Source organism: Augochlora pura, chromosome 10 (assembly GCF_028453695.1).
Source record: "Augochlora pura isolate Apur16 chromosome 10, APUR_v2.2.1, whole genome shotgun sequence".
NCBI lineage: Eukaryota > Metazoa > Arthropoda > Insecta > Hymenoptera > Halictidae > Augochlora > Augochlora pura.
The window spans coordinates 11,734,586-11,871,724 of record NC_135781.1 but is presented as its reverse complement, the minus strand read 5'-3'; the positions used below and the strand labels follow the sequence as shown (position 1 = coordinate 11,871,724).

Genomic DNA, 137,139 nt, shown 5'->3' with positions numbered 1-137,139 from the left:
CCCCGTCAATTCCGTGGAAACAAAAATATTTATTAATTTCCAGCGATAGCCATAGGTCCGATGGAATTCCTCGTGCTCAAGCTCGCCCGGGATAACGAAACGGAGCACGCGAATGATCGGCGGCCGGAACGCCGAAGTGGAAATCAATAGAGATCATCGTTCATCCCACGCAGCGGCGTTCAACGATTCAAGTTCGTTCCGGCTGGTTCGCGAAAGGGGGGAAATAAACCGGCGAGGCGGCCGATTACACGTATGTGCAGGGAACACCGGCAGTTGTTTTGCAAGCTTACTTTCGAGATGGACCAGCAACTTTCCAGACTAAAGAACGAGTGTACTCGGAACTGGAGAACACGGAGGCAGAGAGAACGCAAGAGAGAAGGAGAGAAAGAGAGAGAGAGAGAGGGAGCAATGGCAAATGGCATAAGTTGGCCCGAGCAAACTCACCTGCTATTCTCCAAGGCTGGGAAATAGGCGAGCAAGAGGGTGGGAGCAGCGAGGGGGCGGAAGAAAAGGAAAATAGCTGTATATATTACTGCGAGACGGATGTAAATTTCCAAGGACCAAATAGGAATTGAGCAATGTCCAGTCTGCGCGCCGCACGGGAAACTTTTGTTGGCCGTACTATGTAATGTCGTCCAGCTCTTCGGGTACACCCCGGTCGCTGTCCCTCCGCGGGAGGACGTGCAGCTTTCGGTGGCCGAGGAGCCCGGCGCGGCGGAGGGCAGCGCGCGTCAGGAAAAATAGTTTCGCCGAGTTAACAAAACGGCGCCAGGAGTTTCGAGCTAGCGCCGATTTACTACGACCAGACACACGCCGTCTACTCCCTTCCCTGTGTTTATTTTACGACTTCGTCCTGCTTCGCGCTACTTGCGCCGGTTTCCAGCGGTGAGATAAGAGTTCATGACGCAGATAGAGGGATTAGGGAGACAGCCGAGATTAAACCGCCAACGACGCCTTGGAAGCCCGACGCCGCCGGACAATGCTAGTTGCCCCGGACGGGCAATCAACGGGTATCGCTTTAATCATAGTCGCGGGAATCAAGATGCTACTTTAGATGACCCATCCCCCCTAGATCTGGCCACCGTGCCGAGCCGACGGCGCGGCGGATGGAAACCTATTAAGGCTCTTCGGATTCGTTAACTTAGCCGGGGACGGTTTAGATGGCGATTCTTTGATCCGCCGATTGCCGGTGCTAATGGAGCCACGATTTCATCGAAATAGGACGAATGATCTGGCATCTTGTAATATATTATCAACGGTTATGTAATCTGATAATGATATATTGATAAATATTGCTTGTACAGACTTATCGTTTAGATTGATAAGAATGATTGATCGAGGTGTTATGCAAATACCAAATTCTGGAAATTGTGTAAGTGCTCGAAGATGGTATCTTGAATTTGCTGATGAAAGAAATTTCTAACTGTATTGTCGATAACAATCTAATACAGCTGGATGTTAAGGAGCAGTGTATAACACATTTGAACTATAAGAATTCTAGAATTCATCTGTCGATGTCAAAATAATATTCTCTTCATGCGTTCCAAGGGACGTTTTGAATGTGCAAACAAATTAATGAATTAACAATGTTATTAACTCCCCAATGACACCATACCACAGTGTTGCGATTGATGACACCAACTAAACAAATTTCTCTTTTTATGTTTATTGTTCATCCTATGACTCTGTAGCTTTATTGTATTAAATGAATATACTTATCGATTCATATGTACCATGTTTATTAACAATTATTTAATAAGACAGTTTTTTAAATACATTAATAAAATGTTTTACGGTCTTATTTATTACTATATAGAATAATTGCAATAGATTACTATTATAAATTGTATTAATTAAATTATATATCAATTATATGTAAATTATATTATAAATTGTTATTGCATTGAGAGAACATATATAATTAAATTATACATAAATTATGTTACAATTTATTATTAGATTGAGAGATTAATAGCGAGAATAGTATAGCATTATCCAATTTTAGGTGAAAGGATTATTTTCCTATGACGTTTGTATATTAATGCAAGTCTAACAAAGCATTCCGATAATATAGAATAAAATTTTGCTACCATGTTACTATTCTATGTAGAATAAATAGTCAAAGTCGTTGTATACGCATGCTATTCAATGAAATACTACTGACGCGTCTGACTATAACCTGCTGGATCTACTTGGAAATACGAAAGCTACAGTTTTCTTTTAAATCTCTTTCTATCTAACTGCGCAACCACACCTAAAAAAGACTGCATAGCATTTTAATTCATTAATTAGTTATTTACGAATATTATGGTAAATATTTCCTCGTTCAAAAATGCGAAAAAGTCGTGATTTCGTGATTATACTAAAGTAAATTAAATAAAGAAGCGTGTGCAACTCCGTTTGCACATCGTTCAAAGTTTCCACAAAGTTTACAGAAAGCAACCCATTTCAATGACACACGCCAGCAGAAGTTAATACACTCGGCCAAACTACACGAAAACTTCGTGGAAACGTCTTCTATCTACCTGTCACCGCTTCGGTTAGCCATCACGTCAAAGCACAATTTGTCAACGGCAACGTATAAAAAGACACAGTTTCGCTGGAAAGAATCGTAGAAACGGAAATAACGGCGGATGGATTTGTATATTTTATTCCGCGACCATTAATATATAAAGTAGTTTAAGGAGAGCTGTTTACATGCTGTTGCGGCAATATTGATCGACAATCAATAATTCTGGTAGGCGTGTGTCGAGTGCTCGCTGTTGATACATCGCAATGTAAATCGTCGAAACGAAGCGCGGACAAAATCGAATCATACGAAATTCATTTCATGCAAATTCTTCGCGGTAAATTATTCGTGTCCAAATGATTGGACGGGCATGGAAATATTATTATGCGTCGGAGATTGTTCATAGAACTTTCTAGTCGTATCGTACGTAGAAAATAGCGACCACAGCGAACAGGTTTGATGTATTCGGTGACATCTAACGAAACAGTCGAATTTTCCAAATTGATAATTATTCGATTTCAAAGTTATAATTGTTAAAAAACAACTGCGTCACGCATATTCCATAAAATAAAAAATACATATTTAGAAAGTAAACAAAATTTGTGTGATTACATTTAAATAATTTTTTTAAAATTGAAAATGGAAATCACAGTTTATTAAAATTTATTGTGTACAAGATATTTAATTATCATAACTAAAAATTCCTATTTTTTAATTTCTTTTATTGCAATATCTTGAATGGTTCGAAAGCTATAATAACTTATTAAATTCCCTAAACCGGACAACTGTGCGGCAGTCTTGGATAGACGTTTCTAATTCTTCGTGTATCGAACATCGAAAGGTAATTCGAGCAACAATTTCTCGTTCGACTGGCAGACTTCAGAGAGGCTCCATTCACGGGTTATTTCTTCGGATCTTACACGACTATTGGCGAGTAAGTTGCGCCCCGTGCATGTAAAAACCTCCACACGCGCGCATCCGGGATCGTTCGGGGCGTCTAATAAGAAGTGACGTGTAATTTCGCCTGACCTACATTTTACCAACGATTCACTCGACGCACGACATTTTAAGAGAGTCTCTCGCCTCTCGAATGTAACATTGATTGTGCCCTGTCGAAAGCTTTTATTCGTGACTGTCGTTCACGCCTCGCTCTTTCATCGCACCTCCCCCACCTTCTTTTTTTTTTGCATCCCTCCCATTTATATATACATACGCATATACACATATATCAAGTGATGCAGCTCGCCATCAAACGACGTCAGGCGAAACGAACGAAATTAATAAAAACTCGTCGCCGCCTCTCGTTTCAGCTAGCAATCAGAGGTTCAATTAATTCGTTGGCCTTCCAACTGTGTTCCACTGACGGTCCCGCGCACGATTTTTAAACAACCATCCTCTGCTAAAGGCCACGGAAGCAACGGGTCGACCGGAAATCCGACGAACGCAAATATTCACGGTATAAACCGGACCGTCGAACGTTTTAAACGCGCAAATACGAGGCCCGACAATGAAGTTCACAAATCCCTCACAGTGAAATTACTGCGCACCCGATTGAGGGTTGCGATCTCCTTCGAACTACGCGCCTTACGAATGTCGGAGCTGTTATATGTGTCGCTGTTATGTACGCGTTAAAATGTCTTTCTTTTCGCTTTGAGAACAGAAAACAAAGTATTTCTATCTAGATACAACGAATAAGAGTTTTTATTTTACTTAAATGAGAAGACGTTTTTTATGCAAAGTTTGATTCTATACTAGCTATATTATATATACTATCTATACTAGATTCTATACTATCTCGGAACGCTTTTCCTTTTCCAGGAATGAATTAATTTAATCATTTTTATTTATTAACTAATTCTCATTTGATTTATTTTACTTTAGCAGTAAATCTACCAAGCTTTAAAAGTAACGAAAATATTGTTTTACAAGAATAACACTTTATCTAGACTTTCTACTTTAGTATTTCAGATTTAGCTTGAATGGAAGGATTTATTCAATCGTTATTGGAAAATAAATTTTATAGTTTCAACAGTTTGGAAATAGAAGAATCATTTCGGCTGGCGCGGTATGTTTAGGGTTAATAAATTAATTTATATGTCTGTCTGAAAGCAAAGAAATTGTGTAAACCTAGTTTGCCGATTAACGTCGGATTATCGTTCGTTTAACTCTTTAGCTCCAGGATTAAACAAGACATGTTCTAAAAATAGTATTGTGTAACTATCATTGTGGACAATGAGAGTTTTTAACCAAAATTGTTAGAAATTACTTGCCAGTTGAGGCTAAAAAGCAAATTGAAAAACTTCGACAATAATTAATGATGCTTTTCAAAACACAATAACTTTTTTGAAACTGGACCAAATGATTTAATGATTTTTAGGTAATAGACGGACTAGTATGCTGGAAAATGACGTAACTACTTCATTAAAATTTTACTATTACTTGAAATGAAAAAAAGATTCGAAAATTCTCGTTTTTAACTTTTTTACTTAAGCTTATGACGACAATTGAACGTTAATACAAAGTCCAGTTGCAAAGAGTCAAAAATAGGAACAAAACTACAATTTTTGCAATCTGTAATAGTTTGCAACTCGCACTACGGTCAATTGATTGCAATGAAACAAAATTTAATTTACAAAACGCATTTTTCAAATTTTCATCATAGGCTTAGGTACATATAAATTTGTTTTCCTTCGTCATTCTAAACAAAAGGGAATTTTAAAAAAGCATTCTATTATTTGCATAGTAGACTGATCCCATTATCATTTGAAAAAATTCAAGCCGTTTAATCCAGTTTTAAGAAAGTTATTGCTTTTTAAAAGTTGCGTCACTTTCAAAATCACCGGCACAATTGACGTCACGAGTGATACAACGATCCTGGAAATGGCCCGAGCGATATTTAGCAATAGGACGCTTGGCGAAGTATATGAATTTCGTTATCAGTTCCCCGTATTCCGTGGCGAGTTGGGCGGGAACAAGAAAATCTATAGACAACGATACGACGTCGATCGCGGACACCGACATCGGTCGTCGAAACGACGTTCCTCGCGCACGAGAATCACGAACGGCTGAGGACGGTGTTGCGAAACGCCCCGCGGCGAAATTGAGTGGAAATAAATAGGAGGGTCGAGTGGAGATTTCAGACTGAAAAGAAGACGGTCGCGGCCGGGAAGAGCGGCTTCGCTGTCGCTTCTTATAAGTCGAACGATAAGAGGGAAGAAATTCTTCTCTCGCGCAACTACCGCCAGGCCTGGCTCCCGTCTCTCATCGTTCGTTTTCCCTTCAACTGCGTTCGAGGACAAGGCAGCGTCGCGACGACGACGACGACGAGGACGACGACGACTACGACGACTACGAGGAGAAAGAGGACGACGGGGCTCCGATTAAATGAAAATTGCCTACGCTTGTCTACCGAGGATGAGCCGGAATAGGATTAGGCGTGTCTCCCGCGCCGTTTCAGGATTTACACGTTTTCAATTAAGGACATTTAGCCGGACGAATGTCCGTGAAACGCGACGCGGCATTATCACGGAAGAGAGGACGCTTGTCGTCAGGAAAACTAATTTAAGTGACCCCTTCGCGCCGCGCGACGGCCGCCGACCTCTTTTTAGATCCCATTATATCGAAATGTACGGAAAACACGGTGCGAATCGCGCAAACATCGTTTCGAGTCGCGTAAAAGCGTCGCGTAGAAAAGTTACCGGAACGCAATGCCCGCGAACTTTGTCTGTCCGCTCGTGGCTTCCATCGATTCCCCTGCGTCGTGAATCTCGAGCGCGGACGACAGCCGTCGAATGGATAGGCGCGGTAATGCCCGGCAGACCCTTATGTTCGTTTGCATAATTGCAGCCACGAGCGGGCAAATAAACGGGGACTGCAGGTTTATCGCGCGCGCGTATCGGCGGCGAAATTTATTTTATACTCGGTGCACACCGCTGACGATCATTACACGCCGTCGATTTAACGGCGAACCGTTCGACGGTCGAACTTGCCGGATTTATCGCGGCAAAGTTGCCCTTTAAGTCGAAAGCCACGGGGATTGGCGCGAGTTTGATTTCTTCTTTCGCGGTGGCCTCGCACCGAGCGGAAATGCCGTCCTTTAATTTCGTCGAAGCCCCGGTCGCGGCTTAAATTAAAATCCGCAAAATGAATTTATTATTCATTGCCGGAACAATAATGCGATCGGAAAAGGTAGTACTTGAAAGCGCGCAAATCCCACTTTCCCGGGCATCGGGGAAAACGTGAAACGCGCGTATAATAAAAACGTGCGGCACGGGGCGAAGGTGGTAATAGAAATCAGGCTTGGAATACTGTCTTGGTTTCCGAAGTGAAAAAACTGGACTAACGCGATGGAGCCGCCGACTCCGGGCGTTAATTAATCATCCCGCCAGCGGGCGAGTTACTCGACCCTGATGAATTATCGCCACCTGAGGAACTAACTTCCACGATATATACCTTTCATATCTGCCTACGAAAATCCTCCATTCTTTGTCGGAGGAACGACGCCGTTATGCCCGAAGAAAATGGAATGTGACAATGATGTATCGTCGATACCGAGCGAGAACGTTCCGCTGCCTCGGCTCGCATCACTACGCCGTGGAAATTTAATGGACAGACGGGAGATGAGAACGCGAGCAGCGCCGATCGTAACTGGCCGCAGCAGGATTTCGCGAAAATTAAATCTCCGGTGGTCCGGCTCGTCGATCAACGGCGAAACACGCGGTATCATCGATGAATCTTGGAGCAGCGATCGCGGGTGCAGTTGTTGGACGCAGGCGAACCGAAACCGCGTGTACAGAGTAGCCGGTGCGAGGCCGGTGCCGACTCGGTTATCGCCAGAGCATATACCTGGCGTTGATAGCGCGCTGCTTTATGCCCGAAACTCCGCGAGGTGGAACCGAGATAAACGAGCGAAATTCCGTCGGGTCGAATGCATTTTGTTGCGCGCGTCATTAGTCAACGTTTTATCGAAACCGCCTCCTGCCCCGCGGCCGAGACGAGGCGGTCTTCGACGTTGAAGCGCAGGGGAAAAAGGCGGCATGGGGCGTGGGAAAATGATCGAGAACCGAGGGAAACGTTTCGGAATCCGTTCGCTTATCTTCGAGAAACAAGAGAAACAAAAGAGGGATCAAGATAGGCTCGGGGTGTCGGGTCGGTGGTAGGAGAGTACGGTTAAATAATACGCGTGCTCGCAATAGAAACGTGTTCACGTACATTGTTGCCTCTGGACATCCCGGCGAACATGATAGTGCCGTTGAAGCCGTGCGTCACGTGCCAGATGAACCGTTGTACTTCCAGGATTTTCCTCTCGCGTGGAGAAAAAAAAAATGAAACAACTTGTGCGCGGTTCACTGGACAGTCCTCGCGGTTCGAGCGAGCCAACCACGCGCATACAACGACGAAGTAGACCGCCGCCGAGCGGGGTAGACGGAACGGGAAAGACCGAGATAGAGAGAGAGAGAGAGAGAGAGAGAGAGACGATGAGAAGGATGAAAGAAACGCGCGAGTATTGCCGCGTCAGTTGCACGAGACTTCGGCAAACACCTTGGAGTAGGTCGCGAGTAGGTTGACACCTTCAGGAGAGAGGTCGCGCGCAGAACTGACACCTCACGCGCGCGGTCCAGCTACCCTCAGCATCCAGCAGCAGCAGCAGCAGCGGCAGCGGCAACCGAAGGGGATGAAGCGGAGCACGCGCGAAATTCCGCCCCTATACTGCGCCCACCCCTTATCCCGCCCGAACCCACCACCATCCGTTTCCTCGTCCTCTCTCTCGCTCCCTTTTTCTGGAACCGCGCGCGTTCCGCTTCCCTCCTCGACTACGGACCTGTTTTGTCCTGACTCCGGCAGCCCACCACCAGAAAAGAATGTTCGAGGGTGAAACGGAAGGTGAACTGGCCGATAATTATCAGCCGGATAGATGCGTTTCTTACGCTGACAAAAGTGAAAATATGGGATCTGTTTTTCGGGGGTCGTTAGCGAGGACCGCTTTTATGAATCTTCTCAACTCCTCGGTTCATATATCCGCGTCAAACGCCGTTTAATCTTTTTATCTGGTTGCAAAACCAGGTGTGGGGGTTTATTGTGCTTTGTTCCTCGCGGAAATGCCCCGCGGCGTTGCCAGATCGTATATTAGAATTTTACATCTGTACAGTATTGCGGTTAATAATTAATCTGCCTCGTGCATCGATGCACAGACGCATCAACCGCATTCTTCTTTGATATTTTATTACACAACAGCATAAACGACAACTGATATTTGTGTTCTTAACAGAAATAAGACATCTGCATTGTGCAAAAGTCACAGCGACATTGAAGATTATTTTAGCACCAAATCTTGCATTATGATCTTTACGGTAGAGTTTTATTCGTGTTTGTTCCGATTTGAAATTAAAATAATTAGTAATTACTGATTAAGGTAAGCTCAATTCTTCTTTCTCTCATTACACCATGTATTATCCAGTTTATTTAAACATAAAAATTAAAAATAATAATATATTTAATTTATTATTTCTTTATGCTCCAATATATGTTTTATGCATACTTTTTGTATTTCTTATAAAACAAAATTACGTGCTGTAGGATTTAGCATGGCTCTGAAAAAAGGACCTGTAAGTCAAATAAACTAGCTCTGTTTAATTTGTTACCTAACTGGTTCCTGTAGGAATTTAACCTTCAAAGGGATAATTTTAGACGCGTGGCGGTTCTTTCGAAACGATTTACCGGAAAAAGAAGTCTGCGGCCCTTTGTTCAAAAACGTCCTCAATTAGACTGCATGGAATTCGGATTCACGTCTGTTCCAAGGAATAGAAGTAATTTCATAAGTTCATTCCCTCTTTAATAATTTTATCAAACTAGAACTTATGTAGCGATCATCGATTCTTTTAAACCTTCTTCCTGAATCAAGTCCTAGAAATTGAACAGCCCTAATTATAATATTTTAAATCGTAGCATTTTTGACAATTTAATACTTTTTGCTTCCAACTAGCCATAAATAATGGATACTTTTTTATCTACGTTTGTTTCTTCTCTTAATATTACACTTGAATATCCGTCCATTCGAGTCTAAGCCCGGATATCATCGATAATTACGTCAAGGATTGAGGAAGCAAAATGCACAATGGCACGGTGTATATTACTGCATATGATGTATCTGTGAAGCAACGTATGGTCTACATCGAAAAACGATTTCGAACGTTCGGCCAGCAACAGTGACAAGAGAGGTCAAACAGAGAATGGAGGAAAAAGCAGGAAGACAAACATGGTCTCGCAGCAAAATATTTGGAAACTTTTCAAATCATATATTGGAAAGAAAGCACTTGAAGTATCGAAGTCATTTATTATGAAAGTACGCTTCCAAACGTTACGTACGTCATAACTTTCGAACCGGTAAATGTTTGCTCCTCAAATTATATTTAGAGTAATTTCCATCGTGCCCGTAGTGTGATGCGTCTACGTCGCATTCAATAAATAATTTTACGAAAAGCACAAGCCATAATTTTCTGAAAAATTTTGACGAAGATTCTATATATATAAATAACGTTTCGATATAATACTTTCATTAGTTGTTTTGCATTCGAACGATGTGTTAAATATCATGTTGTAACTGACGATATCAATTACAAGACGATACTTAATTTTAAATAATTTATAAACCGTCCTATGTAATCGAACGCGTAACTATGAAAATTTACGTTAAAATTGATCAATCAAATTGCACAATGTACTTTCGGACGTTCCATTTCTACCCGTCACAGTAAATTGCTTTTACACGTATGACTGGTTTTCCCAGAACTTCAAATAAAATCTGTAGCTATGTGTTGCACGTTAAACCATGTTCACAGTTCAGTTATTTAATAATTCGAATTAATAATTACACTGTGTGTATTTGCTCGCTCGCATTTCTTTCATTTTTAATGCTATTTTGGTTCTGCAATATTAAAGTTAATGCAAAAATTTAGACAAATGTTGTTGCTTTGTATTTTACTGATTTTTATATACGAGTGACTTGTATGAATATATAATTTAACAAGGACAGTTTTGTTTATTCAATGCTTTCAATGCTTTCAATACATTCAATTTAGTCAACGTATTTAGTACTTTTGCCCAGTTTTATCATTCTAACGAGTGAATAAGCCAGGTAATTAAAAAATTTCAAGTAATTCTGCCTGGAGAACCTTGTTACGACTAGACAGCGGATTTCTAAGAAAATAAAAATTCCTCTTATCATTTCAATAAATTACAATAGAAATAATACATTGATACTTTGTTGTTCAATTTCGCCATGAAGTGCAGCGTCTATGTTATTGTTTAGCCATCTTCTGCGTTGCAACATTTTTGCACCATTTTCTTCAATAGCTCCTGCAATTTAACAGATATTTCAGATTGCACACCGTCCATCGCGTGTAAACATTCCGACCCAAAAACATCGATTCCAGTGGTCCATTAGCCTCGTGCCCGTAAAGCAATAAACGCCGGCGAATTCTCCAGGAGATAGATAGATTAGGAGGAATTTCTCGCACGCCGAACGTCCGACGAAACTTTATTTCATCCGACCTTCGGCATCTGGCAAGCGTAAGAGTATATGAGAGCGAGGACGCGCGAAATTTCACCCTTGCGCGCTCTCCAACACACCGGCGACCCCTTTACAGCCCTGCATATCGTCCAGGCGACGACCCTCGCACCTACCTAGGGGCGAAACTTTTCTTAATAATTGCTGGACGATGGAGGCCATATTGCGCGACTCGATGACCCGGCCCCCTTTAATATTCGAGCGTGACGCGTGCTACCGCGCTAGAGCATTTCTTCTACGCGTTTTGTTTTAGTTATGGGTGGACACGTGACTAACGCACAAAGCCTGTTGTTCGTTGTTCCTAAAATCCCCAACGGCCGAGGCAACGTTGGCGCGTCAAACGGTGCCTTTTGTCCTCCGCTTTATTGACCCGGATCGGGGGCGGGGGAGGGGGGGACAAAAAGTTCGGCGCACGCCGCACGCGAAACGGACGAACGCGAAATGTCGGCGACGCATAATTCCCGCGATAATCAGTCCGATCCGCGAAGCGTTTCGAACTAAAACCGGGCCGAAACGTTCGATTATTACGGGCGGTCGATGCGAATTATTGCTAAATATTGACTGCGAGGATGCGCGCGAATTTTCACCGACGCTTTTCCGCGGATACGCGCAGAGAGCGCGACGCCACCGGCGCGATTAATACGACTCGAAACATTAAAAGCGTTCTTAGCCACGGAGAGTGCACACGGATGTAAAGCAGACAGAGAACTTTTAATACTCTGTAGTGTACAAAGCTTTGCACTTATGACGCCACCGCATGCGAGATAACATACATTACTATATTGGTATCGCGAGCCCGAATGAAATTCACAATGGTACTTCGTCCGTGAGACCTGAATATCGTGTTTTATGCTATAGACATTAACGTCGTTTAAACTACGGAACAACGGGTGCCTTATGAATTCAAACTGAATATGTTTATTCCCTCATTTCTACTCGCAGTTTTCGACGCCAATTTCTAGGGAACGAGAAGTTAAACATCCTGGGCTTCCGAGGAGCACACAGGGAAGTTTTAAAGCCAGTTATAACAATTCGAAGCGACTCCCATTAATAATCGGATACTTTTTAAAATGCAGTATCTCTGATCTAAGGATCAACGTATGTATAATAAATGGACTACGTACCTTCTTCGAAAATAAAAGTTGCTTGATCTGTTGCAAAAAACAGAAGTCAAAAGTTTCTTTTCTTTTAATAAACTTATGGTGGGGTTATAACAATGGGTAGGTCAGAGTTCGGCACTATTCGATTTATTTAGAATAAATATTTATCTAATATAATTATTCGAATGAATTCCTATTACTTGAATATTTTATTCGGATAACAGTTATTCGTAACAAACTGTTTTATATATTTATTCGAAAAATTCTTCATTTTAATTCGTATAAATTATTCCGACGGAGATTGTAAAATTATTCGTATAATAACGCCAATAATTGTTGAACGTTTCAAATTAATTTTTTAATAACACCTCCTTTGCATTCGAAGAGTAATTGTCATTTTCATTAAAATCGATTATTTTCCGTATTCATTCCTGGGCAAATAAATCTTTGTTCGAATAACAAGTTCTTATTTAAATGAATTTTCATTTGAATAAACTCTTATTGGGATCAATTAATTGTCGAATAAAATTATATATTTAATTCCATACTTAATAATAAATTTTATTTTATTTTATTTTATTTTTACTCTGGTATAGATACTTTTCAATTCTTTTATTCTTCTTTCTTTTTAAAATTGTAGCTACTCGATTTTGACTTAAATACATGAAGTATCTATTATTATATTATTATTATCGTATACTGAGAAATACGATAATTATATAATTAAATAAATGTATTAATTAATAAGCAATGCGATAACGTTGCACAGAAGTTTCCTCAATAAATGGCTTCAAAAATTGCACGTTCCAGTAATAATTTCGTTACTATTTATTCAAATTCCTTTCCCTTCGGTGACTTTAACACGCTTTGTAACCTATTGTTTTCTATTGTACATGTTGCACCAATAAATGATTCATGCTGTACAGAGAATAACACGGACACCCTCGACTTCTTGCCACGGCGGCCTGTTGTAAATGATTCACGCGAGCGGCAGAATGTTGTACATGAAAGTGTTGCGCGGGTGTGTTGCGTTTCATCCAAATTGATCTTTACAGATTGAAAATCCAGTGATGAACGACCGTGCTAATGCCGCGAATGTGTTCGCCGCGTATGCGCGCTCGATCATCGTGTTTCACTGTCCCGTGCGATATTAACTGTTTCAACGTAAAATCAGAATGAATTCGCCAGCGAATTAATTTTGAGCAGAGCGCAGAAACCGAAATCCGAGTTAATTGGTGCTGAACTGGTCTACTTGTCTAGCGGGGAGGGCTCGTGTAGGATTTCCTGTTATTTCATTTCCGATTTTGCAATACTCCGATTATCGAATTTGTAATTTCATGCGACGACATGCACGCTGCTCGTGACCGGGTATACTAATTATCATCCGTCGGGAATTCATAATTTCCACCGTTCCGAAAAACCTGGTGTAATTAATGGAACAAGAGCCGGTTGAAACCCGGCGATCGATATCGCCGGCAGTAAGAAAACACATGACGCTCGCGTTCCATCCCAATTGACAATAATGTTCGGCAACCCATGAACTGTAATCGCCTCGATCAAAGTGAACGTATTGCGTTTCCCAAGAGAAAAACCTAAGAATTTTCATTTCAGTGCTCCAGGGAATCTTAATTGTCTGAATTATAGATTACCGGAATTTCTTATAATATGAATGCATTTTATGTGCAGAATGAAGAGACACTCTGATGCGATCCACCGGAAAAATCAATCTCTTCACATTTTTTTGAAGTATCTAAACTCAAAAATATGCAAACAAAACCTGACATCTGAATTCTTAAAATTAACAAAATATGGTGAGTATGATGTTTATAATAGAAATGGTCGGAATTGTATGCAACATTTTATTATGTACATTTTATTATGTACATTTTTTTATGCAACATTTTTACCAAAACGATAACCACGATACCTCAAAACTTATTTAACCATTTTCCTTTAAAATTTTCATTTTCCATCGTAGGCAACTTTAATTCTTCTTAAATAAAAAAATTTATAATTATCATTGTGGCGCGCATAAAGAAACCTTATCAATATGTCTGTCAAGATTTATTCGCAAAAAGATACAAAAAAATAAAAACAGAAACGCAATTTACAATAGAATACCCTTTAATCTAAATAAATACGTATCCAAATGCAACACTAATATAAATTCGGTAATGATTTAGACTCATTTCATCTAAAAACACTACGTCTAACTTTAAGCAACGTCAAACAAATAATATTGTTAAAGCTTTACCTATCGCTTAACAAAATTTATCTTCATAACGAACATTGTATACGTAAGAATAAAAAAGTAAACGATGCCAGATAAGAAACAGAAATTGTCTGGTTTTATTAGGGAATTGTTAAAGACGTAATAGTGCTAATCGACGTAACTGATTTGCCCCAGCAACAAATTCTCGCAATATTTGTTGGAAAGAATATTGATGAGTTTCATTCACATGCAGTACAAACCAATAACTGCTTTATAATTTATGAACAGATCCCTGAAATTTTACACATTTATGACGTGTGCGCCTTTAAAAATGCAAAAGAACGTATAAATTAACAAACGCTAATAGTATTTTTGTTTTACTTTTACAATAAGTGATCTTTTAGTTGACAAAGGAGACATTCCTGTTATTCCAATTTATGTGAAACGACATATAAAAATCATAAACTGCATAAAAATCTGCAACGGACTTATGAATGACTATTTGTTGATCTGATTATCGGAATACTGATTCAACTGTTAAAAATAAATGTACGTAGAACTTTGTATCGAATTTAATCTTACATTCAGAATTGCCGTTTTATTCGATGTTATATGTAGTAAAATATAAAATAATTCAGAACGCAACTGTCCATTCATATATTAATCCGTACACAAAACGGTGGATGTAGATATGGGATAATACAACGGGGATAATTCCTTGGTCCGTGATCGATATAAAAATGGTTGTCGGAGAGCCCGAGATTAAAATTCAACCGCGTCCACATCTACTTCTGGTCACGATAAAGGCGAAATCTTGAACAATTACGGTCGTGGAATTCCCTATCGTTTCCCGTTTACCTCTGAGTGAGGGCTTTCCATTGTCTGCCGAGGACCGAATGAAAGGTAAAAAGGAAGGAAAGCGAAGTCGCACGGTCGAGACAGTAAAGCGCAGGGAAGAAATGCAAAATGGTGGTAGCGTTGGTCGCCCGTAACCGAAAGAGAGGGACAACCGACTGCTGAAGGAAATGCTTGTGAACAGGGGAATGGATAGCAAAGGGGAGCCTCGCGGAGACAAAGAAAAGGAGGAAGAAAGGAGGAACGAAGATATCAAAAACAGGAACGGTAGGCGGAGTGTACAGAGTCTAAAAAAAACCGTGAACGATGGAAGATGTCCTTTCAGCACGGTTGTCGGGTCCGCGAGTTTGCGGTTCACGATAATAACGAAACGTTGTACCGTTCCGCGCGTCATTAAGACTTCCAATTGATAAACAGCGATTCTCGGAATATCAAGATCGCCGAATGACGCTTCCAGTTGCAAGCAACGCAACGCGAATGCAATCGTTTCCAAGGAAATTAATTATCAGTGTGAGAGAACTGGTGTCGTTTCATCTTCGACCGATCCGTCATCGTAAAACTGGTGAAAAGTCGGCGTCGGATGAACCGTGCCCGGTTAGAAGTGACTTCAACAAGCTCACATGACTGAACACCCGAGATTCCTTCAAAATTGTTTGCTGTCGGATCACGGTCTTTAGTTGATTCTAAGAATGCGCAGCCGTTGCGTACGCTAAGTCCGATAAGGCTTGATACTTTCGTTTGACAATGGCTTACCACAGTGGTACTTGTCTAATAATATTTGCTAATGGAAAACCGATTCAATATGATAATATCCTATTATCATTTTGAGAAGCCTCTCAACATTTCTTTCGTTAGAGCTTACTCAGTGTTTACCCATTCTCGGCTTCGATCGTTTGATATCGATTATTTCTGAAGCGTTAGAGTAGATAATGTTGGCGACCACCTAGACTGACGATCTGATTAGCAACTGTAACATTCTTATTACTCAAGAGAAATGTTCCATAACGTTTTTATTTGAGATGTTTGAGACGTTTTATTACTGACAACACAATACATTCTAAGAATTGTATAGAGTTCAAAAGTGTACAAATGGAAGGAATAATTATGCTAACTCCGTACACGCAGCAATAGACACAATTCAACTAACCATTATAAGCGATAATATCTTCTGTCATAAATAAATAAACGAATAAGTTATAAATAAATTAATTAAAACAAATTAAGACGAAGAACAGTGCGTAAATAAGGCACGTCGTTTTCGATGCGCTTGTAGAATGTTTTAGAACTCGCAATTACAATTCATGTAAAAGGTTTCTGTATTAACGTTCTGTATAAACGTTTTGTATAAATGTTTCTGTATAAACGTTTCAGAATAAAACTACACGAAACGTGTCATCGTACAAATTAGGTAATCTTGTAAACCGCAGGAGAAACACAGGACAATGGGACGGGAATTATTACTGTAACGAAAACAGGATAATCCCAGAATCACCGGGATCCTGTTCACAATCGCAAAATCCCAGAAATCAGCAACAGCTTTCGAACTTTCCGCCGACGGTACGTATACACGGGAGTTTTGCTGGTTTTCGTCGACGGCGGCATTACGCTTGCGACTCCATTACCGCGGACAGTTTTACGCGTCGTCCTATAGTACTTTTAAACGATTATTGCGACAGGCATAATCACGAGTATTACTGGTAGCGCGGCATACTATCTAGTAATTAGAAACTTGAGATCATGATAGCTTACGTACCACGTCGGAGTTTGCGCATGGCTGCGGCGACGGACTCGCATGAATATGAAGAAAACACGTCAGACGTTCCACGCGAATCGAGATGCATAGCCAATATGATGGAAAACCTATGTACAATACAATTTACAAGGGTTATAGAAGAGTTAAGAAAGATATATTGTTGAACAGACATTGATTAGAAAAATAAAAATTTCCTGGTAATTTAGCAGTAGCAAATACAGTTCCTTGCTGGAAAGATGGCACAGAAAAATGTGGAGGTCCGATTCTCATGAACCCATCCATGCTATTAGGTTGGTAAGAAATTAATTTCGGTTTTCGAACTTTCGAACTGTGACGCATGTTTTGGGATAACAATTCACTTTTTTCTGTTTACCATCTAATGTCATCTTACAGTGCAGATGTCGTGCTGCATGCTGATAGGTATGCTTTTGTTTGTACTGTTAATTTGTCCTCACTTGAAGTTATTAACTTCGTAATGAATACCAAGCAAGTTCGTGTAATATTCGTTCGAAGAATTTATCAATTCCAGAACAACAGAATTTTATGCTACAGGAATTAACAAACTGTCAATATATTGGCAAAAATGTGTAGATTGTAATGGATCTTATTTTGATCAAAAAAACTTATTCCGATTTGTGATATGTCGATTTAAAGATATAGTTTGGAAACCGACATTATTTTCTTATCAACCTAATAATATTTTTGGAGAAGTAGGGTAAACGCGAATCCCTTATTGTCCAGAAATGATTTTTTCTTATCAGTCGCAATTTCCAGGAAATGGGGGACGCGAGTTCGGCCGATTCTAAACACGAATTCCACATTGTCTCGATCCCTTATGGTCTGCTCTTAGCCTCTTCATTTGGTTTTCATACCAGAATTTTGATTATTATTGGCTAAGTTATGCGCTCAACAAGAGAGACGTGATTCGGTGGACCAAGCGATCGATCCTCCTTGCCTCTCGACAGTAATCGTGTCATCTTTTCGGCAAGGAACAATACTAGTTGCGTAAAACATTTGACTGAATGGGGAATAAATGAAAATGAGGACATTTTAACACTTTACCGACTGGTCCTTCGGCCGTAAGCAATTTTATATTTTCATAACATTAACATGAAACAATATTTACTCTAGCTATTTTAATAATTTTATTCATTACTAAAGGTATCAAATGTTTAAAAAATTACGTAATAATACTACAATAATAGATAGAAAGTTATTGGTTGCCATGACAAACGATTCATAGGTTACCGGTCGGAGTGAAAACCAATTTATACGCTACCGGTTGGTAAAGTGTTAAAAAACTGTACAGCAGCCAGAAAAGCGAAAGCGAGTCTGAGAAAGAAGTTTTTTAATTAAAGCACTATGTTTTCCAGGAACCATAATCAAGATCTAAGAGAGTCTGAAACTCTCAAGTGGCCACCTATCGTAAAACGCAATTTCTCAAAATCAGATTTCTCTGACTATCAAGAGGCTGCGTACAATAACATCGGTCTTGTATTGCACGTGTCAATTACTGATTTTAATCCGATAAAATAAGATCAAATTTTCTACGTGATTCGAACGATACAGTTCGGAGACCTAAAGTGGTAGCTATTTGACAAAACTTGGTGTAAAGAAATTAGTAATAAAAACATATTTATTATTTCAGTTCAAGATATTGATCACGAAATGAAAAAGAAATTATTCAAAAGAACGATTGTACTGTTTGTATTGTATTTTTCGAAGGAAATTATACTTTTACCATTTTCCGTCCTCTTTATAACACTGTAACATAATTTATTGTGTCGATTACATGCACTCCAAGGACCCTGATCCGTTTATTATCGAATGCTAAAATAAATAAATGAGTTATTTGCAACGAAAAACGTTTAATCAAAATAATAATTGCCATGCAAAGACTTTTTCATATTGATTATATCAATTATAGCCGTTGATGAAAATAGACGCATTATACGAAATTTTCACATTTGAGAAATCTCTCGTTCGTAAAATCTGCAAAAATTGAATTCGCGGTTTTCGTGGTAAAGCCTCGGTGAAACGTAAAAATGAACCGTAAAATAATTTGTTGAGTCTAGATTATGGATCGGTTCGACGGTGAGACGACTGAGCCAGTGTCGCGGTTTATTAAAATGGAATAGCAATGGGACCGGCGCAAGCTGATTGTCCTTCTTGTCTTTAAAGATAAACTTGGTAAATATTCATAGCCGGGTTGCACTTGATTCGGCGGGGAGCTCGTAGACCTTCCCATAAAGCCGATTAAATCTCCCGGTTTTCTTTTCTCCTCGGTAACCCCTTCGTTCCGGTTCCGTCGGCCACAGAAGGATCTTGGGGAGGGGAAGGGCTCCGTACGAGGAGTCAATTAAAAAATACCGGTTCGATTATCGATTATATCTGTCGCGTCGCTATGCTCGTTGCGGCTTATGGAGCTACAGTTGCCGGTTGGCACGGGTACTCCAGAGCACTTCCGGCTGCGCAATGCTGCCGCTTGTCCTTTGAGGGCCGCGTTATGAAACCCTTGTCATGTACCAAAGACGGGCCGCTCTGCGGTTAAATTTATTACGACGCTAACAAATATAGAGACTGTAATTATTTGCATCTTCTGTGTCGCGGAACAGCGGAGGCCGCGTACCCGCCCGTCGAATCTGAATGTAATCCCTGCATTACTCATGAATTCTTCGAACATATCCTGTTGTTACCCCGCGCGCTGACGTCGCGGATCTCGCGTACCTCGACGCATACTCGTGATCCTTCAGCGCCTGTATCGAGTAACATATTCATCTCGACGAACAGTCGAGTGGTGTTCACGCGGCAGGACACTCGTCGACTCGCTTGGAGGATCCCCGTGAAAAAGCGCAAGCGATCTTAAAGCCGCCTCGAAGGATCCAAGGCGAAAGAATACCGATTCCCTTTATCTCTTCCTTCGCTTTCCACTTGAGCGTGCCGCATAGCGAATTAACTGGTATCCGCAGATTAAAAGAAGCCGCGAGACTTTCTCGATGCCCTCCGGAACAGTTTAAGAAAATGTGAAAACGCGAAACTCCTCCGTATCTCTCTCTCTCTCTCTCTCCCTCTCTCCCTCTTTCATCCTCCGTCGCTCTTTGCCGCTCCCTGTGGAAATATTGTTTCAAATATTTCCAAGGAAAATTGAATGTTTCGGAAAAGGAGGATCGAGAAGTTCCTGGGACAAGCGCGCGAGCGATGGCACCTTCCTTAGACGGTGAACTTGTCTATGCAGTCGCTTTGAGTGTGCGCCGATATCCGGCAGTGCGGTGTGTCGTTCTTTAAAACGGTTTCCATTCGTTCACCGTGGTTCTTTGATGAAAAGTAGACAGAGAAGGACTCGCGTGGGGACGGGTCCTGGCCGTTTACACGGGAAGAAGTTTCTGCGGAGCCCGGACGAACCGACAGAAGTTTATCTGGAACTATGTAGTTGGCAGTTACAGACAGTTCCGCGTGGCAAAACGATTCGTCCAGCCTGAAGTTGTTATCGTTAATAGCTACCAGTTATCAGCGCCGTTCGATTCCGCCTTGTCGCATCATGCTTACATACACACGCGCGCGCGAAGCGTTCGCGCCGGTGCAATTTATACGCGGCCGCTTCGGCGAACTTTAACGAGGACATTCGGCCCAATGAAATCAAAAAAGAGCCGCGATACACGTTTTCACTTTACCGTGGTGCCCGCAGAAATAAAATAATCACGTACGCTTCACCCGTTACGTATTGAATTAATGCCAGAACACGTATTATTTTTAGCTCTGATCGTCTTGGTAAATCGTGTGCGAGGATGAGATTAGTTTTATTAGTTTAGTTTTCGAGTAGCATGCGATTATTATAAATGACAGTTTATAAGAGAAAGGGATGTCAATGTGGAGGTATTTTTATTGTACTGGTGTATTTTAATAATTAAATGACTTATCAGAAGCGAGAATCGATCTACTGAATAATCGAACGATGAATGTGAATATTATTACTAATGAAATACTATTGTACACTTTCACGGTAATTATTTTTTTTGTTTCTGTGTTCTATAAACAAAGTTGTATGCATAGTTGTTTGCATAGTTGTATGCAAAGTATCCCAAAAGTTCCCCAAAATTACCTCGTGAAAATCGGAGATTCCAGAAGTTATTTGTTTACGAGATATTATAATAAAAAGCACTCACCAATGAGAGACGAGCCGAAAGTGATAGCGCTATAATCGAAAGTGGTGGCGTAAAAGAAATTAAAGTTCTAATTTAACCGAGGGAGTAATATAATCTAGCGCGTTTATTAATTCACGAAGAAAAATGCATGCATATGTGCTGTGTAAATTTAACTGAATTTAGAGGATATATTAACGCCGTGAATGGAAACACAATTGTACGTACTGCTATCACGTGCGTGATAATTATTCAAGTAACTAGATCTCGCAATTTCTTTTTATTTTAGTAATTTCAAATTTTCACGACATATATAAACGAACAGTTTTTATGTTCCAGTGAATCATTTTTCTGCTGGGGCAAACGTAATTGACCATTTAACTACATTCATTAGTTTTGTTGCCATAATTTTAATGATTATTTAACACCGCTACAAAGCAGATGAATAGAGAATTCCCACAAAGAACACAAATAGATTACTTAGTACTTAAATTAAGCTGCTTTCAGTAAATTTTCTGAAATATGAAGACTTGGACATTAATTATATGTATATACGAACACTGCTTGATTCATGTATGAAAATGTGTATGAAAACAGTACATGATTTTTATACCAAAACAGTATATACTTTATAGTATACAGGGTATAGCAAAATTATTGCAACTCCGGGAAATGAGGGGTTCCTGAGGTTATTTGGAGTCCTTTTTTCCTTAGCGAAAATGCGATACACGGCTTTGTTTACGAATTATTAAAGAAAAACAGTAGCCAATAAGACGCGGGTGCGCGAGTTTTCAACGTGCGAATTTTCATCGCTCCGGGGCGCGACGGAAGGAGGGGACTACGCTCAAACTCTGAATAGCGTTCGAAATAATGAACAAGGAGTGAATTTTCTAAATTTTTTAATAATTCGAAAAATCAGGATGTGCATGTTGTCTGTCGATGTGTAATAACAGTCTCGAAATTTATATTATTAATACTTAAAAGTACCCATCACCACGTCACAGCCATTAGCTCTATGTAATTCTCGATTTCGAATTAGTTGCAAACGAATTTACAGCTGAATAGAAATCGAAAATTACATCGATTGCCCGAGTCTCACCACGTGGAGGTTGCTGGTGTGGAGACTCGAAAGGGAGTAAGAACGAAACCAAAATTCATCATGGCTCCCTTTCTTACAAACGCATGTTTCGCTTAGTTACTAACGCTTTAACAAATAACTAATTTGTCTACGTGAAACGAAGTTTGAAGTTATTTCCATTTAATATTTTAGTGACAATAATTGATAGAATCAGAGATGTGGAAGTCACGTAGCAGTCACGTACCCATCTTATCGTATCAGTGACCACCGATAACCACATGTAAGATCTCTGATAACCACTTAAACGAGCACTGATAACCACTAAAATGACCTTTGATAGCCACTTAAATGACCATAACTGATCAGTACAATGGTCACTAGTGATTACAGGGTAATGTGACCACAGGATAACAATCTTGCACTTCCCGAGATTATTCGCGACGAGCACATTACGAAATACGACTACTTTTACCGACAACGACGCGTTTACTGATTGAACATTAACATGCCACTCAACGGTTAACCTACAGTAACTGTCAACACTGTTTATGATATTGCGGATTATTCAACCGAATTTCTTTCCTTAATAAATTTATTATTTCGAGCTTTTTAATATTTACAACAGTTCCGTTTGTTAGAAATATGTTCGAGCAGCCTCTTGGCTATTTTGCCCTTTAGTTTGTTAGTGGCAATAACTGATAAAATGAGAGATATGAAATAACTTTTCAATAGGACGTTGGGGGCCATGAATGCAACTCAACCGCTACAATGACTTCTAGTTGCTTTTCGAATTTCTCCAAGTAAAAATCGCGCGTGGAAATTGTCGTGGAAAATGTTACAAAATTTTTATTTGCGAGAAATTGTTCAGTAGAAGGGGAAAACACCCAATCGGATATCTCCATAAATCCGAATTATATATTATATATGTATATTGGCTACTATTTTTCGTTAATAACTCGTAAACGAAGCCGCGGATTGCTTTTTCGCTAAGGAAAAAGTTACTCCAAATGACCTCAGGAATCTCTAATTCCTGGAGTTACAATAATTTTGATACACTCTGTATATAAATGGTACACGGCATCAGGTGCATCGAATATTTACAAGAACAAACTTATTTTACTTAAGCAGAATGATTAAATGAACTTTTAAACATCGTATCCTATATTTATAAATTATGACGGAATACAGCAACATTTTTTTAAATAAACGAACAAATTTTAGTCTGCGCGAGTCTCCCTTCATATTAAGTAGAAAAAAATGCTGAATAACAAGTAGATCGTAACATTTAAAGAATTAACATATTGATCTTTTCAATTTCTGAAACATTGACATTCTTCTACTGCAAACGAAATTATATTTAAACAGTCAGGTGGTTTAGATAGAGGTAGAATCTCGATTAATCAGTTCTTCGACATCGAAATTTCAGATGTGATCAGAAATTATCACACACGATCAGATCAAAACAATCACGCAAAACACGTTACCGTGCGAAGTAATCAAGATGTCATCCGATAATCTAAGTAACTGGTTTATTATCCGAATATTCGTGTCCAGACTAAAGATTTCTATATAAAAAAAAAATAGAATCGTTCATACTAATTACAAGATACAAATGCTACGTAGACATTCACTTCTGTGTTTAATAATTTTAATAAGTTGATAGTAATGCAATGATATTTTTACTTTTCATACGATTTTACAATTTTGCAGGTCATCTTCTGTTTTTTATCAGAAACGCATAATTTGCAATCTATTTATGTCACATTTGTCCATTTTTGTTTAAAAACTGAGGAGCAATTGGGGAGAATTTGAAGAAAACGTTCAGACCTAAAAAGGACGTAAAATAGGCGTCTTTAAGACGTTCGGTGCTTATTGGGAGCTAATAAAATTATGTAGGTACGAAATTATATCATCAGAATTTCAGGAGATATTTTTGGGTATTTGTCTTTAGCTGGACCAATATGCACACGCTTGAAAATACTGGAACATTAGAGAAATGCAAAATAATCGATCTCGGGAGCCGTCAAAGTAGGGAGCCCTTCAATGAGGCCGCGCGATGCGAGGAAGATTAGGTTCATACATAAATGAATAACGCAACCTTTCTGGCGGCATGCAATTGTTCCTGAAATAGTTGCGAACATAAGGAGCATCACGGGAGTAAATGGAGAAGCTATCAAGTCCGCGCTCAAGGGGTAATTGCTAAAGTAATTTCGCGCGGGGCCGAAGTCAATCGTCAAAGAAGCAGAGGGAAGCCGGAGCCGATCGCCTTGGCCGGCTCTATCGGAGGGGAAACGATGAGCGCCGGAAAGAATCGATCGAATTTAAGTACAGATACAAGTAACCAATCAACCATCTTGTTGCGAGTGCAGTTAGTATAGACTTGCAGTGCTCGGTTTGTGGGCAGCGGTTTGCGGCTTACGAACACGGCGGGCTGCAGGGACACGTCCATTCGTTGCTATCGCCCGTGTCTAGCAGAATGAAATGGCGGAAAAAGGCAGCTAATTATTCTCTGTGCGTGAGTCGTGATCGCATCCAGCAAAAGGTAGTCTGACCCGTCCAATGAATGAACGCTTCAGCCGCGTGTTCGTCAAAAGCTACTAGGTTCATACAATCGAGATTACAATTTTAGTACTTTTTGATAGTATAGTGCTTCTCAAAGCGTAATCAAAAATATCTAAAACAATCGACAAGTGAATAAAAACTTTTAAAGGCTAGACTGCGAATCTTTAGGCAAAACAAAAATTTGTTAGTCTTTTCTTGGAGACAGGAATTAAATAAAAATAGAGCTTTTACTTTAATAATTTTAATAGGTCAAAAATAGTATAACAATATTCTTAAATTCTTTTCATGTTTTTACAACTTTTGTATTTCATCTATTCGTTTATGTTATAAATTCATAAAATCCACACTCTATTAACTAGTCTATTGATTAATGATTTTATAGAAACAATATAATTTTATTATACGCATCTTAACATACAAATTATAACAGACATAAGAGAGTTCTTGACATTAAAAATTTTAATTTGACTGGAATGAATAAACATTAAAAATAAAAATTTTTCTACAACAGGCATAGATATTTTATTGATTAATATAAAAAATATTCTGAGGCATAATATGAAATGACAAATAAGTGTATTGCTTAATAAATAATATCTTAACAATATTAAATAATTATTTTGTTATTGCGTCAAAAATGATTTGTCTGGACAGTAATTTATTAGATTAATTTAAATAACGTATCTTTAAAAAGTTTTAAATTTGTAAATAATATTACATAATACTGCTAAATAATTCCAACATAAAATAATCCAGTCTTTTATTTATTCTATAGGAACTTTTTAAAAAAAAAAACGTTTCCAAAATATTTATTTCTATGAAATTCTTAAAGGACAGAATTTGTTTCACTTTTGGAAAAAGTTTCCAAGAGGTAAGAACTCATTTAATAAGAAACAGGTATGCTCTTCAGAATTCTTGCATAGAATTCTTTTCACGATGGAAGGTACCAGTTTATTTCCAACCCTATACCGATGGCGTCTTATTAATACAAGCGTATAATAGAACTAGCGTGTAATTTTAATGTGGCAAGAGTAAAATAAAGGTTACATTTTCATATAATACGGAAAATGTTCATACACCGAGGGGTGTCCATTCATTGTGCGGATCATCCTAGAACGCAAAGAAGATATTTTGATTGCCGATGAAAACGATCGCGATCTCCGACCACGAGTGAAATTGTCCTAACGTCTAGACGGATAATAATGTTCGAAGAAAAAAGGGGAAGAGCGAAAAGAGATCTCGAAAGAGAGGACGGACCGATAAAACGGTTTAAATGCATGCGTGGCACAAGCAGTATTTTTATTTCGACAATAACTTGCAGTTGATCCGCAGGTCGATGTCTCCGGGATAGCAGATATTGGAAATGGCAAACGGAGACAGAACAGTCTGGCTGATTATCCGATTATCCGGTTCTCCGGAACATTTGCAATTTACGTCTGGAAGTACCATCGGTTCAACCCCTCTTTCGGGGTCGTTGCTTCTTCTCCCACATCCTTCGTTACCGTTCCACCCCCATCCGGTTTCCATCGTCCCTACCCCACTTCAGCCCTCCTGCTCTTCTTCCGCCGTTTTCCTTCCGTTCCTCGTCCTTCATTTCGCTCGCAGGCGCCGTACCCTCTGTCGGCGGCGAGGAACGACGACGGATCGCTGGTCGTCTCTACCCTAACGAAATCTCTCCTCGGACGTTGCGCCGATAAGAGCGGTCCGCGCGCCACTTTCCGAAGAATTGTCACAGGCCATCGGCACGCCTAGAATTGTATTGGCAGTCGATCGTCAGGGAATTCATTAATTCGTTCATTTCGTGGCGCATTCGGAGCCAGCGACTCGAATTCAAGCGACAAATTCGATCGAGCACGAACGAATAACTGGAACACCATTTATTCCGTATTCACAAATTACAGGTGGCGGAACGGCGGACTACAGATTACAGGTGACACTGTAATTACACGATGCCCGACCAAAAATTAAAAATTAAACATAAACTACGCTTTTACAATGTAGTCGGTGAACCGGATTGCGCTGAAAAATTGATGCTGCTTCACCTCGGAGCAATTCGTGTCGTGCATCAGACGTCGGGTTAAATTCAGAATTTTGAATTTTGATTAAACATTTGTTACAGTAGGCAGCGAAGAGGTGTTACATGATTTATTAGAACTTGCACATTTCTGGACCATAAGAATATTTGACATACTATATTATAAAACTATATTATTAGTACATTATAGTACAGTAATGGTACTATATTATAATATTATAATCTCTACGCAACTATTCTTAGGTTTCAATAAATTATCTAATACCTTTAGTGTCTTCATTAATTAATACTTACTCGTTAAAGTAGGGTAGATTTGCCCTACTTTAATTTTAACGCAGGTACTCTGAAGGTCCACAAATGTGCAAGTTTTAATAGATTATTTAACGTCGCGAGTTTCGATGTCTAACTTGTAATAGAGTAGCAAAATAATTAAAGGAGTATTTCAGTACAAAAATAGTAACATATGCATGGTATAGGAACGTTAAAGATCTTCATTCACAAAAAAAGGGTAACTTTTTCAAGCTGGGCCGAATCGTTTGAATTTCTCAGAAGATTTAAGACAATTAATATTGTAATTAGTATTGAAGTTTTGGAATCATGGTAAAAATGCTAAAGATTGCAAAATGACGATTTACATTATCGTTAACTATTTGTAGTTAAAATCTTAAAACTCGACCATCGTTAATCAATTGTTACCAAAACTTTAGAAACTATGAAACAAGGGCACACAAAACGCAATTATGTCGCAAATGAATAAACCACGTAGGGATATTTAAGGTATTGCTTTCCTTCGACGTGACAGCTAGAATTGATGGTCGACAACTGAAGTAATTTAGCTCTTTGAAACAGATACTGTGGCTTACGAAAGTATTGGAGCACTTACACTTGTATCGTTTGACACGTTGAACATGTACACTCGCATCGGAAAGTGCGAATGTTAACACTAGCTCAAACGTAATAAAGTTTATAAAATCGGTCCAAATGTCTTGAATTCTTTTGTGATAATAAAACGACTTGTTTTTACAGCAGGAGTATACATACATTTTCTAAATTACAATTAGCTGGAATGATTAAAAAACTAAAAAATTATGTTTTTGAAATCGGTTGACGTTTTTAATATCTAAATTCTCGAAAGTAGCACTTTTTTACGAATTTTAACCAAAATCAGGTAATTTCTATCTTCTTCTTTTAACTTTTGATCCATCTTCAAACAATTTGATTCGACGCGTTGAAAAAATTGTTAACCCTTTAGACTCGAAGCCATTTCAACTGTACAAAATTGATTCTTGCGACTCATAGCAACAGTTTCACTACTCAACAATTTTTTAAATCTAAACTTTATTGTTATAAAAAATATTTTTAGGAATATAATATAATAATTTTAGTGGTACTTCAGTGTCACCATGCGAGTGCAAATGATGAATATACTTTCTCCCACAAATATACATATATTAAACTGTAATGCTTTAGTCTTACTTATGGAGTACACGGGTTATTATACTTTTTACTTGAGACATATACTTACCTATAGTTAATGCAATTAAATATTATGATTGTGCATTAATATGTGCAACAAGTATACAAAAATCATTTTTACAAGCTTTACAAATTTGCAATATACATAACCTTGATATGATAAAGTGAAAAAATAGTTTTTTTCCTAAATTACTATCATTAAATGTTTCTTGCATTTTTATACATAGATATCAAACTTTCTGCGAACATATAGTTACGTACAATGAAATTTCTATATTTTCAAAAATTTTTTTCCATGAAGATTGTAGCACATTAATATTTCGTATGTACACCCTCATTTTTAATAACACCAGCACTTCGCGTCAATAATTCGACAAGTTTTACATATCAACAAACTAGTAAAAAATTCCATGCTTCTTGGATAGTAACAAATAGCTCTTCGATATTTTTTGCTATTCGCTCTTCAACGTGTTTGTCAACATCGATTCACAGCATCTCGATTAGATTGACGTCTGGAGATTGTGCTGGCTACTTCGTGACTCTTAAAAATGTTCCGCCACTTTTGCAGAGTGTTTCGCATCATTACATCCTTGACGGAACCATTCTTGTGAAATGTATACTTCAGCGAGTGGAAACAGTACATTTCTTACGATATTGAGATATACGTATCGGTTAGGGGTGGTCGGGTACTCGACATTTCTGCCACTGCTTCTTCTCTCCTAATACGACATCTTCCCCTCTGCAACTGCTATTCTTACCCGTTGCCACTACCTCTCTCTTCCACTTTTGTTTATTTTTTCCACTTTCGACTACAGATTATAGGATAATTTTAGGACAGATCTAGAGCAGTTTTATGAGACATTTACGACAGATTAGGGCAGTTTTTAAGGAACATTTAGGAATATTTTAAAGCAACCCCATCGAGCTTGATCCCGTCTTTTTTTTGGATTTGGCATTCCACATTTCGAAGTTAACTCTCCCCCCTTTTGTATAGGGACCACCCACTTTGGAATTGAGGACACCCATTTGGAGTCAGCCCCGTCCCCTGTTCAGTTTGTCTCACCCAGATATAAAGCAGTTTTGGAGTAGTTTTTGGTAAATTTTAGGATACCATCAGGGCAATTCTAGAGCAATGTTAGGTCAGTTTTAGGGTAGCTTTAGAGTACTTTTAGGTAGTTTTACGGTAGCAAATACTTATACTTAGGGCAGCAAATAGTTTTATTTAGGGTAGCAATATATTTAGCAATATACTTAGGGTAGTATATCAAAATATTTACTAAGTTCTTTTTTTCTCGTAATAAGAAAAAGTCCTACTACAGATATATACATCTGAATCTGAAATTCTTAAAAACAAATTGTTGGCATCATGGTGAACAAATAGCATAGAAAGTACAGAAGATTATAATGTTAAAATCAGTCTTGTATGTGATTATACGTACGCCATTGCAGGACGCATAGAACATGCAGTAACAAACTTTACATTGCAGATTACGGAATACACACTGCGTTTATTTTATTTATTCGTTGACGTTATTATCATGATAATAAGTATCGCGGACATTTACAGACAAGATTAACAAAGTAAACGTACGAAATTCGATGGAAAATCCGTTACCATGTGCTTCGTACGTGCGTCATTTATTTCCCTAAAACTTCATAACAAAGTATTTAATACAGAACTTTGTATAACATCTTTTCCTACTTTTATGTAGAAAATAAACCATAGCTTGTGAAAATATGCTCAAAACCTTCCATGTAAATAACTTGTGATTACTGTTAAAAAACTTTCTACTAGAAAATAAAAAAAGAATGAAAGACTGTTTGTAGATCAATAATATGTAATTATATGGAATGTATGTTGTATCATGTAGTAATTTTACTTATTCAATGTTGACATTTTCGCCTTGGTATGATTTAAGCAAGTTAATCTAAAAGCAACGAATACATATTTTTTTAATTCATACGCATTTTAATATTTTCATACATGATTATACTCTAAATAATTTTTATTCGTAACAATACGTAGTAACATGAATACAAAATGTACTTATAACCATCACAAATAAGGAGAGATATTAAATACAAAAATAGATAATTATTTTGTGAAGAACAGGATGTTATAAACTTATGATAGAGCCAATACAGCTCCCAATACAGCACGTCCCGTCATGTTGTTAATATCTTTTAAACAAATGAGTATTTCTCATTACTGTAAAGTATGTGTCTACATAATAAATACATAATCCCTGAAGCATCTGCAAATACGAAAATGTACAATATGCACTTTGCTTAATTATTGTCAAGCTACAACTGCCGAGTATCCTCGACAAGAGTATATGCGTATAAATTCGAATATATTTTTTTCTCTTGATAACATATAATTTTTAATGTCGACTATAATACTCATCACCAAATATTAATCATCCCATAAAGAGTATGCACAATGTAAACATCGAAAAAGTGAAATAGACAAATTATTTATTCTTCAACCATTCCATTAAAATGAATAACAGATTTGGATAAATTTAGATGAGTTTGAATAAATTTAGATAAGTTTGAATAAATTTAGATAAGTTTGAATAAATTTAGATAAGTTTGAATAAATTTGAATAAATTTGAATGTTATAACACTTATGTTACATTACATCGCAATGAAAATGAACACTTTAACATTCGTGCTACTCTAAAAGTACTCTTACTTTCAGTAAAAATGCGAAGGCATTACGGTGGTCACCAAACTGGCTCCCATCCCCTAAATCGTCGATACACTGTGCGTGAGTGTCCCGTTTCCGCTGCGAAAGAAATGGTCCGCCGCGAAGCCATATCGAAACCATGAAAGAGCACGCGGTTAAATGGAGCATTTCTAACAATCCGGGTGCCTAATCGTACCTACCTTCCGTCGAAGCCGGCGACGAAGAGGACGAGGACAACGTTCTGCGGAAGGTCAGAGGCAGCCACGAGAGGCCGGAGACGGAATTGAATTTCGTCACCGTTGAAGCGTAATAAAATGACGAGGAAAACAACAGCCGACGTCGTCGCCACGGTATCTCGGGCTTTGCCCTTCCACCCGTTCGGTTCTTGTCGCGTTCGCCGTTGACGTTTTCACTTGTTAACCTCGCAACTTGCCGTCTCGCCGTGGATCTGAGGATTATTCATCACCGCAACTACCAAGGGGGATGGTTTCCATAGAGAGCGATGGCGAGCACAACGGCGCCGTTGGAAAGAGGAAGAAGCGAGGAGGAAAGCGGAGGTTAGGGAAACCGGGCGGAGCGCGGGCGAGAACCGGGACAACAGCGTATTCCATGTTCCCTCGTGTCACTGATTATTCCATTTACGAGCCATGCCGCATGATTCTGAATAGAGGTACACACTGCGCCGGGTAGATTCAACCCGAACCCCTTCCCGCCCACTGTTTCTCTCACTCTCTCTCTCTCTCTCTCTCCCTCTCACTCTTCCTGTCCCTGTCTTTGTCAGTCTTGCGGGTTTCGGTCCCTTAACCCGCGCGCGTGTCGCATCCATAGTCTATTCGAGCCGAGAGAAAAGAAGTCTCGTCTGAATCGGAAATCAATTCAATCGGTACCAAGTCCGGCGTGGAATTCGGCGCTCGGTCTCGCAGCTTGATGGTCGGGCTCGCTCTCCCAAAAAATTCAAACCCGCGCGAAACGAGCACGTTGCGGAGACAGTGGCACACCGGCGAGAAACAACGGTGTTATTCGTGGGCTGGTTACCGGTTTACAATTCGGGAGGAAAGAATCTCGTTGAAACGGAACGATTTCGCGCGCGCGCGCGCTCTGGAAACGCCACTTTCGCGTGTTTCCAGTTTTCAAAAGATCCGCGCGAAAGCAATTATCCGGTCTTTAATAAATTTTAATCGCCCGGACGGGTGGCACCCAGTCGTCTCGGATTTAATCAGCGCTAGGTGTTCGTTATCATTCATTGAATCGACACGATTTACGGCGTCCCGTCGTTTAATCCTCGAATCGAGAGGTTCGAGAAGCTTCGCCGGTACCCTATGCTGTATCGAATCCAGAGTGGATATTTAAAGATACCGGACTTTCGTGCTGATAATTGCATGAGATTTCGGTTGCTGACGACCCTCCGTAGACGTTGAAATCCATTATTGTGTGAATGTTTTATCAGATGAAATTTGAACGATGAACTATGTTAAGTAGAATGATATATGTTGGGGTGTCACGGCGTCGTATAGCGACGAATTGTGACGTTATATATGTGGACTGTATAAAATGCAGGACTGGAATTTAGCGACGAAAAAGTTATATATTTAGTCTCGTACTATATTAAACCTTTACTTGGGAGGTCAAAGGTCCTCGAATTCTATTCCAACTCTGATCTTTCGAAAAATGTCCCCTCTCGATGTAAACTGTTAGCCTTCTCATGCATTTCTAATACTCGCTGATTGGATTTCCATGATTTTAACCCCTTGCGCTATAATAACGAGTCAGACTTGTGGCGAACGTTTCGTGCACGATTCGATAAATATGGCTGCCAATCATTTCTATAAAATCGAAACAAAATTTGAATCCCCTATCATCGAAATCTGAAAATGAAAGTAAATGAGGATAATCAGGACACTAGAATCATCTCATGGCATCAAGGAAATAATGAAGGACGAAACAATCGTAATCAACGTAGCTCTGAAAGGCGTAATAGTGCAAGGAGTTAACAATAATCAATCAGCGAATCTGTTTCAAGAAGGCACCTTTCCTTTGCGTCTTAACGCATCCTTTTGAGAAGTTGCTGGCATATGAAAAGTGAGGGCGACAGCGATATTTTAACAAAAACAGAAAATTCCTCCAGGTGTGATTACGGCTGGTCACCGTTGTAAACTAATATGGAACTTGCCCCTCAGAACTTTCCCTTTTTATGACATGTATTGGCTATTGAGGCCGAGAGAAGCGAAATCCTAAAGATAGGCAATAAAGTATGCGTTCTCAAGGCAGAAAAATTAATTTAAATCTACATTGCATGCCAGATGTTAGCCAAATTCCTGAGCTTAAAAATAGCCGGCCAGGCCCGTTCGTGTCATAAAGAATATTAGTGCTGGGCACTAACAATATACTATACCTTGCTGGAAAAATAGCAAAATTTCCATTCATGAGCAATAGAGATATCCCACTCGCATCCTGTTGGCTTTACTGCCTCGCGCTGGCGTTGCTCGCTTCTCATTGGTCACTGTATTTCGTTAATGACTCGTTGACAATTTTCATAAAGGAGAAAGTTGTTTCAAATGACCTGAGATATCTCCCATTTCCGGATTATTAGACATCCTTTTGGGGCACCTTGTATATCTAAAATAAAATATTTATAAAAATCTTATATACTATATTAAACTGTATATATATAAGTATATATATAAACTGTATATTAAAATCTATATACATGTATATAAAATATAAATTTTATATATAGGGACATTTTACAAATAATGATTTGTGCAAAATATCTTAAATATATGTATATAGCTTCAAAGTTCAGAATACAATTTCATAACGCAAAATGTAAACCATGGTATGAACCTAAATCCTATCGAAAAGGAATTAAAAAAAGGATGATAAAACGCTGCTCTGTAAATAAAGCAGTGATTTTCGCATAAAATATTTATGCTACTATTTTATGCGATACATAGTTCCATTATGAAGAAGCCTCTGTGTTATATTTGTTTCAAATGGAAGAAGAAAAATGCTGGGCTCGGCTCCGATCAACACGGTTGATCGGATGAACAAGATTTATTATTCCAGTGGACATTGATCAAATGTAACGAGAAGCGACAAAAAGATTCATGAATATTTTGCGTTACAAAAGAGTTCTCGAAAATATTCCCGAATTTTTCGGGAATTTTCTTACACAGAGATATCGCCGGCAAAGCAAATATGTACACATTTCATACATACGTAACAATTTGTTCGTCGTGTTTACATTTTATAGTGTTTTCACTCGCGATATCGGGCATTGTGCACCGTCGAGCAGATTTTCGAAACGGGCCCGGTTCCTAAGGTGTGTGCACAGGAACGGAATAAAAAATTTTGCGATAGCAGCATCGACGATGGGATCTACATCGAATATGCGACACGGGCAAACATGCGGATTGTCGTGCTTGTGCATGCAAATTCGCAGATGCAGGTGCGACGGGTTATCGTTGCACCGCGTCGATGCGGTGCCGTTGATAGTGGCGGTGCCGGTGGCGTCGTCGGTGGCGGCGGCAGTGGCGCAATGTAGCTGAATTAGTCGTCCAAAGACTGACGGGTAAGGGAAATTGTTGGGACGAAGGGTGCAACCGGGCTCTCCTCCTCTCTTTATTCATGCATAAAATCCATATTCTTCGGCGGAAACAACGTGCTTCATCGCGAGGAACCTCTGTCACCACGCCGTATCAGGGCCAACCCTTTTCGGTCCCAGTCAACCTACCCTCGCGCCACCCTCGGGCGTTTGTAAGCTCCACCGGAACAGCCGAGATTATATTCGAGCGTCTAGCATCACCAGACACTCGACTGCCATGAAAACTTGAAATTTTTAGCCTCGCTATTTGAAAATTCCCAGGCATCTCCGCCAGACTTATTTGCCGGGTCTCGGCCGTGTTCCCGGGGAGCCGGTGTTATTCGAATATTTTTCGAGTCGTCGCGTAGAGGAGCGCGTAATACGTGACGTTCGGAGCGTGCCCCGTGTACCGCTCCGCATCCATTTCATATAATTGATCCGTTTTGTTAATACCCATCCCCCCGCCTATCGGAGCTGCGCATCGAGCACTCGATTCCACGGCCCCGTCGCTCGCGGATATAAATCGAGGATCCGCGGGAGCGCGTCGTTAATTTATTCTATTTATGTCCGGCGCGAATCGATTAACATACGGAGGTATAATTAATTGGAAGATGGCTTAATTCAGCAGCATCGATATTGTTACACCGGTCGTCGTTCGGAAGGGTCCGATCGTATCGTATTCCGATAGAACGAGCACGCGCGCTAGTCGCGCTCACCAGGCGCAATTAAAAAGAACTCGCCGTGACGATTCTAATTATCACCGCGCGAATCGACAATTCTATGATGGGCCTTCGATAATGGACGAAGACCGCGCCCGTGCAGCGCAACGACGACGCTCTGTCATTGACTAACGGTGGAAAAAGAGGGAGAGAACTTAAAAAGAGAAAGTTTTTCTTCGCCGCGGCCTCAAGTGCCGCAGAAGTGGTTATAAAAAGGTGAAAACGTACCGAAAATAAAAAGATCCCGTCGCCGGGTTTTCGAGATACAACCGCCTGAGAAATATGGTGATCCCCGACTTTGAGACCACGGATGGGCACCATCGAGCGAACCGATCGAAAAGAACGCCCATTACGCGTCCACCTAACAAGATATTGAATTTCTGTAGGGTTGTGAACCGCCGGGTCTCGAGCGGATTCGTGCCCTGAGATATAATAGAAGGCCTTCCACACCTACTCTAGGTCTCGCGCGCTGTATTTCAGACCTCTCGCCACTTGAGGCACAGAGCGACTATACACACTCTAACAAACGCCCATTTTCAGACAATGAATATTTTAGTGCGCCCATGAAAGCAAGCTCGAGCGTTCTTTTTCTCTCTTCTTCTTCTTCTTCTTCTGCTTCTTCTCTCTTTTTTTGTCCTTGCCGCCCCTCGTCACAAAAGGCATCATCGCCGCCCCGTGTACGTGACGATCCTAACCCCTTCCTAGGAACACCGCCAGTAACTGGATCAAGTAACGCTACTCCTGTCCTACGTAGGTTCATTGTTTTCTTCCCTTTTGCGCAACAGATCCGACGATATCGCACAACTTGACTGATTTATAGGGGAACAAACGCGGGGGTGGCGGCGCACGCTTTCACCCCGGGGGCTTTGCTTACGATTAATACTGAATTTATACACCCTGGAATTGAAAATTGTCTGACTCGATTTTCAAAAGGAAGCCTGAACTCAGATTTTTCATAAACCTGAACATTTTCTACGTCGCAAAGTAATATTCCGTATTTTTAATAAATTAAAGATATCAAAATATCGTTGATAAATTCCTTGCTAAATTTAGCGTATCATTCTATCATAAATAAGACGTAATGATGCATAAACTGAGGCCAGTTCTTAGAGCGTATATATTTCAATTAATTAAGAATTATGTATTATTTTTTAACACAGTGCAATATTTTTATTTTATAAATTGATGCCTCACAGTCTATTGTTTGCATGAACGGCGATTCTTAGAACAACATTGCGTTTATCGACTGTTGCTACAAGGACGATTTACCTACGTAGAATCCCTACTGTATCGATGCACGATATCGTCCAGATATCGAACCAACAAAAGTATCGTAACACCGCACACGGAACAGAAAACCACAAAGAAACTGTATATCCATGTTACGTGACCATTATTATTTCCCTGTCCTTGGATACATTTTATCTACTGTTGGACACGCCAGGGATTGCGAAAAAAGATATTATTATTAACAGTGTCATGCATGATAAACGAGTTTGTTTGAAAAGTTTCAGGAACTCGTATTGCAAAAACCAGTTACAGAGAACGGCAGAGTTTAAAAGCCAATTTAAAATTTTGTATTTCATTTCAAATTTAATAGGGTAGTAATTTTCTATTTTCAAGATAAACGAAAAGTTTTATGAGAATGACCTCCACAAGTAGATAAGAACGTAATGAAAAGACCCATTTGTTACGATAGGAAAACTATACGTCGACATTTGTTTTCTTATACAACAGCAGTAATTCTTTAAAATATAATTGAAGATAAATTTTTAAGTACTAGAAGATAAATTTTCTATATTTTAAACTTTTCTTTATATTGTGCATTTGCTAAATTCAAGGTTTTACATGAGAAACTAACAATGCAATTTCTGCGCATGGTGAAAGGGAATTACGCATTATTTATGTATATCGCGGACGTTGCAATTTGTTCATGCACGTTACAATCTGCAGAGAGTTGTTCGAAATTGTAGCAAATTTGTTCTTGACCTTAAATTTTAAAGGCGAAACTTGTATTTGCACTGCATTCCATTCTCACTGAATTTATAAACCGGTCAGGCATGCATGCATTAGTATTCATGAAAAGTGAAACCGAGAAAACTAGATTAAACCGAGAAAACTAGACAAGAAAAAATTGAAGCATAACCATTTTTTTGCTTAAAATGATTTTGGTTATTGATTATATGTCGATAATTATTGATTATAAATGGCCAGAATTATTTGGTTACCAATGATCATTATAAATATCGGAAAAAATTTTGATCTATATATAATTGTGGTTATCCACAATGATTATTCATAACCAAACCTTGTCTTTGATAATTATAATGGTTAGCTGTAACGATTTAACACCTCAACAAATTATCTATAATGGTTGTGTGTAACCAGAAGTTATTACGGTTGTTTATAATGGTTATTGTTAACAAATATCTGCTTATTTATAAGCATTAATCATTAACTATAATGCGTACCTAGTTCATTTCTTCTAATCATTTCATATTTTAACTCTTTTCAGTTAAATGTAACCATGACTATCCCTCATATATATAAAAATCAGTTTTCTATCGATAACTTTTTCTTATAAAATTATTCACATAACTTATTTTTGCTGTATGATTGTTATGTCGGCACGACACAACGGGAGAGTTTCCCAAAAAGATGCGGGTTCTTGTTCGAAACCGGAGAATTGATCAACACTTGCTCTGAGTTTAAACTGTTTTATTTCGCTCGTGGTTTTCCGCACGAGTACAAATCTCTAGTCGGCGCGTGTATTTCGGAGGTCGACATAATTGTAGGAAGTTGTCGGTGGTTTTTCTATTTTCTTTCTGCCTGGGAAGGCCGAAAGTTACCATTGACGTCACCTCGGTCCTCTCTACTTCTTCTATCCAAGGGTGGGTGTTACAAAGGGCTGTCCAATCGCGATGGGCCCATGGCGGTGACGCGGAGTCGCAAGGAAGTCGCGGATCCTTCCGGGGTTCCGGGCCCCGCGCGGTCATCGGCAACTCGCCAACATCTGTTTGCAATATTCTTAATTGGCGTACCATGCGCCTTGGGACGGTTCGGTGAGAAACTTTGAAAATACGGGTGACAGGCCCACGCCGTAGCCAAAAGTCCCAAGCACATGGCCCACCGTCATAAAACCCGACTAGGTAGTCCCGAACTACGCTTTGTTCACTATGTGCAGTGAGACGTAACAATGATAAACCACTACATGCGGTGATTGCACTACAATTTTTTTCACAACTGCATCGTCTAGCTCGTCTCTTTTACATTTATTCCTAAACTTTGATAACAGAAGAATCAAATTTTGTTTCGATTCAGGAGAAGTAAATAACATTCGTATTTAGTATAGTAAATTGCGTATGAAATTTTCATTAAAAATCTAACTCGTGGTTACAGTGTACAGACTTAAAAGATGTTTAATTTATGGTCAAACTTCTATACCATTTTACAATACATTTAAACGATATACTCTGAACATTCAAAACCATGGGTAAAATTGGAACATTGTTTAACAAATTCTAATGATCTAAAATATAGAATCACTCAATAGACGTAGAGAAAGGAGGATAGAAAGTGGAAGAGAGAGAGGGAGAGAGAGAGAAAGGAAGAGAAAAGGTGGACGGATAAAAAATCGCATATAGGGCTACTATTGTCCAGCTGTCCAGTAATAGACGACCCTCTTTTGGTTCGAGCTAATAATGCCGAATTGATCCGGGACGCTTTGGTGATTATATTTCACGATGCCGATCGTTTGCCTTTTATTACGTCTGTACCAAAAAGAAGCGAATTTTTTATTCCGCTGTTTCCTTTTCCTTCTTTACGGCTGTCCGTTTCCCGACATCTGCCAATCAAAGCGCAACGCGCGCGTCGGTCAGAAAATCAAACTATGAAACGCGGATCGCGAAATACGTAGAAAACACGTGTAAACGATAGCAACGACGCTTTTCGTAAATATACAATCCCCGAGCAATTGTCCGGCTGGAGTTTCTCAAGAAAACGGTATTAATGTTCGCTATTCTTCTTAGAATTTGTTTCATTGTTTGACCGGAGCGTAACGAAACAGGAATTACTACGAGAGCGGACTGTAATTACCGTGCAACGTCCCGGGCACGGAATGAAAGTTTAATTAGCACCTGCCGGGATCCAGGTACGTTAACTCAATCAAGCTAAATTACACGTGGTGATCCATCAGTCGTTGTAAACTGAATGCCGTGTATCTTTGCGCCGGCTCGTTCGACTTCATTGCGCCCGGTACTCTTCGCGGCAAAAAATAAAATCGTGAACGAGAATCGCTATTGAATCGTCGGATTCGTAGACCGTCCATGTGACGCGCTCTCCTGCGACACGGCTACTCGTCCACGCGTTTTTCCATTTTTTCTACTTTCACGGTGATTCGATTATTCAAGAGGGACGAACGAAAAAAAAAAAATGTGCAAAGGGGATGCTGACCGCGATACAATCGGGCGCGTGCTCGAGTAATGCATACGCCTGTTCATTTCCACCGCAAGCAATCACACAAAAGCCTTCTTTTGGGTTTCTCGCTGGCCAGTTTTCCTGAAATAATAATTCGACGATAGATCCGAAACTATCGGTATAGTCGACGCTATAGTCGACGCGGCGGAACGTGTTCAACTGTGTAAGCGGTGACGTTCGTAGATTACCTACTTTACGAGTTACCGTATTTATGATAGCGACGATTGGTATCGTCTTAAAGTTGGCACATTAGAAGCATAATTTTTATCAGGCTCTGTCAATTATATTTTAATCGCATTCGCGTCGTGCAACTAAATGTTTATCGTTTTATGCTATTTTTAAGTTCTACTTTTCCCTCTTTAAAGAAAAACAACATGAATATTTTTGATACGATAACAATTATCGAAAAGTACATCAGATTGAATGAACCAAACATTTCCTACACGTTCTTTATTATCATTGTAATCTATCGGCTCAAAGTGTGTTCAAGATTAGTATAAGGACCACTGATATACAGCGTTCCTGTTTTAAGAATCACCAAAATGTTAATCCAATACCTGGTTTAGATTCAAATGAAAGTGTCCATAAAAAAATGTTCGTTTCTGCTGTATTTTACATTGCATAGTTTTTAAGACTGGCGTAAAAAGAACTTACAAAGAAATTAATATATTCAAAATACATTTGATAGTGGAGCAATATTAGTGACAGAATTACGTAAAACTGAACTTTATTATCAATATCAAATTATTTTTAGAACATGAATAATAGATTGTGGTGCATTAAGTCATTTATGTATCGATCTCAATGATCACTGCAAAATAAAAATTGTTTCAATTGTAAGGAACAGACGATGAAAATAAATTTTATACCGCCCTTAAACTTGCGTCTTCTGCGCCGGAGTCACGGCTAGCAAGAGTGGGGCGAACCGTAAATATGTATTAGTAGAATGTCAGTGTTGGTCAGAAATGACTCCGGCGCAGGAGGCCGCGCTTCAGTAATCGGAGAGTTAATAATCATAATCAATAGAAAATAGTACGTCGATATTTGACTTACTAATTACAAACATTCTGCATTCATAAAAAAAAATGTGTTGCAATTTTGAATATTGTAAAAATCATAACAATTTAAGAATATTGACGTATTAACTTCTGTTTATCGCTAAAAATTGTTACGTCACATTTTAAAATAATTCTGACATTATCAGATGTTCAGTTTGACATACATAAAATGCGCTAAGTCATGTAAGATAAAAATATCATAGCTAAGAAAAGACTACTATTTAAAATAATAGATGAAATAAATAAGAAAATGTTTCTACTTATCTGAATCTTACAACTAATCGAAAGGACTGTTGATGTTGCATAAAAATTCGCAATCCGCTGATAACATGAAAATATTCTCAGAATGGCAAGGGCAAATAAAAAGTCCATTCACGCTTGTTAAACCAACAGCAGCGAAATAATTGTGCAAGCATAAGATAGCGTGAGATCCGGTCCGGTCAGGAACGCTGAAACTTGGTATTCATCATCGGGAGATCATCGAATGCAGCCGCGTGCTGGTACCCTAGGTAACGGGACAACAACGACAGTTGGGAAAACGAGCACCGGTGTCTAGGCAGACGCGGCCCGCCAATTGAAATGCGCCATGCAATTCGAAATTATTGGCCTACGACTCGCAGAGTTTCTCCGGTAATATCATTAATTTTGAACAGCCAATGCGAATCGAACCGACTTCATTATCATTATCAATACCGCATAGAATCGCGTGACAAGTGTGCGACCGCAGAGCGGAACGCCCCTACGTTCGCTGGTACGTTTCTGGCCAGTCGGTCTAATTTATTTTTTGAATTATACACGATCATGTCGATATTTTTTTTTTATCAACGTACGAATAAAAGCATTTCGCGAAACAGGTGCGGGACGCAACGGGTGCAACGAGCGACACGCAACATAGCATTATGGGCATGGCGGCGCGCGATTAAATTGCAGGCAAAGTGTCAGCTAGCAGGCCGGAAGGCGAATCGGAGCTGACAAAGCAATTTCATTCGAAACGAAAGAGCTGCCGTATACAATCAAACGCGGGACGACCGTGTATCGTTGAATCTGCCTGCAACCGTTAATTATTTATACTCGCTCACGGAGGAGCGACGGCTGTCTCGTAAATCAGGCACTTGTTGAATTTCATTTTGACGACCGATCCGAAACGAGTTCAACGAACGCCATAGATATGCCGACCGTTAATTCCGCTAAAATATTTGCAGTGATAAACGTTCGCAAAATATTGTCGTTAAGGGAAAAGGAGCCTGTTCGCTAGTTGCTCGAAGGGGGGAAACCGGATCGTAAAGTATCAGAACGCGAGCGCGAGAGTCGAACAGCCTTCGGCCAGTCATCGCGCAAACTCCCCCGAGTACTTTTCGAAAAAAAAAAAAAAGATATCTGATTGGTCTAGGTGCGAGTGTATCTCGCAAGATTCTGCGCGTCATTTCTCGTGGAATGGAAGGAAACTCCTGAGAGGAGGCTTGCACCAGTCCGGTCTTGTCCGTGAGGCTAAACTAATTTGCTGCGTGAGGGTAGTTGCCGGGCTAGAGGCTGAAGTGGGGTGACACGGGGTCAGGGCAGACGGAAACCTCGGGGTGAGGTGGTCGGCGGCCAGGGGCGTAGAGGGGCACGTGGGGAGAGTCATCTGATTCCGCGGTGGTGGGAGAACCGAATTCCGAGTGACCAGTAAAAATGCCACCCCGAGCTCGCGCCGTCCCCCCATCCAGCCGCCCCCCCTTCCCCCTCCCCCCACTTTTCTTCACTTTCTCTTTCCGTTTCGACTTCGTTCCCCGTCTTTTCTTTCGGCTTCCTTTCCTCCCGAACCTTTCACCCTCGCCGAGCCTACGATAGGGCCGTAGGAATGACTGTGAACTAGGGTAGAGGTCTGCTCGTGCCGAATCGTGAGCGTAGACGGACCGGTGTACGCGTGTGTAAGTGTTGGGCAAGCGTCTTTTTTAACGCACGTGTGTGCAGGTGCGTAACCCGGAGAGAGGAGGAAGCGCCTTCTCGCAGTGACGGATGTCTTGCTGCGGACACCCTACGACCACTCGCTTTCGGGTCAAACTTTTTCTGCCTTGTTGCTGCTGATCGTTGTCGAATTTGTTTGTACAGATCAGCGGCTTAAAGCAGTCCCGATGTCCTTCCATCGTCGTCGAACGGAAAGTCCAGGCTGACGATCAATATCGCGGGAATTATAGGAAGCATCCTGGACGTCCTAAACGGTGGCATAAATACGGCCGAACGTTGAACTCGTCGTTTCGCAAAATGTTAACGTTTTGCGAAATTCAGGAATTTCGTTCCGAAGAGGACGCAAGGAGCCGACGGAACCTAGCAAGACGTCGTCCCTGACTTTGAAAGAGGGTAACAAGGAGTAAGGGGTGAGTTCGCTGGGGGGGACTAGGAGCGAGGGTATGGTGGCAGTAGCGGGGATGGGGGGGGTTGAATTCAGCGCGGGGGTGTATGGGGGAATTAGTAGATGGCCGTGGACAATGTGGGGGATACTTTCTCATATCTAGTATGGCCGCCATCGTGGCATGATGGCCAAAACAATAGTAAGTAGAGAAACTCGTAGACGTTCCTCGCAATTGTTTGCGCTGTTGTTATTTGTTTATTTTTTCGTTTCTTTCAATCCCAACACGTTTCGGCGAACCGAGTCTCGGTTTCGTTGACGAAGACGTCAAAGCTTCCGCCGCACACACGTTTTCCATTGTTTTTCTGGGCTTTCAGTGCGCAGTGAATAAAGTGATGTTATCGTCGTTATCGTGGGCTTTATCAGTCGCGAGCCCGTGCCTCACTCAATGAACGCGACTCATCATCGTATCACGATAATTAACAAATGGATAACGAGAAGGAAACGGCCGATCGCGAATATTTCGGGCTGCTCCACATGGGCGACGAGCTACTGATTACGGTAAGTGGCGCACGATAAACGTCATTAATGTCCCCCAAAAAGCGTGCTCTCGCTATCGCTTGACGCACCTAACACACTTGTTAATTTGTCTTTGAAGCCATCGTTGGCAAATTATGACCGTCGAATGCCGTGGAATCCGGCGATTCAATCGTTTAAAGAGGAATCAATGTGTCGGTACGGTATGCAATTATACGAGACCGGAATCGTCCGGCCTTGGCAACTTCGTCGATATTTTTCCGCAACAGATTAGCGGTTCTAGTTACGTCCGACAGCCTGATCGTACTCGCTGTGAATATGAAAAACGAGAGGAAAAGTTGCGGCGACTATCAGCTCGGGAATTTGCAAAACGACACTACACCGTCGCCCATTCAGAGAAGACTAAAAGACCGTCCGATACACAGCGACGTCTTTTGCATGCGAATACTCCACGTGGTTCATCCGACGACACGCATTGCGCAGATCCAACTTTCCGTGATCCCCACCTTTATGTGAATCACACCTTTTACCATAGCACCGCGATTCCCGGTACGATTACAACGCGAACCGGATAACGTGTACTTCGATCCCATGAAAGCTTTCGGTTTCCACGAAACGCAATAGTTTTGATCGAAGCACTCGATTCTAGTTTATCGACAAATATCGTGTAGCTCCGAAGATATTTCCACGAAATTAAAATACAATCGTACGATTGGTTTGAAATTGCGCTCGGAAAGCGACGCATCCTCTAATTCTATTGCTTCGAAAATATTTGCTAGAGCGAGCTCTAATCAAACATGAGAGATCTGTTTTGTCTACGAATCGAGAGGATTTGATATGAACGCGAATATCGCCGGCAAGAGTGACCGGATACAGCGGGATGAAATCGCCACGGGCGTTTAAAGAAAAGAGGGTGGGTGGATAGATTTTCAGGACTGGTGCGATGATATTTGTCTTGTTTACGAGCAGACTTATGCGCGTGTGCGGACCAGTGAAGTTCGCCGCTCGATCAATAGGCCTCTACTGAAATCACATATAAACGCACCCGCGCGCACACCCACGCACGGCCCCGGCGTTTCTCTAACAGGCACACGCACGCTCGGGGGTGGACGAGCGCAAAAAGTTCGCGGGAGAGAGCTTTTCTTTCGAGAGTTCGAGAACGGGGATGATCGAACGCCCCGCGCACGGAACTTCTATAATTCGCCACTCGCTAACTCTTATCGATTCCAGACATTCCGGCCCGCTATCGGCCTGCTTTTTCTTCTCCGACGTTCAGCCCAATAAGCACCCGCTGACGATCTCACCGGCCCCGAATTTTCCGTTTGCTTTGCCGCGGAATCGTTCTGCCGATCGAATTGCCCATCTTTCTTCGAGGAGAACGCATCGGTCGTAGGGAACGTGCCCGCCGAGAAATATTGGTATATGCTTGTTCCGCTTTGTTCGCTCGGATCACATCGATTTCTTCGCATTCAAATATTAATCGCGGTTCTATCCTCGCCGAAACGCATAATTTATCGCGGCATCGTTTCCACCAGGCCAAAACCGGGCCAGCTGCAAATATATGCGCATTCGCGACATATGTTGTCGCAGCATCGTTATATTGGCGAGGCCGGCACGTTGTTTACCGTGCAGCACGCGGCATGCCCACGCAATTTCTGGCCGCGAAACGATTCGAGGGAACCGAGGAAAGGCATATGCAATGTATGCGCATCGTTAATAATACCTCTTCCGTCCCTTCAACATAGGCTCGATGATTATTTTCAACCCCACACCTCGATCCTTCACGCTTTCTACTCTCTAACAACATGTTTTCCTCGACACCCTTTCGTGAAAGACACGAAATTCCCCATTCCGCATCGCTCCTCTCCCCTTTCCGTTCATTCGCTGTCATTCATCCAATTTTGGACAGAAACGGTGCAAATGCTTTTCCCCAATACGAACGCGCGCGCACTCGCACGCGCGCAACGACCCTTCGACGAGCCATACGGGCGTATTTACGCGTATTTTTGGAAAATCTGTAGAACGTTGCGCAGAAATGCGGGTTTTGCATCACCAGGATCTATCCCCCTTCCTTCGCTGATCCCGATTCAATGCTCCTGTTTTCAACCCCTCCGTAATCCAATTTCCGTAGACGGACACGCAGACACACGCAGGACATTCAAATGTCAAATAATAACCCTCGCCGCCTGGGTTCGAACCTTCAATCCGTAAAGTAGAATACTGCGGCATCATCGTCGGGCGAAATTAAAAATTGTTGGCCTCGTTCTGATGGAAATCAATAAACAACGAAACACGAAAACATCAACGTCACGCGGAACCGATTAGAGATAAAACCGCGGAATCTAAATTCTCGGAACTTTTTGACAGTCTGCAGAGGAGTAGCGTTAAAAAAAAAATGATCGATTATCTGTTTCCATTAATAAATAGAGGACTACGCGACTCGTTGTTTCACGAATATACTTTTATCGAATGAAAAACCGTAACATTCCCGAGATGCGCTTACCTATACAAAAGAGAGATATAATTAGCATTTCCCTCGTCAATTATTCAAATTCAAATCATCCTTATGCATGGGGTCGCGTGAGAATCGATCACGACATTTTAGAAATCATCTAATCGGGGATGGCTGCGAGCGCTGCTGCGTTATTGTGTGGTGGGGGATATTTGTGTGGTAGCTGTTTGAACGTGGTAGGGACGAAAACGATGTGACAGGCCCTTCACAGGGCACCGTTCCTGCACCTAACAGTAACCTGGGAGAGCCCAGGAGAGGCGTAAGCCTACGAAGGACCGTAGATTAGCACCTTTTTAAGATCTTTAAATTCCGTTGACGTCTCGCCTGCAGCTGTTCGCCTCGGTCCTTAAATCTCTCTCAAGAATCCACCTTCCTCCTCGTCGTTCCTTTTATTCTCTCTCCCGTCAATCGATCCTCCCGATCGTTTTTTGCCGATCGACCCTCCCAATCGGCACACGCCGAGCCATCGTGCCGTCGACGTGTAAAATTTCTATCGTGCTCTCGGTTCTCTCGAGTACTCGTTCGGCTAACGTCGCCCGAAGGCGGCCACCCTTCGTGTCGGTGTGCCGACCCTCGCCACGTGCCACTGACGCCTTTCGAAAAATCTGCGTCGGCGTCTTGAGAATGTTCGCGTACCGACCTGTGTGACCGTTTGTGCTTTCGACGAGGAAGTGACAGTGTTTGGACGCGATGAAGATGACCGGCAGAGTAACGCGCGTCGCACCAAATTGTGTTATTACGGAGCTGATCTCTTTACATTTGTCGATGCTCGTCGGACAGCACTGAAAGGAGGATGCCCAACGGGTGACCCTTGAACCGAAGACAATCGTTTTTCTCGGGGTCAAATCACACGCTGGTAAGAATACGAAACGAACGATTTTTATAGTTTGTTCGAGAAGAAATCGATCGGTCGTTTTTACTTGGCTTCCAACCGCGTATCTCGCGTTCACGTCAACTTTCTCTGTCGTGCACCGACGTTATCCGAAATTCGAGTGGTTCGAAACGGACCCAGGGATTATTTAGCGGGGCTCGAGTCTGTCGAGTTCAATTAGTAATCACAGAGCTTACAAAAGTCGTACTCCTGCTATTCTCCGTGTGCAGCCCCAAACGTTGGGTGTACATATGACTCATATAGCGCGTTCCCCAAACGCCTCCCTTTTCGGACCATGTCCATTCGCGTGTAGGGTGTCCAAACGAGCCTTGACACATCATGCTTGTATATTATGTATACATGCTTCTCTTTCGCTCGTTAGACGATACTATATCCGGTCCGATCCATAAGATCGTAAGAAATATACCGCGCCGATCGAGATCGCTGAAAACACGAACGATCGATCCCAGAATCTGATCGACGCGGGTTACCTTGAAATCACCGACAATTCTTGCACCGACAAATGTTTACAACGGTACTCATTTTATCGACAAAGGTTATCATCGACACCTTCGTGTACAAAGAATTTATAAGTAGAGACAATGATGATATATTTATGACAGTACTCTTTATTAATCAACATTTTTATTAATCATCATACATCAAACGTCGATATTAACGAAGGTAAAGGAATTTAAGCTGACCCTTGCACATACGAAATATGCGTTGTTTAACATTAATCACTTGATTGTTATGAACTATATTATATTAATTGTACTAGCAAAAAAGAAAATATTAACTATTTCATTTGCTATAAATGAAATAATAAAGATACTACTCGAACATTAGAAGATAGAAATCGCGTGTTACCAAACATACGGTGTACATGTGGATATGCGTGAGCGAAGGACGCGAGGCCGATACACGTGCCGTGTGTAAATGTGTGGGAGAGAGAGAGGGAAAGAATGTTTGAATTTGAAAATGCTACGGAAGTTATTAATCATTCGGCATAACTTAGAGAGAAAGAGACGGTGAGAGAAAGGAAGAGGGTAACAAAGATTCGGAGTTTAAAGTTCAACAGCGAGTTAGTGTCATTTATCAGTATCAATTCCTCAAACGAGAAAATCCGTACAATACATCATTTGTTAATGTTTCAAGGAAATTCATTTTCTTTGTAACTTTCACGGTTTTGTAATATTTTTTAAATTCTGCCTTTCTTTCTTTCACCTTCACTTCTTCTTTTTCGATGTGTTTCACCGTTTCATGACTGTTCTAGTATATTGTCGGCACGGTTTTTATACACAAAGTGACGATGATAACATTCGTCAATGAAAGGAGAGCCGACGTAAACATTTGTCAATGATTCGAAGGTAACACGACCGATACGAGTCCAGTTTCGCGTCCAAATTTTGACGAACACAACTCGCAGATAATAACCGCGTTGCAAACTTCTTGTGCTCGACAGGGTGACGAGATCTAAGAGCGTGGAGCGGACCGGGGGCTTGTCGTATAGAGCAGACGATGTCCTCAACGATGGCGCATGAAACGACGATATCGGACTTGACGGAATTGGACAGCGACGGGTCGAGTTGCGGGGAGCGCGGCGACGCCAGGAAACGTCTCCGCTTCGACGTCGACTCGACGGGGCCGAAGAAGAGGCGGAAACAAACGACGCCCGTAAGATTCTCCTCGACGCAGGCGACCGGCGTGCAGGAGGAGTCGAACGAGGACGAAGAGGAGGACGAAGACAGCGAAGGTAAGCTGTCGACGCAGTCACCCATACCAAGCCAGTCGTCGACGCGCGGCGACGAGAACCTGAATAATGAGTTCCGCTGCCAGTATTGTAGTCAGTTTTTCGACAGCAAGGCTACGTTGCACGTGCACATTGACAACGAGCACGGTACCGCGGTTCGGCTAGCCGGTCCCAATCGAACCGGCTCGCCGAGCAACGTGGTCAAGGCGGAACCGCCGCAGCAACCGGACCAATCCGAGAACCCCGTGAACCTGCTCAGCGTAAAGAGCTTTGCGACCAATTGGCTAGGCGCGACAGGGCAACACGTGCAATCGCAGATGCAGCCGCAGAACGAGGAGCTGTGGCCGAGTCCAGTGAGCCAGTTATCCGCGTTACCGAATCATTTGCAAGCCCTTCAAGCGGGGTTCCCCGGCGCGTTGACACAATATCTACCCTTGCCCGCGTTCCCGCTAACCGATTCCAGCCACATCGTCCGCCCGCCGATGGGCCAAGCGCCGATGAGGATCTTCAACCCGGACGCGTACTGCGATCTGTGCAATAAAGAGTTCTGCAACAAGTATTTCCTCAAGACGCACAAAGCCAACAAGCACGGGATCTACGTCGACTCTCCCGGGCCTAGCACGGCGGACAACAACCTCGCCGGAAGCCTGTATCCAGGGAACTTTCCCAACAGCATGGTCAAGCTGGAGCCACCCGTGACCCCGCCCACGCCCAGCGTGGCCTGCGACGTTTGCCAGAAACGCTTCAAGAACGAGGACTCGATGCGCAAGCACAAGCAAAAGATGCACACCGAGCAGCCGGACCAGTCGCAAGACGCTCAGATCGTGTTCTCGCAGAACGAAGAGGACAGAGAGACCCCGAGGAACAGTCCCGGTGGCATGGAGACTCTTTTCAAACAAGAGTACGGAATGGAGCAGGAGGACGCGTCGTTCGTGCCGGCGCCCAGACACCTATCGCCTCAATCGATTCAGCAGGCAAGGGACGCCGGATTTAACGCCGATCGGTTGCGTCGTTTAGGGGTCATAAATCCGGAAGCGTTTTGCGAGATATGCTGTAAAGAGTACTGCAATAAGTATTTCCTGCGCACACATAAAATGAAAAGGCACGGCATCGTCGTTCAAGAGAACGAGAAGTCTCCGAGCAACCCGGGATCCGCGGCTACCTGGCATCAAGTGCAGACCAGCCCTTTGAACCTGATAGTGGCGGAGAGCGCGTGCAGCACGGAGTCGAATGAACGCGCGGGGGAGGATTACGAGTGCAAGACCTGCGACATACGGTTTCAGACGATCGGCTTGTACCAGGCTCATTGTCGGAAAATGCACGAGAGCGAGGAGCAGCAGTCGCCGAAACAGGAAAGCGACCTGGAGCTGCAGGATCAGCGCAACGACTTCATCTCCGAAGACCTTCAGAAGTTGCAGACTATGCTGTTGCAGCTGAACGGATTGAAGTCCGGCAAGAGCATGTGCTGCGCCGTGTGCGGCAAAGAGTGCGACAGCAGAGCTGCCTTGCACGTTCACATGGTGACGGAGCACGGCGCCATCAGCGAGGACTCTGGTTCCTCGCCGCAGGATAAATCACCGATGACCACAGTTTCCTCTTTCTGCAGCTTGTGCGGCAAAGACTACCCGAATCAGGACGCGCTCCGAAGGCACATCGCCGAAGACCATCAACCGGCAATTTCGACTTCCGTTCCCCACACGCCCACCACCACAGCAACGGTCACCAATTCCACACCGACCAGCCAGACGCCGACCGAAAAGAAAGTGATGTCGATGACGCCGACATCGAGCTACTGCGAAATCTGCAACAAGGAGCTCTGCAACAAGTATTTCATGAAGACGCACATGCAGAGGATGCACGGCATCGAGATCGAGAACGGAGCCCAGATCGGCGGAGTAATCTGCAACATCTGCAACAAAGAGCTATGCAGCAAATACTTCTTGCGTGTCCATAAACACAATACTCACGGGATCGTGGACGAGAACACGCCCAGCTCGACGAAGCAAGAGGCCCAAGACCAGGCGAACACGGACGATGCCTTGAAGCCGGAACAGCTCGGCGATCTCAGCCACAGATACTTTACCCACTTCACCGAAGTCTGTCCAATTTGCAACAGAAGGTTTCGCAGCATAAAGTGGCTGAAGGCTCATTTGATGGGCGACCACGGAAAGATGGGCATCGACAAGTGGCGCGAGATGGAACAGCAATGCCAAGCTACCAAATCCGGGAGCCGTGTATTAAATATCTCGAAGAACGCGCAGAACACGAATTTGAAGATACCAAATGGATTCGATATTCCGCAGCAGATCAAGTCGGCAGAGTACACCGGCCTGGGCAATCAAGTGCTGTCGAATTTGCTGGGATCATCCTCGGAGGACCAGCAGCTGAAAAGCTACCGTTGCTCTTATTGCAATTTCACGACGACCGTGTTGCCGTTCCTTTTCCTGCACGAGCGATCCCACGTGAACGCCCAGGAGAGCACCGAAGGCGAGAAGTCGCTGCAGTGTCCGATCTGCTCGCAGGGCTTTCATCAGCCCGAGATGCTGCATCAACACCTTCTCACGGCGCATCAGTTCCCCGCGCTCCTGTCTCACTTTCAACCGCCTATTCTCACCAACTTGGGCCTGGACATGGAGAAGCTGGCCGAGGTCAAGGAGAAGTTCGACCAGGAAACAAAGGACGAGCGCATCGGGAACAGTCCGCAAGTCACTGCCAATCAAACGATCCCCGATTCGATCAGGAGCCAACGACAGGAGGACACGGCGGTGCAGGTGACTCCGCAAGGTGTGTACAAGTGCGCCCAGTGCGGTTACGCGACGACCAATTTGAACAGGATCAAGAAACACGTGAGGAAAGATCACAAGGCGATCGGCGATCCCACGGATAGCGTGCTGGCCGAGCTGAGCAGGACGCTGAAGGACGTCGCGAACAGGCACAAGATGCCGGCCTGCTACGCGATGCCTCAGGACATGAACTCGAACCCGGACAAAACGATCATGCAGCCGTTTTTAATCGAGGAACAGGAGATTATGCAAACCGGCGACGAATCCGGTTCCGAGAAACGTTTCGCACCGGCCTTGGTCTATTTGCCGGTGAAATCGCGGATCAGCAACGCGCTGACCGCATCCTTCACCTTGAGCCCCGCTTGAGATCATCGATCCGATCCCCTTCGGCACTTCCTGGACCCGTTTCTGCGTCTGCGATTTGAGCACGTGTTATTTGTTCCTATTTAACGTGTAAGGTAATAGTTAGCGAAAGTTTATATATATTTTTCATATACGCGGCTCCGCCGGAGTCACATTTTATCCATTGTTTAGTGTACGCGAGTCCTGCTGCACCGAGAACAGCGCGTACGGTGACCTCGGACGCGAAAAATGGTTTTTGATATTCACTATTTATTTATTTACACGAAACGGTCCGCCAGACAACAGTTTCCAGCGTGGTGGACGAACATTCTGAGATGTGTGCTTTTCAGAAGATTTCATTATTATTATTATTATTACTATTATTATTACTATTATCATTATTATTATTATTATTACATATTCATGCGCCTGTTTGTCCTGCTTGTTTCGTGATCTTTCGTAACGACGATTAATCGAATGATCGATATATACATATATATATATATACAATAGTATTTATAGACGGCCAATAGCAGCGTCTTGGATCCGTTCGCACTCCGATCAACGTCGGTGTACGACAGAAGGGTTCCCGCGTTTGAAAACCGCGTTGTTAATTCTGCTCTAGTTCGGAACGTTATATTGTAAATAGTTGATGGTATAACGTGCAACGACGATAGAGAAAGTTCCTATTTTAAACGCGACGAACCTCCAACGTTCGTTTGAATTCGCTTCGTAACGCCAGTTTTGCTTTTGCTCAAATCCAGAAATTACGAGTACGCAGGCGGAACAAAGGGAAACGCATGGAAGCAAAATAGAATATACGCGATCACTCTTCATTTTCGCAATCGTGCTAGTCAATATACCATGTAGAAATGAAAGAGCGAACGAAGGGGGAGATTTAAAGAGGTGTTTATAATATATACGTAAGGTACGGTAAACGTGGAGTAGAGAAGGTGAAAGAACAGAGAATAACCTTACGACAAAACGGGATGAAAAATTGTAATTTCCGGACTGCGGGAGTCTACGAGCATTCGCGCCTCTACGCGCGAGGGAAAGGAAATTGGGAAAAAAAACAAATTCTAATTCCTCCGCGAATGGCTTCGATAAACTCGAAATCCAATGAAATGATTCTCGCTATTCTGCATCGGAGACGGTATTTTATGCATATTTTTAAATTTCTACGGCAAATTCTATTCTCTCCGCTGATGGATGCAGCCAGATTAAAAATAAAATCGGTCCCTGTTGAACTGGTATCGAACGCTACGGGTTATAAATTTCAAAAGATTTTAATCGATTCCAATCTGCGTAAAGTTCCGCAGTCTAGTAATTACTGTCGTGCGCCAGCAGCAGACTTAATCTACGGTTACAATATTTAGATATCAACGTACAGGGAGAAAGAGCGAGCGAGAGAGAGAGAGAAAGAGAGAGAGAATGCTAGAGAAATTGGGAGAAAGAGAGAGAGAGAGCCAATGAAAACTCAGGGTCGACACAGTATAACTCGCAACAAAAAGTACAATCGTATACACAGCCAACGGATCGCATAGAATTAAAATAATCGTTTAAATATTATCGATATAGCATTTCGTGAGTATCGAATAACGCGGCCCCGATTTCTTCGCAATCGGAAGATCTCGATCGACCATCCTCGCGAATATATTCAACCGTACGGTTCCCATTTTTTACTCTACTCGTGGTTGCCAACCATACCTCTCGAACTATAACCGAAACAGTTTAAGATTCGCATAGTCTAGTTGTTTGTACAATGAAACGTGATGTTCCTTTTTGCGAGAAGCTGTTTCAACCTCGTGCCTTGCAGCTGAAGAAACCGAGAATCAAAATTTCCATTGTCGCCCATCAAAAAAAGTCGAGTTTTTCACCGGCGCACATCCGACACGAGCCTGTCGACGCATACTATTTTCGTTGCCACCGGCGAAGAAGAAGAAGCAAATATAATTATAGAGAAACACACGAGGGACTCTCTCGATCTCGTAATGGCCGCCTTTCCTATTATCATTATCGCGTAACGCTGATGCCATAACGCGCTGCGCCGTCGTTCGACTTCAAAATCATATAGGAGTCACGAAATATTCGAATGAGGGATCGCATAACGGTTCAACGATACGTAAAAAAAAAGGGCTACATTGTGCCGTGTTTTTTTTTTTTTCGTTAGCTAGTTTTCAGCTATTTTTCCCCGGCTTCACTGCTGACGGTCAGCGGGGCAGTTGATCGAAGTGTTCGAAAAGACAGCTGTTTTTGAGTGACCGGCCGATAGCTGCGTTGCAGCCGCTCGAAACTGAGCTCGCCTCTCGAAAATGCGTTCCTCGCACCGGTGGGGAGCTCGTCCCTTCGACGAACAAACAAGCGCGCGTTACGTTTCCGCCCTCGACGCACGCCCACGCGATGTTGACCTCGGATTATGAAATAATAACGCGGCCCGTTTCGACAACTTTCTCGTATTTGCACGAGGAGGACGCCGCCGGGGCGTTCCACGTTCATCCGTTTTCGCCGTATTTCGGGCGTGCCGAACACGAAATCGGAGGATCTCGGTCGCGGCAGGAATAATCGTCGCGCGATCGGAGTCCAGCTGCGTTTTTGGAAATTCGGTGAACGACCGGGTCAGCCGAGTCGGGGCTCGTTCCGCCCGATCACGATTTATTGCGCGCGTGTAACGCGTCGGACGCAAAAACGGGCGCGGGTCGGGCCGGGTGACCTTTGTCTCAGCGGCCATAAAAATTTCCCCGGGACAGCTGAAATTCGAGCGCCGCGTCATTTAACAGGCCACGCTCGGGTTTTCCGGCGAAAATTCGGGTGGAATTAGTGTATGCGCGCACGCGTGCATTAACATAATTCTGGGGGGTCGGAGGAATCGGCCATTACGAATCCATTGAGAGAGAGAGAGAGAGAGAGAGAGAGAGAGAGAATCGGTGGAGGGGTGCGAAGGTGGGGAGATCCAAAAATAAGGATAGAGAGCCGGTCAAAGAAAAAGTTGAGTAACAGGGAGAACGAACGAAAGGGAGGGAGAGATAGAGAGAGATGAAGAATGAGTGAGTGAGTGAGAGCGAAGAGAAAGAGAGAGAGAGAGAGAGAGAGAGAGAGCGAGAGAGAATTTCGGGTAGGGAAAATAGAATTTTTAGCGGCATTGTGGTGCAGCCGAGATGGATCTGGACAAACGGTCCTGCATCTGGCCCCCTCGCGGGAAGGTCAGAGAGGAGAGGTCGCGACCTTGGCCGGAATTTTTCCGAAAAAGTCCAAGAGAAACGATCGGTAACCGAGGGGGGCGAGGGAGAGCTCTTACCGGTCTGCCCCTCTCCCCCTTTTGTCCATTTTTCTCACCCCACGGGCGGAACGCACGGGTGACATGCAAAACGCGTGCGTCCATGTAAATCGGCACCCTCTTAATTGCATCCCATGGAAATACGCGTATTGTGCACTTAATGGCCCGTGCGCGGCAACGAGGGTCGTAGATTTTAATTATTGTAACGACTCGCAGTCGATAATGTATATCGGGCAACGAGACACGCCGGGGGAACGAGGGAGCGTCATGGTTTCTCGCTTGCCGGCTGCGAATCGTTGACCCGATCGGATCTCATCGATTCCAGAGCATTGGTTTCCTTTTTAAAGATTGTATTTTCCTTCCCAATATTTTTCTCCCTACTTTTTGGCGGGTTTTCGCCGGCACAGGAAATCACGGCGACATCGCGAACCCCGGCGAATGATTTGATTGCGAACCAACAGCGTCCCGAAACTAGCGTTGCCTTGACTAAACGTAATTGAGCGCAAAATCAAATTTTACCCCTTTAAATCAAAAGAAAAGAGAAGAAATACGAAATATATTGATTATTGATACATACATATATTATATATATATATTATTGACATATATATATACATACATATGAGTACGCGTATCATAGATCGAGCGTGTTTCACACACTAATGTCGAAAGTATTATATACGCATAATCTGTATTATATTATTATTACTATTATTATTATTATCATTATTATTATTATACGAGTGTACGTTTTTTCCAAGTGCGTACCGAATTGTTCGACGCACGGCGCGCCAAGGAGAAATTTCATTTGATCCGATCTAGTCATTTTCGAAACGATTTACAAACCCAAAAACGCTGATCTAGTCACGTCGATGTAGTCGGAGAGAGCGTGTGTATATATAAATATATATATACACATAGGAATATCTATACGTACACGTGCATATAGTACATAGTGTATATGTATACGTACATACATAATGACCACTAACCATTAATGATTTATTGATACAAAATCGATCGTATATTTTTATAATAAGACTGCGAAGTAAGGACGTTCTTGATTTTCATCCTATTACGTTTCCGTTGTATCATTTTGTATATTTTCGATTTCGATTTCGATTTACCTATGATTTACGCACGTGTGACCGGGTCTGTACAAATAAAACAACATTTTATTTCTTTGATTTCATTACGTGCTCTATTTGATTTTCAATCCTTCCGTTTCTAACCGCTAGCCCGTTCTTACGTTACCCATTAAATTTTCACCGTTTACCGCTGCACGATATCAACTTGTATAATTCAATTTACTCGACTGCCTTCCCGTCAGATCGATCAAATTCATTGTTTCGTATTTTAAAGGGTGCCGCTCCGACAATGTTTTCCAGCATACCGCAAGGGTCGCCGCGTCATGAATTAAATTGTGACAAATTGCTCGCGTGTACCGAACCTTTGTTACTTTACCCGGCAGAAGAGCACGCGCGCAAGTCAAATATCGTCGTATCCGGTTTCGTTAACGAAACTTTTTTTTCCATTCCGCGCAAACACGTACCAGAAAAAAGAGAATAAAATAAAGAGGAAAAGAAAGTGAGAGGGAGAAAGAGAGAGAGGGAGAGAGAAACAGACAGACAGAGAAAGAGAGAGACAATATAACGGAAAAGGTAAAGGGGGTGGAGCAGCGATGACAAGGAAGGGGGTGGGGGTATCAGCTCCTGGACGATACGTCGTGAGCGTAGCGAGGGATAATATTTTATGGGAAAACGAAAGGAAAAGCGGGTTGGTCAATTTTCAGCGAGAGGGAGAGCGCGACCCGAAGACGTGAAACGCCTGCGCTATATCGGAGTTTTCCTTTCGGCTGATGGCCGGAGTCGACTCGGTTTGAAAAGGGAAGGCGGAAGGCAACCGTTCTCATCTCTGTCCCACCAACCACCAATGAGTAAATGACACACAGCCATCCCCTACTCTCATACGCAAACATACACAGACGAGCGTACACACCGAAAATCGTATATGTATAAAAATCAATAACTTCTTGCGGTTTCCAAGAGCTCCGAAAAAGGGAGAATATAACACACACACATACTCACATATATATATATATATATAAATATATATATGCTCACACAGAGGGGGAAATGTAATTCCTTCCCGTAGATAAAACAAGCAGCAATTTTTCATTATCGTTCGCCTCCAGTTATTAATTAGAGCCAGAAGGAGAGCACCGCCCTAAGGCAGCCGCACCGTTCGAAATCATAAATAACGCGGCGAGATCTTTCTGTTTGGCAAATAAAATTTAATACTTCGAACTGTGAAATCGCAACAATGCAGCCAGGACCTTTTTAAAGTAAGTCCTCAGGTTGCCGGTCTCTCTCGCCGCGAATTCAATACCACTCGGCTTTCTCCACGGAGGGTTTTATTTAGCCGGGAACAATGCGAAAATTTTAAGGGCGGCCAGAGCGTGGAGTCGCAAGAATGGTCTCGAACACAGCCAAGTAATATTGTTCCTCCGTCCACTCGTGCTTCGCACCCACCCCCGCCGAACCTGAATAGAATAATCGGGACCATTCCGTTTGTTTCCCTACCCGTCATTTATTTACGATACCAATGGCGGCAGTCGACGGTCCGGTCTTCGAGGTCCTGGTAAATTTAAGAAAGGTATTGAGCCGAACGCACCCCGCCACTTTCGTCAAGACCCACCCCGACGGTTATCCCACTCATCAACCACCACAACTGCTGCTTATACACCAACAAGGAAGTGAATTGCAATTATCAAAGTCTCTCTCTCTCTCTTTCTTTCTCTCTCTTTCTCTCTCCCTCTCCCTTCTCCAAGCTCCACAGTACTTTCTCACCCCCTCGGTTTCCTCTCGTTTCCACGCTTCCTTTCCCCCATCGGTCGGCAACTTGGAAATTTCATCCCCCCTCGTAATAATTTCACCACCGCCGGCCGAACTACCACACTCGCGTCCAACGTCTTCGACGATCAAAGGAATCCACGTGGCGGGTCGAGGGGTCGACGAAATATTTCGCTACGTAGCGAATTTCGTGAAGCGGTATTGTTCGATCTTATAAACGACGCCGTCGTTGCCAAAGATAACGATCATTACGAGATACCAGCCCGACCGGGGCTGGGAGTAGTTCTCACGGTTCGAGTCTGTTGTCTTCGGGCGTTCCTTGAACTATCTTGCCGGATTAAACGGTGGAATTAAACGTCGTTGTTTCGTTTCGAATCTCCGCATTTACTATCATCGATATCAATTACGTTTTAAATACATAAGTACGACGAATGTGGAATTAGTCATACAGATCTCGTCTTCTAGCTACGCCTTATCAGAATTCTTAAATCTCTCGTATAATTTAGACAGATCTTCTTCACACGATAATGACTATCTCAATTGACATTTCGTCATTGTCGGGAATAAAAGCTAGATGAGAATGTGCTTCTTCTTTCAATCATTTTAACACGTCGGAAACAACATAGCGACATTCGTATCTCCTTATCATCTCCTCACGGTATTGTTCTTCATTCATCTGCTTCTGTCAAAAATGCGCGTGATCCGCGTGCCAACTGTTTGAACAGTTTTCACGGTTCAGGAACGAGCGCGCAACAAACATCGAATACGACGGCGAACGAAATTGCGATCGAGTCACCGCCAGAAGCAGCTTTCATTCTAACAAAAAGGAATTTTTTAATTTCTTAAAAGTACAGCGATAAGCGAGAATCGAGCGACCGATCGATCCCCGAAACCGTGTCATGCGGAAATGAAATATCATCGCGGAATAGTTTACAAAAGCGTGAAAAGGATTCGGGTAACAGTGGCGAAAAACCGGTCGGAAAATAAAATGGTTCGAATCAGTGGAATCCTTTCAACGATCTCACGACAGACGTGTCACGATTTCCTCCCATGTACACACATTCTTTTCATTTCTTGCTGTTTCTCTCTCTCTCTCTCTCTCTCTCTCTCTCTTCCCCCTCGAATCCTCGTTTTTTTTCTTTTTTCTAGTCGACCGATTTCAAAAAGGGGTGAAACACACCAAGGATTCCGCGATTCGGGAAAAACTTGGCCGAACGGGGTGAAAATACTGGCATTGTTCGGCTGCGTCCAGAGTTTTGAAAAGGGGGTAGCGCGGAGAAGGCGCGCAACCCTTTATTTGTTTAGCGGGGCGCGTGAAGCGTGCCGGGTGCGAGCCACGGCACACGTCCATTTCGACGGATTTCACCCCAAATTTTCAGCTGGCGCACACCCCAGCCGATTTACACAATATTTTGGAAATCTTTTATAAGATTTTCGTCCCTTCGGCCGTCGTGCTCCCTCTTGGCTTAGCACGCGCTCCTAGATTTTCCATTGTAACCGACTCGCCTCTCCCCCCGGCTGCTTTTCGCCGACCTGTCGGCGAACGACCACGACGACAGATGGGAGCGTGTGCCGTCGGTTCCAGAAACACCGGCTAATAGCGAGAGAGAAAGGGACAGAGGGAATGAAGAGAAGAAAAAAAAGTTTGTAAAACCCGTGGAAATCGTGAAATTAGGGTCGATCCCGAAAAAAAATCCGAGGAATTAACATAGGCTTTGTGAATGGGCCATGTCGAGCGGAAGGGTGAACGGTTCGCGGGCACCCCTTTCGCGCAACACGTGCCATTTTTAGCTCGATAGTACCGCCGTTTTCTCTTTTCATTCCTCCTGCAATAAAATCGCGTAAACTCGGAAACGTGGATTCGGCGATGCGTCCGGCTTTTGTGCTCAGGACAATCGGGATTTCGACTTTTTCGATATACAACAGCTTTCATCGCTTGTCGATACTGCGGGTTTCCAAAAATATTTTGAAACCTTTACGAGGTGGACTTGTAACATATGTCGGCGGACATGGAACATCTGATTTTGAAATTGAAGCAACCGTGTTTCCGTTTCAACGCGTCACCTACCGCGAATGATACCACAATTGTTGCAATTTCACAATTCGCAATTAAAAACTTTTTAATTAACTGTTTAATGAGAATAACAATTTCAGTCGTACTCTAACTAGACATTCTCAATGATATAAACCAATAATATCGTTTGCAATTATCCTGTAGAAACAGAATTTTAAGTTTCTTCTTAATATGGCAGAATAATTGATAATTTTAATAATTTCCAGAAGATAGAACATTTGTTCACAACTATACTGTTGACGACGGTTTTAACAATTCTGAGCTTTATTCAATAATTTTTCTTACATACCTATTAACCTTTCCAATGTTCCTACTACAAGTTCCTATAACGATTTATATATTATGGGTCAAAATTGACACAGTCAATGCCGCCTTGTGTAGGTTAATCGATTTCCAGTGTATAAAGTGTCGATGTAACATTTGTGTTACAAATCTTCAGTCTGAAATTATTGGAATGAAGATTAGAGTTTTCACAATGTTATTACAAATTCTGAAATATGCCTTTCTCTTCTTGTTTTGTTTACCTGATTTTCTACTACATTATTTTAATACAATTGACACTCATTGGTGTCGTTCATTTTCATTTCACCTTCATAAACGATAATCTTATCACCTCATAAAAATGTTCATCAATAAATAATTTTTTATTCTAATTTTATTCTAATTCTCAACTAATTGGTATTTTACCCGAGATATTTTGAAATCGACGAGTTTATCTTGCCTTGAGCAATTCTTATTGCAAGATATCCATGAATAAATAGATATCCGTATAAGGATCTGTACACTCTCAACAGTTATAAAATAATGGATCCAAAATCCGTCATTTTGGTTATATCACTCTTATGAAGCTGAATATGTCGTGTGCACGCATCGTTTATTTTAAGAAACGCGTTAGCAAATTGTTCAACGAGTTAGTTCTCGTAGTTGAACCGGGTACTTTTTACTGGAGCGGCACCTAATTAACGTAGCTAAATAGAAACGTTAGTAGCAATTTTGCGTTTACACCTTTCATATTTCGGTGTCCGTTTATAATCGAAGCAGCACCTTCGGAAGCGGACAGTTGTCGCACTTTATTATATGCGTGCATGTATATCTACGCGCATACATATATGTAGATATATATATATCCGTAGATATATTGCGGAGAAATATAGCTGATTTTATTTTTTTTCTCTTACGTAAAACATCGTGCAGCCGTCTGACAATAATAGCTTCGGTTGAAAAAGGTTACGCAACCGTCACGAGAAATTCTGAACGCACAAAGACGTATACCGAGAGGACGCATCGCATTGTACGTTTACTGGCAATGACGCAATACCGCTGGTTATCCGTATTTTCCTATAAGTTCGAGACATTGATTACCGGCGCGTGAAAAATGATGTCGTTCGCTGGACCCGCTGTAAATAACGATCGATCGGCGATTCGCGCGCTCCCAGAGTTTGATTGAAACGGTGTGTACACGTGATAGACCGACGATACCCTAAGTTCCTATTAATCTATATTGTACGAACGTATGTTCCTAAGTTTAAGCTTTAACGAGCCGCGCAGCCGCGGGCCGATCAGAACGTTCGAGTCAAGACGGGGTGTGTCCTTTTGTTTGGATCTCGACCAATATCGATCCTGCTAATCGATCGCATTTGTAATACGAATTTGGCAGTTTCGTTTTCACAACCAACGGACGTATGTGTACATACGCGTGTTCTATTTGCGTGTGTGCTTGCGCGCGTATGTATGGATGTGTGTGTGTGTGTGTGTGTGATTCTTGCGAATTGTGTACACCAACCCTTTTTGCAGTTAAGCAATACTATAAGTACGCGACGATACGTTCGAGGATATCGTGAAATACGTAACGTGCGCATTAGAGTAAGGGATTGAGAGAAAATCAAAATTAGTTGTTAAAAAAATGGTGAGAGTGGTGGGGGAAGGGAGGCGACTCGAGGGTACACGGCCAACCGCGACAAGTATTTCGATCGTTAAGTACCACGATTCAGGGTCCTCTTAGGTATCTCACACTTTAGCGAATAACAAGGACGTACGGGGCGGCTAATGTAACTGAAAATGAATGTATTCTACTCGGTGAACCAGAAGTACAAGTAAACACTGTTTCGATGACGAATTATTAAATATATAAATATATATATATATATATTTATTTATATATATATACATATACAGATAGATAAATGTATGTATATGTGTACATATATACATTTACAAAAAAAGTATGCAGAACAACGTGTGCGAGCGTGTATCACATTGCGTGTCTATGCATGTCTGTGCGTGTGTATGTGTACATAATAATCGGTTGCCGATACATACCTAATATACAAACGGAGGATAATTATGCACGCCTGGTGAATATTCGAGCCGACCGTTCGTTGCCAGCGTTGTTAGAGGAACAAATAACTAAACGCGCACCGTACCAAATTATTTTTCTGCAACGGTCAGATGATACGGGAAATTATTTTTGCAAACGACACTCGACGCTCTCTAATGATCGACGGAAGCGGGTTAGACTTCCGGAGACACGGGGGATAGCATTTGTACGTTACAAAACAGAATGCCGAAGAAAGAGGTATCGATTGTTTCTTACCGAGAGAAAGAGAGAATGGCTGAGAGTAATGGAAAGAGAGTAACAGACAGCAAGAAAGAGAGCGAGAGAGAGAGAGAAAGAGAAATCCATAATTTTAAGTGTAACGATAGCTGTACACGTAATGTTAGACTACAAAAAACCGAATGTTCCTAATGTAATGCTTTCATCTAAATACGTATATTTATAAGTATCTACGCGATAGAGGTTCTAATATTTATACCTTGCTTTGTAACGTTCCTGTTTTCATTACTTATCGGTTCCAATGAGAAAACCATCAAGCATTGTAACTGCGTAAGGGAGTACGAACGCCACGAAACACTCGCAATTGATCTCGAGTGTTCGAGAAACAGAATTTGCATCGAGTCGAGCCGTGTCTAGTTTGTGCGAAAGAGAACACGATCAAAGTCACGCGACACTTTCGCGAACTTCTTACAAATGTAGATAGATCGGACGCCATCTTGAAGCAAACTTTTCTTCCGCGCAAACTGGTACGGATTTACGTGTTACGCGTGTACGCCAAAAATAATGTTCCTATCGAGGAAGAAATGATACGTTTCAAATGTATTCAGATCATTCGCCATACAAAACGAACTTCATGTGTCAATGTTCATAGTGAGTTTGGTATTCTTTTGAGATGATTGTTAGCGATTAACGATCGAGGGTACAAAGTGCGGGAAGAGCGAAAAATCAAAATTCGAAAAATCAAAATTACAATGTAAGTTCATAGAGATTCGTTGTTCGTCGATAAATATTATTTGTTAGTCAAGAATAGTTGGATACGTCCAATAATATAGTCTAATAATCATTAACCGGTGTCGTTTCATTTCTTCACCCTCTCATAACGATTTTACTAATAGCAATGTATTGTACGAGAGTTAAGATTATTTTTAAACGTTCTATTTATAATAATACATTCAGGATTATTAACCTCTTCAGGGATGAAATTTTATAGTAGGGAACAATCTATTTAATTGTTTCTTTTTTATCCATCACCCATTTCATTTCATTCGATGAGGTTTTTTCAGTATGGTTGAGGAATTCTGTAGTGAATAATTTTTCAACTAATTCTCATTTTTTTACACTTAGAATAATCATAATTTTGAGAAAACGAAACGTGCACGTACGCGGCAGTATCCCTGAAGTAGTTAATTTGATCTGCTTTACGAGCAGACCGCGAATCTTTATGCATTCATGGCGTGTGCATTTTTTTAAAATGCAAGGACACATGTAGATTAACAAGAGTCATTAGCATTTTTATTTTATCTTTACAAGTGGCGATTTTTTAGCAGAACTTTTCTTGAATTCTAAGCTTTATATAATGATGTATAAAAATCAGAATTTGCATGAAGGTCTGCAATCTGTATATTTATGAGTTAGTTGCAAGTGCAATCGGTTGGACAACTTATTTTACTATCAGATCAGGGACAAAGATATATCAGTCGCGCCGTCTTGGAGGATAGAATAATGAAACTGAAAATTGTTATTCTCTACCAGGCTTTCGAGCTGGGAAGTCCTTCTCGCGGGAGTCCCCAGATTTTTCCCTCTGCCAATTACATATCTCTGTTCATTACCGATTTCGTTGGACATCGACGTCCACGAGAGATTCTTCTGATTTTCTTCAATCATCCATACGTCTCTGCACATATCCATAAACATTTTTCTGCATCGTTCCCCATTTTTTCTCATCTTCGAACATTCTTAAATAGCTTACTCATCCCAGCTACCATTTCAGCTGTACGCAATGTATTCAGTTATCACTTAACATCCTCTAGTACCTCGTTTAACTATCTATTGCCAGCTCAATGTATTCTATCATTTTTTACCACTTTTTCCTTTCTCGATCATTCCCAGTCATTCTGCGAATATTTCCTTGATCTCTCTGTCCGTTCTCACTTAGCAAGTAGAAATCTTTTCGATCATTGTTAGATATCATGTACCTGCTCAGATAACCATTTGAATTATGTTGGTCAACTGAAATTCGCAAGTTGCAGTAATTGCAGTAATTATAATAACATTACAACTCTTAATGGTTATTCGCAAGCTTGTTTACGCCATCGAAGAAGTATTTATTTTTATATTTATTATTATTAAGTTAATCCGTATAAAGCTTATACAGCAGATAATTATAAAATAATTTTGTACATTGCATACCAATAGACACCAGAAATTAATAATTGAACTCTTATGTTACATTTTATTACAAAGTGATATAACATTTTGAGACCTTTGATGTCAGGTTCAGCTAGGAAGAAGCCAAGACAGAATGGTGTGTCGTTCTTACACTTACGGAGTTGATTTACTGCAATTATATGCTGTTCTTGCCAAGTTGTCTAGGAACTTCCTCACGTTTGTATACAGGCGACGTTCATTGAGGAAGCATTAAAAGTTTTAATAGACAGCCGAGAACTCGTAATATATCGATAATTATTCGTAAGATTGATCATTTTTGCCGCTGTTTGAAAACAAAGGTCAAGCTTGTTTAGCTATAATATTTTGTACACCGATTAATCAAAAGGCGCAATTCTATTATCATTCGAGCTACCTAATGCTACTGGTACGTATAAAGATTAAATATCTATGTTATCATACTAGTATAAGTACATTGACGCTATTTAATCGCGCAGATCTAATATCCAGATCCCCACGTAGTGATAAAAGTTTGACGAGCATTCATTTAAGTTGAACTTTTAAAATGGTCTCTTGTTATTACAAATAGTACTTGCCGCACGAGGCGTACAATGCGAAAGTAATAATTTACTGATCAGAATTCCGATAAATTGCGAATGTAAAAAGGGTAATACAACAGCCACGATAAACAATTTAGTAAATAGAACGTGACATTTACGTGTATCTGGTAGATGCACAGAACATTAGCGAAATTCATCCGATAACGATTGTGTAACATTATAATCCGTGCCAATTAATTGCAACGATTCCGAATCGGAAAAACTTATTTACGTCAATGGCGTTTAAATCAGTCGTAAACACATCTAAATAAAAAAATATGTACGAGAATTCATTCCAAGGTTACAATTTGAGCCTAGTGCCGTTCGAAGTTTACTCTTTATTGCCACATCGATGGAGGGCATTTTAGTTAACAGGCCTGGCATTATCCATTTCTAAACGACCGATCTGTCGGGTCGCATTCAAATAAATGCCATAAACTTCTGCCATAAATCTTGAAATTCTAGATGTATCATCGAGGCATTCTTGACGGTCTGATACGCGTTAGAAAACTGGTTGGAAAAACCGAAATGAGTCGCGGATTTATTTCGTAATTTTCCCGGAGACGAGCGTCGCCGTATAATGGGCATAAATTACACATTTATCCTGCTAGAATTTTAACTAACCTGCGTATATTTTCACTTCACCTCGACGAAACGAGCACGCCACTTTGTTTTCCTCAATTTAATGCAATTATTTATCCGCTCATGGTGCACCGATAACACCACAATGTCATCGGGAACGTGAACTTGATGCACAGCACGACGCGGTGTACACTTACAATAAAGAGGCAATCTCGTGATTGTTACCCAAGGAATGCGGTATCGTTCTTAAAAAAATCAAGCATTTTTCGATCGCTCACTATGATTTACGTTGCCGTTTAATTGCCCGCGTTGTGTAAAGCACTCGACGAACGTGTCGTAGAAAAGAAAGAGACACTGATTGAAATTCACGATGACAAAAATTGTTATCATTGTCCGTTCCGAACGATACAATGAAGAAAGAATAAGTGCGATAAGCAATAACAAGGAACGGTTCGGCGTTGTTTTCATTGAAGTAAATCATCGATAACGGGATAAACGTGATTCGCATCCGGCGAAGAACCGATGAATTTTAAGAGAACTCTCGACCACTATATAGCCATTGTTCCACGTGCAACACGATTTGCAGTGTTGATTACTGCAGCGAGATCACACGGTAGATCCGTGCGTTTTACAGCCAATGATAAAGCAGCTATAAAATTCGTGTATACCGTGTGGTGTAGTCGCATTAGCGTGTGATACACACGTCGAACGTCGTTCGAGGTGTCAGGATTTTCTTGTTTATGCTGCCGGCAACGGGACACAGAGATGGGCCGAGCAATCTCGGCGAGACCGATTTTTAATACATCGTTGGCATTCGTTAAACAGCCAGCCTCGAGCCTTGCACTCAACGATGATAAAGCTGCGCGCGCCGCGTTCCGAACATATTTTCGCGATCTAGAAAATCGCGGAACAATATTTAAGCTTGTTTACCGGTCCGATAACGCACCCCTTTAACTGAAGACGATATCAAACAGAGCGGCACCTGCTCGAATGTAAATACCGTGACACGTACTTGACCTATACTCGGCGTCGTTATTGTTGTTTAGGCTCTCGTGAAATTAGTGCCACGACTGCTGCCGGTCCGGTGCGGTGGGTTCGAAACGCGTTCGAGTCACGTAACCCGTGAATTTCGATTCTACGTAAGTGTCCACGGGCCCCGTAACACCACCATCCCCGTGCCGGATTTTAATGGGAATCCCCGAGCGTCGCTGAATCGTTTGCTCGGAACGTTTCGCGCGCAATTTCGATTGCATTCTCATGGTTTGAAGGCGCGCACAGTCAACACCGAGCGGATCGAGTGACATTTCTTGTTATCTGATAAAATTACAGTTAAACAAAGGATTCCCAGCGGAAACGATAATTACAAATAGGTGAGCGCTAAAGATTCGATGAGTATTTCTCTACAAGACTAAACTACGACAATCAATGTCTGTTCCATAGCCGATTTAGTGAGAATCGGAACCCTCTGTTAGGAAAAAACGTAGGTTTTTGACGTTTTCAACTTTCATTTAGCGGAAAGCTGTGTAATCGAATTACATTGATTTTGATTTGAATATCTGCGCAATATCGATTCAAAATTGCTTATTTTATTCACAAATTAACGACGAATTTACTCGTTTCGTGGTTTCTACAGTGTTTATAGTAGTTATCTGCACCTAATTCTGATCTAAACTTTTAGTTAGAAGAGAATTGAACAAACTAGTCCCTAATAAGTATAATACGGACACAAGTTTCCATATCGTATTCAAGAAGTGACGATGAACTTAATCATTTCGAAGGAGGACACGTGGTTTGAACAGTGTATGAATTGTCTACACCAGTGATTTAAACTTTCATTTATACAGGAATTTGGATCTGTTGAATCGATCCCGTCTCAAAAAAATCGCAGACGTTAAGATCTTACGCGCGTAGAACTCGTCGAAGGCGACATCCTTGATCCTGCTGCCTGATACCGATAAACGTCCTCCTAGTTCCCATTTATTATATTTAATGATAGCAAAGTCACGGCGATGACGGCCGTCCTGTTGTAATTTGACTTTATTCGTTTGTCTCGTAATTACTCAGGAAGAATGGCCGACGAGTTAAATTGTCCCATTGTTTCTTGAACAGAGCGAATACTCGTCGTCACGAATTACTTATCTGAATCTCGATTGGCGTCCGCGTCATCGATACACTTGAATTGTCGGCGGCGCATGTCAGAAATTGATGCTTGAGATCGCGGCATCATTTGGGAAAGGTAAGTCCCTGACGCCGGCTGTGGTCGTCATGACACCGATAGCTTCACGATTACTCCGAAGGCTGAATTTAGATCCACATCATTCAATCGTCGCATGAATCGCGTGAGCTTCCGGTAAAAAAAAGACATGCTACTACACCGGCTTGTCTATAAAAGTGTCGGTTATCACGATTCGTATATTAAATGCTCGTTCTCGATGCTGAGTCTGTCGCCTTGGATAGATCAGCACTCGGTGTACACTAAGTAGTCGCAATGCCGCTTAGATAAGAAGCCAGAGAAAAATCTCGACCGCATGGATCCGATCACATCTTCGTGCCGACAGCGCCGTGCGAACGTGACAAACGAACATTGCCGGAAGTGATCCGCGATTCCCAGTAATTGTCGCCTGGTCGTCTAGCTACGCGATTAAATTCGTGTCGTTCGCGGTTCGCGCCGGCCGCTTGCGTATTATTATCGAGCGTGCCGGGTGGGAGGCGATCTCTCGATGGTGGGAGCAGTCTAGAATCGATCCAAGTTCGGATGGGGATTTCACGCGAGCGACGTCGCAAATCAATTAGTGATCTACAATTTATTCACGATAAGCGCTCCTCCTCCCACTGTCGGTACGACCGACGAGATAGCGCACGTGCGTGCGTATGGACGGCAAGGAACACGTCGCATCTCCTATGCACATGAGCGGCTGAAGTACCGACAAACGAGCTGAGGCTTCTTTTATCAGTCAACCACGACCGCGTGAAGCAAACGGATCGGAAGGCAGCGCTAGTGCGACATCGTTATACGCTGAACTTCAATTTTTCGCGAGACCGAAAGTCCCGCGACGCGATCCCGCGTCGCCTCATCGGTCCTCAATCACAGTGCACCACCCTAGCCGGACAAGGCAGCAACCACCGTGAGCCAACTACCCGCATTTCCAGCACCAAGGATTCCACCCGGAGACCAAACGCTCCTTCGAGAACGAGATCGAAGCAGCGCGAGCCAGAAGTGGCAGGGTCAATCGAACATCAACGAACAATCAACGTTTTACTAGGAAACGTCGACACGCTGGCGCAAATTCCCCGATATATCGTCACTACGTAAGTATCAGTCATAGCCGCGATGCTGTTTTTCTAGTTTATTCTCGAAATTGTTAAGCACTCCGAGGGATTAACGGGAACTGTTGTTATCTTGTTTTCGTCCATTCTATTGTCACTCGAGCCAGCAACCAATTAAGAAAATAATTCTGGTATTTAAGATTCGTTGCATAAATCTATACTTTCAAACTATGACGAACAGAAATGATTAAATTACAGCGAGTGAACCTAGGTCAGGTTATTAATGCAAGGATCAATCTGGATAAATCCTGCTCACATTCGCCTGGCGTTCAACTTTTAAACCAGAACTTATGGTATACGGAAAACAACATTTATGAATGAATAGGTGAAAGATTAGCCCTCCAGAAGCGTAGGACCAGATACTTTCTTCTCCATTTTCTTTGCGGTTTAATCGGTTTTTAATTATCGGTACCCAATTCACGAAGTTCGTTAGTTCAGATGAACATGATAAATTTTAGTTGCACAGAAGACGATATGCCGTACGAAACGATTACGTGGAAACTATATATGCATCTGTTTGAGGACATCGCAACGGCATCGTCGTTGTATTTTGACGCGATGGACAGGCGCGGGAAAATTCGATGAATGGCAAATATCTGTATTTAAAGGAGTGGATAGTCGAGGATCGATGAAATAAATAAGCGAATCGAGTTTCGGCTGATGAATATTTTTCGGAATATCGTGGTCTCGTTTGAAGTGCGTTCGCCGTGATTCCATTAGCAGTTTCACAGGAAATGTTGCCCTCTAAGTGGATTCTCGAATAAATCCTGCACAGCCGTTTTCAACGTTCTGCACGCGTGCAATTTAAATCCGGCGACACGTGGGATCAGATTAGTAGTAACACAAGAACTAAATTCCCCGTGTCGTTAACGATACCGTGCTGATCACGTATATAATGTTTCACGCGCTATCAGGCCGTCTAGCCGAAGAGCAACGACTCTGAAAAGACCGGCGGATCGTAACTATCAATCTCGGTGTTCTCTCTCGATTATTATCAGTTAATGAGTACCCGTGGCCAATATCGATCATCAAACAATCAGCGAATCAATAACAAGATTTATGGCCACTGAACAAATCGATAAGCGTCAAGGTGATAGGCTCTGGTCTATCTTAGGAATTTAATCGGACGATTTATTATTAAATCTTGGTTCGCTCTTTGCAGAGGGAAAGGATCATACCACTAATATCTTTCTCTTGCTTCGTCTATTTTCTCTAGATCAAGGCTGACCGAAATAGGCAGGTCCGACGTGAAACTATCACAGGTCGATCCCCGAGTCTGCCAATTTCGACGGATATACTATACGATTGCCCGGCAGCAACGAATCCGGTACGTGGTCATTATAATTTAGAGAACGAAAAGAAAAGAACCGGCACCGTCTCGAATCGAGTTTGATCTATGAACCGCTGGACATCGACCTTCGGGATTCTTCCTACCATTGTCGTTTATTAAAAAATGCAAACTCGACCGATTCGTGCCGTGAGAACGCGACACCGTGCGAATCATCGGAAAAAATTACAGGTATGGTCGCTTTTCCGGACTCGTCGACTGAGCCGACACTGCTGAGCGTAACTGATATGAAGTTAAACAACCGGCCGGATCACGATGAGCAATTAACAGAGAAGACCGACGGCTTGAAGGTTAAGGATCACGCGTTCACCATATCGCGGGTTAGCATGTGGAATGGCAAGGACAACTATGCCCTTGATTTCGATTGTTTGGAGAAGGGCAACGAGACCAAGATGAATGGATCCGCGGACATCAAGGTGGAACCGGATGTCGTGAAGAAGGTGGCAGGTGAGCATTACCTTGTTTCGAAAAAGGTACCAATTAATAAAACGCGGGTGTTTTCGTAGAGATTCATTCTCTCGTAGATTAATTCAAGGCAAACGAAATTTGACCCGCCTCTTTGTGTGAAAAACGGTATAGTCAATCGAATGAGATAATTACGGGAATCAATTCTACTAAAAGGTTCCGGATGAAAGAGCTAAGTTTGGAACACCATTGACTACACGATTTAGGAAGATCAGTTAGCATGCAATTATATTGATAATTTCGACTATTTTTCGACATCTACTATTTTTCCTCTCACTGATATATTTATAAATAAATATGCTAAACGGAATATGTTCGTGCAAGCATAGAAATACAGAGTCATAAAGCAAACCGTACTAGAACATCCAGTCGTACCAGGAAAAATGAAAGTCTCGTTAAAACTCATTAAACCTTGTTATACCCAGTACGAATGCTCGCAATCTACTCCTGACCTTAACATTGTAATATAGCGATGACTAACTGCTTTTCCCTAATTCCGTGTCTATATTCGTATTCAGCGTATGCGCGATCTATGATCTATAATAAGACCGTTGCAAGCTTGCAAGATCGCTCGCTCATGAGAATGAAACGTGTCCGATAAGTTATACTACATACAATGGCATAGTACCGCGACACAAAACTTCCTTTGTTTCGCGAACGATCTTATTAAACAGAGGAAAACTATAAATCGCGAAGCGGAACGTTAAGAGAAACGATACTAATAAAAATCCACCTCTTATATGCCGCGATGCTCGCAGGGAACAGGAAACAATAAGGAAACATCGCGACACATTGCGGCACTGCACATACGTATAAATAACAACAATCGTTTCGAAAGCGATAACCCTATTCGTCGCTTTTCTTGCACTCGGCGTGGAGAAATCAATTCGCGGTCAGTGCTAAAAGTATTCGCGCGTGCGAAATTCGCTTGAACGTTGATCGCGGTTGTTAATGGATCTTTCCGTCGATGTGGATCGAACGAAAACATACGCGCCGATAAAATAAATTTATTGAAAAATATCGTGATTGATATAATTGAGGCGGGTTCGTACGACGATCTCCGATATCTATATTACGTGAAATGCTAAGTGAATGTTGTTCAGGCATCGGTACTGTGCGATGTGAGATATATTCGTTTCTCGGTAGCGGGATTGAAAGCCCCTAACGGACAAAAGAACAAAGGGGACATGTCACTGTGCACTCTCGGTGGTCGATCGCATTCCAGTGGAAGTTCCCTAGTGACGATCTCTTCCATCGAAAATTCAGATGCCGATCCTGATTTCCCTAATAACCCGGATGGATTCGGAAACAACGCCCACAGGAACGAGAGATGGTACCAGACGACGTTGCAGGTCGCTGTGCCGTTCTTCATCGCCGGTATTGGTACCATAGGCGCCGGTCTGGTTCTCGCAGAGGTCAAGGTACGCTCGACAACTTGTTCGTTAGTTTCTAGCCCGTGTTACCAGCGTAAAATTATCTAGCACTGATTGGACCCCAACGGCACTGTTCGTAAATCGGATATACGTATCGATCACGTCCCGTTATCAATCCGGCAGCTCAACTTCACATTATCCAAAGATAATACAGAATGTACGACAATATCACTTTTCTATTTATCGCACGCTCGCGCATTTAATCTGTCGCAGCAACGACGCGCGACATGGTCCCACGAGCAACACCTCCGTAATCTCTAGAATCTTTTCCATAAATACCGCGCCCCGGCCCGCCATTTCTGTTCTCGCGTAGAAACATTCGCGATTCGAGATTTTATCGGGTGCCACTAATGTGGAATCTCTAGGAACGTAATTTACATTCCTCGCCGTATCCTCCCTACCGCATCACAAGAATAGACACCGCCGAAGTACCGACACCGTCTAGAAACCCTCCGCCCACCCGTTTAATTAAACCTCGTCTCTGTTCTAGGACTGGGACGTGTTTAAAACCGTTTCTCAATTATTCATTCTGGTGCCCTCTTTGCTAGGATTGAAAGGCAATCTGGACATGTGCTTGGCATCGCGCTTGTGCACGCAAGCGAATTTAGGGAATATGAACGGTGTCCGAGAGATCACGAAAATGATCATCGGTAACATCGCCCTGGTACAGATACAAGCGATCGTCGCGGCCATCTTGGTGTCGATTTTCGCAGTTGTGGTCGACGCAATAGCGGAAGGCAGCCAGTACAATTTCAAATGGGAGCATTGCTTGCTGCTGGCCGCATCTAGCGTATCCACTGCCACCAGTTCCTGTTTCATTCTAGGTAATTGCATCACTATCAATTGATGCCGCAACACACAAACTATCGGAGTAGTCCTTGATTTCTATTTTCCTATACGATTATTTAGATTTCGGAAAACTCTTGTAAACTTTACCCTCGCGTCTTTTATAATCGGACAGCATGAAATCTTGAAGCAGGTAGTTCCAAAGTTAACCGTACCGATTCTCGATCAGTCAATCCGTTTTCTTATCTCGTACCAGCTGAGCGATCAGTCAGATCGTATCGATTCGTTTAAATGATATTCGTATGTCACTTTGTAACAGTATTGAATTGCTCGCGGTATCATGGCAATGAAAAGAACGTTTTTTTTTTTACGTCGTCGATGCAAACTATTATACATCAGTTTTCTGTCCCGTTTCCTATCGATGATTGCATTTTGCATGTTTCGTATTCCTCGATAGTGTTTACTTAACACGTTCAATGTCGAGCAAAATTTGTTGGTTATCGCGCAGCTCCGAATTATACCTCACGTAATCGTGCAACTGCAATCGGAAACAACGCGCGTTCTCATTTTAGTCGCAATACCGTAGGCGGTATACGTCGACATATTTCTTGTTCAAGCAGTAACCATAGTATTTCTAAAAATCGTAATAATAATAGTCATACACAGGTATAAAATAAAAATTAAACGAGTAAGTGGTAATAAAAAACATAATATTGAAAATGATAATGAGGAAGAATGTCCCGTTAGAAAAATGAGAAAAAATGTTCGATGCAATATTTATAATTCTCCATCCGACTCTGAGTTTGAGACTGAAGTAACAAACATGCGATCAGGATGTAACTATAATACAGATTCGTGGTATAATTTATTACACCAAAAACAATGCGCCGGTACCCATTGCCCGGCACGGCGCCATGTAAATTCATGCGCCGGGCAATGAGTGCCGGCGCGGCAGTCGACGTGTTAATCAAGACTTCTCACCCAAACAGATTTTGTAATGATCGCCGTGATAATGGTGTCTTATCGATGCAAAATGAACCCGGACAATTTGGCGACGCCGTTGGCAGCGTCTGTCGGCGACGTCGTATCCCTGAGCGTGTTGTCGGCGATTGCGTCGTCGTTGTACCTGAGGATACACACGCAAATATGGGTCCTTTACGTTATACTCGGTTGCTACTTACTGATATTACCGTTCTGGATTTACGTTGTATTGAAAAACAAGTACACCAGAAACGTGCTAACATCCGGCTGGGTTCCCGTTCTATCCGCTCTATTTATTAGTGGGTAAGTATTTGCTTTCGACGCGCGCGGTGCTCCGCCGTTTAAACGATTCGAAAGCGAAAACCGACGTATAAACGATCCGTGCTTTTAGATTCGGCGGTCTGATCCTGGATCGCGTCGTCGACGAGTACGACGGTTTCGTGATCTTCCAACCTATCATAAACGGAATCGGCGGCAATTTAGTCTCTGTGCAAGCATCTCGAATCTCAACAACGTTGCATCAGACCACGATTATGGGAATTTTACCGCCGAGCTCGAAAATGTGGGTTAGCCCGTGGACGGCGCTCTTTAGAGGCTGTAAGTGGCGAGATGACGCAAGAATAACTAATGTTACCGCTACATATTTTTCGCACTTCCACCATTGCATAATGCCGTTCGCTTTCGTTTTGTAGCACCGTACGCGAAAACGTCCAGAATACTCATTTGCATGGCGGTGGTCGGCGAACTAGTCTTCATTTTCCTCGCCGATTACATCAAGCACGGGACATCCTTGCTGCACGCGGACTTCGTCATCTCGTACCTCGTGGTCGCTGTACTTCAGGTGAGTACGACGACTCCGTTCCTTCGTGCTAGGCCGGATAAGTGAAAGGTTCCGGTCACGGCCGTAACAGACCGAAAAAATGTTATAATTCAAAACCGATCAGCCTCGTGATTTGTCATTTATTACCGCAGGTTATGCTGTTGCTCTACGTGGCGCATATCATTATTCACGCCATGTGGAGGCACAAAATTGACCCGGACAATTCGGCGATCCCGTACCTGACGGCGTTGGGCGACCTCACGGGTACCATGTTCCTGGCGGCTGCGTTCTGGTTCCTCACAAGCATACATTAAGAGTATGCTGGCAATTAATTGTTCCGGTCCGCTGTGCACAGTTACTGTCGCGATACAGTTCGTAATAAAACACATACCAGCGTTCCTCGCCCAGAGATATGCGGTGAGCAAATTTCAGAGACGTTCAATCCCCTCGATAGATGAGAAAAGGAAAGGAATCACGTGCCGCGGTGGCAAAGAAGCAAGCAGACACGAGGATTAACAGGATGAGCAGTTCGTGGAAACGGGAATGGAGTATTTTTACCGGACGATCTAATTGATCTTAAGCGGTCCGGAGATCGGGAGCATTTCTTTCCCCATTACGGGAACCTTTTAATGGTACGTTGGCTGCGCTAATTAATTTGTGTCGCGCGGACCGGACAACAGTCGTTTTGAAAAGGCAAAGAAAAAAGAAGAAGTTGTGCCGACATTGTCGAAGTTGGAACCACTCCAGAGAAAGGAAAAAAGAAGTATAATGACACTAATCCTGTTAGAAGTGGATATTAACCATCGCAACCCCTACACGATGTAATTTACAGTAATCTTTTACCGATCGTGCAATAGTAATTACATAGCAAGGACGTCCGAGAGAAATATATCGATTCGGTGATTCGGCGAACTGAGAGCAGTACAATAATTTTGATATGTCCCTTTTTTTAAATCGCGCGCAATTGTTGATAGATGAACAGAACATGAAGTATTTTAATTGTAATATACCTGTGTGCATTGTACTTTGAGATTCTAATCGTTCTATTAGGGAAAAGAGCTACTTATTTTAATGCCAAATCCAGAACTGTACTATAGTATGGAAGTATTTGTATGGAATTTGTACAATGGCACTTGTAATTTTAATAGTGAGATTGTAGATATAATTCATGAAGAAGAAATTTAAGAACGACAATACTTAATAGTTTTAGGAAAACTACAGAATATTTTATCTCTGCTCGAATGTGGGATAAACGTTTTAAAGCAATAGTATAACGAGTAATAAAATAACAGACTGGTAGAATCAAGTACATTTTAACAAGACTTTCGTGTCACCAAATGAGCAATATGGTTTGTTAGTATTTAAATAATATAAACGATTTAAGCACAGTGTACAAAACTTTGCAATAACGCATAGATTATAATAACTTATTTTGTATAATGTCCTGTGATTTGTAATACTATTTTGTATTACAAAAGCCTATGAAAACTTATAGTTCTTGAATAAAGCAGTACAACTTATAAATCAATTTTAATATGTACATATCATACAACCAATATGAATGGAATGCAAACTCTTCCAATTTATATTGATTAACGAAAAAAGCAGAATATATACCATAAACTTTTATAATATAGTAATATAATTTTGTGCATTACAACAATAAACTAGGCTATTCAATTTAACGGACCTCGCAGATACGGCTATAATTACTCTATTGAGACTACTACAAGAAACAGGATAAACTACCACGAGCTAACATAAGTTATATGCAAATAACATGTAGAAATGTACTGAAGCGTATAAGAGTGTTAGGTTATGTTTTTCGAGTACAAAATCAACATAATTATGTAAGTGAATTAATCGTCGCTAAGAATATGAAATTACAATTATTATGCAACAATCGTCCAAGTATAAGCACGTATAACGAGCAATTTAGCACGGTAATTTTAATGACATAGATGTTATACAAATGTACACAACGGTATCGCATAAAAACGCAAAAGTTTCCACGGATTTCATAAATTGACGCGGATGTCATTCTTCGTTAATCATTTTCATTCTATTATTTGTACATATGCATTACCTTGTGCTCAATTGATACATGCCTTAAATAATGTAACGTTAATAAATATAAATATAATAATAGTAATAATAATAATAATAATAATATAAAATATAAATTTTTCAATAAATCTCTGCTATAAATAAATATATTACTACTTATTTAATGCTCACACCTTGGAAAACTATTCTATTCGTTCGTAAATTGCGAATAGAACAGTAATATTCGCTTTCGAATTTCAAAATCTGAAATCACAGCAAGCCAAGTGTGAACATATGAAAACGATTTGCTATAACGATCGAAGCTCTTTGATTGCAAATCGTATCCTTTTCCAATGATTTTAACAGAGCGGCAACACGCGGAGCCCGCCGCAGGATCGTTTTACTGCGCATACGTCCAAGCGCAACTATTGGTCACCGAGGCGCGCGGCAACTTCGAAATCGCGTAAAACCTAGTTGAATCGCGTTCACCGAAATGAAAGTTCTACCGTGTCCCCGAATGAGTCCTTACGAACCTTCGCAACTTGGTCTCTGCAGGTGGGGTACATAACAACAAGAAGGGGGATGCTGGAACCCATGCGCGACATTCTCTCGAGACATTTAAACTGGAACAGTTCCTGATCGTGTCCAGAAGACGTTGCACCGGTTCCTTAGAGAATTCACGCCACCGGAAGTTCGTTATTAAAAGTGGGACTAGTGCTAATGTGGGATCAACTAATTTCGTCTAAGCGACAGTGACCGGATTCTCCTCTACAGCTGACCCTGAACCTTCGGTGACCATGATGGTGGGTGACTAGTTAATTATAAACTAATTCATATCGGTGTGCGTGCGTGTGCGTGTGATAACACATAAATCTATACAGTGCAATGGTATGCTATGATCTCTTTATAAAACGTCACGCTTCCGCTAAGAAATAAAGGGGAATCAATCGGTGGTGAGTTTGTATTGTTCTTTGCGGCGACACCAAGTTCGCTCGTCCATATCACATCGAGATTTATGTATGTACACGCCACGGTTCATCATACATTTAATCGAGTAGAATCCTTGACTGGGTTAATTGCTACAAACGTTACTTGTTGACGTAATTGACCTTCGACATTCTTTCCATAACTGACATAACATCGGCGAACATGTAATAAACGATTTTCTTCCATTCTCGTGAATCGCTTTCGTTTCTGTGTTTCGATTATGTAAAAACGATGTACCGTTCCTCTATTCTTGTATCTTAATCGGTACGACGTTATGTATTACTCGGCGAAACTGTTCATTAAGTAACAGTAAATTCGTGTACGTTCGTGCTTCAATCGGATGAAATCAACGACTTCTGTTGTCGCATTCTTATCCGTGCATGTTCTCCTCTCCGATACGATCAATAAACTACGTGTGGAAGAGGCGGTTAGAATCGCGTCTAAGACACCTCCAAGCGACGCGTAATGATACAAGTAGGCGCACCGAAGAGGATTGTCCAACGGGTTTTACGTTGGCGTTGGAAAAGGAATGTTGCACCGCATTGTTGGTATTGCATTTGGTTTCACTGCCTCCACAATAGAGCCAGGATTAATAGGAGAACCACCTCTACTCGCGAGTGAAGGTGAGCGGAAAGGAAGGCGAAAGGGTGGTTTGACACGCACTGTCGAGCACACGAGTGTCTCTAGTCATTACTATCTTGGGCACAATAACGCTCTGTCAAGCACAAGTGCGCTCCGTCTATGTGAGGATAATGAAAACGTACGATCCGGTTTCGATCGCGATGTGTTCGTTACGTATTACATAGATCAGCTTTCCTCGCCTCGATATTTTATTACAAGCAGTGTGGTTATTAACCGGTAGCATCCCACAGGAATAAATATTACGAGTCTATACGATTTTCAAGGTATATCAATCCAAAGGATAACTATCAAATTCTGATAAAACCTTATCTACCGTGCTCAATTTTCAACAATTTGATAATGCGCCGAACGGATTGTCGGCAACAATCCGAAATTAGATTTTGATAAAACGTGAATTCTTATCGTTCATTTTCGGGGGAACCGGTGTCTCTGATATTCAGGAAACCCCTGTAGAATTTTTATGATCGCAAATTAACGGCATTCTGGCGCGATTGGTAACAACAGTGCCGGCGTTTCACCTAAAATATGAGCAGCGTTTGGACGTTTACTTTCTACGAACGTTCGCGTTCGACTGCACAACGAAATGGCGAAATCGCGAATAGATATCTATGTAATCCTTTGCAAGACGCGCCGCTGCGAGTCATGTATGAGCGAACCAATTCACAGTCATCTATTGCGTATATCTCCATCCCGACATGCATACACACAGAGAAACTAACGGGTACGTGTAGACAAGATCGCACGCGTTCAAAGATATTGCTCTGCATGATCGCTTTCAGATGCGCCTGACGACTTGTCCGATCCGCGAACGGACCACGGCGGAAGATAATTGTTTATTTCGGTGGACATTGGCTCCACGTGATACACGCTCGCGGTAACACCCGTGCCGCGTGTCTAACAGTTTGCCTAACACCGGCACGATGATGTATATCGCGGTGACGATGATACACGACTCGGGGACTGCAAACAAATCACTACCACCGTGGCTCTACTTATGTCCTTATCTTTGCACACATCTGCAACAACGAGATGTGCTGCAGGATATCAGCTGCCGGCCGCGATTATCGTTTATGACTACCAGATTATCTGATCGTATTAAGTAATACGGCCAGGTTGCTGCGAATATATGCGAGAGATAAGATGCATTGTTCGCTCTTTTTTGGGCGCGTAAGAATGAATGTTGCGGTTTTATACTTTCGGTTAACTCCACTCGCTAGGCTCGCTACGACGTCAGAGTTTCGCAAAAGCGAATGAACCTTTCGCCATTTGGCCGTGGTCAGCCGTGGATTAGCTAGATGTACAGATTTTAGGATCGCTAACCTTGATCTGGATCTATAATAAACCTATGTTAAGGAAACTTTCGATGATAATATCTGAAAGTAAATCCCTTCGAAATATGGATGCGCGTTATTTCGAATCGACGCGCGGTCCGGTTTCGGGAGGCTATCCGCGGTAAGCAATTACACATTCGAAGACTTTAATTACAGATGAAAGCGGCGGTATTCCTAGTTGCGATAGCCGTAACTAGAGCTCTCCCTCTCTCAAAGGTGCACGTGAAATTTGTTTCCCCTCCCCACATTTACGAGCACGGAATTACGACAGATGGTTAGTTCTTAAATTATATTGCCCACCGATATAGAAATCTTACGGCGACGAGTAAAATTAGCTTTTTTTGTTTACTAGGGGATCGCACGATCGACCAAAGGTCATACATTTCCATCGGTAGGAGGAGTACCACTGGAACCGCGAAACAGTTTGGTACGGATTTATTGAAACGATTGTCAATGTCGGTGCAGTCGTTAATTTATTTGCTTTTTAGGAGAACGTATCGGTGCGTCGAAGAATATTATACCTGTATACATTAAGCCGGAAAACGCTGAGTCCTTGTGGCCGGTGGGTGTGTTCCTGCCACCAGTGGATATTAATGATCTTGGATACAGTTCGCACGAATCGAGAAGGCATATGACCCCTGATTTCTCAAACGGACTTGGTGAGAAATCACGTGCAGAAGTGGTCTATAGATTCTTAACCCTACTATGACCTTTAGAGCAGCTGTACATTTAGCACATTTCTGAGAAACAAGTCACGTGGAACTCTGCAGTGATTTGTTTCTAGAAATCTACAATAAGATTTAAGGAACAGGGACTAGCCATAGAAGGGTTAACCAGTCCGTATAATCTACTTTGTACTCAGAATGCTTCCCGCACAGCATTCAAATGGAAATCTGAAACTTTCTGTTCTGTAATGTTTTAGGGTATCACGATCCATATCTATTGACGGGCGAGAAAGCGATGATAGCGGTGAAATATCTATACGGCCTAGGCGAACTGTTTTACGACAATATTCCACATGAAAGAGCACTGCTGAGGAACCAAGAAGAAAGAAGGCAAAATGGTCTTCATGATCACGTATTAAAGAGTTTGAGGCCTACGTCTGCATTCTACAGGAAACCTCGGTCAACTCGCGATCGCTTTATTTATTAGTAAATTTCCCAGCGAACGCAGTACCTTCGTAAATGCTGTACATTCTCTTAAGGTGAACGCAAACAAACTTACAACATTTTTCGATATTCCACGGGTAATTGAAAATTTTTGAAAAATTAACTATTACTTATTGTATGGTCGAACTGAATTTCTACGTTTGATACAATTAAAACATTTCAAAAGTAACAACTAGAACTGTATCACTATGTTTCCGTTTACCACATGAGCATTAATCTATTGCCTATTTCAACATAAAACTTAATTAATGATTCACTCGTTAAACGCGTCGGTATTTATAGGTCGCGTGCAAAACAGATGTAGCGGAAACGTAATGTAAGTGCCATTATTGTTCACGGACATTCTACGGTTAACACTTTCGCAAGTGTGATTTACACAAATTGCAATGTACCGTAATTAATACAGCAAAATACTCTGGCCAGTCCTGTTCACCGTTCAACAATCCTGTCAGGATTTATCACGTGAAAGCTGGGCAGTTCGTGGTTTCGCTGCGATTGAAACACATGAAATACGTAACCATAAATATACAGACATTATATTTTCACAGACTTTACACTAGACTCGATAACAAGACCATCATTTTCTATCGTGCGAATTACACGGACAAAATCAAGAGAATCGCGTCATATACAAGGAACTTTTTATATAATAATATACAATCGTTAATTCAGTTCTAGCGATCTCAGATGAACCATCGAAATAGTACGCACAATGTCGTGATAATCAACCCGTTCGAGATGCCCAATTTCTCCGTTCCGTTGCATAGATCGCCGAAACAAAGGCACATGTACACTTTCTTGTAATTCCAAACGGTGTAAGCGCATCTCTCCTCCCCGTCATCGGGGCCCCGTTGAAAACAAAGCCTTTGCGTTGCGGTGCCATATTCTATACGAGAAAATAAATGATTTTTAAATAGAACGTGATCTTGTATATATTCGAAATGCGTTTCGGTAAATCGAGCGGCCCTCACCATTGTTCAAGCCGTGCCTCTCGATGATCTTCCCGCACCAACCAGACGCACATAGGACAGAGTCTACACCTTTTTCTAATTCAATCTCCGTCGAGTTCATAGTGAAAGGATCTTTGCATGATCCCAATTCACCTCTCGATCTACAATTCACGCATCTTCGGAGAAGGCCTGGAACAGAGGGGGACGATTGATGAAGCTCTGTCTCGACTACGCAACTCGGTCGAGCTGATATAAATCTTCAATTTCGTCAAACGATGTCTTAATACGTTCTCGCGATCAACGGAAAGAAAAACGCAACGGTTTGCGGAAAGGATGCGCTGTCCGGTATGCGGTGAAAGTATGACATTGCCTGCGCCGTGCGCGCACACATAGATGCAATCTCTGCACGAAACTCACCGGTTGCTCTCTGAAGTAGAACCAGGTTGAAGATTGCGAGCACCAAGGTAACACTTGTCCTACGATTCATCCTATCGCCGAGTATGTTATCAGTTGTCCTATTGTTTATGTTTTTTATCGAATCCCTCACTCGTATATAATGTCGAATGCAACAGAGAGACTGGAACGATCAAACACGGCCATTTTGGAACTAAGCTATGACTATGAGAAGCGGACACGTACACCATACAGCAAACAGTCCCTCCCAGACCCTCCTTTCACTCGGCTACCTTTAAGGTCATCAACGTGTTCGAGAAGATTGAACGGAGGAAATCGCTGCAGAGCGAAAGACTCGGTCGGTAAATAAACGTGGCGTGCAATGTCAACAAAATATATTATAATATATCTATTGTCCATGTGAAATAGATTAGTTTATACTACATTATATTATTATTGCTATTATGCTATATACGATATTAATAGATTAGTATTATACTATATCAGTCTTTATTAGAAATTAACGCTTCTCCCTCTTCTCCTGCTCCTTCCTTTTTTGTTTGCTTGACAGAAATTTGTTGTTGAAATTGGCGTCTTCTGCGGTACGTATGAACCAAGCCGCTGCAATAGCAAAGTGAACAGAGGAAGAACATGAATCCCAAGTAACCCAAGTGTCGCAAAAACTCTATAACAGAAAGAAAACCGTACGCATAATTTCTATCACATTAGATCCCTATTTGCTATTCTTTCAAACGATTACATTAGTGTTCTACCTTGCGTCAAGAGTCTAGCATTGGAAACGACAACGATTTTCAGTTGCATCATGTTCACATTATCGACGCTGCACGTGTAGTTTCCTCCCTCGTCGGTGGAAACATCTGATACAACATTACGCGCAGGGAAGAAGTGATAATGTTGTAACACAGATAATTTATTACTTTCAGATACCTATCAAATAAAGCGTCCCGAACGCGTCGACAACCACGTGAGCGGTCGGATCCAATTTGCGAAAAGATCGGCGGACACCTCTTTCCAACGTAATTGAATCCTTTTTCCATGATACTTGCGTATCCAAGCTCGACCTAAATCGCGAATCCTTTTAGAACCATTGTATTTGTAGACATATCCGAGGACACTGCGAAACAATAAATTACTCTGGACAAACGACGGTTAGATAAGCTCCTTCTGTGAGCACGAATCGTTTGATGTATCTGAACTTTCTGCCTTTTTTCTTGCTACCTTTTGCACACTTTTTGCATGACTCCTTCAATATAAAGTCTGGCAGAGATCGTACCGCTGTACTGACGCCGGGGAACTCACGTTCCAACAAAATGGACCTTAAACGAGAAATAATATAATCTATGACATTAGTAGAGCAGATAATAAACGCTCAAAGTATCCGTATTAAAATTGTAAAGATATAATGACCCGTATTTTCTTTTTCTAGCTACTTTGCGCTTTGCTGAAAGATAAGAACACGTACTTGCAAGGCAACAAAGGAGATTTCCGGAAGAATTTGACTATAGATGAATCGCTGCTATTTGCAATTGTCTATAACAATAACAATGGTTTCGTATATAAGATTTAACGGCGGTGAAAGATAATTTATCATGGTTTCTCACCATATTCATTAAGCGCTTTAATCGACACTTTCCGATGCTCGATTTGTAGCCACGACTGCCAATACAATGCTCACACGAGCTCCACGGTGTCCATTCAGAAATTACATGTAGCGTGATTCCGACGTCTCGAATATCAACCAACTCCGACATTTGAGAGACCTAAATTCAAGCCATATCCGAGTGACAAACAAGAAGGGTAGAAATGTTACAACCACGAACTGAATTGATTCGATCTTACAGCAAACCGTGTGGTAATCGCCGACAGGTAGATTTCGCGGTATTTTTCCCATTCTGTTATGTTTCCTTGCTCCGTGTGAATAGAGATATGGTCTTTGAAAACGGCTAATATAAAATAATCATTTGAATGGGTGCGATTATGTTTTTATAGTCGGGACATGCGAAACAATCGATTTACTCTAATCTACCGTACTCTTGTATTATGTTTGTAACTGAAATGCGGGTTTTATGAGCCTATAATATACCTGCAGGTATAAAAGTAGTCCGAAAGCTTTTCTGTGTAGTTTAGTTTTATAATGTTATTAGCTGAATAATTGCGTTTAATCCTAAGTTTGGTAAATTAATCTTTAAATATGTTAATTTATAAAGTAGGTGTCGTTAATTTGAAATAAATTTTCACTGGACGCCGAATTAATGTTAAATTTTCATTCGAATTGGTATTATATAAATTGCTTGAAATTGTGGACAGAACAATAATGAAAACAATTCTCACAGCATTCCGACTACAAATATATATTTCCTAAATTTAAAAAATGGGATTTCTCAAAATATTACGTTCGATTCTGTAATTGAATTTGTGCTCAGCTTCTTGACCTTCCTCTCCGTGGCATAAATAAATGCCACCGTCTGTAGCTTTAAAATGTTTAATCACCAATGAAAGTTCGGGAGTGGTATAGATTCTGTTATATGACATATTATTCTCCATCCCTAATTCGACCACTTTCTCCGGAATTTCTCTATATCGGTCCTGATAATACCAAACTTTTGTTTGTTTCTCTTCCTTGTCGTTGCTGTATGGAAAAAATAAATACAATGATGATATATCTTCATTTTTTTCATCGATAAATTTGTATTTTATACCAAAAACGACATTCCATCAGCAGCATTGAATCAATCTCAGCATTAATCAGTAAATATTCATCGATTTCATCGGATGTGATTAATCTTTCTTTATCCCTGCAGTATTTAGTAATACCTACGGACTTATCGATCGACAAAATGTTATCGGCACTAACTAATGAGACGATTAATAATAACCAAAAACTTTTCGTTTGAAACATTTTTGGTCCAATCAGTATGAAGACTTGTTACAATATTCACGTCTAACTATTTCGTTTAACTTGATAATAAATACAACAATACGTAAAATAATATCGTGCCTTCGTTTATAAAGAAACATTGATTTGTCTACTCAGCATGTATGAAATGCAATTCTTGTGAAAGACATTTTAGCTTTCGTCTGAATTTATTTCCATAACGTGCAACGTGTTAACGTAATGTACATTTGAAAAGGTTATGAAAACCGCTTCAACATTCAAACCAATTTTTTGACCAATCACAGCATTTGGAACGGCGGAAAAGAACCACTAGCGAAATTCACCGCGAAGCGGGCAACTTCGACGGGAATACATACCCATGATGCATCACTGATAGCAACATGGCGGAGTTGATTGAAAGTGAGTAAAAGTTAACTTATTCTTTGATAAAATTAGTCTAACAAGAATTAATTAAATAGAAAAAATAGCTTTACGTGAAGGATAAATGTTTCAAGATCTACCATGTCGACACGTAAGATTACTCCGAAGGCTTTTTACTAAATTACAGTTGGTGTTTTAATTGCGCTCAGAAGAGTCTGGTTTAAAATTTCAAAAATGACCAATACACATTTCAAGCGGGACGGTGAAGTTCTCCATTTAAGTATATATTTTCCAGGCGTTACTTGCCAAAATGAATGCTTTTTATTATGTTTTGTAGCCTTCGTAAAGTCAATGAATCCATATCTTTGATTCTTGCACTAATCAGAAGTACACATACTGTTTACAGAACTACGTGTAAGTTTGGTTATGTCAGACTTCGACTGCAGAACATCGAGTAATGGTCCCTTGTTAGCACTATATATTTGAATAGTTTTTAGTAAATAACATCATCCTGAAGAATATGTAATAAAAGGATCCTTTGTTTACATATAAATTATTATATCAGATAGTAGCAATAAACATATATATCATACCCTTTTTACTATTAATGACAGGTATTCAAAAAAATATAGTGCATACAAAGTAAATAAAATCTTACGTTTTAAAGTAAAATTGCAAGCTAGTTTAAAAAGATTTAAATATAATTTTATTTGAAGGGCAGTCTCTATAATGATAATTTGTTAAACATTACATACAGTTTAATAAGTATTACATATAAACTTTTAGATAGAATGAGCGCAGTTCAAAACTAGAACAAATGAATTATGTGGCATTCTTGTTTTATGTATTAACTGATATTTACATTTTATAAATGAATAATATATAAATAACAGGTGAATCAGCTGAAACATTGTTATCCATAAAAAATGGAGGATATCTAACGATCGATGAAATTAAAACTGAAATAATTGACGATGACACAATGGATATGGATGACCAACAAATTTCAAATAATTCTACGGATTCACATATGGATATAGAGGAATCTGATCCAATTCCTGAACTCGGACCTGCTGCTTTAGGCTTACAAAGAGTAGGCACTCAACCTCCTCCAAAACCGAACCCACCTACACAACCCGTTCAAGTTTTGAATCGTAGAGGTATGCCAGCAAGAATAAGAAAGAAAAATAAATTATTTTATGATGACATCTTAGTTAATCATCCTCATCATAGGTAAGTCAAAATCGATTGTGTAAGTATTGATTGATTTAATGGACAATTTACTTGAAACATATATTTTAGAATAAAAAAGGATCCATCACATATGGATCATAAACAATCTCCTAAGAAAATCACTAGAACATCACCGTCAAAAAGACAAAATAAAATATCTAATGAACACCGAAAGAACAATAATATGTCAAATCAACCATTGACACCTTCAGTAACACCAATTAAGCAAGAAAAGGAACCTGATAAACCAGTACAACCTTCGTCACCAGACCGTAGAATTGGACAAAAGATTGGTATGAGATTAAGAAATTTATTGAAATTACCAAAGGCACACAAATGGGTTTGCTACGAATGGTTTTATAGCAATATTGATAAGTATGTACAAATGCTATAAACGCATATACTGATGGTTTTTTTCAATCAAATGGTATAAAAAATGAAACTTTTCATTGCAGAACACTTTTTGAAGGTGACAATGATTTTATGATATGTTTAAAAGAATCGTTTCCGCAATTGAAAACTCGGAAACTAACCCGAGTTGAATGGTGTAAAATAAGAAGAATGATGGGCAAACCGCGAAGATGTTCTCAATCGTTCTTTGAAGAAGAAAGGCGAGAATTAGACAGGAAAAGGCAAAAAATTCGAATGCTGCAACAGCGAAAGGCTGCAGATATTAACGGTTTTAAAGATTTACCACCAGAAATACCATTGCAATTGGTAATAGGTACGAAAGTAACAGCAAGACTGAGAAAACCACAAGATGGTTTATTTACTGGGAGTATTGACGCAGTGGATACTAGTAATAACACTTACAGAATTACTTTTGAACGTGCTGGATTGGGAACGCACAGTGTCCCTGATTATGAAGTACTGGTATGTGCACTAATTTGATAATAGTAAAATTTGACTGTCGTACAATTAATATATATTACTACATATAATTTTTAGTCCAACGAACCACCAGAAACCATAAGTGTTGCTTCTTTTGCACAAAAATTTCGACCAAGACATATACAATATGTACCATCGCCACCATATGCAATGAAGCTAATGTCACCACGATTGAACAGTGATCCATTAATATCCAATGCATCTGTTTCATTACCAAAGAAATCACATATTGGTGGAACAATGAATGGATATCCTCTAAAATTACTTGAATTTATGGTAAAAGTAAATAAAATATTAGTTGATAAAAAGATAAAAATTAAAAAATTAAAAGAGATGAATAGTGAAGCAGAAAAAAGACGGTCATTCGGAGAGCCGCTTCCACCAGACTTTGAACGAAGATATGCAGGGTATTTAATTAGTATAAGTATAAGCAGACATGTATAGTATTTTAACGGTCTATTTTATGCTCGTTCGTGTTGATTTTAGAATTGTAGTTGAATTAGAAAAAATGAATACTGCTCTCCAAGATTTTTTGAACGACGTCCAAGAATTATGTCAAGAAATGGCCCCAGAACCTAGTGTTGCTGCTATGTTAGCCCCATCACATCTCCGCGAGAAATGTAAACAGGAAGCAACAGATATGGTTGCGAAAAATAATATTGTTAATGACAAAGAACCTGGGAAAATGACACAATTAGTAACAGACTTAACAGCTCTTATGCTTCAAGTGAAGGTACAAATAAATAATAGTTTTGCGTCAACCATAACTCCTTGACGCTAATTTCTAAAATTTTATTCGTATTTCAGAGTTTGTCGGATTCAGACCAAAATGCATACGAGCTAAAAGTGTTACAGGGCACTATGGAACAAATACGTTCAAAATTGAGTCCACAAAATCAACAAGTTTTTCAAAACTGCGTTGAAATACATATGCAGCATATACAATTAGGTCTTGGACAAAGAGGTGCTTTAACACCATTTATGGCTCAATGGGCTTAGTAAATGTAAAATTAATTTTCATAATATTTTTAAAAGATGTACAATATTAAAACAGATGTAGATTACAATACTACAATATTTTGTAAGAAAATTTAACTTTATTTTATTATCGTTTTGTATAGGGCATATCATTAGTAACGAGTATCTATATTAATAGGATACCAATGTATGTTCTACTGCAATTGTACATACAATTCTAAAACCATTTTTAAGTCACTTTCTATATATGCCTCTGAGAATAGTATGCCGTGTTATTAACATATTGTGTATAGCGTCATAATTGTTTTAGTTTCCTATTCCGCGTGTTTGTCGTAACAATTCAAGCGCTATTGGACACTGACGATTTATATGCAGGGACGGGTAGGATATTATTTCAAATAATAAATAATCTCTTTTTATTCTCTACACACATTATGCACACACGTAAAGTTACCAGAGTATAGATATTCATTTTATGCGTCAAATTATCAACATGAAGTTGTGTTATTTGTTCTAATTTTTATTTTCACTTAAAATACTATTTTGTCTGAACTGTGTGTCATTTATTATTGTAAGTAGTATACGGAACACTATTGGAATAAATTTTTCCAATACTTTCAACGTGTAGTGTCGTGATTGCTTCGGTTTTCAATTGATGTATATTTTACAATTCATATAAAATAGGAAGTTAAATATGTATGAATTAAATAGAATTTATATATTTTATAGAGGTTGCTTCGAAGAAGTGCGTATAGAAACTTAACTATAAATCATCACATTTTTATTTTGTATAGTACGTCTTTGCTTATAATTAATTGGAAAGGTCAACATTTAGTACATTAGAATTTCTAAGTCTCTATGGTTCTGTATCTTAAATGTAAACCTTCATGTTTCATAACAAATTGTAAATACATTATGAAGATTCAGAAATATGCAATTCTTTTCAAGCTTATTTTATTAACATTAGGTTACTGTTTTCGATGAATGTTCAAACTAGTAAATTATGACATTGAAAACACATACGCGCATAGTAGTATAAGTACAAGATATAACATTATTTTAAATATGGATTTAGTTACCAAGTCATGTTTTCGCTTGGAGTAATATCAACCTTTGAAAAAAGAGGTATTTGTAGATAATTTAAATTAAATTCACGTTGATATAATCAGCATGTTTTATTTATTTGTCAAACAAAGAAAAATTACGTTTCTATTATAACATAATTGTATTTGAATTATATGTAAAAATTTATATAATTCAAATACAATTTATATATCAAATCAAAGACTATATATATATATCAAAAGAGAATATTTACATTTGAAATTTATTTTATAGAATTTTAAGATATTATGCAGTTTTATTCCTGATCAAGAATAAAATAATTGTTCTACTGTTAATTATACAAAAGAAATTCATGCGTTCTAATTATTTACTGTAATAAATTATAGATATAGGAACTATGAGATGATTCGTATTTAATAACAAGTATCGATTAATTTGTAAAAAAATTGTTTTAATAATTATAATACTTTTTTCTTATCTAAGAGTATATATTTTATGAATGAATATCGAAACAAGATACTATAGAAGAATGAAGAATATAGAACATAATTATGTGTTTTTGATATTCTAAAAATTAGCTACATGTTACCTATACGCTTAAAGTACTGTAATGAAAGTAAATATAAATTAATATATACAATTTATACATGCTGCCATCTGTACTTGTAACTTCGCATGTACTTACGACAATTTTGAAGAGTAATGAGTACATATTTTAATTATTCTATGTCTGGTTCACATTTATTTTATAATTACACATTCTTATATCAACATTAATGATATAGTAACGCACATTTCGTACATCGGAGAATTAAAAAAAATGTTCAGCTTCTCTAATTCTATTTTACACATTACTTTATATTAAACATTAAAAGTAAAATCATTACAATGACATGATTCATATTGATAAACAATAAATCGTTTTCTTAACTTTTCAGTCACCATTCCATTTAATATTGGCATATTTTTCATGTATGATTTTCCTTACTTAATTGAGTTTCAGAACCAAAACATGATTTTTTTGCATAGTTCAAATATTACCTATAATATATACTATTTCTTATTTTTATTAAGTTCTTCCATTAATACGTCTGCTTCTGCATCTGTCTTTACTCTTAGTAGAACTGGTACTGGTGGTGGTGACGATTCAGGTTTTGGTAAACAAACCAGCATTATTGAGTTTTTGTTTATACGTTTCGTTGGAATACTTTCAGTTAGTAAAGTATTAAGCAATAAGTTTCCTAAAGAAGTTTCTGCACGCACTATTAATTGCGTTTTATTATTTGGTGTTGGCTTCAAGAACAATACTCCTACGCCCCTACTAGTGAAGTTGCCATCTTTCTTTATGAAAACTTTACATCTGTAAGAAATTAATATAACAGTATTTTCCCTTGTCACAAACACATTTATTATAATTACCTTTGCTCAAATATGGCACCTTCTTCTGTAATAGGTTTGATTTCTACCTTTGGAGGTTCCTCATCTTCATCGTCTTTACCTTCATTTTCTGTCTTATCATCAGATTCTGGTGGTTTTACTACTTGAGCACCAAAAGTAAATGGTTTGGCGCTACAAATTATAATATTACTTGTATGTTGATAGTTTTATTCGCAATTATTTTCATAATAATTATTAAATATGATGAAATTACCTGCCAAAACTAAAACCGGTTGTAGGAGTAGTAGTAGAACTTTGGCCAAAACAAAAAGTATTTGTTGTGCCAAAGGAACTACTCTTTGATTTTGAATCTTCCTTTGATCCCTGTTCTTCTGATTTACTATCTGTGGATGGTTTATTGAGGAATGGATTTTTTTCAGAACTAACATTTCCAAATACATTGTTTGTACCAAGTTTGCCAGCAGTATCAAAAACAGATTTAGGTGTGTCTGAGGATTGTTCCTTATTACTGAAGATAGATTCATTATTATCTTTGGCATATTCTGATTTGCCAAATATGGATTTGGAATCTGTACTGACATTGCCAAAAATTGATTTTTCAGGCTTCCATTCTGTTGATGTCAAAGATTTTGGATTTGCTCCTCCAAATGGAGAAGTATCAACCTTCTTTTCTGAACTTACACTTTCTTTGCTATCAATAGTTTTACTTTGCCCTGGTTGAGGTTTCTCAGGTATATTTGATGTTTTGTCAGATTCATTTCCATGCTTTGATTCGATTTCTTTAAGGTACTTTTCATAATCTTGAAAAATAGGAGTTAGAATACAAAATGGATTTGCATCTACATGACTTTTAATCCATTGCGTTACACTTTCATTTAAACCTTTTAGCTTTGCAAAATATTCAGAAGACTTTTTACTTGTCTTTTGGTCTGTTTGATCATTTGATTTATTGATAGTTGTACTAGATATTGTTTGCTTTTTTGGAGTTTCTTCCTTGTTTGTGCCATTTTCACTTCCTTTAGATGCTCTATTAATTGTAGGAGATTTATCAGCTTTTGTATCTGTTTTTGTACTTGGACTAAAAGCATTTTTATCAGCTAAAAAACTGAATGTACTCTGCGGCGTAGATGACATAAATGTAGTCTTAAATCCTGTAAATGCACCAAATGCATTTTTGGTACTATTCTGAAAAGTATTAAAATGGTACAATTATGATTAATACAATGAAAAAATGTTTCAAATTAGAAAACAAAAAAATGATTAGGTTATTTACCTCTGACGATTGCAATCGACGTTTAGCCCTTTTAACAACTCTATTCGCAAGGACATCTTCCGATGCTCTAACAAATGATCCTGCTTCTTCAGGTTCCTGCTCTTCATTCCAATTATCGTGATTTAATTGAGTAGTTGCAGTTCTCTTGGCTGCCATTTTTAATACTATTTAAAAAGTAATAAGTTAAATGTAGGAAGTCTTCATTAAAGATAATTATTTAGTCAATTTCAATATCATTATGGTATATTTGAGGTTAAAATTAAAGTAAGTATATTATTTACTGCTTTTTCTGTTCACTAAATTTAATAGTTGCTTTCACTTAAATAATTATACAATTTTATTATCCAGATTTAACGAATAGACCAATAGGTTTATATTTTAAAACTAACAGGTAGGAGGTTCACAATATAACCTCACAATTGTTAAAAGAGTATATTGAATTTTGGTTTTCTTATAATACTGATTAAAAAGTAACATGATATTTACCACAAAAAGAAAGACGCACTTAATTGGATAAGTAAAATAAATTTAACGCATTTATAATATATAATTAACACAAAAATTTGGACAGACTTGAACAAGCACACTTTTTCCAAAGTTCGCACATGCGCACGTTTTAACTCTGTCCACTAAGTATCCAACGAACTACATATGTAAATCCTAAAAGGTTAAACGATAAAATTATAATAATTTTAGTTCTGTTTCTATTGAGATTTTACGTATTTCTTAATCAACGATCAGCAATAAGGTAATGAGAACTTTATTAATATAGTTTCGAGGACAGTCACTCAAACAATATTTTAGTTTAAATGTAACATTCAATAACTGTAAAGTTTGAACTTATTGTTCTTTCCGTATTTATCGACGTAACTACTAATTCACTAGTAGATATGAATTATTGTGTATACAATTTTATAATCATAGAGTAATCATTAGTTGAAACATATTAATTATTATAAGACTAATAACATGCTTAACTAAAAAAAAAGTAACTTAGAGTTGCGGTTCTTGTACTATGTCACGGTTTTATCAAATTAACATAAATGAACTATATTGTTTTAATATTTTTAGTTTTCTTCGCACACTAAATTAATACATTTCTGAATATGCGGATTTTCTCAAGTAACAATATTCGTCGATTTAAATTATTACAAAAATTAATATTAAAGGGGAATATCTTCCTGCTTTTAATACAAATACATTTTGCAATGATAAAGATAGTCTCATATTCTTTTACAGTGATAAAATTATATATGTAGCCTATAACATAGATATGTGATAAGAGATCACGTGATTCACCATCACGTGCAGATGATCGATTTAAACTTCATACTTTGTATATACATATTCGTATTTTCTATAGCAGCAGCCATCGCTGTTTACATGAAATCTATAATTGTTAAAAATACATTTATTATACGTAATTACAATAAATTTAGAGTCATATTACAAGAAAAGTTAAAAAGGCAAAAATTTCTTATCAAAGGCTTTATCATTTCGGCATTATTTACAATTCCAGATTCATAAAGTAGGGGCATATATTATTTTACAATGTTGCAAAAATAAGACGTTCAAAAAGTTTACGCAGTGTTTATAAATAGTTCTTTATTTCAAAACGAGTTCATTGAAAAAAGCAAATCAATCTTTATTGTTGTAATAGAAAACGTCACGAAATAATGATTAGACTAACTTAATATGTCTAGAAAGTATGAGCATATTAAGACGTGTCTTCAAATGCGCAGAAATTCTGAAACGCGTCTTTGAGCTTCAGGAGAACAAACACGCTTGTCTCCTATCGTGAACGCTGTTTCGTTTCGTAATCGCAAATATGTGGCGCCACTGTCGCCGGCATTACCAACGTTCACTATCATAAAAGATCCGTCTCGAGAAAATCTTTTCCTTGAACGTTCCGCGTTTTCGTAATATCGCGGGTGCAACTCGAAGCGACCGTTCAACATGGACGACACTACAGGGAAAGGAAAATCGTAGCGTTGTTCTAGAAGGGTGTTCCGCGTGGCACAGGTACCGGTGTACGATCTTGGCGCGAAAACTCGCTTTCAAGGAGCGCGTCGGATCCCTGGGCATACAACACGGCAAGAGGGAAGGAGAGAGGGAGAGGGAAAAAAAGAGAACGACCGAGGGTAAGGGCCAGGGGGTGCCAGGGGATCTCGAGCAACTTGGCACGTCCGTGTACGGAGGCAACAGTGCTGGTGGCAGCACAGACGCTCGTTGATGAGTGAACAATTCACTTTGGTACGCGGTTTCACGACGTTATTTCGTCTGATCGGTGTCGTGAAACAAGGGTGTGCATATGTGTTCACGCGACGAGTCGGTAAATTGTGTTTGTGACATTTTTATCTGTTCGATTATTCTAAGTTGAAACGATCAAGTGTCGTCGCGGTGGCTCGAAGAGTTCGTGGCTGGTGCGCGCCGTGCGTGCGGTTGATCAGAGCGTATACCGCTGCTCTCGTCAATTTGGTGGGAGAGTGAGAGTGAGAGGGAGGAGGGGTTTCCCGTCCTCCTCTTCCCTCGCTAAAATCGGCCGGATTTTCGAACAGGGAAGAAAACAGAATAATCCCATAATAAAAACATGGAAATATCGAAGAATTTGCAGGAAGAGATTCTCGCCGTGCAAAACAAACTGAAAAATGCCATACGCGATCATCAGGTGAGTTCCGCGACTGTGCATGTATGTATGTCGATAGCGATTTAAAGATTGAGAGTATGAAGCCGAACGAACGAGCGAGCGAGTCAACGAATAATTCTCCCTCGAGCAACTTTTTGCTTCTGTTGCACGCGCTGTACCTCCCACCGATTGAAAAATCTAGATAATACACTCGCCAGATAATCGACAAGCGAAATGAAAAGTTTTCGAAAAGTTTAATAAAAAGTATAAATATAAAGCCGTTGTTCTTGAGGGTACATTCCGGCTCTCGAATGGGAATCAAACACGATCTAAAGTTTCGTTTAAACTGGTTCGTTCTCGTGATTCGCTTCTTTTGGCATTCCCACGCACAATGCGTGAACGAACGCATGTACGCACTAAGCACGCGCGCGCCTGCATAAACGCATACCTCCTATACTATATTTACGGAACTCGTTTCTTTGACGCAAATTCTTGGAAGTCCCGTAAAATAATGATCGGGATCAGAGATATCCGGTTTATTGTGGCACGCGAACAGAAACTGACTCACTAATATGGTACACACGTCCCTTCGATTTATTTTACAAAAGTATCCCGTTCAATCCTTTCACTTGCATCGAGGATTTGTAAAACTGTTCCCTGTTTGTTGGAACGGACTATGTGTTTTATCGAAAGTGAAAGAAGCGTAACACAAGTTCCTGCAGAACTTTTCGCTCGTCTTAAGCCTTAAATCATGCCGTGATCGTACCCTGATCAACGGTTATTCTTTTTTTTTCGGAATCACATAAACTCGAAGGTGAGCGAGTTGGTCAGGCCTTAACCTTTGTCGGTAGAGTGTTTCGACCGATGCGTCGCATGACTTTGAGAGCCAACGGCTCCATCTCTTTCTCGCTCATTCATTCGGTTACTCACTTGTTCGGTTCATTTCCCTCTCGCTTCTTCTTTCTCTTTCTCTCGTCCTCTCCCCTCTTCTCTCTCTCTCTTTTTCTCTCGTCTGTCCACCCCCACCCCTTCTTCAGTTCACCCTAACTTTTATAGTCCTATATTCACTTCTTTTGTGTTCTTTCTCCTTTCCCTAGTTTTACCTTCGCCTAATTCCTCCTTACTTTGAAATGCAGCCATAAAGTTTAGATTTAAAGGTAGGTAAATACCTGCGCGTTTACAACGTACACTTACGGTATTTCTATGAACACTATCAACTTTCATTCTGCATTTTGTTTTTTCCCATACAACGTTGTACATCCTTACCTGTTGAGGAAATATTGTTTTATCTTTAGTACTCTGACGTGTATTGTATACAGATTGTATGCTGATGCGAATCGCTTCATATTACACGTTCAATTTATCAATCTAGCAGGTACAAAACTTATCGTTACCGTTTGTATACTGCCCTTCCCCGTTCTCTCTTTCAAATCCTTTGTTAATGTTCCTTCGACGTCCGTAAGTTCTGCATTATAAATGCGCCAAGAGTCCAAGGTATTCTATCGCCGCGATTCGAACGTACATTAAATCGTATAGAAGAACATCGTCGAATCATAATATACATGTACATTTTGCTTTGCGCCTTATGAACGAACTTTTATTAACCAGCAGGGACGCTAGGCGGGATATGCGCGCGAAGAAAAGTTTCTCGGCGCGCGATCCGCATTGTGCCCTGCTCTACCGACCTTGTCCCGTGTAACTCCACCAAATTGAATATTTTCATTATACAACTCCTGATACTTTCGATCGACAATGCTTATTCTGTTTTGAATTCATGCTTGCATATTTTTTTAGAATCAACATTACATGTAACGCTGGTGTGATCGAACGTACGCATGGAAGCGACTTAAACGTTTGTAACTATGTAGTAACTCTTGGTTTTAACAGTCGCATTGGTTACATAAATAGATCGATACTCGTATTCGGGGTATTCGTGTAACAGATAGGACAAACCTGTTCTTGCTCAATGGATATTTTAAACGTGTGTCGATTATCATGGAGTTACTACGAATTGATATTGATTCGTAGAAGGGCTCAGCGCAGCAGCATAAATATAGCTTTCTAACCCTTATATCAATTCTCAGTTTTTGATTTGTTTAGCAATGTTTCTAAAAGCATAATTTTGTAAAATTTCAGATGTCTACCCCTTCGTTTAACGGTAATATTGGAGCGGAAAGTCAAAATTTTGTCACTTATTGTTCTGTTATTTATTCTCTTAGGTGAAATAGAAGAAGCCAGGAACAATATTCTGTCACAGAAATAATATACATAAAAGTTTCAAGATGTTCGATTAGATGGAATATTAAATAAGTAAAACAGTTTTCAATATTTTATAAATATTAACATTTTGAACAATCTTTTCTACGGCATATTGGCGTAGTTCAGTTTTAGATATCAAGGTATTCGCGAAAAACTGTCAGTCCCACTACATTAGTATTGTTGGTTAGTTGCTGACAACTTCAAAAACAAGCATAAAACAATGTGAACTGACGCATTAGTATAAAAGCAATATTGATGCTGTTTTGTAAATATTTCCGAATGTAATCACAATCGCGCTAATATATACAAACGTAAAAGTTGTTCGATATGTTGAAATTTATAATGTATCTAGAAATCATGTAAATGGACTAACTTTTAATAACTTTCTGAATTATTTAATAATGGTCTACTCTTTTAATCGGCTTAAAACTTCTATGCATACTAGTTGTATGACATTAACTTGTGAAGAAAAGAAATGATTTCTTTCAAGCCTTGATATTTTATTTGAAATTTAACTTAAAATTTCTTAAATGAAGCTACTTTTTACTGAGAAAATAAATGATAAATGTTTTTTACCCCAATGTTACCCGTAAATGAGAGCACAAAACACTGAAATTTGAAGGAATGATGTTTTTGGTAAAAGACATTGCTAAGTAAATAAAAAGATCCAAACTACCAGGCCCTTTAGAAAGCCCAAAAAACAGTTGTGTAATTTCTTTTTATTCTTTGAATATCACATCACCCATTGAATACAATGCATACAAATTTCTATAAAAACTTTGTGATAGACCTATGAGTAAATATAAACTGCAGAAAAGAATATTCGTAAATTCTATTTGCTAAAAAGTTATGTTTCTATCTAAATAACACGCACTATATTTCTTAATTTATTTTTAAAATAAATTTCTGAATTAAACCGACACGTTTGAAACTTTTTCCTGAAATTAAGAACAATATAAAAGAAGACATGGTCGACTTTCGTTTTAACAAAATATGAAGTTTAGCGTGCTTGTTTTTACTCGAAAATTTGTGTGAACGACCAGGGCGCGGCACGTAAGCAAATTACGTCATTGCGTGGTCCAAGATACAATCATCGCTCTAAAAGCCTCACGATTTTCCGACATAAAACAATTACTGTTGAACATAAAATTAATTCGAAATTCTCTCTTTAATTTACAGATCTGCGTGGGCAAGTTAAAGGATGACCCCAATGTAAGTCACTTTACTTTTACTAGTCTCATCTATAATAAGTACGTAATTACGCGTAATTCGTAAGAATTGCCGTAAGTGGAATGTAGATCTTTGCAGGCTCGTGGCATTTGTAATTTTGTTAAATATAAGAAATTTAAGGATCTGCAGTCAAGCAACGTCATTATTGTCATTAAGTTAATAGCAAAAACTGTAGGTTGATACTTAGACATTTTTGGCATAAAAATTGATTTAACTGCCTATTACGATGTTTGTATACCAAACGAACGTTTTCTTGTTTCTTGGCCTATTGCTTGCTATCTTCACTAGCTGTTATTCATTTTTTTACCAATCTGGTGCATTGATTGTTCGCGACAATCTACCAAATTCTCCGACGAATACGTTTCAATTGAAAATTCCCCAATACTCGCCATAACAGTCTATAATTAATTGAACTATAGTCATGGTTACATCAGTTACGCGCTCGCGTAAATTCATTGTCTTCCGTCTGCCGACCTATTATGTCATCGTTGTAATACAACAGTACTTGCTCATGATGCTTGAGTAGTTAATGAAGTCATTATCTCTCTATTTCTTTTTTTCTCCTACGGTTTTGAAAACCGATCGTGGATATTCAAAATTGCAAAATTAACATCGAAAACACCGATTGCTGTTGCAATTGTTCCGTTATAGCTCAGTTACAAAAATAGTTCGGTTACAGTACGATTCCCTCCTTTATGATGTTGTTAAACCATAGCGTGTTACGAGAAACGTAAATCATGTTACGGTCCGCGAGTGATTTATTTCTCTTTCGTTTACAGAATACGGACATTCTCGGTCAGATACAAAAGATTCACTTGCACATCGTATCTTTGGGAAGATGCCAGGTAAGTTGAGAATTGATTTCCTCGAGCTTCACTCTTTCGCGATGATCCAGGCCAGCGTTGTTCGCGGACGTTCCATATTTAAGCCTGTCCGTCCCGTGCGAATAGAAATGATGTCGCATTAAATTATTGTCACGATAACGGAGGATTCTTATAAGACGCGCCCCAGAGTCGAAGTACAATTCGTTTCGAAGCGTTTCTGTTCGGACGATAAAGCACCGAAAATACGAGGCACGGAGAAAAACTATTAAACGAGTCTCGGACAACCCGGGTAATTGAAAGAAAATCGATTAAACAAACTGAAATAGATCTAGAGCTCCCATTCCTAAAAATCTCAACCCATATATTTCCTCTGTATACACATATACAACATTGTAATCGATTCGAAGCATAGACTTAACAAAATGTAGAACAAACGTTCGCTGAAAATAATCTTATCTTCCGTTATTCATTCGGAGAACGGCGGAAGGACGATTTCACAGCCGAGCGAAAAATCGATATGTACGAATTGCGTTCATCTACGACATTTGAGCCGTAATCTCTGTTCATTCGGAAAACAGGTAACTCGTCGCGCAAATGACAGTGGTACTTTAACAATGTCCCATTTATGTTTTCCTACTACTCTCGAAAGTATTGCTTACGATCCGAACGAAATAACATGCAAGATTCAGAGTTTCTCAATCATCCGGGAATCTTATTCGCTTCGATGTGGAAAGTTCGTGGATGTTCGTTGGGTGCGTTATAGTCAGCATTAAACTCGTCGCGAAAAGTTTTCGCATGGATCCTGCAGCTGTTAGCTAGTATCACAAAGAAGCCGGTTCAACTAATTTTTGTATTATTCAAATAAGTCGAGCTATTGCACCCGTAACTCGTCGATACGGATTAACTAGGTGGGATGCGCGCTTGCTGCGAATTTCCGAAACGTTATCGAGGTAAGCTTCCGCATCGGGGCGCGGCGCGGTGCGGTGGTTTGCAGTTTCTTCGCGGAGTACTCGGTAGAATGAGTAATGCACAGTTATAATTAAATAGCGAACTCGTCGAGTGAGTTTACCAACCACCTTTGCAAACTTCGTCGATCACGTTGCAGATAGAACGGGACAGACATTGTTTCCGCGCGCGCACGCAACATCCGATTTCTTTCGTCCGGTTCCGCAGCTTGACTCGACGACGACATACCAAATCTAATAACATTTCTGATCACCTCGGGTTCTCCGATCTACCGTGAAAAAAATAACTTTTAACGAATCCAGGCCGCGGGGATGCTGGCGACAGCAGTCGGTAAACTTCCGCAGTCGCGCGACTTTGCATACATATGTACATAAATCCGATAGATTCTCATCACGAGTCGGACACGTCCCCGTTATAATAGAATCGATTTGGACGCGTCTCTGCCCAATTCCCGAATCGACGAAGAATCGATAGCGAGGTGCGCCTCGACCGTGGCGGATGCGTTTCGCTGTGTCATAGCATCCTTTCCTAAACATTTCCGCGGTAATCCCCGGCGGCGCGGGCTCTCCGCGTTTTCCTACAACGCGCACGCCGGCGTCGCCAGCCGTTTCAATCTTTCCCGTTTCCTCTAACTTCGCTCGATGATTCTGTCCGACCATTTTTCCTCTTCTCCCGCGCCAGCAATAAACGACCGATCCAAGTAGATTGCCATCGGAGTAAAGGAGATACGTAAACGGATAGAAATGGATAAAGAGGGAGAACGACCGGGGGTGGAAACGAGACATTGGGTGTACACACAGATATAAACCCAGGGTGGGAATGGGTGGAGGGTGCGAGACGGCCGGAGACCAGAGAGAAGAGAGCAAGAGAGAGAATGAAACTTGGGTGAAAAGGAAGCAGAGTAGGGGCCTGGCAGAGGCAGGGGGTTCAATCAATAAAATGTCCCGCAGAAACGTTTTCAGCTCTTTACGAAATCTCTACGTTTTTCCTTTCTCCTCTCGTCATCCGCTTTCCACCCTGCCCAACATTCTTCTCGACCGGCCTTCCACCGCTTTCTCTGCTCGTTTCAACAGTGTTCAGCCCCTCTTCAACCCCTTCCTCCTCGATGTTTCTCCAGTTAAACATTACTTTCAAGAACTTCTAAGAGCAGTTCGACACTTTCGTCGAGACGTTTCGTATAATCAAGCTGCTCGTAATATCGTTGCTGATTATTTAGAGACAGCTTCCCCATAGAATATAAGGATCCTCCGGCACCCTGAATAAACTGGGGCAAATCTTTGTCGTTGTTTCATTTTTTCCAAAAGTTGAAGCGATATCGCGTTACCGTGATATGGCAAAGCGTTTTCGCAAAGTGTTTCGAAAGCGACGATGTTTCGCTTTTAAACATTTGGAAGGGCCGATCGTGTTTCTCTGACGATCATAGAATGATCGGCGGAAGTTGGGAAATTTTCTTGGCAGATTCGTTCAGTTTGCTTTTCATAAACCTCGCTCGTGATCATGTCCCGAGCTGCGTTCGACGACATTTCTGAGATTTACGGGACAAGAATTCATTTCGATCACCACTCTACGGTAGGAATTCCTATTAAAACGATCCACGACGTAATCTGCCAAGAAACTTTTCGACGATCGTCGCCGCACGATGCTCACAATTTTCAACCCTTTAACACGCAGAAGCAAGTTGTCCAGCGGCTGCGCAAAGAGGTCGAAACGTTCAAGGCGGAGAACGCGAACGGGGCCAAAGTTTCCATCGCTTCCCTGCTCGGGCTGAACAACAATAATCACATTACAAACAATAACGAGACGAAGCTGAAGAACGCAGGCAGCAAGTTCAACACCAAGAATTCAAAAGAGCACTACGAGGAAATCGTTAGGAACGGCGATGTACCTTCGCCTCCGCAGAACCGTATACCGAGAAAGTAAGTAGTAACTCTAAATGGACATAAGTAATTGGCGTTGTTTAAATACATATACAAAAGCAGATGCATCTACGAGCGAATAAACAGTGTCACGTGTGACTTGATAATACAGGTCGATATGTTTATATTCTCGAAATTTTTCTGTTTCAGAGAACGCCGCAGTTCCGTGGAAACAATCTCCGGAGAAGACGATGTTATCGAGGTCTCTATGGACGAGAATTCCAATGAAAAGTCGGAGAAGGAAGAATCGGAGAAGGACTGTAAACTCGAGTTGACCGAAAAGATTACTTTCTTGAGCGCTCTTGGTCTTATCACGACTTCAACCTGCGCGGAGTTGCAAAACAGAAGGGCTGAAAGAAAACGTCGTAGTACAGCCAATCCACAGTTTGTTTATTCCAGTCTTGAAGTGCCAACGGTAAATACAGCTTACACGAGAAAGTCTATACTACTTTTTCAGCTGTAACAATTGATTATATTCGTCGTATATTTCAGAAACGTAAGAGACACTCGTACCTGCAATCCGGAAATGTTCCTCAAACGCGTCAAACGACTGCACGTATGAATGGGCCTTCGCCACCGCCTGTAAAAGCTGCACCACCGAAATCTACGTCACCGCCATCGTCGAGGACTGTGGTGAAATCACTGATTCCAGTTCAGAAGTCTACCACACGACCGAATATTTTGAGAAACGCGACCGAAAGTAAAGTTTACACTAATAAGGCCAAGATTGAGAATGGACCGAATCAAATACAATTGCCTGTATCTACTGTGAAATCTGTTCAATCGATCGGCAACAAGGCTGTTCATATACCAGGCCTGCCGTCCAGTTTGACTATTGAAAGAATCAGTAATGACTCGGCAGTCTGTATAAGCTGCAGGAACCCAGGTGCGTTAATATGTGCAACTGATATAGTTGTACCAAAAACATTTAAAAAGATTAAGAACCCCGATTTATGCATACTGTATTGAACAGGTACACTCACGGTATGTGAAAATTGTGCGTCAAACTATCACGTGTCCTGTCACTCCATATCACCGGCACCTCCAAGAATATGTCCCAAATGCGCTTTAATAGAGGAAGAGATCGATGATGCTGAGGACGGGGAAGAGGACGAAGACGAGAGACGCCCGGTGTTCAAGAAGGATGAAGAATTCGGTAAATCGTCCTTGGCTTTTGAAAGGATTTGTACCTGTAGTAACGTTGATCGTGTGATTGACAAAAAAGTTCTTGTTTCCTGCAGACACTAGCTTGTTATGAATGTTCGTGGCACGCTTATCTCTTCGCGGCACCGTCCGGAATTTAGTAAATGTATCTCCTATATACACTTAACGAAGACGCTTCCGGTTGTATTCGATAACCGAAAGTTGACGTGTACATTTGGACGGTAATAGAAAGAAAGAAAGAACTAAAAGTTTCGTGGGTAACAGATAAGATGGCCGGAGAAAAGAGAAAAATGTTTGTAGATAATACAGGCACGTTGTTTTAATGGTGAGCAGGAAATTGTGTAACATGGGTCCACAATTTCTAGATTTAACGTGCAACGAGGTATCGCAGCGTTGCCGCAGACTTTATTGAACGTAAGCACACAGAGAGAATAAACGAGAGAGCAGCCTGCCGGGAGAAGTGTCCGCGAGTGAGACCGGCTCCTCGAATACGGCTGAAGGATTTGCAATTAAGAAGAACTTTTTGGTCGATCGTCAGTAATAGGGCACAAAAAAGCAACGTGTATTGAACGCGAAATATCTTGCAGAGGAGAAAGAGAGAGAAAGATATGAGCTGCGCGAGCGAAACTCGGATCTGAGATTGCAGGTTTACGAGTTGGAAAAACGCTCACAACTACTCGGCCAGTCACTTCAGGTTCGTCCTGTGGCCTGCGTAGAAAAAAATTGATAAACTTTTTATTTTCATTTGGAATGCTGTTCAATTATTTCATGAGACTAAATACTTTCTATCTATTTTGTTTTTTCATCAGTGAGAACCTGCAAGATCTCTACGTTTTTTCTTGTCTTCTTCGTTTTTGAATATTATTTTGCAAGAGCACATCGATTCCTTTCAGAATTCGACGCTAACTCTTTGATTTTCTGAAAAATCGATTTGTTTCTGAAGTTGTGTAACGTCTGTTAGCATACTTACTGTAGAGTCTATGTATATTATATATATGTACATAGATATATGTATATATATATATTTTAGTCTTCTAAAATTAGATTGTTCGTTACGTTCAATGTGTGCACTATTCGTCTGCAGCAACAGTTCTATCCGTTAATCCGTGAAAACACGGAATGCACGATGCTTCCTTCATGAACAGTTTCATATTTTCAAACAAATATTCGTCTTTTATTCTAAAACTTGAATTGTATATTGAGTTTGCATTATTAGCGCCAATATAGCTACTCGAGTCGAATACGTAACGTATTGGTTAAATTAATGTAAAGTACGTGTTAAACGATTACATGTATGTATTAGAATATCGATAATTATCCGAATTCGATTTATCCGTTACATCGTACATTTCTAGCATGCGCATCATTGTTCAAATATTATCAATTAGAAGATCAACGTGAATTTCGTTTCGATGTGTTTTATTCAGTTTTGACGAGTTCTCCGTTCACTGGTCTAACGACATACTTTTTCTTTCAACAGCTACAACATCGCACGCGCCAGGAATTATTAGGAAAGCAAGAGAAGACACAGAGGTCTATAAAACGAATTCTGGACTTCATAAAACTGATGCAGCTAAGAAAAAGCGAGGATTCTCCACTGCCATCGGCATCAGTCAATTGCCTTCCTCGACTTTCCTCATCCCAATCTCTTCAAACAACGTCGCTTCAGCAACCGCTAACCAATCGGATATCGGGTCTTCCACAACAATCAGTACCGAACAACGAGAAAACGTGCCCTACTCCTCCATCGTCCTCAATCAGTTGCCTCGATCAAGCATCGCCTACATCGACCGGTCAGAACCTCAAGTGTCCTACGCCTATCAGTTACCAGTCAGTAGCGTGCAGTCAGAAAAGCATCAGTCATACCTCATCGTTAAAAAGATCACAGAACCATCTCGACGGGCAAACCAGTCTTCCGAAGACCAAAGTCACGGCGCAATGCTCAACTACAAGCTGCCAATCGCACCAGCCTACAACCCCCGCGTTCAGACCGAGATCTCTGTCGCCCAGTCATCTGTGTTCGTCGATAAGCAACTGCCCGACGCCGTCAATCGTAACCGTAAGAAGCAAACAAACCGCGCAGTACCCGCCCTCAACCGTATCATCGATACCGAAAATCTCTCCATCACGGCCGAGTATCAGTTGGAACGATCGACACTCAACGGCCGGAAGTCCCGGGTCAGACAAGCAAGGAACAAATTCGGTGTCAACCCTCTGCGATCCGCCCGAGCCACGGAAATCCTACTGCCCACCTACGATAATACAGAATCTGATAAGCAACTGCAAATCACTAAATCAACCGAGTCAGAGGAAACAAGCGGCGTGTTCAGTAGTCGTCCGAAGTACCGGCCCAGAACCGGTGGTCTTCTCCACTCACTGTTCGCAGGCCATAACAAGTCCTATATCGTCACCGATAATTCTCGAGAGCAACGAGACGTCGGCTCACCTGACAATGATACCGTCGTCTGTCGGCAGCAGCTGTACCATCAAGACTACCAGCTGGAGTCAGTCGAACGAAACGAATCTCCGGTCCAATTGCAGCGCGGTGCCCTCACAAAATTCTTCGAGCACGTGAAATTGGAAGAAGCGCATATACCAGCGCCATCTCGAGCAAAGCTAGTATATAAAAGCGACTCCGTTTCCGAAAGAAACGAGCTGGATATCAGCGAAGTCGCGGACGAGGATACGAATAGCAACGAGTACGTTAGCAAGACGCCCGTGTCCACCGATACCATTGACAACGATTACACCAATCGTGAGGTGAAACCGGCCAGTTGGCTGGTAAACAGAATTGGAATGAAAAAGAATAAGAAACCGAATAATGGTAGCAAAGGGATAGATTCTTTTGATTCTATGCCTAGTTCGATGACAAGAACGGCTGATATTATTACGTATGAACGTAAACGTCCTACTCCGTTCGTGAGAATCAATTGCGAGCCCGATGAGGATGAGGAAGACACCACGCTGACCAGGACGTTTCAAACTGACGTAACTTACCCGAGGCGTATAGGATCTCGCACAGAAATTGTATCGGACAATCGAAGGGATCGGCATGAATCGGCATCCCTATGTAACGCACAAAGCAATTTCTTGGAGCTTCGCAACGAGGTCTCAGTTCCTGATGATAAGGCTGACACCGAGAGACAAGACTTATCCAGTGGCAGACGTTCAACCAGCAGCAGCAGCAACGGCAGTAGCACCAGCGACAGCGATACTCCGGAACAAGCGATGAACGATACTATTAAGTATTCACGGCGACGATTGTCCGGAAAAGAGTACAAGGAACGTTTGGGCATTAATGCTGTATCCCCGGAGAGCATGAAAGTGCTCGAACAGTTCGAGTCGGCTATGCTGGAAAATGAATGTAGCAATGCTGCCACTTGCTAGACTTAGGTAGATTAGAATGCGGTATTAACGTGCTGATTATGCTCATCGCTAGATATTTTTTTCTTGTATTAAACGATGATAATGGTTGATTATTTTGTACGGAAACGGTGTGGTTTCTCGCGTGGCGCACGCGTTACGTTCGATAGGATTTTGTTCAACGTAAACTTTGGAGAGAAATTTCAATCCGTATGTGTTTAGTACTGCATTTCAGTCTGTTACTTATCTAGGGATACGTACAAGGAAAAGAGAATTAGGTTACTCGTAATGGCTAATTGAGCTTGTTAGGCAGTTCCTACTTTCCGTACTGCCTTCAGAAACAATGCAATCGAATTGTTATATCAACCGTAACAACTACTACATCGATAACGATGGTAATTACATACCATTTTGCGTTTCACACTATACAAAGATTCATATAATTCATGATTTCTATTCTACTAGACACGTTATATGTTCGTTTATTTATTGATCGTTCATTAGGCTTTTTCGTGATAGTTTACGAATCGTGAGGACCAAGTTCGAGTTACTTCCATTTGAATCAAGTATGATTCCACGAGAAATTAATGATGATCCTAATTTCATTGTGTGTAGTTCGCGCGTTTATTTATCCGTAATGCTCGCAGACCAACGTAACGAACCACTTATGCTTTGTGATTTTATGAAAAAAGTTATCTACGTCATTATTTCCGGTGATTGTTAAGATCCTTAAAATTCTTATTTTATTGATATTCGCGATACCAACGGTGTAGAAAACACGCACATATCCGACAGATTATGATCTGTGAAAACGTAGGAAGACTTTTAAAAACGAAGTCTGCGTACGTAAGCCGAGTCATATTACCATACTGCCTTAATAGTAATTTAAAAGTGGTACATTTTACAATAATTTCTATGGATAAGCACGTGATGTGTGTACGACTCAATAGACTGATCTGGACGTCGCCATATTGAAATTAAGAGGCATAACGGAGAAAAGGAAAAGGATAATCAAAACTCGTTACCGTAATCGAAACTAGGCGTTAAGATTGCGTGTACGTTAATAACTAGATGAAACGTTATCAGAGTAACGTACTACCTTACGTTTATGATTCAGATAGAGTCTCTTACGAGAGAAGAGTAGTAGAGCTGTTCCTTCATTTTTAACGTTTTACTTCGACGTAAATGCTTCGAATGAAAGGAAGAACGTTGTCATTATTTTGTTTAGCGCGTCGTTTACGTGTTTCGAAAGCATTTCCTTCGGTAAACTAATGTAGCAGTATTCTCACTACATTTTAATTCGAAGCGTACGCGGATGTCTTTCACGAATTATTACATTGTGCCGAACACACTACGATTTATGCAGCGAGAAATAATCGATTACGAATTTATCGTTGAGATGATTCGTTCAATATCCTATATTTATTGCGTTTTCGTTTTTTTTGTTTCACAATTACCGCTAGCTTGTCCAAAATACATTTAACTAGTGTATAAAAACGACAGAAAATGATACACCACAAAAAAAAAGAAGAAAGGGAAGAGAGGAAAGATGAAAATTGTTATGCAATGTAGGCAACGAGATTAAGATCGAAATTCGTATTTTTATGAATAAAGTCAAATTGAGAAATGTAACGAACTGTAGACTTGCAAGCAGTTTGTTGATTAACACGTGTGGCGATACAGGAAAGCTGGCGAATAGTTTCATTTTAAACGAATCCTTCCTCGAGTTTGTAAAACTAATTCGATTATAAACGTTATGAGTGCCCCGGTACATGCAGAGAATGGGATTTTTCGACGCGATGCGATATTTGTGCGACCGGGATAATAATTTTTATTTTTCGTATTGACGAACAACGGTGATGGATAGAGGGGAATTCTCGACTCGGACAAACACTCGGCTAATGATATGTAAATATAGCGGAGCTAATCAAGCGGCTGTGCCAACAGGCTGCAAGAAGAGATCGGTAGTGGCGCGCGGATGTTCGATGGCCAATGCATTTGTGCCCGGCATGCACACACGTATCGTGGCGCAGTAACCCGCGTACATATTTAATGGTCGCACGTTAATTGCGCACTGTTTGCCCATTGCCCGTTCTACGCTCCCAACCCCCACCCCCACCACCATTCTCATCACCCTTTCTCTATCCGCCCTTCTCCTTTGTTAGTTTCTGCCGGAGTTTAATTTTAACCAATTTATCTCGGCTGCTCGATCGTTCATCATCGAAATCGCTGTGAAACACGAATCACCCTGAATTTTCACATTCTCCCTTTCGATTGCATGTTCTTCTTTCGACATCTTTTTTTACGATTAATGTCAACTTTATCGTCATGTTTTAATTCGAGAACGACAAACAATTTTGACGATTTCATGACAACCAAAACTGGATTCATCAAAATCTTTATTAATGTTCTTTTACATATTCTAAAATTCTGTTTGAGATCAATGTTAATCTTCTTCTGCACTCTTCAAGGACTCATTTCAATCTATTACTTTAACTTACTTTTTCGAATTTTCAAGTAAAACTTTTCACTGTTCGGTATTTTTCATTAAATACATTAAATTTCAGTGGCAATCAAATTAAGTGGATTGACGATCAATCCGATAAATTGTTTCAACAATATAGTACGCCTAAAGCTCGTAGCAAGAATGATATTCGAATGATTACAAGTCTGGTAATACATATTGTAATTTCGAACGTTGGAACTTTTATGGCACTTCTTTATAGCTTCTTTCGGTCACGTTTCAAATATGGATCGTGCGCTTCGAAGATAAGAATCGGAAGTAAATTTGCACGATTCGTAGGTAAAGCTAGAATGGCAAACGTTACCGTCCGAATGTTGTTTCTGTGGTACAGCGGGTAGTCGCCAGATGGGCAAACATCGTCTGGGGATATTTTTATATGACGGAAATTCAAATTGAATTTGAGTTATCGACTCTTGCGTGGGTCGAACGGTGATTTCTTCTGACGATCGATTAAATTGGAAATAATACAATCTGTGTTGTGAGATATAACCGTTTCAAGTGCCGTCGATCAGGAAGCTGTTGCGTGCAGTCATTGCGATGATGTGGAAAACTAACTTCGACGAGTTAACAAAGGTATTTACTTAGTACTTTATCTAACCTTTCTTCTGGTAATCTATTCATCTACTTTCTTTATTATTATTTAAATGTGGACTTGAAAAGAATTTGGAGGTAGCAAGCTCTTGAAAACAATAGTGGTGGGATAAATGGTAACATAGTCTCCTAATAATTTAGATTGTCATTATTACGACAAAAATATCTAGCAGTTAATTTTATCATTTGTTGCTATGTATAGGGAATTAGATGATACATTGTTTCTGCCAATAAGAAACATAATTAACGTAACCTAAAAAACAAAACTTTCACTATTTACTGAGAAAGAAATATTTCTTGTAAACTACATAGAATCGATATTTCTAAGTGAAATTATTTAATCGTTAAAATCTTTGAATATCATAAAATATTAAAATTATAATATGAAATAGTATGAAACAAAAGGTATATACGATAACTTTTACGATTTTATGTTCAATTTTCTTCTACATTTTTATTCTAGATAACTTTATCATTTTACCTATAGTAAAGCACTTTAAGTTAGTAACCAGACTTAAAGAATCTAACCTCAGGGATTGCGTTACCATCATTTCCTCTACTGAATGTATCGTTCAATTTTAAACAACGCGCCTTCTTTATCTATATTAATTAAAATGAAATCATTTAAGGATTAAATACTAAGATTACTTCATATAACAGATAAATATGATACTGTCTGTGTCTGTGTTACAAATGCTTACACCGAAGAAATATTTTAAAACAAAGTTCGTTCCTTACCGAACGACACTTATTCATCGTAACCTGTAATAATACCATTTCCGGTTCAGTTAATACCGATATAGCTCAACCGTTTCCTTGGTGCGTGCATTATTTTTCTTATTGCGGGAAGAACAAATTATGCCTAACTCTCGGATATTGGTTTTCGTTTTCCGCCTTGCTGTGAAACATTTTATTCGTGTAAAAGGAAATGACAGTTTGCTGCTGCGGTGGGGAAGCACCATATCCGCAATTTTCTCGATTGACAAGCAGTCGACCCCTACAGACTAAACGATTTTTTACGATCAGACTTCCTTCGCATTCGCAACACGCTACTCAAGTGTTAGTCGAAGAAACAAATAAACTCTTGCGTGATAATATTTCCACGATGATAATGCAAAATTCTACTAGTATGGAACATATCCATCACTTGCTTAAACTATTGTTAAAAAATTAGTTTGTTCTTCTTTTAAAAAGCCAGTCGAACTTGTATATTTGAACGTAAAAGGATCCAAATGCCTAGTAATTGTTGCAAAAAGGATCAAATAAATGGAAATCGATAATTTGAAAAACGATAACTGTTATGGAACATTTAAAACGTTTATAAAGTAAATAGAAGATGCATTGATTTTGTTAAAAACAATATTGAGGAAACAGAAGATATTAATGAACAAATTATTTCATTTTTTGAAATAGATTATAGTCCTCTGATGTTAGAATAGAACTTTTGGTGCATATCATTATTGTATGCAATAATTAAGAATGATTGTTCAATAACTAAAAGTTTTAATTCTAAATGCATAAGCATGTTGCATATTTTATATATACACTGCGATAAGAAATTGTCAATTTTATTGGTGAGATAAAGAGTTAAAAATAACTTTAATAGTGAATTACTTTTTATCAGTGCAGAAGAAACGTATCATACATTATGTTAAAACCGTTTTTCTTATATTTCATATTTCATATTTAAATCCATTTACGTACATTTACCCTGTGTGCCATATGGTTATATTTAATAGTGTTTTTTAGGAACTTGCAAGAGTACTAGAGTAGTAATAGGTTGCTATTAGTTTGATTTATTTGCGCAGAATTACAAGCTCATTTTTATTACTTCTTTAAGATTTTAACATTTTTGAACGATCACTTTATTATCTACAAGAATCATACCCCATATAGTCGCTGCATTTGGAAAGAGAATTTCACGAAATGTATAAAAGGGGTAATAAAAGTCGTTAATTAAATATTAGCTACATTTTCAAATTTCATGAGCTTTTGCTAGCACCTCATACGGTTTCACATCTGGCCGTAGAACAACTTTATTTCTGGTGGCGTTCTATCTAGAAAAAAAAAACAATAACGAGTTCTTCGACAGCAACGCGTCGCCTCGGTTCACAGAATTTTCGTGTGGCGAGATTTACTCGCATTTATCGCGTTCCATTACTGTCGCCGGACAATTCAGTCGCCATCAGCAGCATCGCCAGTCCCAATTAAAAGCCTTTCATCGTCGCTCCGAAATTGATATCGGGAAACAAAAACGCCAATTCCAGTTGTCTACGTCGCGTGTAACACGTACCCCCGGACACATGCACGCGCGGTGACCCCGGCCGTCGCGTGTGTGACCCGCGTTCTTGTATACCCGCGGCACACGCCGGTCTTGAAAGTGTTAATTGACCGTTGTCGGTCATTACACGGTTGATCGCAATTACACACCACAATTTCACGAGCGGACGTCCTGCTTTCTAACGAATTAAAATTGCACCGCTCGCAAAGTAACCGCCGCCATTGGCGTTACAAACCCGGAACGCGATTCCGCATTCGACCGACCCTGGGGACGTATAATTGATTTTTTTACGGGAAGTCGATTCGAAATCATCGGCAGACGCTGGGGGCCCCATTGTATTGGTATTTAATGGAGGACCGCGAGCGCGAGCCGAACTTCGAGCGCAGAAACGTCTAAAGCCGATAGTCCCTCGTAGATATTCAGCTTTCGTTGTCACTCGTCCTTTCCAATCCACCGGCAACATTATTTGCGCGGCGACGATGGTCGCGCGGCAGTTGCAGCACCAGCGACACGATCGAATTTTGGACGTTAACGTTTGTCGTTAATCATTACAAGCCCCCAATCCCTTGGTTTTCAGCGATTCGCTGGCAGTGCCCGCGGCGCAGGTAATGTATTCGGGATTCTAGTCGTGTCGCGACGTTATTATTCCGTCGCGATGTGTAAAACTAGTTGACGCTTCGTAAACCTCGATTTCACGCCTCGTCGACCTCTAATTAATGCAGTAGGAAATTGTTATTCCGTTACATGCACTCTACGTTCTATGCATTATTTCGGATAGCCCCGATCGCACCCGGCCGTCCGCATCCATTGTTCTTCATCGTCCATTTACCTTCGGTATGATATTAATCGATCTCCTCGCTGCGTTCGAACAAATATCCCGTGAAATTTTTAACACCATCTGGCCCCCCTCGCGTATTCGCGCCTACGGAAATTATTGGTTCGCCGTTGTTTAACGTTTTGTCGGTCAACCATTCCTTTTTGCCTGTGCCCGGTTTCAAAGAACTTCGCCGAGTTTAATTTTAAACGTGCCCACCTTCTTGTTAAAGCTTTTCGATCGATCGGACGAATCCGTGCGCTCGGAAGTTTGTAACGATGGTACTTTATAGCTCGCGATAGCCGTTGAAGCCCGTAGTTACCAGCAGGGATAATAATTTATCGGAATCGGTCGCATAATTACTCGGGACGTCGTTCCGCCGTGATAGTTCCTTAACTGGAAGAGTGCGGGCTAAGCGTCAGGTTGGTTCGGCAATAAGGGGGCCCGCCGTCTATATACCAATAGCGAACGATATGTGGCCGCCTTAATAACAGCCGGCGGGCTCCACCCAATTTCAAGTTCGTGCTACCAAGTTACCGAAAATTCCCTCGTTTCGCTCATTACCTGACGTCGCGAATCGCGCGCGAGCGCGCCCGCGCCCGTCCTTTCCCTCCGAACGCACGGCAGACTGTAGGTAGAGAGCGTGACAGCGGGGCAGGTAGACAGGCCGAATGGGTGTCGGTGTTGCTACCTCGTATACGTGGGTGTAATGCATGCTAAACATGTCAGGTAATTAACGTGAGCATTACACGTATGCTCCCTCCCATCCTTAGTTTCGTACACTAATTACAGCCAGCTATAATGCCAACCAACCAATCGAACGGAGTTTGAAGTTCGTAATTGTATCATGATCTAGGGAACAAGCGACTGTTCTTGGCCGACGTCTACGAATGGACGATAGACGCTGCACGGACCCTGTGCGTGTCTGTGCGCTGGTTGAAGAACTCGTGGTTGCCAGCTTTCTCTGTAATCTGGAATTTTTATTCGTGTTGAAAAGCAGAGGGGAAAAATGATTTGTTACCCGTTGCCACCGAGGAGTATGTCGTAGTCTTCGCATTGGGCTCATTTGTGAGCTCGTCCGGCTTTTCGTTCCGTACTCTGCACAGCTCTTCACAATTTCCTACTAGCATCTTTGCACGCCTCTTGCAAGCATGTGGCGATTGATTTTTTAGAAATCTAGATTTCCAAAGTCAATAACAACGAGCAATTAACAGTTCGCTCTACGTAGTATTAAAGCGAAGCGCTCGCAATGTATGTTCCGTATATCAAGATTATGCCCAATATTATGTTAAGATTACGCCAAGGACAATAACACAAAAACGGTATTCTTGTGTTAACAAAGAACTTTGACGGGGAACTTATAGAAACTCTGGTGTCTAGCGATCCATGATGATTGAACCGGGAATCAATTGAACGAATGCGCTCCTCTCATGGACATAAAATCGCAGGAACTTCTAATCGAACCATGTATTAGAAACATCGATGGAAAAACATGTCGGAGCGATGGGTGCAAAGTTTGGATAAATTCTATCTGCATTGCTCGATACAGCTGGCGCGACCAAGATCCAAAAATGCGCTTGGAAAGCGCATTTAAAGAATGTAGCGATATCGCTGGAGCTTCGAGCCGAACAGTTTCTGAACATGATTAACTTCATCGGAGCACCTGCTGGTCCCAGCTCTTCGGGTGATTTCCTTAGCAAGAAATTACGTCTATCAGTTCCTAATGATCTCTCACCCGCAGACGCAACTAGTTACACGGTCACTGAGGGGCGCTGATCAAAGGACAGGGGACTATCGGATTCGTTCAGAGGCTGGATTTTTTCGATTGTCCCGCAATGTGGGCTCGTTTAATGGCCCTGCTGGATTTAATGTTAATAGTTTGTTAAACGAATCGTGGCTTCGTCGGAGCCCGCATTGGTCGACGGGGATTTGGGTTTGAAGACAGCGGCATAGAGCGCATGGTCGGTGCATGAGGGCTCAAAGAAAGTCTAATCGAGAGAGACCGGCGAGCGCGTGTACACGACTGGTCCTGCAGCAAATTACACATACGGGTCCTATTACGCGAGGGTTACCCTGTCAATTAAAAGCTTTCAATCTCAACGAGGACGACGCTAAGCAGAAGCATAACTAGGTGAAACGCGAAAGGGGAGTGTTTTGTAGTTGCGAACGACGATCAAAGTTCTTTCTGACGTTCGATTGTAACGGGAAAGGTTGCAAGACGTTGAGCAAATGTTCATTTACACAGGGTGGAAAGCAGTCATATTATCCTGCTTTCGATCGTGTCCACGATCTCAAGGATTTTTTTTTTTGTCCAGAAAGCGAGTGGTTATCGATCTCACGGTGATAGAAAACTGTGAGATAAAGGAGAAAGGTAGCGACCGTGGACGCATCTTTTAGAAACCTTTAACGATGATACATTACCTCGAAGGTTTCCTAATGGCCACAATCCTGGCCATGTTACTGTCACTTAGAAAACGAAGCTGCGAATCGGTCTGCGAGGATCCCGGCAACATTAGTCTCGAACGTTAGGGATAATAAATTAGCGGGACAGGTGATCACACCTGGTCTACGGAAATTCCGTTTTTCAAAACAAGAGCAATAACAGAGCGATGCTTTCACGAGCACCGTTTCGTTTCACCGTGGAAACAAACTTGTTTCTCATTCGTTGGCAATTTCACGGTAAATTATTCGATGTATCGAAGGAAAGCCATGCTCTCCGGGTCGTAACCATGATGCAAATGCGAGGAACGAGCGTGTCTGAATGATTATTCGCGAATGGGACGGAACGTCGCGAAACGAGAACGAAGAGATGAGAAGAGAAGAGAGGTGAAAACAGGCGCGGCGAAGATGCAGTCGGCGAGTATCGGTAGAGGGGTTGAAAGAGGGACAGAGCGACAGGGTAAGGACCTTTAGCCCGGTCCTTGTCGCGATCCTACGGGGCGAGTATGGCCGTCGCGACGCGATGCGACGCGTCCGCAGGACCGACGAACGGTTAGTTAAGGAACACGGGAAAGCACTTCTGAATCACTCTCGACGACGCGCGTCCCTTCGTTCGCGTTGCTTCGGATACCATGATGCCGTACACTTTTCCACTAGATATCACCCCGTGCATATATCAATTTTCCTCTCACGTCACCGGGGCTGGATAGAACGTATGGCGAAAGTGGAATTTGCGAGGCCAAGATACGCGAAATCCGATACGCAACGTTGATTCACCTGTAGATAACTGTCGGAGATCCAAAGCTTGACTTTCCGGGGCCGTGGCTCGCAGAAATTACGATTAGCCGAACAGTTTGCCCCGACCCAGCCACATATTCTTTCTACTCTTTTACGGATGACGTTCGTTGCAAATCTATACGATGCGAGTTCAAGCAAGGGTAGTAGCGTCAGTTACTGTGGATCCCAGGACTACTGCACCCTCGGATTATTTTTAAATCAAACAAAATTCAACTTTAGGGGATTGAAAATACTAATCATGTTTTAACAAAATACAACTCTTGATTTAGAAATTACGACGAAGTACGTGATTTTTGTAGTGTTAATTTGCAGCACTAAAATGAACACCAAGGTAATAAAAAGTAAGGCATTTCATGATGCAAATAATTGTTTAAGTATTAACGAAATAGATATAGAGAATACTTCAATTAAATTATTTTTTTTTTATTACCTGACATAACCTGACATAAATTAGATAATAAATGATAAATAAATGGCTTCCTCTACTGTCGTGCCACTAATTCGGCAAGCTTTTTCAATTGTTTTCTTTGCATTTTGTTTTACGAGTACACTCGTCGTAACATAATTGTTACCATTTCTCCACGACGACTATAATCGTCATAACACAAAATATAGTATAATACAAAGAACTGCTTTTTATAATACAACTTGCGGAAGGTGTGGAGGACACAGTAACTGACACATCTGCTCTACAATTTGTTCGCCGACAAGACACGTTGCAAATATGTAAAGATGTGTAAATAAAATTATTTTGATAAGTGACGTTTCGATTACATCGCGGAATACCAGCGGCAGGAGAAATAAGTGCGCGAAATCGTTCAAGAACGTGTGACACTGTAATCAAAGCGGACGACGACTGCGTCCAAATATGTTAGTTAGCAATTGGGTCAACGACTCGCCAGGAATTAGGCAACCAAGAAGAATAGATTTATTTAAAAAATTATTAACTTACACTCCTGGAAGAATGCTAATGAATAGTTTACGAATGTTTACGCAAAATAAACATTTTCCGCTTTAAGTGCCAGTAGCGAGAGCTACATTTCTACCTTTAATTAACATGATACTTGAAAAATAATATAACCTATTCTCAAAGTTTTCCGATGTTTTTACTGGTTTTCATATCATTTAATCATCTTGGTCAAAAATGCAGCATACCTATCGTAGTAATAAATGAATCGTTCACAGGCCAAATTCCTTTCCGAATTTCTTACAATTTCCTTATTGAAACACTTGATTTTATATCTCAAGCAGAAATATAAAAAACGATATATACTATTTTATCTCTTTGTTCTATCTTTCGTTTCGTAGAGTTAACCAATTTAGCAAACGGGCGGCTCAAGTAATACTTGCAATAAAACCGAACGATATGGTAAAGATTAGTTTTAAATGGAAAATAAAAGAAAGCATCACAAAATAAAAAAGTATAGAAAGCGTCTACTCTTACCTAGCGGATGATTAAAACAATACAAATATTTTCTACTCGGACAATTGACTGAAAATGCTTGTAACGCGCTGAAAGCATACTTCAAAGAAGAAATAATGCACTAGAAACGCATTCACGATACTGCAAACATTTTTAAAAAACATGTTCAGATGTCAGACGTTGTGTCAAGGTCATCTATAGCATGACTGTCGCTGCTTGCGCCCGAGTTTCGAATGCAGCTCGTGGCTTCGAGGTATCCGAGCGTCATCGTTCGGCCACACCGCCTTCCCCGACTGTGGAATAAAGCTGTATCAAGCGGGTGCATTTTGCGACAATTACACAAATAAATTTCCCGGTGGACGTACTAGCTCGTTCGACGGACGGTAGCTAACTTTGCTTTTAAGAAACGCCGTCGAGAAGCCGCGATAAGCGTGAGCTAACTCAAGAAATAAATCGCGAGGAACAATCCTCGGGACGTTCTTATGCAGCCGGGTTCCGCCTTTACTCCCGCGCATTTTTTTCATTTTCCTTCTTCCGCCTTGAATATCTCCTTTTTTCACGAAGGAGGGGGGGATAGAGAAACAAAGAGAGGGAGGGAGAGAGAGTGAGATAGAAAGCGAGAGAGGAGAGGTGCTAGAGCTCGCGCGCGCAGATTCGAACTCGAAAGTGATGCATCATAATCAGGCGGTCAACTTACTTAGTCCGGAGTGCTACGTGCTTAAGTTAATTAGCTAATTACTAATTTTAATCGGATGACGTATGCGCATCTCGGGGGATACAAGCAAACCCTCTTAGCAGGGGGAAACTGAATTCCCATCGCCCTTCTCCTTCGCTCCAGGCTCGGTTCCCTTTGTCGTCCTTTATTCTCCTCTCTCGCTTCATTTACTTTCCCTCTCTCTCTCTCTCTCTCTCTCTCTCTCTCTCTCGCGCGCGCGCTCCCTATTGCTCGCTCTCTCCTTCTTCGTTACTCTTCGTCGTCTCTTCCTTCTATTTCCGCTTGATACGGTCGGAGCTGCGAGCTGTGGCTAGCTCTAAGGTAAACTCGGCTTAATTGGGTTTAAGTAATTTTGCTAAAACTCCTCGCTTATTTTTCACCCATTTTCGACGATGGCTCCTTCATCCAGCAGCCCGTTCCCGGCGTCCATGAAGATGCACACGTGAGAGATCGCCGCGGCCACGATCTTGAAGGCTTGCGGATATTCCTGTAATAACCGTAAGAGCGTCGATGGTCTACCCGCGCTGTCGTCACCGGACTATCAACCGGGCCGCGCCTCGCAAACGAGGTTTCCTCTTTAATGACGCAAAAAATCGGGGGAGTAAAAAAAAAACAGGCTAGCAGCAGTGCGAAATAAATATTTAAAGCGATTTAAATGTCGACCGGGAACACGTTAAACCGGTAGAAACGAAGCTGGTCCCGCCGGTCGTACTCCGGCCGATTTAATTCCCGCTCGTTTTCCGTAACACAAATTCAAATAGGCCGTCTTATTTCCCCTGAACACGATTTTATCGATCCTCGATAGTGCTGGTCGTCGTTAATATTAGAACGCGACGAGCCGGGCGGATTTGTCATTAATTTCGCAGATAAATGGTCGAGACGGTGCTCGTTCTGCTAATACGACTTATCGAAAAATCAAGTTAGTAGCTGATACAACCCCTGACAAAAAGTTTCCCATCATGTATACTTATACAAAATTTGCAAAGAATATGCGCGTTTCAGAGTTGTAAATGTTCTTTTATCCAGGTAAGGCGTGCGGAGAACATAGGTGGAATCCAAATTAAGTAAATAAATACAAAATAAGGCAATTTTTCATTTATCATCAAAAGGGAACTATAGAAGAAACATCATTTTATGTAGAAGAAAGTTTCTGATCAGTACAAATGTTGGAAAAATGTTTCGATCATGGATCAAATAAATAGCACTATAAATGTCTCAAGCGAAGGAAGCAACAATACAACTCGTGCCTGTGAAACTGTAAACAAACTCTTTCAGCCCTGAGGCACCTGAGATAGAAAACATTTCAGTTAGCGGATAAGTAAGACAGGATTGTGTAAGTTGTATTCAAACGATTTAAAGTTAAGTGTATTCTAATTTTTCAAGCAAGATAATAGTCAAAGAAAAGTCGTAGAAATTGCAGGATGTAGTCAGGGTACGATTTGTGGTACGAAAAAGGAAGTATAATGAAACAGACAGTGCAGATAACCTTAAGAAAAGTGGCCATCCCCGTGCAACAAGTAGAAAGGACGATATAGAATTGTGTCCATTTGTTAAGAATATCGGGCGAGTAACGTCAAAATAAATAAATTAACAATGGACCTCGAGTGTCTGTGATCGTACTGTCAGAAATCCATTAAAATAATGGAGGAGATCGAACAAAAAATTTAATGAAGATTGCATAAATTATAAACAAAAATATTCGCAATCTTATAGAATATATCATCGAAACAAATTAGTAGAAGATTATGTAGAGAAAAGTAATATTGAAACATTGAAGTTATATGCAAATAGTCTGGATATGAATCTAATCAAGAATACGTGGACAAAATTTAGGAAATTGATTCACGAGAAAAAACCAAAAACTAAACTAAAGGGAAACTTTGACATATTAAATTGTCGCGTAAAGAAATTTCGCCTAGGGACTGCGCAAATTTAATAAGGTGAATGCCTAAACGCATTGAAAGTGTCATACGAGCACATGATAATCTAGCAAAATATAAAATAATTCAACATTTTTACAACATTTGTACTGATCGGAAACTTTTTACCACATAACATTTTGTTTTCTTGGTTTTTTTTTTTGGTAGTAAATGAAAAATTGCATTTATTATTGATATACTTTATTTAGATCCCACCTAAGTTTTCCATGCGTCATACCTGCATACAAGAACATCTTATAGCTATAAAATACGTATATTCTTCGTAAATTTTGTATAAGCATTTATTGGAAACTTTTTGCCAAGGGTTTTATTTCAAGCTGCAATAATAAACCAATATCCTTCGATTATTCAGCTAAAACGCAATATACGTTGCATAAGGAAACACACTGTGAACGGACTCGGCGTGAAGCTTAATAACGGGTGTTGGGGAATCAGTGTCCGCGTAATTGGTACCCGCATACTCGCTATTTATTGCGTTCTTGTTCGAGGGAAAAAAACCAGCGCCGGCGTTTTTAAATTTAATACACTTCCTAGACTAGTTTCAATTCGGTTCTATTTCCGATAAAAGGTCCGCGGGTCGTCAGCGTTCGAGGTAATTGGATCAGAGTGGTGATTGTTTCTTTACTGGCACGATTGATCGGTAGACCTCGCTTCCTATGACGTTACAGGGAAACGGGAAACTGATTTAAAGAGCGACGCGAACGCTTGTATAATTGGCACCCGTATAACCAGCATTTTACTCCGTTCCCGAGCATTCTCGTCGCGGAGAAACATGGATTTCGATAATTCAGCGCGCACTTAAAACCGTTTCAAGGAGAGCTCCCAGTTTAAAAGGCTGAAAAGAAGATCGTTCTTAGGATCTTTTTATAACAGTGGTAGAGAAGACGACAATCTGTAGTTTCCGACATTTATTATGCGTCTTTTGAGAACACAAGAAATTATATAAATTTTATTTTATCATTTGACACGTTCGCGGATGTGAATATCACAGCATTCATTTTTATTTATTATTTATTTTTTATAGTTCCATTTTATTTTGTCGTTTCTGTATGCAAACTGTAACTCTTAAAATGTGACATTCTCGTTACTAGGACAAAATATGACTAATCAAAATTGTATAATTTATCTGTTTAACAACGTGTTAAAGATGAGTTGATTTTATTCTATAGGGCGCCTTGAAAAATTGTCTTTAAATGGTGGAAGACAATAAACTCAAAATTATAATAAAATCTTTTTTCTAATTATGTTCCAACATTTCAAAGACGAACATCATCACAATGAGTAAATGTGAAGAAATTTGAAACAATATAGATTCACTACCCACTTCAATTAAACTCTTGTCCTACATCGGTTTGAAAAATCATGTTTGGGCCTACAACCTTGCCAATCCTTAGAATCTTGAAATTCCCTTCAAACTATTATATTCTTAAGGCATCATAAAAAATGGACAAACAGAAAAGAAATCGATTTTGAAAAAGTTCTAAACCGTAATCTCCCCTTAAGCGCGTTGGATACGGAATCAATGGCTAAGTGGCCGGACTTTTGCCGGCAATACTTTCCGCGACGAAGCAAGACAATGTTAAGATGGAGCCAGCTAGAAAGAACGAAGCTTATTGTCCCTGGAACGAAGCGACTCCTCGAAGCTTAATTAGAAAGCGTATCTAAACGAATTGAAACGAAACGACCAGGCCTGCCGGCACCGGCGATATATCAACGTTCACGGAAAGATGTGGGAGAGACGTTTCAACGCGCGAGTATGTACACAGAATAAAAAGGTAGAAAAGAAATGAACGGTGAACCGAGAAACACAACCATAAGCCAGCGTATTCGCTGACGCGCATGCGGTTTAAGTGCACGCGCTTAATTAGTTCTCGGTATTCCTTGTCCCCCTCCTCTCCGTGGTCCCACCCCACCGCCGCAGCATAAAATTACTAAACGCGTTATAAACCAGATATCATTATATAGCCCCGTAATAAGATCAAACTTTAATTAGATTCCCCATAAGAGTGCGTGTACACGGCGGTTCCCCTCTCGGGTGCACTCACACACACGGGCCGACGAGCGGAGGCAGACCCACATTGACGTATCATTTATGGTACGCGCATAATACCGTGCCAGCGAGCAAGATTGGCCATCGGTTCTGCCCGCCGAAAACAATTATGAATACCAAACATGTGGTACCGCGAGACCCGTCGGGTACAAGCTGCGCGATAGATTGCTTACTCCGCCGAAGAGACCGCTGCTCGATTGGGCTTCGTTAATGAGGTGGGAGTTAATTAACCAAACTGAAGCGAGATAGACGACCGTTGAAAGAAGATAGAGGACGAGGTGGGGCAGCGGGGCGAGAGGAGGCTGCCGAGAGAAAAACAAAAATCGTTTCGAGGAAGAAGAGGTTATGAGGGGTTGGGGGTGGGAGAGTCGAAGCAAGACTCGATGGAGACGCCGCGCCGCGCCGGGGGGTTACGGATCGAGATACGGGTAGCAATAGTAGCGCGATGAGGAAGGCACGGGGGGGCTTGGGTTGGGGCAGCAGAAAGCGACAGATCGCGAGGGTGGAAACGAGAGGGAGATAGGTGTACCAAGCAGCCAGTGCGGCTTCGTAATTAGGGATCTATAATTGCGTGGAGTCAGCTAGAGCGGTTGAGTCGAGTGGCAGGCACCCAACGTCACGTCGTTCACACGTGCGCCCATTTGCGTAGCTACGCTGCCGGTGTGTATCGCGCGCGCGTGTGTGTGTGAGCCAGCCTCTGTGTGTGCGAGCTAGCTTCTGTGTCTGGCTGGACTGACTCCGGCGAGGGGGCATCGGTCGACACCGGAAATGGAGTCGGACAACGACGGCCGCGAGTAAAACGGTCCGCTGCGACTGCTGCGAGTAACCTGCGGATCGAAGATCTCGCGATCGCCGGCACGCGTTGGGAAAACCGCGCGTGAAATCCTCCGTTTTCATAATTTCGTTGCTTGCTGTACTTTTTCGATTGCCGGATTTTCGGGAAAAATGATCAGTATGAATTATAGTCCGTTCGGCTGATGACTTTTTGACGAAGAGCTGAGTGGTTGATGTCGTTGTCCCGGAAGACCCTCCAATCTACTGCTATAGTGGATTAGATACATTAAAACTTTATTTAGATTATTGATCCTTGTGATTGCAATCAAATAAGACAGTCATTATATAGTTTTAGTGGTTAATCCTTGATTTAGAATGATTTTCACTGAAGTGATATGGGGTTACGATAGACCCTAAGTAGAAAAATAAGTAGATATAAGTATATAAGTAGAAAAAAATGAAATTGGAATACAATGGGTAGTCGCAATAGTGTCCCACGAATGGACATTCAAAGCTCGTGTATGATATTTTTGTACCTCTATTTATACCGTATTTTTCCACCCAGATAACCAATTGTTAACACAAGGGTTAAATACTATTATACGGAGTGAATTATCCCAGTTAGACAAAATATCTTTGTAAAAATCATTTCTTAGATATGTCACTCTCTTTTGATGTTCAAGTTCTATTATAGTTAGTGATATGCCCTAATTTTCATAACTAACTTAAAGTATATCTATTATAATAAAGTCCACGGTCATTACCATTTTGTTGAATATTGAAAATATAAAAAAAATTAGTGTAGAAATTATTTATAATTTTATGAAACCCAGCACGTCTTCAGAGATGTGAATTGCAGAGCGCAAATAGTATAATCAGTTATTATCGCAATAATGATTGCAGTACATATGCATATATCACTGATTACTTTGAATGCACGGGGAATAGTTTTTTTTTGCGACAGTCTTCTCGCCGAAGCCTTTTTATATTATGCAACAGCTTCGTGCATTATTCATTAGCGATGAATAATACGTTTCAAAAATAATACGGTGACTCATGGCGGGAGAAGGGTTGGTCAGCCAGCAACTTTTTCTCCCTAATTGGTATTACATTAATCACTGTATACATTACACACACTTTGGAACAGCGATACTTGATTCGTCATTTTCATCGATAATTTAACAAGCAGTTCGTATGCGTGCATGCACATATGTATGTACAGTGTGTTGCGAGTTAAATATTTTAAAGGGTGATTCGACAACTCTGTTAATGAATTATGGTTAATATCAACGGTACTGATTTTGTTAAAATGGCTTTATCCACAAGCTATCAACAATTAATACGTCCGAAACTAGGTTCGTACATATATAACGTTCACGATTTTGCACTTTTCATGAAAATGGAAAAATTAATTTTATGAACATTGGTTAAGTTGCTGCAACATTAGTAGAAAACGAAGAATCGATCGACCAAATGGATCGCCACCGGGATTCGAACCTGGATCTTTCGCTTATCCGACAATTACTTTGACTGAGAACTCATTGTCTTCGCGTTCTTATAATATAACATAAACATCTTAGAAGTGGCGATTCTTATATATTTTGCGCAGAAGGCGCGCTGCATTTAATGAGATATCGTAACAAGGAAGATAGGCAACGGAAAGTGTTGCAGTAGTGGAGATATTACAAAAATTGCCCAACAGTTGTGTCAGCATTCTCTGTTCTTACCTAACTAATGGATGCGTATCGCGATCAGTGAAGCACGAAGATTTTTAATCTTTAACCCTTTAAGAACAAATATTGACACAATGACAATATTATGATTGCATATCATATTCGAAAAGAGCAGTACATATATACTGTTTACTTTTTCCATCCTTCAATTCTCTGATATAATCCAATTTCCTGTGGAGACTATTCTCAATACTGTCAGAAATAATAACAGGAAATAAAGCCGCTATAAAAAATTATTCCCGCCCTTCCACCCTTCAAAAAACTCGTAGAATCAAGCTTGAAAATATTTGGCAAACGTAGAACACCCTGTATATGCGGCAGGTAGAATCGTTGCAGCCGAGACACAGCCGATGTCCCGCGTAACAATGTTGCCGCTAATTGGAACGGCGAAAAGTTTCGGTCATTACGAGCAAAGCGTTCGCCTATCGGGCGGGAACACGTGGCCAGCTTTCCATCGTCGCGACGTGTGTAAATGCGTGTAGATTCGGCGTAGGCAGCAGGGCCGACCGGCTTCTATCGGTTCACTAATGAGGCAGATTATTCTCGGTGGGACGGGCAGACAAGCAAGAACAAGAATGTGCATAGGAAGTGGGTTTGTCGTTCGCATGCCGATAACGATACATCGCGTTCAAAACGTGGAGATAAGTGCATCTGCCGGCGATACGGTGGTTCCTGGGACTTAACGTTTTCCAGGCGAACCGGGAGCGAGCGAGTCGGTGCGGCGAATGCCAAGCGATCTTGAAATTCGCGGGTTAATTTAAGTAACATCGGAGCTTAATTGCATCGGGGGCCTCCGGTCGTCGGGCCAGCCGGAGAAAGCAGCTCGTTGAAAGGACAAAACGAAAACGTCGTTGAGTCCGATAAATCCGACGGGTAGTGCGCTCGGGCGCGCCGCAATCCAAGGAAATAACGAGAGGACGAGCGCTGCGTAGACGCGGGTTCGCGTTCGCGTTCGCGTTCGCGTTCGCGTTCGGGTTCAGGTTCTCGTTCCCGTACTCGTACTCGCGAGACCAGCGAATTTTTTCACCCGTCTGTCCCTCGGCGAGGGCGACCGGTGAATTACCGGGAAATACGTGAGATTTTACCGGTAACGAGGGCCCGGGTCGCATCAAAATTGAATCGTAGAAACGAGAAGCGATCGCCGTGCGGTACTCGACCGAAAATTTCCTCGAGGACGTGGATATCTGGCCTGGGCACGGTCGAAGGCGCCGGAAAAGAGCTCTCCGTGGCGCGGCGCTTTCTTCGGCTTGGCAATCCTTCACAGTTAACGCCCCTAATCGTATTCATTAAAGTGCTCTCAATGCTTTTACACGGCTCTCAAGCTCTGCCACCATTTTCTCGCTCCCACTCTTTAAACACCCGCGCTCCCGCTCGCCCCCCATCGCCCAGCACACCTCCCGAGCCCCTTCTCACCCTTACATCCCCGCCGCCGGTTGCATCGCCTTGCTCCCGTACCTTTCTCCGTCTCTCTCCGGCTTTCCAACGGTGCTTTCAACGGCCGAGATCTTGAGTAGATTCTCTCTGCCCCGGTCCTTAGCCTGTTCCCTGTCGGTCTCTCCTTCACCCTGTGCCGTCGCGCGAGAGCTTTTAAGTTGGCAACAATGCGCGGATTTATAAACCAGACCGAGGGCATTGTTATCGGCGAGTGATTGGAAGCCGGCGTTTCGACACTGGCCGAATACCAACCATTGGTTACCGGCCATTGTTGACCCCTTTATCTTGGAAATTCGTGCTCCGCCATCTTGCTCTCCCCGGGCCGAACCCACCGGGGACTCGCTAAATCACTTGGTTTTATTGATGGACTTGGCCGCGCGTCGCTGGAAAGGCGCGGCCGCCATCGTATCACGACTTTTGATAAACGGCCCATTGTGGGCCGCCTTTTCTTCGTGGTTTCTTCCTGTCGCACGACCGTTTCCGTCCGCCGCACGGTGGAACGTTTCGCGCATCCAGCCGGTCGGAAGTGAAAGAAACGGCCTCCCATATACGCATTTACTTAGAATCCTTCCAAATTGGACTCGAGACGGTGTATAAGCCAATGAACAAGTAATTCGGGTGTATAATTCGCGCTTCTCTGTTGATAACACGTCAAAACAGATTTCTACTTATCCAGTTCAAGTATTCGAGCAAACGCGATTCCGTTTTATTCGAATCAATTTAATTTTATTCGAAAGTGTGACCTAATTACGTGCCGTATAGAAACATTTGTTTAAATTGTTACGAGTCCGACACGCTGTTGTAGGTACTCCATAATTTGGTATTAAAATAGGTGTTTGAACTTTTTATATGTTTTACTGATCTTAAACTATCACAGCTTATATCAGGGATTGGAATTAACCCTTTGTCTCGTGATGGACGTTTCTAATAAGTTATTAGGTATAAATGTTGTTTCATTCCTTTAAGTCAGAATTAAAGTAGATGTGATTACACAATAAATATAAAGTTTCTCTCTCTTCTAAGAAATTGTTTCAACTGAAAAATTTCTAATCATTATGATTGTAAAGAAAATGGTACGGCAAGGGGTTAACCAGCACGCAACATTCAGATTACTCCCCATGATCATCTAAATTTTCGAGGGAGCTTAGGCGCGTACCGTAGTAACTATTATTGTCGCATTAGGGCGACACTCGTGTATCAATAAATTTTTACATTGTCAGCAGTGTGTCCTCTGGTTTATACAATTTTTGTCTGGTTAGATTGGCAAAATTTTTCATCGCGCGCCATACCTCGATGCATCCGATTCCCGCCAGCGCGGCGGACTTTTGTCTTTTGTCTAGACTCTCCCCGTCTCCCTTGGATTTTGATCAAGCCAGGAATTTTTCCCGGGCGCGATTCGAGTCGGATCCCGCACGCCACAGGGCCGTTAATGGTCCTGTGTTCGAATTTCGATCGGGCTCGGTGGGAGACAAGGCGACGAGCACCTTTTTGTGCTCGATATTAATGCCGAAGCGTGTGGATGCGCGTCGATCCCTTCGAATTATACGCATCGGCGACAGTGCTCGCACAATGGGACACGATAGGATGAATCGAGTTTCTACCCTCGGTTTGCGAGTTGACTTTCCCATGATGCCGCCGTAATCAGATCATCCCTCTTATCCCACTGACAACTGCCCCGCGTATCCCCGCCGAATGTGGCCGTCGATGGTTACCGTTTTTTGTTTATTGCTTAAGTGGCTCCTATTGTTCAACCAGCACGGTACCCTTGCCTCCCGGTTGAAAGATTAATTAAATCGCGGCCACGCGGCGGAAGATCGTAAAACGATGATAATCGTGTTTGAAGATGCTCAGCCGGCTGAGAAATGAATTGAAGGAGCCACCGGAGCGATGGAGAACGCGCGCGTACAACTGTGTGGCTAATGACAAAAGAATCCTAGAAAATAGGCTTTCGACCTCTCCGCTCCGCACCCTGTTTCTACATTACTTAACCCTTTGACTACTGTTGGCGCCTATTGGCGTCCGAAACATGTTCGCTTCCCGGTACTGTAGGCGCCAATAGGCGTCAAGATCAAATTTCGCACCCCGTTTATTATTAAATTTGATTAATTATATATCGTGTAATATTCATGTTATATATTGTAAAAAAAACTTAAAATTCTTGTTCACTTCAAGTAATATTGATTTAATGTAACAGAATTCAATACTTTGAATATTTTAATATACTTCCTCAGAAATGCATGTCTAACAAAAACTACAGTCGTGCCAAAGACTGCCGTAGCCAAAGGGTTAAACACATGCGTGCATACTGATCCGGGAATTTGCGCGGCCGAACTGTTAGAATGTAAAGGTGGTATTATTTCCATAGAATATTTGAGAAATTATTATTTTAATAATATTTATTCTATTCTTAACCAAATAATTTTATTCTGAATGATTGCACGATTTTATTCGATGATTCTTTTATTTTGTCATTTCTTTTCAAACGCTTCTGTAAATAACTGGAATATCATCGCGGAAAAATATTTGAATTTAGAACAATTAGTATCTGCTGTTTCTGTAGATTCTACTTTTAATTTATGAATGAAACATCAGCTTGTGTCGCGTTTGTGTGCCCAGCAAATATAAGTTTCTATGCGCTTTCAAGAAACTGTTACGATCTAAAGACTTTTTTTCATTCAATCGTGAAGGAAATAGGCAAGAGGCTAATGCCTCAGAACTGAAACACTATTTCCGTTCGGAAATTTCCCGAGCACCTTGTATATCGAGTGTACTGAACGAATCTGCTGGTGGCTAGCGCTTAAATTGTCGAGAGGTATAATAAAATTTTGCAGAAGAGTGGTCCGACGAATGGAACGAAGGTCGGATGGTAACCGACGCTGAAAGACAATTTGCATGGTAATGTACCCCCCCGCGACGGGGATTGATGCAACAAAAATGGCATCGCCGGATTGGGGCCGGCTGATGGGCACCGCTTTCGCTAATGCCTGCCTATCCGTACAAATCGCTGCTTCTCGGCCGGCATAATTACGGATTAGATGAACGACAGATAGCCCTTAACTACGTGGCGCGAAGGGTGGCCCGAGATCGCGGAGTGACCGGCAACCGCTGCTGGGATCGGGCCGGTCTGGGGCCGGGTCCCGGGATCAATCGGCGTTCACGGTGCACGAGTACGAGCTTTCTGGCAAGCGCACGCGTGCCCTTCGAGATACGCTGTCGGCCACCGATACCTTCCCGCGGCAGAGAAACGCCGGGTAGGCACGTGTCGAACGCCTGAGACACGTGCGCCACTCCGTCGCACCAAAAATCGATATTCTTCCGTGCCGGCTACAATACCAGCCACCTCGTATATTATTTTAACGCGCTTTAAGCTCCCTTTCAGACGGGGTACACAAATTTGTCTATCGCCGCATCGACGGCGGTTCCCATGACGCGTAAATCGCTTAATGATCTCGCTTAGCTCGCCGCGCTTCGAGGGACCCGGACTCTCCTGCTACCGATTTCAGGAACCGTGAGCCGCAGGCAGTCCCTGGGACAACCCCTTGGCAAAAAGCTGACGATTTGGCGAACGATACTTTTGCTATAAACTTGTTTGTTGCTGCGTGCCTCAGTGCAGTAGTACACGGCTGGATTTACATGGATATGGGAGGCTGCGTGTAAATTCTCGCGAACGGGACATCTTCTTGCAAGATTTGTTAAGTGCAGAAATTCAATCGGAAAACTTATAAAAAATGTAAGGAATTTATTTAATGAAACCGAAGGAAATTAAAAGGGAGAATAAAAACTAGGAACTTCAAATTTATCATAATGAATGGTATTTTAATTTTTTCGTATTTTGAATGGTCTAGCAAAATTCTATTTGTTCGTATATATTGCAATAGTAATACATCGTGAAAGCTAATTAAGAATCATTGTCAGCCGTACGTGACCAATGCGGAATTCTATGTGTTAAATGGACACCAGAACTAGCAAAAAATAAACGTACAATAATAAATTTCATTTTCATTCGTTATCGTCGTACCAATGAATAGCTGCGATTCATCTAATTAAACGAGATCGAGCACAATGCAGATCGGATTCATTTAAGCTATCCCCGGATTAATTGACAAGCAATCTATAATATTACGCTCTTCAATCAAATCGAAGTTCGATTGCTACTCACGTTCAATATAGAAAGAATTCGGAAAATTGTTAAAAAATGTTCAAACCAATCAATCAATCATTGCTTTCGTCAATAGTACAACAGAGGCTTCAACCATCGATCAGACCTTCCAGTATACAGTAGAGCCTCGTTTATACGACCGCTTAGGTAACCCTCGTGCATATGAATTACAGATCAGTGCACTATCAGTTACATACAGCTTATTCTGAAATAAATGGAAGCATGAAGGGTAGTCGTACAGCGCTTAAGGAAGGGCTCTGGTCTATCTGGTCTAGACTTTTACAAAGATCGACTCTTTTTTCTTTCGTTGTTCAGTTTCTATGATGCTTCAAGAATCTGTAGTTACAAAGAAATTTCGAATTCTAAAAATTGTCGAAGTTACAGAATCTCTTTACCATGTAAACCTAAAGACGTTTTTTTTAAACATAATTTTTTTAAATAATCTTGAAAACTAATTGATCAATCTAAGCGAATTATTTTCTTAATTAAATAATATACTCTTTTCAGCAGCGAATCTACAATATCTTGAGATCCTCCAAAACTAATTTTTACGGAACGCGGAATTATGGAGAAATGTAATAAACAAAGTGATGTTTGTTGTTAAAATACCAACAAATGATAAAGAAAGGATTAAGTCTAAAGTAATATTACGGTTTTGGATTTACAGTCAAAGTGACCGCCTAAAGAGAATTTTTTAATAACTCGTGTACAACAAGGCTCCTTTATTCTTACTAGTTGGAAAAATTAAAAAGTGACATAACTTTTTATATACTCAAAAGATGCATAATAAAATGTTTAAAGAGCCAGATTAACATGTTATTTAATTTTACAATAAAAAAATCCTATAACTGACCATTGTTCTAGTCTTCAAGACCCTAACCATCCCTTAAGTACGAAAGCAACGAATGTTTTTGACCCGAAAATGATCTCTTTTATCGGAACAAACGAGAGATGGGAGTAATTAGTGCGCGAGATTCTGTCATCCTTCTATTCGAATAAATACCACCTCCCCCCCCCCAACCCTGTCCGCTTTAATCTAATCTAGTTCAGTCGTCATCGGATTCGCCGCGAACGAGTCTCAGACGACTCGGAAGAAACTGGTCGGTGTCTCTCGGTTTCTCTCCTTCTCCCGGGCATAGAGTAGCGTAAATAAGCGAGTGAGTTTTTCTTTGCACAATATGTTGCGGGACCATTACTTAGGCGGGGCGAGAGAGCGAGAGAGAGAAAGAGAGAAGACGAGTGAGAAAGGGGCACGAGGGACGCAGGGGGAGGCAGGTTCTGCGCGGAGAGACTGGCTCTTACCTAAATAACCACTCAGTCACTCGCAGACTTAGCTGGGGAACGGTGGAGAGGTCCGGGGAGGGTGGTTCGGTCCGACGAGTTGGCGGGGCTGGGTGGGAGTTAAGGCCAACGGGGGATGGCCCGATACTATTACGTGATGTAAGAGCAGCCGAGCATCCAGAAACCACCCCGCCAGATTAACGAGGCCATTCTCCGATTGATTTCTCGAGAAACGCTTCGATCGTTAACTTCGATACCGTGCTTCGGTAGGTAAAGTAACTTTTCGTAGGGTCTCGGACTCCACTCCCCGCCGAACCGCCACCCCCTCCCACGATCGTAACGATGCCGAACAGAAGTTTCCATTCATCGGGTTATTTTACACGATGAAATTATTGATATCGTCCCCCGGAAGCTTGCAAATCTTTTAATCCTGGCATTCGCTGCTTAAATTGATTAACTTAATCGATCTACGCTGCGCTTTCAAAGCTAATCATTGAAGTACCTCCGGCGCTGGAACCTCTGGCAGGTTAATCGATGGCTATTTATCACTCCTTAATCTTCAGTTATGCTCGCGAGCGGTTCGAAATAATTGACTTTTTGGGTCATCACGAACGTGTTAGGAATAACGCGCCGCTATGGCGCTTTCGCGGATGTCATATTATATTACGACGCGCCGTACTAAATTACATTATTAATTGTTAAAGTAAATTATTGAAGTTAAAATGTATGTCGCATATCTTTAAGACAAAGTATAATTTAATCATCAAAAACTGTCGCGTAGAGGATACAATTTTTCGTCACACATTAACCACTTCGGTACGAGCGTCGACTATAGTCGACGGCCACCGATGAGCACGCACAGCCGAGTGTCGACTATAGTCGACGGCCGTGATATGAACGCACACGGCCGAGCATCGACTATAGTCGACTGCCAAGAACTTTTGCCTTATCTCTACAATTGCAGTGTTTACGTCCAGAAATACACATAAATAAGCTTTTCTCGTCAAAGATCTGTAAAAGAGCAAAACGGATTCACTGTCGATGCGCGAAGTAGCATGCGCATGGTGAGTGCCGGCTGTGGGCACAATTTCGTGGCCGATGCGCGCCGTACCGAAGTGGTTAAGCGGTTTTTATCTGGAAACGATCAGTTTTTCTTATCAATGTTTTTAGACCTCGTTTTACGAACAATGTTGACTGGTGTTCCATGAAGTTTAATATAATGTACAGTTTGAAGGCAAACCATAAGAGATATATTTTGTTCTAAGTTCTTTTTTTCTCGGAATAAGAATAAATACTTAAGATTATAATGTTAAAATGAGTCTTGCATATATGTGTATGTCCGCCACTGTACATACATCGCACGCGGACCAGTCACGGTCCGATTATTGCTCGAGATTAGGGCAATCCTTCGCACGAGATCAGTCGCGATAGGATCGCACTACTGCCTAGTCCCGAGATCCTTTGTTTCTATTGGGGTGGGAAAGGTTTCTCGTGGTCGACCTCGCATTAAATCAAGTGTTACTCTTCGATCATCAATGGTTACAATTCTCTCTTGATTTTTTTGGTCCCGGATACCTGACGAAGTTTATTTATACACCTGACTTGTATTATTTTTTTCGTAAATAGCTAATTTTGTTGTTTCGTTAATTTTAATAGGAACCGAGAAGTATTGGTGTATATTCTTTCACAAATGTAAAAAGATCAAATTCGTTTAAATTCTATAATGTTTTTATTGCAAAACTTATTTCAGTAATGTTGCTTCGATTGTTCAAGCATTTCTGTAAAATAAGAAGCCGTTTAATGCAGACGTGGTAGGTTTGGCGTCGATTTGTCTACGCTATGTGCGATGAAAACATCGAGACATCATATTTCTAATCCCAGCACCATCCAAAAAAGCGGTAAAAGCAGCAGCTGATCACGCAAGCTTAAGCAGTGAGCAGGCAATTTCGTCGAAGTCCTTTGATGGTTTCCCGTTGTCGAAGAGGTCGCAAGTTTTCCTTCAAACAGAACAGTGAAAGTTTCGGGACAAGCATTCATTACGAGACTTTTCTCGGCAGAGTGTAAGGCGGCCTCTCGAATCACGGAGTTTAGGAAATTAGCATCGGAAGCGTCGGAGGTAGCCCCGAGGTGTGCGGGACACATCGAAGTGACACTCGCAGAGGAACGGGGGCTGAAACGACCGAGTCGTGCGACTAGATGCTGCGAGGCAAAGTGAGGTAATAGCGTGTTGGAGTTAACTGGTTGATAACCATCGGTTATAATTAACTCAACCTAACCGGTGAACAAGCTAACCCTGTTAACTGCAGCAGGCCGCAACTGTGCGTTTCGCTCTATGGGTATCGGGCTGCGGTCTTAGAGTCGAGATTCCGCGCGTGGCTGACTCCGTCTAGCCGGATCGAAATCGGTCGGTCGAGCAAAAATTTGCGCGCACCCTTCCGAAGCTCCGCAACAAAACGGTGGGAACGGTTTCCGATCTCTCCCGGAGAATAGAACTCGCGCATCGATCTCGGCACGGAGTTTCTTAGCGCGCTCGGCGAGCGAACTCGAGTTTCTCACAGGAACTGTAAACAAGTCTTCGCTCGGAAGCGGCTTAAAAACGACACCCGGTACGATCGCTGTCATGGCAGCCGTTCACGCTTTCTCGGCGCATTCTCCTGGAGGTTAATCCCCATTGTCGGCTGACATAAGCCTCTAATGGATGGAACCGATCCGCGCGCGCCCTGCACAAACGCGCAACGAATTCAATTCACTTTGTTTGTTGGCCGAAACGACGAGCATAGCGCAAACAGGGGTGCCGCCTGCTTTTCTGTTTTATTAAACAATAAATCGAAACCGTTCGGAGCCGGGCCGTGGCTTTGGAGTCTAGACGTTCAGCGGCGGTGTCTTGAGTCGATATATGTACTAGGCTGGTTCGGAGCCGGTGGCTATCGACGTTAGCCTTGCGAGACGTATCGGTGAAATCCTTCTTCGGATGATCAGCGGTCAGGCAGAAAGGGAGGCTGCTAAGCAGGGTGTCCGTTACGGGTGCTTTAACGAGGCGAAACGAGCCACGGACAAACGCGGCAAAAGGGCCAATCCCAATCACTTTTCTCTCTTTTCCTTTTCTCGACGGTGGAGCCATGGTAGATTGCGGGCACGATGAGGCGCGGCGCGGGGTCGAGGGTTCCTGGGAGGCGGGGGTGGAAAGGCCAGGCCGGGCTGCGCGCAATCATCGCACAGTCTTTTAATTTCCTATACTGGCAAGAGAGAGCAACGGAGAGGGTAAGGAAGAAGGAGAAGAAGAGAGACAGAGAAAGAAACAGAGAGAGAGAGAGAGGGAGAGAGCGAGCACGCGTCGGTGTACGCGCGAGGCTACACGTGCGCGACCGCGACCGCGCGCGTCGGTGTGCACGCGTGATCGTGTATGCGTGCATTCGTTTGAAACGGATGTAGGGAAGATAGGGCCGAGAGAATGGAAGAGAAAGTTTCAAGTAAAGGAGGAGGAGAAAGAGAACGCTGCCGAAACGAAGGAGCGAGAGAGTTGGACGGAAGATGGAACGCGCGCGCACGAGCACGCGAGAGAGAGAGAGAGAGAGAGAGAACGATGGCTCGTGCGCGAGGGTCTGCACGGGGTGGTAATTGGCTGTCATGGCTTCCCAGTTCTACCAACCGCCCAACAACCCCGAGAGATTGGTATCGCTTATAATTAACTTCTCCGTGCCACGAAGCCACCGTTTCCATCGCGCGGCGTCCACGAGAAAGAGTGCTGGCTACAAAGGAGAAGGGAGCGGGAGTTTAAAAAGGACGTGGTTAAAACGCGCGGAGGAGGGGAGCGGGGGAACTTTCGGACGGTATCTGAAGTCGCGAAGCTCGGTACTCGAACGTACAGGGAAAAGAAAACGAGAAGTCGGAATGGGATGTTTCGGCGGGTTCTCACCCTTATTTTTTATTCGCAGTATCAAGTCGCCCGGATGGGGGGTATAACGGGTGGGGGGTTAGCTATCGAAATTCCGTGTGCCCGGGAGCGTCGAACGGCGGTCTCGTTATTTCGTAATTTTCCTTGGGTGCCGTAATTGGAGCCTTTTGTACGCGCGTCGCCACTCTAACGAAGAAGATCATTAGCTTTGAGAAAATCTGGTAGTCCCGCAAGTTTCTCGGCTCGAACACCTTTGAAATGAGCTCGCCGCCACCTTTAGGCTACCGGAGGGCTGAGCGGATCGGAAAGAACGTTTCGCGAAAGCCGTGCGTCAGAGTTCGAGCAGGATTTTATGGGACGTGGTATCGCGTGCTGGCGCGGCTCTCTCGCGTCGCGTCGCGTCGCATCGCCGAGGAAGACGCGCGACACCAACGAGAAGGAAAGCTCTTTCAGAGGGTCACACGCGCCAGACCATCGGGAAAGCTTGGATAAAGAGAGAAAGCGAGACTGACGGCAGGATATCAACGGCGCGAAGAAAGCATAGGACGGCAACAACGCGTACGAGGGACGGAGAATGGTTGATAAGGAGAAGGCGGTGGGAGAGGGAAAGGATAGAGATGCTCCGAAGTCTAAGTAACATCCAGTTCTATCCCCTGCCATCTAAGTCGCTCCTTTTACTTTGGTTTACCTTATACTTTACGCGTTACTTCTGCGACTTTTTATTTGCAATTCCACTTTCTTCCACGACCACCACCATCTCGGCGCGCTTTTCGAACACCGCCGCCTCAGTCAACTACATATTTCATGGCCTATTCGCAATTACCATTTGTTCGTCATGAAGCTTTCTCCGAGTATTGGTGAGGATGGTCCGTTCGCACGGGTCGGACGGGTGATGTTTTTAACAAGATTAACGCCCCTAAAGAAGAACGGGGACTCGGGCACACAGGCACAGTTTCGAGAATAGACGCCGTGCCGTTGTCGCGGAGCGAATCCTCGGACGGTATAAAATGCGAGAGCCGGTGCATCAACCCCTGTATATACGTATTCAATGTCGCGTAGAGTCCATGGAATGTCAGTACAGTCCTTCCGTAACTAGTTTCTGAGC

The 137,139-nt window shown here is 41.3% G+C and overlaps 8 protein-coding genes across 13 annotated transcripts; 5 read left to right on the top strand and 3 right to left on the bottom strand.

Moving 5' to 3' along the window:
* The first annotated feature begins 48,584 nt into the window (after window positions 1-48,584).
* LOC144476319 (uncharacterized) lies at window positions 48,585-51,965 on the top strand. Its single transcript, XM_078193076.1, has one exon. It carries the CDS (start codon window positions 48,585-48,587, stop codon window positions 51,963-51,965), a length of 3,381 nt encoding a protein of 1,126 aa, XP_078049202.1.
* Window positions 51,966-68,649: 16,684 nt separating this feature from the next.
* On the top strand, window positions 68,650-77,364 carry LOC144476104 (solute carrier family 41 member 1). Of its 2 annotated transcripts, none has more exons than XM_078192699.1 (9): window positions 68,650-69,351; window positions 70,586-70,696; window positions 70,889-71,164; window positions 72,449-72,603; window positions 73,106-73,439; window positions 74,391-74,685; window positions 74,774-74,979; window positions 75,075-75,223; window positions 75,355-77,364. In XM_078192699.1, the coding sequence occupies exons 3-9, from the start codon at window positions 70,891-70,893 to the stop codon at window positions 75,514-75,516; spliced, it is 1,575 nt and encodes a 524-aa protein (XP_078048825.1). In that variant the 5' UTR covers window positions 68,650-69,351; window positions 70,586-70,696; window positions 70,889-70,890; the 3' UTR covers window positions 75,517-77,364. The 2 variants fall into 2 exon arrangements, with proteins under 2 accessions (XP_078048825.1, XP_078048824.1); XM_078192698.1 differs by having other exon boundaries at window positions 72,329-72,603; window positions 75,355-77,363.
* A 467-nt stretch (window positions 77,365-77,831) lies between these two features.
* On the top strand, window positions 77,832-81,606 carry LOC144475831 (uncharacterized). Of its 2 annotated transcripts, none has more exons than XM_078192142.1 (5): window positions 77,832-78,051; window positions 80,365-80,482; window positions 80,561-80,635; window positions 80,697-80,867; window positions 81,131-81,606. In XM_078192142.1, exons 1-5 carry the CDS (start codon window positions 78,046-78,048, stop codon window positions 81,358-81,360), a joined length of 600 nt encoding a protein of 199 aa, XP_078048268.1. In that variant the 5' UTR covers window positions 77,832-78,045; the 3' UTR covers window positions 81,361-81,606. The 2 variants fall into 2 exon arrangements, with proteins under 2 accessions (XP_078048268.1, XP_078048269.1); XM_078192143.1 differs by lacking the exon at window positions 77,832-78,051 and adding an exon at window positions 79,075-79,140.
* A 426-nt stretch (window positions 81,607-82,032) lies between these two features.
* Rtv (QVR superfamily protein rtv) lies at window positions 82,033-82,956 on the bottom strand. Its single transcript, XM_078192144.1, has 3 exons — window positions 82,745-82,956; window positions 82,349-82,516; window positions 82,033-82,263 (listed from the first exon to the last, which is right to left on the bottom strand). The coding sequence occupies exons 1-3, from the start codon at window positions 82,812-82,814 to the stop codon at window positions 82,061-82,063; spliced, it is 441 nt and encodes a 146-aa protein (XP_078048270.1). The 5' UTR covers window positions 82,815-82,956; the 3' UTR covers window positions 82,033-82,060.
* A 267-nt stretch (window positions 82,957-83,223) lies between these two features.
* LOC144476589 (uncharacterized) lies at window positions 83,224-85,997 on the bottom strand. The gene is made up of 10 exons (XM_078193701.1): window positions 85,994-85,997; window positions 85,441-85,594; window positions 85,135-85,370; window positions 84,581-84,684; window positions 84,343-84,501; window positions 84,204-84,271; window positions 83,875-84,057; window positions 83,669-83,802; window positions 83,494-83,598; window positions 83,224-83,405 (listed from the first exon to the last, which is right to left on the bottom strand). The coding sequence occupies exons 1-10, from the start codon at window positions 85,995-85,997 to the stop codon at window positions 83,224-83,226; spliced, it is 1,329 nt and encodes a 442-aa protein (XP_078049827.1).
* A 15-nt stretch (window positions 85,998-86,012) lies between these two features.
* On the top strand, window positions 86,013-90,570 carry LOC144476133 (protein lin-9 homolog). 4 transcript variants are annotated; one of them, XM_078192745.1, is made up of 8 exons: window positions 86,020-86,036; window positions 86,096-86,148; window positions 86,891-87,230; window positions 87,300-87,605; window positions 87,686-88,103; window positions 88,179-88,528; window positions 88,608-88,854; window positions 88,929-90,570. In XM_078192745.1, the coding sequence occupies exons 2-8, from the start codon at window positions 86,139-86,141 to the stop codon at window positions 89,118-89,120; spliced, it is 1,863 nt and encodes a 620-aa protein (XP_078048871.1). In that variant the 5' UTR covers window positions 86,020-86,036; window positions 86,096-86,138; the 3' UTR covers window positions 89,121-90,570. The 4 variants fall into 4 exon arrangements, with proteins under 4 accessions (XP_078048870.1, XP_078048869.1, XP_078048871.1 ...); XM_078192744.1 differs by having other exon boundaries at window positions 86,013-86,148; XM_078192743.1 differs by lacking the exon at window positions 86,096-86,148 and having other exon boundaries at window positions 86,015-86,036.
* Window positions 90,571-90,707: 137 nt separating this feature from the next.
* Window positions 90,708-93,507, bottom strand: Nup50 (nuclear pore complex protein Nup50). The gene is made up of 5 exons (XM_078192746.1): window positions 93,322-93,507; window positions 92,836-92,999; window positions 91,816-92,747; window positions 91,584-91,733; window positions 90,708-91,524 (listed from the first exon to the last, which is right to left on the bottom strand). Exons 2-5 carry the CDS (start codon window positions 92,989-92,991, stop codon window positions 91,218-91,220), a joined length of 1,545 nt encoding a protein of 514 aa, XP_078048872.1. The 5' UTR covers window positions 92,992-92,999; window positions 93,322-93,507; the 3' UTR covers window positions 90,708-91,217.
* A 1,288-nt stretch (window positions 93,508-94,795) lies between these two features.
* LOC144476195 (uncharacterized) lies at window positions 94,796-109,288 on the top strand. Its single transcript, XM_078192857.1, has 8 exons — window positions 94,796-95,503; window positions 98,900-98,932; window positions 99,730-99,795; window positions 102,412-102,656; window positions 102,807-103,071; window positions 103,149-103,542; window positions 103,630-103,812; window positions 105,301-109,288. The coding sequence occupies exons 1-8, from the start codon at window positions 95,426-95,428 to the stop codon at window positions 107,205-107,207; spliced, it is 3,171 nt and encodes a 1,056-aa protein (XP_078048983.1). The 5' UTR covers window positions 94,796-95,425; the 3' UTR covers window positions 107,208-109,288.
* Window positions 109,289-137,139: the final 27,851 nt, after the last annotated feature.

What these genes read in the sequence shown, in the direction of transcription:
- LOC144476319 (XM_078193076.1), top strand. Translation starts at nt 48,585, where the DNA reads ATGTCCTCAACGATGGCGCATGAAACGACGATATCGGACTTGACGGAA.
- LOC144475831 (XM_078192142.1), top strand. An exon ending in GCACGGAATTACGACAGATG is followed by an intron (nt 80,483 to 80,560) that starts GTTAGTTCTTAA and finishes TTTGTTTACTAG; the next exon opens with GGGATCGCACGATCGACCAA. An exon ending in TGGAACCGCGAAACAGTTTG is followed by an intron (nt 80,636 to 80,696) that starts GTACGGATTTAT and finishes TTTGCTTTTTAG; the next exon opens with GAGAACGTATCGGTGCGTCG.
- Rtv (XM_078192144.1), bottom strand. Translation starts at nt 82,814, where the DNA reads ATGAATCGTAGGACAAGTGTTACCTTGGTGCTCGCAATCTTCAACCTG. An exon ending in TCTACTTCAGAGAGCAACCG is followed by an intron (nt 82,517 to 82,744) that starts GTGAGTTTCGTG and finishes CCTCTGTTCCAG; the next exon opens with GCCTTCTCCGAAGATGCGTG. An exon ending in GAGGCACGGCTTGAACAATG is followed by an intron (nt 82,264 to 82,348) that starts GTGAGGGCCGCT and finishes TTTCTCGTATAG; the next exon opens with AATATGGCACCGCAACGCAA.
- Nup50 (XM_078192746.1), bottom strand. Translation starts at nt 92,991, where the DNA reads ATGGCAGCCAAGAGAACTGCAACTACTCAATTAAATCACGATAATTGG. An exon ending in ACCGGTTTTAGTTTTGGCAG is followed by an intron (nt 91,734 to 91,815) that starts GTAATTTCATCA and finishes TATAATTTGTAG; the next exon opens with CGCCAAACCATTTACTTTTG. An exon ending in GGTGCCATATTTGAGCAAAG is followed by an intron (nt 91,525 to 91,583) that starts GTAATTATAATA and finishes AATTTCTTACAG; the next exon opens with ATGTAAAGTTTTCATAAAGA.
- LOC144476104 (XM_078192698.1), top strand. Translation starts at nt 70,891, where the DNA reads ATGGTCGCTTTTCCGGACTCGTCGACTGAGCCGACACTGCTGAGCGTA. An exon ending in TCCGCTCTATTTATTAGTGG is followed by an intron (nt 74,686 to 74,773) that starts GTAAGTATTTGC and finishes CCGTGCTTTTAG; the next exon opens with ATTCGGCGGTCTGATCCTGG. An exon ending in GACGGCGCTCTTTAGAGGCT is followed by an intron (nt 74,980 to 75,074) that starts GTAAGTGGCGAG and finishes TTCGTTTTGTAG; the next exon opens with CACCGTACGCGAAAACGTCC.
- LOC144476195 (XM_078192857.1), top strand. Translation starts at nt 95,426, where the DNA reads ATGGAAATATCGAAGAATTTGCAGGAAGAGATTCTCGCCGTGCAAAAC. An exon ending in AGTTAAAGGATGACCCCAAT is followed by an intron (nt 98,933 to 99,729) that starts GTAAGTCACTTT and finishes TTTCGTTTACAG; the next exon opens with AATACGGACATTCTCGGTCA. An exon ending in TATAAGCTGCAGGAACCCAG is followed by an intron (nt 103,543 to 103,629) that starts GTGCGTTAATAT and finishes TGTATTGAACAG; the next exon opens with GTACACTCACGGTATGTGAA.
- LOC144476133 (XM_078192742.1), top strand. Translation starts at nt 86,312, where the DNA reads ATGCTTTTTATTATGTTTTGTAGCCTTCGTAAAGTCAATGAATCCATA. An exon ending in TTTTATAGCAATATTGATAA is followed by an intron (nt 87,606 to 87,685) that starts GTATGTACAAAT and finishes TTTTCATTGCAG; the next exon opens with AACACTTTTTGAAGGTGACA. An exon ending in CTCTTATGCTTCAAGTGAAG is followed by an intron (nt 88,855 to 88,928) that starts GTACAAATAAAT and finishes TTCGTATTTCAG; the next exon opens with AGTTTGTCGGATTCAGACCA.
- LOC144476589 (XM_078193701.1), bottom strand. An exon ending in CTGATGGAATGTCGTTTTTG is followed by an intron (nt 85,371 to 85,440) that starts GTATAAAATACA and finishes TTTTCCATACAG; the next exon opens with CAACGACAAGGAAGAGAAAC. An exon ending in CGATTACCACACGGTTTGCT is followed by an intron (nt 84,502 to 84,580) that starts GTAAGATCGAAT and finishes GCTTGAATTTAG; the next exon opens with GTCTCTCAAATGTCGGAGTT.